Genomic DNA, 128882 nt, shown 5'->3' with positions numbered 1-128882 from the left:
GGAAGCGTTTGCTGAACTTCTGTGCTAGTATGGGTTTAGCTGTTACGAATACATTCTTCAGGCATAAGGCAATTCACCGCTACACATGGGAGGCTAGGGGTACCAGATCCATAATAGACTACATCTTAAGAGACATTGAATTCAGGAAATCTGTTAGGAATGTACGAGTTTTCTGGGGATTTTTCTAAGATACAGACCACTATCTGATCTGTAGTGAACAGGTTCAGGATATAGAAAGTGAATGGGTGGCATACAGGGATGCTGTAGTAGAAACAGCAAGGGAATGCCTAGGAACAACTGTGTGTAAAGATGGGAAAAGGCGAACATCGTGGTGGAATGATGAAGCGAGAGCCGCTTGTAAACGTAAAAAGAAGGCTTATCAGATGTAAGGCTTTTCAGGCGTTTGCCCTATTAACCAGCGTTTCGTCTTAGGTCTGACACTAGACTCGTCAGAGTGGGATGTGTCAGACCCTACCCACTGACACTGGGTGTATGCAAGTGAGCCCATCAGAAGCCTATATATGAGGCACAGTCTGACAACTGCATACGGGAGATAAATCTCCACAATGGAATCATTGCCCGCCTTATCAGAAATGGCTCCAAACAAGGACCGAGGCAGACAGGGATTTGTATGTAGATTTGTATGCATGTATGTATGTATGTATGTACGTATGTATGTATGTATGTATGTATGTATGTAGAGTGAAACAAATAGTTGTTGAATCCAAAAAGAAGTCATGGGAAGATTTTGGTAACAACCTGGAAAGGCTAGGTCAAGCAGCAGGGAAACCTTTCTGGACGGTAATAAAAAATCTTAGGAAGGGAGGCAAAAAGGAAATGAACAGTGTTTTGAGTAATTCAGGTGAACTCATAATAGACCCCAGGGAATCACTGGAGAGGTGGAGGGAATATTTTGAACATCTTCTCAATGTAAAAGGAAATCATAATGGTGGTGTTGCAAACAGCCAAGCTCATGGGCAGGAGGAAAATGATGGTGAAATTATGCTTGAGGAAGTGGAAAGGATGATAAATAAACTCCATTGAAAGTCAGCATGAATAGATGAAATTAGACCTGAAATGGTGAAGTATAGTGGGAAGGCAGGGATGAAATGGCTTCAGAGAGTAGTAAAATTAGCATGGAGTGTTGGTAAGGTACCTTCAGATTGGGCAAAAGCAGTAATTGCACCTATCTATAAGCAAGGGAACAGGAAGGATTGCAACAACTATCGAGGTATCTCATTGATTAGTATACCAGGCAAAGTATTCACTGGCATCTTGGAAGGGAGGGAGGGTGTGATCAGTCGTTGAGAGGAAGTTGGATGAAAACCAGTGTGGTTTGAGACCACAGAGAGGCTGTCAGGATCAGATTTTCAGTATGCGCCAGGTAATTGAAAAATGCTATGAGAGGAATAGGCAGTTGTGTTTATGTTTCGTAGATCTAGATAAAGCATATGGCAGGGTACCGAGGGAAAAGATGTTCGCCATACTGGGGGACTATGGAATTAAAGGTAGATTATTAAAAGCAATCAAAGGTATTTATGTTGGCAATTGGGCTTCAGTGAGAATTGACGGTAGAATGAGTTCTTGGTTCAGGGTACTTACAGGGGTTAGACAAGGCTTTAATCTTTCACCTTTGCTGTTCGTAGTTTACATGGATCATCTGCTGAAAGGTATAAAATGGCAGGAAGGGGTTCAGTTAGGTGGAAATATAGTAAGCAGTCTGGCCTATGCTGACGACTTGGTCTTAATGGCAGATTGTGCCGAAAGCCTGCAGTCTAATATCTTAGAACTTGAAAATAGATGCAATGAGTATAGTATGAAAATTAGCCTCTCGAAGACTAAATCGATGTCAGTAGGTTAGAAAGTCAACAGAATTGAATGTCAGCTTGGTGATACAAAGCTAGAACAGGTCGATAATTTCAAGTATTTAGGTTGTGTGTTTTCCCAGGATGGTAATATAGTAAGTGAGATTGAATCAAGGTGTCGTAAAGCTAATGCAGTGAGCTCGCAGTTGCGATCAACAGTATTCTGTAAGTAGGAAGTCAGCTCCCAGATGAAACTTTCTTTACATTGGTCTGTTTTCAGACCAACTTTGCTTTATGGGAGCGAAAGCTGGGTGGACTCAGGATATCTTATTCATAAGTTAGAAGTAACAGACATGAAAGTAGCAAGAATGATTGCTGGTACAAACAGATGGGAACAATGGCAGGAGGGTACTTGGAATGAGGAGATAAAGGCTAATTTAGGAATGAACTCGATGGATGAAGCTGTACGTATAAACTGGCTTCGGTAGTGGGGTCATGTGAGGCGAATGGAGGAGGATAGGTTATCTAGGAGAATAATGGACTCTGCTATGGAGGGTAAGAGAAGTAGAGGTAGAGCAAGACGACGATGGTTTGACTCTGTTTCTAACGATTTAAATATAAGAGGTATAGAACTAAATGAGGCCACAACACTAGTTGCAAATCGAGGATTGTGGCGACGTTTAGTAAATTCACAGAGGCTTGCAGACTGAACGCTGAAAGGCATAACAGTCTATAATAATAATAATGTATGTATGTATGTATGTATGTATGTAAAGATTTTTGTTTGTTTGTTTGTTGTGCCAATCATGTAAATTCTGCACCCATAATAAATACATTGTGCATTCAAAGCTGTTTAGAAACATACATTGTGTCCCAATCAACCCAAACACCGGTTAGAATAGGGATATCCATTTAAAATACCGAGTGTCCCTATTGACCTCATCACTGGGGTGAATAGGGACAGCCCTTTAAAATAATACATACAGTTCTACAACTACAGGAGAATACTCTGTGTGTATAAAATATAAGCATGTGAGTTCCTTTTTAATAGAGAAAATTACCCCAATAAAATTAACCAATTCCTTCAAAAGTTACTAAGCAAAAACCGAAAAAACTGTCCCTATTCACCCCATTTTACGGTATCCAATTAATGCAGTAATTCATATTTTACAATACAATGATATGTGGGGTGGAAAACACTCCAAGCGTGTGTCTGTGTACTAAACTTTGGCGCGTGTGCTTGAGGGTTAAGGTTAAACACTTGATAGGTTATCTGCCACCTTGGCAACAGTAGTATTAAGTATTAAGACAAAGGCCGAGGTGTTAACAGCACCTGCAACCATATGTTGAGTTCCGGCGTTGCAAAAAACAACGTCCGAAGCAAGTGACTTATGGTTGAAGAATGTACAAGGGCTTTGTAGTAGTGAAGCGAATCTATCTATCTATCTATCTCTCTCTCTCTCTCAATGTCAGCGATCTGTTATTTCTAAATTAACGCATAAATAAAACAATCGAAAGAAAAAAGTAAAATACCGTTTGCGACTTCGCTAAGAATGTTTTGCAGCACATAGGCCAATCTTCGGTACCGTAAGTATTATTGTAAATCATTGTATCATTGTATTGTTGTAAATCAAAGAACCCAGGAATTTATCGGGAACAACGATAGTTACGGACGAACTTCGTGTACAGTATATATCACAAAACGAACAACGGCATTTCTAAGGGCAATACCCGACATTAAGTAGGGTTTAATTTCAGGCCTTTGTTACTTGAACATTACCGTAGTAAAGGTTTTATCATACGGTACTTCACTTTAAATTAGCTGATACAGTGTTCTTTACTCAAATGAAGTTGATTTGATTTTAAGACAACGCCGAGAGCAATGTCAAAGGAATTTTCACGATTACCATTTATTAATTATGTAGGCTATAAATGTTTCAAGATACCGTAGCTCAGTAAACTGGAGGGTATTTCCCTGATGGTGGAGACTGTTTCGACGGGAAAATTACGCGATTTCTGCCCCTAAAAGTCTCTCGTTCCGTTCTTTAGACGAAAGTTGACCAAGGCTGGATTGGCATTTTATTTTTCTTGCAATATTTTGCCCAGTTTTTGCATGTGAAGGGGACTTCTAGGGGAACGTAATGTTGTATATAATGTTAATGGATTTACGTTCCACTAACTGGTTTTCGGAGACGCCGAGGTGTCGGATTTCTGTCCTGCAAGAGTTTTGTGTATCAGTAAATCTACCGATGTATTTGAGCACCTCGAAATATCATAGGGCTGAGCCAGGATCGAACCTGCTAACTTAGTCTGAAAAAGCCAGCGCCTTAACCGTCTGAGCCACTCAGTCCGGCTTCAGGAGAATGATACGGAGCCCCATCCTGCGAAAGAAACAAGGTACCGAGTTAATATTATCTTCTCGGAATCGACGTCTCCAACGCCCGGTCGCACACTAGTCTATAGGCTACCTACTGGCACATTTGACAATGTTGTCGTTGTGCACAAAAACTGGTATGTAGCCTATTCTGCAGCTGGATTCCAAGTTCATATCTCCAATCAGCGGTTACCCACTGTTCACGATTATGCTTGCAATGCGAAAATGTATAAAATTAATTATTTCGCTGTAGTCCATTTCTTGTACATAAGGCGTAGTTTTCTAAGCATGCTGTAGTTGGTGCGCGTGAACTCACTGTAACGTCCGTGTAGATCGAAAAGGTGAGACGCAGTATATAATAATACATTAATGTACTTTACCGAACTTTCAGGCCACGGCCAACTCGATATATCAAGATGGCCGCGTTCAGGCAAATACCGGGACAGTTCCTTTTCATAGGCCACAGCAGATTCTTAATTTTGACGTTATTTCTTTTACATTCCACTAACTATATTTTTGTATGGTTTTCGGAGACGCCGAAGTATCAGAATTTTGTCCCACAGTATTTTTACGTGCCAGTAAAATTACCGACATGAGACTAACGTATTTGAGCACCTCCAAATACCACCGGACTGAGCTAGGATCGGAAGGCAAGCTACTTAACAAATTCCTTCCCGAATTCCATTCACCATTATCCATACAATCTACATTAGTTCCTCAACAGAGCTTTGCGTCAGGAAGGGCAGCTGGCCGTAAAACATGCCCTAAAATTAATCTCGCCACATCCCCTACCCCATATCACGAAAACGGACCTAAGTATATAGTAAACAAGCACAGAATCACAGAAATCTGTATGACTGGATAGGCTATAAATAGCCTACACAGCAGTTCCGTGTATCAAGAACAATGCCAATTGCACGAAATTAGGCTAACCCACGTTAAATTGTTTATTACCTATACTTGAAATGTAATTACCGACAAGTAATTTAACAACTCATACCGGATATGTTATCCCATAATGCACCGCAGTGAACACCGCCGCTATATGCAGTAGTCGTAATTACGGTACATGCAGTAAATTACATATAAAGCTGTATCTGATATAATTATTTTCTTCAAATTGGGTTATCAGGAATTGCAACACATTTCCAACGTATAGACACAAAATTGTCACGCAAAAATGAATGATGATACATGAAGGACGCAAACCATACCGTATCTATGCAATCCATGGCCCCTCTTAACAAGAATAGATCTACACTACTTTGATGAATGCCAAACATCTAATTAAAATGCCTGTATGCGCTAGCCAAGGCCATAATATCATTTAAAATGATCCTACACGAAAGCAGGATTTAGAAATGAAATGCTAATGTTGAATTTTCAAAAAGATAAAAATTAACGATTGCTTAGAAGACGAAGCACAGTTTTTTGCACACGTTGCAGTAGCTACAAATGAAAATCACTACGGAATGAACAAATTCTCAATAAATTCTAGAAAACATTGAATATTCAACGAAAATAACTATGGAGATCATTATTGTGATCGCTTATGAACAATAATTGAGGTAGTAATTGAATTTTCATACCTAAAAAGAGGAGATGTTCAGGAGCTGCTCCTACCTGGTACGAAACCGACGATCAAAGAATATTAAAGTGATAACTCGTCATTGGCTGGGCAATCGAACCACTTTCACAAAGCGTGGGAGGGAGGTTTCGTATTTAGTGCATGATAGATTTCGAATATTTTCAAAAAACAATAATTAATGAATTCGTAATACTGACGACACATCGAGAGAAGTAGTAGTTAATTTAATTATATACTGTGTTTATTTTAATATAGAACCGATGTGTGAATTTGAAGTGTACTCTCTTGAAAGTTGAAAGTTTTCATTTCTAACGTATTTGATCTCGAAATTCCACGGCCACACATTGATAGAATAATAGGTGATTTAATTATATAGTATGTTAATTTTAATATAGAACTGGTGTGTGAAGTTGAAGTGTACTCTCTTGAAAGGTAATATCATTTCTAACGTATTTGAGCTCGAAAACCCACGGCCACCTGTAATCGACGGGTCTAATGGCGCTATTTGGATAACTACCGCCTTCAATAAATCGTCTTGTATAATACAATATTTAAACAATAATAAATTAATTCACAATGCCCACCACACATTGATAGAATGATAGCTGATTTAATTATATAATATGTTAATTTTAATATAGAACTGATATGAGAAGTTATAGTGGACTCCCTTAAAAAGTAATCCCATCTCTAATGTATTTGAGATTTGGAAAAATGGCATAGCTTCTATCACTTTAAAATAGCAGAAAACTTTAAAGAATTCTTACAGAAAGGAAATTTAAAAAATACAAAATATAGATGCTAACGATTTTCAAAAATATTCACGGAGGGTTTAGAAGATGAAACGTATCATTTAGGTACCGCTATCAGCTTGTAATACCTTGCAGTCTTTAAGGACTGAAAATCGCTTCACAGTCAACACAATAAATACATCATAACCAATTGAATAGACACAGATATATTGCACTTTGAAAATAACTAGGCCTATTAAAGTTGTAATCGCTGGTTAACAATGTGAATTGTTCATACCTGAAAGAGGAGATACCAGGAGCATTGTTATGTTATCACACCTCAAAGTCACACCTGTTGCTTCCTCGGGAGCTAAAAGCGTTCTGCTGCCCAAGTGGTCTGTGTCTAATAGGGTAGGTTTACCGCGTTCAGATGGCGGAATCTTTGCGAAAAATAAATAAATGAGTGAATGAATTCTAAGTAATAAGTGTATATAAATATACAGTACTAGAAGTAAGAGATTTAACGATATAATTTATCTTTGTTTTAGAATATAATAATTTATTATTGCTGCGTAGGAAATCAAATTCCACAGGAGGGAGAATTTCCCCACCATTATTAACTGGTATTATATAATATCAGAGTTTTAAATTCAGGTCTAAATTTGTCCTTTTAAGATGATAGATAAAAATATATACTATATATGCGTGGTGGAATGACCTAGTGTGTTTTCATTAACGCATTTGAGCACGTTCAAGGTCATACGTTGATCTAAAACTTATCTATAATGATGAAGGAGGGGGGGTGGGGGAGGAGGAGGAAGAACTGCAATCGCATTAAATAAATGGGGAAATATAAATTGTTAATACACTTCTGTTTGGTTAATGCAAGGACTACAGAAAGTGAGTATAGTGGAATGTTTTCACTATATAAGTCTGGCTCCATGGCTAAATGGCTTTTATTGCCGGGATATCCCAGGAAGGGTTCAGCTCGCCAGATGCAGGTCTTTCTAGTTGACTCCCGTAGGCGACCTGCGCGTCGTGATGAGGATGAAATGATGATGAAGACAAAACATACACCCAGCCCCCGTGCCATTGGAATTAACCAATTAAGGTTAAAATCCCCGACCCGGCCGGGAATCGAACCCAGGACCCTGTGAACCGAAGGCCAGTACGCTGACCGTTCAGCCAACGAGTCGGACGGTTAGTGTGCTGACATTTGGTCACAGGAGTCCCGGGTTCGATTCCCGGCAGGGTCAAATCAAAAGACCTGCACCAGACCTTTCCGGAGGCCACACGCCACTATTATTACCATTCTCAAATAAAACTCCCATACTTAACCCCAATCTGGAAGCAAGTGAGTAAAAACATCTAATTACTCGTTATTATTATTATTATTATTATTATTATTATTATATTTTGCAATTTGCTTTGCGTCGCGACGATGGGGTAGGAAAGGACTAGGAGTGGGCAGAAAGCGACCGTGACCTTAATTAAGGTACAGCCCCAGCATTTGCCCGGTGTGAAAATGGGAAACTACGGAAAACCGTCTTCAGATCTGCCGACAGTGGGGTTCGAACCCACTATCTCCCGGATGCGAGCTCACAGGAAATTTGAAAAAGCCGGGCTGAGTGGCAGGTTCGATCTTGACTCAGCCCGGTGGTATTTGAAAGTGCTCAAAAAAGACAACCTCGTGTCGATAGATTTACTGGCATGTAAAAGAACTCCTGCGGGACAAAATCCCGGCACCTCAGTATCTCCGAAAACCGTTAAAAGTAGATAGTGGAACATAAATAACAATAACATTAATTATAAATTAATTTGAAAAGTGGCACGAGGACTGGAACGGGATCCACTCAGCCTCGGGAGGTCAGCTGAAGGGGTTCGATTCCCACCTCACCCATCCTCGAAATGGTTTTCCGTTGTTTCTCACTTGTTCTCCAGGAAATTGCCGGGATGGTACCTAACTTAAGGTAACTTAACTTCCCATTCCCACAAGGCACACTGCCCTTGAAGCGGTAGAGGTGGGATAGAGTATTTCACTGAGTCCGGGGGAAACCCAACCCCGTAGGGTAAACAGATTAAATTTAAAAAACCCAACAACACTGTCTGCCTCTGTGATGTAGTGGTTAGTGTGATTAGCTGCCACCTCCGGAGGCGTGGGTTCGATTCCAGGCTCAGCCAGGAAATGTGAAAAGTGATGCGAGGACTGGGGGAACCACTCACTCTCGGGAGGTCAACTGAGTAGAGGTGGGTTCGATTCCCACCTCAGCCATCCTAGAAATGGTTTTCCGTGTTTTTTTCACTTCTTCTCTCCGGCAAATGCCAGGATCGTACCTAACTTAAGGCCACGGCCGCTTCTTTCCGGTCCCATCCACTCTTCCCATCCCTCCACAAGGCCCCTGTTAAGCATAGCAGTTGAGGCCGCCTGGACGAGGTACTGGTCATTATCCCAACCCAAAGTCTGAGCTCCAGGACACTGCCCTTGAGGCGGTAGAGGTGGGGTCCACTCAGACTTGGGAGGTCAACTGCGTCTCAGCCATCCTCGAAGTGGTTTTCCATGGTTTCCCACTTCCCCCGGCAAATGCCGGGATGGTACCTAACTAGGCACGGCAGCTGTCTTCCCTCTTCCTTGTCTATCCCTCCCCAATCTCCCCATCCCACCACAAGGCCCCTGTTCAGCATAGCAGGTGGAACCGCCTGGGCAAAGTACTGGTCCTCCTCCCCAGTTTTATCCCCCGATCCCAAAGTCTCACGCTCCAGGGCAGGGTAAACAGATTAAGAAATAATAATAATAATAATATTAATAATAATAATAATAATAATAATAATAATAATAATAATAATGAAACCATAAGAAAAAAGAAATTGCAATTTTTTGGACATATTTACAGAATGGATGATTCCAGATTAACAAAAAGGGTTTTCAAGTACCTTTTTTAGAAAGAGGGTAGTAAGTATGGAAGGATTTCAAGGGAATTGAGGTATGAAGCGATAAAGGGGGGGGGGGGGATTGCTAAATATAATATATAAATATATAATATAATATATAAATATACATGTCTGAATCAGACAGACAACAAATCATCGTCGTTCGTTACAGTGATGACTGAACAAGCATTTTTTTTTTTTTTTTGCAAAACTCTCCTTCCATGAGAGAAACCTCTGAGGGTGAACCCAGGGTGAAAGGGGGAAAGGGAAAGGTAATCCCCGGGTTCACCGCCCAGAGGTTTTTTCACACACACATTCACACAGGCCGCTGAAGAAGGTTATACAACGGCGATTTCCATGAAAGATACATGGCCGTTATATCTGACACGGAAATCTAGAGACTCGAACCTCAGAAGTTCTCCTCTCCCAGTCGTATAACCAACACCTAAACCACTCGGCCAAAGCAGCTAGGCGATTGGGGCAGGCGAAGAGCTGGTACTTACGTACAATCTGCGTCACTTCATAGTAGCGCTACAAGAGGGCAGGCTATGCAATTCTCCGCATAACAGTCAGCTCCGAAGTGTGGATACATTTTGTAAGTTCGGAAAAATAGTTGTTCCCGTATTAATTCTTTAACGAGAAGGCTAATACAGCAGAATTATACACATAACATATTATTTTAGTGATCACTAACTCATAAATATAAATTAAAAACCCGGACCATGCTGGCATGAAATCTGCGTATGCACTTTTTATTTATTATTATTTAATCCGTTTACAAGGTTGGTTTTCTCCCGTACTCAGCGAGGGATTCCACCTTTACCGCCTCAAGGGCAGTGTCCTGGAGCCTGCGTGGTCGTGGTGATTAGTGTTACTAGTTCATCTTAAAACAATTCCTCAAGGCAGCATTATTGGACCTTTATGTTTTCTTATATATAAATGATATGAGTAAAAAAGTGGAATCAGACATAAGGCTTTTTTACGGATGATGTTATTCTGTACAGAGTAATAAATAAGTTACAAGATTGGCTTTTTTACGGATGATGTTATTCTGTATAGAGTAATAAATACGTCACAAGATTGTGAGCAGTTGCATAATCTCGATAATGTTGTGATATGGACAACAGGAAACGGTATGATGATAAACTGGGTTAAAAGTCAGGTTGTGTTTCACAAATAGGAAAAGTCCTCTCAGTTTTAATCACTGCGTTGATGCCCTTGATGGGGTGAAAGTTTCTTAAGGGGATCACTGTAAGTACCTAGGTGTTAATATACCGGAAGATGTTCATTGGGATAATCGCATAAATGGGATTTTATATATAACGGGTACAGATCTCTGCACATGGTTATGAGGGTGTTTAGGGGTTGTAGCAACGATGTAAAGGAGAGGGCATAAAAGTCTCTGGTAAGATCCTAACAAAAGTATGGTTCCACTGTACGGGACCCTCACCAGGATTACTTGACTCAAGAACTGGACAAAATCCAAAGAAAAGCAGCTCGATTTGTTCTGGGTGATTTCCGACAACAGAGTAGCGTTACAAGAATGTTACAAGGTTTGGGCTGGGAAGACTTGGGAGAAAGGAGACGAGCTGTTGGGCTTAGTGGTATGTTCCGCGCAGTCATTGGAGAGGTGGCGTGGAATGACATCAGTAGACAAATAAGTTTGAGTGGTGTCTTTAAAAGTAGGAAAGATCGCAATATAAGGATAAAGTTGGAATTCACAAGGACAAATTGGGACAAATATTCGTTTATAGGAAGAGGAGTTAGGGACTAGAATAACTTACCAAGGGAGATGTTCAATAAAATTCCAATTTCTTTGTAATCATTGAAGAAAAGGCTAGGAAAACAACAGATAGGGAATCTGCCACCTGGGCGACTGCCCTAAATGCAGATCAGTAGTGATTTGATTGATTTGATTGATTGATTGATTGATTGATGAAAGAATATTGGAAGGAACGGGAGAGAAAACAACGAAGTATGAAGAATTGAACTGAAATTGGCACGTGGTCTTTATCAGACCTCATCGGAAATAATAATAATAATAATAATAATAATAATAATAACCGGGCGAGTTGGCCGTGCGCGTAGAGGCGCGCGGCTGTGTGCTTGCATCCGGGAGATAGTAGGTTCGAATCCCACTATCGGCAGCCCTGAAAATGGTTTTCCGTGGTTTCCCATTTTCACACCAGGTAAATGCCGGGGCTGTACCTTAATTAAGGCCACGGCCGCTTCCTTCCAACTCCTAGGCCTTTCCTATCCCATCGTCGCCATGAGACCTATCTGTGTCGGTGCGACGTAAAGCCCCTAGCAAATAATAATAATAATAATAATGTTGTTGTTGTTTGAGTCATCAGTCCATAGACTGGTTTGATGCAGTGCTCCATGCCACCCTATCCTATACATCTGCTCTAATCTGCTTGTCATATTCATACCTTGGTCTACCCCCTACACTTCCCTCAAAAACCAACTGCACAAGTCCTGTGTGTCTTAAGATGATTCTATCTCTTCTTCCCGTCAAATTCAGCCAAATCGATCTCCTCTCACCAATTCGATTCAGTATCTCTTCATTCGTAATTAGATCTATCCATCTCACCTTCAGCATTCTTCTGTAACACCACATTTCAAAAGCTTCTATTCTCTATCATTCTGAGCGAGTTATGTCCATGTTTCACTTCCATACAATGCCACGCTCCAAACGAAAGTCTTCAAAAGCATCTTTCTAATTCCATATCAATGTTCGAAGTGAGCAAATTTATTTTCTTAAGGAAGGCCTTCCTTGCTTGTGCTAATCTGCAATTTATGTCCACCTTACTTTGCCATCGTTAGTTATTGTTCTACCCAAGGAACAATATTCATCCACTTCCCTTAAGACTTCATTTCCTGATCTAATATTTCCTGCAATACCTGACTTCGTACGACTGCACTCCGTTAATAATAATAATAATAATAATAATAATAATAATAATAATAATAATATAGTTTATTGCCATTAGACAACATTAGCTGCCATAGACAAAGTCAAATACAATGCAATCGTCGCCATAAGACCTATCTGTGTCGATGCGACGTAAAGCAATTAGCAAAAAAATAATAATAATAATAATAATAATAATAATACAATGCATAAGTTACAGTTTAAAAAATATAAATACATGTAAATGACATTAAACAGAACGCTGCATATAAATGGAAGCTTATCATTACACTACTTAGAACGAACATTAGATACCGTTAATAGTATATTTGGAACATAATCTAAATTAACTTTAGAGGGAAAAATCAATCACAAATTTTGAGTTCACATTACAACTCTGATCACTATCAATATCAATACAGGTATATAAAGCTCCAGCATAACTTAATTCAATGCTATTGCGAGAGAATTCTTCATGATAGCTATCCAAATTAAAAGCTCGAAACAATTTAGTAAATTTCAAAGAATTAATCATTTCTTCAAAACCGGAAAATGTAACATGTTTCAAATGTCTAGTTTCTTCAAAATATTAACGTCACTGTAAATAGATAATTTTATCTACGACAGAAGTGAGTTGTTTAAATGTGGGGGAAAAGGGCGTTCCGGGATAGTACTTCAGAGCTTCAAATACGAGAAATTTCGAATGATACCGGACACCTGGCACCCCTACCATAAGACCAATCTGTATCGGCGCGACGTAAATCAAAGTGAAAAAACAAAACAAAAACAGAACAACGGCTGGTATCTGAGGGGTTTTGTGCGGTGAGGTGAGCAAGCGAAGGTCGTGAGAAGTGACAGCGCGGCATAAAGCTAAAGTTGAAACATTACGAGACACGTGTTCGGGACATAGGACAATCTTCCGTTTTAACTGTGAGAAGGTTATTTAAAATGATGCCGACATCTGACATTTCCCATATTGAGTAATAAAAACTGCGGTTCTATGAGAAAAAATCGTGCGTTGCTGTCAGTCGGCCCAGTAGCGGCGGTTACGGGGCATTTGCCCTCACAGTTTGTGGAGAAAACATTGCATTTTTATTTCATTTTATCCGGCTGAAAGTAGGAATTATATGAATTAAACAAGCATTTTACAAGCTAATTATTTTCTTTAATTATTAACAACATTATTACGGTACGCACAAAATCTCGTTCGTTCCCGGCTAACCGATCTGTATAGCGCCACAGCAAGTAGTGGAGATGGAGACTTTGTATGTGCTGTGAGGAAGGGGAGCAAGGTCGTGGACACTGAGGATATGATTCACCCGCTTTCCGCGCGCATTCGCCAGTCTGGCTGTCTCTTATTATTATTTTTGCTAGTCGCTTTACATCGCACCGACACAGATAGGTCTTATGGCGACGATGGGACAGGAAAGGGTTAGGAGTGGGAAGGAAGCGGACGTGGCCTTAATTAGGGTACGGCCCCAGCATTTGCCTGGTGTGAAAACAGGAAACCACGGAAAAACCATTTTCAGGGCTGCCGACAGTGGGATTCGAAATTACTATCTTCCGAATACTGGCCGCACTTAAGCGATTGCAGCTATCGAGCTCGGTGGCTGTTTGTTAGTGTGCAGTCAAATATTAAATGATATTTAATTGTGTAATCACCCCCTACTTCTGTTAATTGTAATACACGTGTAATATTCTTCTTATTATTAATCTGTTGACCCTCCAGGGTCGCTTTTTCACTTGGACTCAGCGAGGGATCCCACCTCTACCGCCTCAAGGGCAGTGTCCTGGGTTGGGGATACAACTGGCGAGAATGGCCTTATCTCGCCCAGGCGGCCTCACCCGCTATGCTGAACAGGGGCCTTATGGAGGGATAGGAAGGGACAGGCAAGGAAGAAGGAAGCGGTCATGGCCTTAAATTAGGTACCATCCCGGCATTTGCCTGGAGAAGAATTGGGAAACCACGGAAAACCACTTCTAGGATGGCTAAGGTGGGAATCGAACCCATCTCTACTCAGTTGACCTTCCGAGGCTGAGTGGACCCCGTTCCAGCCCTCGTACCACTTTTTAAATTTAGTGGCAGAGCCGGGAATCGAACCCGGACTTCTGGGGGTGGCAGCTAATTACACTAACCACTACACCACAGAGGCGGACGTAATATTGTTACTTTGGTGAAAGTTTAAATGTATAGTATTGAATCAAAGTCTAAAAAAAACCTGTTATAACCACACTTAAGTCGGTAAACCGTTCAGCCTTTACCTCTCTATCAAAATTCGCTCAGAGAGCATTAACAACTTTTGTAGCCCTTTTTTTTTTTTTCAGTTTTGATATATGTACACCCGCTACATCCCCCAAACCCGGTTACTTTTTGTTGCATGAACATTTTTTGCCCTCTCACTTCTAATTCCCCATCGCCACTACTGAGTCGGCCATGGAAAACAGAAAGAGGAAAAGTTACACGCTAGGCCAGAAAGAAAAATTGATACGAAAATGAACAATAACCCGCATAAAACTAAAAAATTAGCTCGAGATTTAGGAATTGCTTATACCACACTTTGCACAATCATTAGTAGGGGCGGACGTTGTTGAAATGCCATTATTTTTTCGTTTTGCTTAGGACGTTGCTCAGTAGTATAGAAATTCATTCTGCGATAGGCCTATATAACAAACGATAACATTATTGCATTATTTTGCATTTTTGAGGGATTTGGGATGATCAGTCTTTATTTCAACTTTCAAGATGATTTTACATCAGGATATAGCATTTTAAAGAATTATTATATCATTTTAAAACTATGTTTTAAATACTGTATATGCACGTATTCTTTATTGTATTTTTTCTTACATATGGTTACTCCGGCCCCGAGGTGTAGGGGACAACGCGTCCGCCTGTCACCCGGCGGCCCTGGGTTTGATTCTCGGCCGGGTCAGGGGTTTTTAATTGTAAATGATTAATATCCCTGGCCTGGGTGTTTGTGTCGTCTTTAACGCTCCTTTCCTCACATTCAACACTTTACACTTCCGCAAATTACAATTACACGCAGGTTCACGAACAAAAAAGCATTATTAAAAAAATAATACATATGGTTAAATTTGCTAAATATCTTTCATGACCAAGCTAACTGACCAGCAGTTGTTTCTCACTAAAAGAAAGTTGACAGGCGTGTTTATAAATCTTAAAAATGGCGTTGATTCAAATTTCCCGCAAATCGCATTAGCGTGACGCCACTAGCGGCCCCATGACGTTGCATATCAGGTTTCATTCAAATACGGGCTGTACTGTGCGAGAGCATTAGTTACCTCAGATTGGACAGAGTGACTGTCAGTGGGTCAAGAATGCCTTTAAGACCACGAAGAGGCCAGTATCAACAGCAAACTCCGGTTGGACGAGGCCGTAATAGGGCTACGTAAAGGTAGATTTTCCTTCCGCGCTATTGCAGAACTGCTTGGCAGGAATGTCTCCACTGTGCATGCGTGCTGGCAGCAGTGGTCACGAGAAGGTACGCTCGAAAGAAGACCGGACTCCGAACGTCCCCGTGGCACCACCGAGAGGTCTGCCGCCGTCTGCGACTTCAGTGGTGTCAAGCGAGAACTCATTGGGGGATAGAGTGGAGGTCCGTTGTGTTTTCCGATGAAAGCCGGTTCTGCCTTAGTGCCAGTGATGGCCGTGTGTTGGTTAGAAGGAGGCCAGGTGAGCGCCTACATTCCATGTCTGCGGCGTCGACACACTGGACTTACACTGGGAGTTCTGCTCTGGGGAGCAATTTCCTATGACAGCAGGAGCACTCTTGTGGTTATCCCATGCACCGTGACTGCAGATGTGTGCGTCCGTCAGGTGATTCTACCTGTTGTCCTGCCATTCATGAACAGCATTCCCGGGTGTGTTTTCAAACAGGATAATACAATCCCCCATGCCGCTGTTGTAACCCAACGTACTCTACAGAGTGTCGACCTATTGCCTTGGCCTGCTCGATTCCCCGATCTGTCCCCAATCGAGCACGTATGGGACGTCATTGGATTCCCCGATCTGTCCCCAATCGAGCACGTATGGGACGTCATTGGACGTCACCTCCAGCGTCATCCACAACCGGCATTAACCGTCCCTGTATTGACCAACCGAGTGCAACAGGCATGGAACTCCATCCCACAAGTTGATATCCGGCACCTCTACGACACAATGCAGGAACATTTGCACAGCTGCACTCAACAGTTAGGCAATTATAGACCAGCATGGCATATTTGCGATGGCTTTTCTCGGGCGGATATTAACCTGTAGTCTTGTACCTGAAATCAATTAAATATGTTTCCTCGACAAATATATTGCTAAAAATTTCCGTATTCTACATTCCTTATTTCATGGTGTTTGGATTTCTTTTTCTGCCAGTGTATGTGCAGGAACACAATAGAAAACTCTGATAATTAGGAGAAAGCATTTCCTAACGCTCGAGCACAAGGAATGCATTAGCCTTCCCATCTGCCCGTCATTCAACCCCGTCAAGAACAAATGGAAACGAGAAGGGATTGGAAACAACAAACTGACAAAGTATACCGTAACACTTAAATATTGAGTGTATGTTTAACCATGAAGAGTTTTCTGGAGTTAATCCTTCTCTCATATGCAGTACTATAGAGGTGACTTCTAACAATTTGGGTGGAGCCTTTAATGACCAAGACGGCTAAATCGCAGCAGAGGCGTAACCAGGAAGGGGGGTAGTACTGAGTGATCAGAACCCCCATGGAGTTTTTACAAAAAGAAAATAAACAGAAACTGACAATGGACTATATCATGGCCTTTCAAACACCCAAAATCTCACGTCTGTAAACCGAGGCGCAGAGGCTCCGTGCACTGTGCATCGGTCCGACTCGGATGATGTAGTGTGCTGCGAGCGACGAAGCATTCGGTGATAGACGGCTTGTTTATCAATGAAATAGATAAGTGCAAGACAACAACATAATAATGCAGCAACCTGTTTCGGAAAAAGTAAAGACTTCCGAAAATCCATTTCAATCGAACTGGGAATTTTAGTATTTTTCTCAGTCGTGACGATAAAGCCAAAAGGCTTTGCTCGAATTCTACGAGAATTTGTCGAAGGAAGATTTTCCTAAGGTGCATTGAGAAGCAGCTGTATGTTTGGTTCCACGTGTATAGTAATTGCCACGTAAGGAAATACCCCAGAAAGTAAATATCGCCGCCCGATGCTCTTCTTTTCTCTTTTTTGTAATGGCTGATCACTGCCGCCAACCTGCCTGGTTACATATTAAAATCATCAGACATAACCATAACAAACTAACCTCAATGTAAACACCGATAATGAATGTTTCCCTACCCTAGTAAATGATAAAAGATAAGATGAAATAAATCAAGATAATTATGAATATCTCCTCAATGAGGAATTAAGGAAATAAACACACTTTCTCACTTAAATTATCTGTCTTTATTTTGATATACAGTAGGCGTACTATAACCATATTCTTGAAAAGAGGGGCGTGTTAAACGATGCAATTTATTTAATAAGTCTTTGCAGTGTGATTTTCGAAAGTTCCAGACATCCAATGACTTCCCTTTCTTTTGCGCGAATATTTCCTTCTCTCTTCAATACCGGTAACCAGTAAGGAGAGAGATTATTGGGCATATTTTCAGCCTGCAGGCTGGTTATATCTTCAAGCTTATCAGGAAACATATAGGAATACTAATGTGCCAAGCTCCGTGAACGGAATTTAGGTCAGCTTTCAAGTTCACTGCGGATTTGAAAATAATAATGTTATAAGTTCTACTGCCAAAATTTCGTCCCGCAAGAGTTATTTCATGTACCGGTAGATCTAGACATGAGACTGACGTATTTGAGCACTTTCATCATTTCACACAAACTATGTTATTAAATGCATTATCCGAATATGCCACAATCCTACTTACCTGGTATTAGCCAAATAGATTTACAATCCCACAGAAAAAGAAAATATGCTTTAAATATTCTCGCAAATGTATCACTAGTGACTTTAAAGCGATGCGGTGGCAACACGCACTTCACGCTAGAGCAGTGATTGAACGTTGCCAACGTGCCAGATTAACGGTAAATGTAAGACGTCGTATCGGCAAGTAGGGTCCCTAAACTGTATGGTTACCGACACTGAAAAAGACCCAACAGCAAGAAAAGTAACCATAAATCAATATCTTAATATTACAGGGGAGAAAGGGTAAGGTTGCACCCTTAGGGTACGTCCTTACACGGAGAGGACTATATATGTGAAAGCTTTTTTCCCCGTTTTGACTTGTACGAAAACTAGATTACGTGCGAGTATTTCTGATTGTAATTTAAAGAACGCACTCAGAATTGCTGTCAGTCAAACCCTTGTTCCAGACATAACTGGTATAATTGCAAAGAAAAAGGAAAAGAAGAGGCAGAGAAGATAAATTGTGTTCAAACCAAACTGAAAGAAAAGTTTTTTAAGACCTGTAACATTGTCCCATACAACAAAGTGTCTCCGCTCACAGCACATAAACATTTCCTAGTGAAGGAAGAACCAGCAGGGAAGGTGAAGAAGATGGAGACAGGCCGAACGGGTGAGACAGATGTAGGAGTGGTGGTTCGCACTCTGCTCAACTTAATGAAGTCGTCTCCTTGCATCGTTATAACAATGATAGAACTAATAAAAATGTTTATGACCGAGCTTGATAGCTGCAGCCACTTAAGTGCAGCCAGTATCCAGTATTCGGGAGACAGCAGGTTCGAACCCCACTGTCGGCAGCCCTGAAAATAGTTTTCTGTGGTTTCCCATGTTCACACCAGGCAAATGCTGGGGCTGTATCTTAATTAAGGCCACAGCCGCTTCCTTTCCACTCCTAGCCCTTTCCTGTCCCATCGTCGCCATAAGACCTATCTGTGTTGGTGCGACATAAAGCAACTAGCATTAAAAAAATTTAAAAAATGTTTATGTTCAAATACTTTTGTTGGCCTCTGTACATGGCCACTGCTGGACTGGAAAGGAAGACATTTTCATACCAACAAAAAGGACAGTAAGCTCCAAATAACTCTGAGAAAATGCAAGTAATGTAAACGAACAAAAAGATGACAATCAAGTCATAGAGACAGGAGCATGAACATGGACACATATTAGGATAAACAAACGACGGGTCAGCATTGCAATAGGGAAGAGTAAAAATAGGGGGCAAGGATAAACACAAAAGAATTGTTATAAGCTATACATTTCATTTTTGTTTCAGCCACTTAGTGGCCATCATCAGTCAAATAAAAATTAAACAGGTTATGTGATAACTAAAACATGTGTGTACCATACAAAGACAGTTGTAGGAATAATTATTACATTAAAATATATATAACAAAAATTAAGGTTATGATCTTTTTGTCATAATACGGTATGTTGTCTTTAAGTTGACTTAGGACCTCAGCTAAAGAAGTAAATCTCTAATGTGTGATGTAGAACAAGCACTGACTTGCTGGAGGAAGCAGGCAGGGACATGGCCAAAGGACAATCTCCAAATCTTCACATACTGCTGCCTATGAATAATACTGGCTTTCTTTTCAACAATACCATTTCTACCCAGCATCAATGAGCCCATTTCAAATTCCCGGTATCATGATGATGATGCTTGTTGTTTGAAGGGGTCTAGCATCTAGGTCATCATCCCTTAATGGTACAAAATGAGATGAAATATTTTGACAATTTAAAAGTCCTAAACTCATCCACTGACCAGAATTCAAAACTTGATGATGAATGAATGGATGAATATGAATTTAAAATAATCAGCAGAACCAACTCACAATACTGAAAGTTAAAAATAATTCCAAAATTAATCCAGACTAGAATAAATATATATATATATATATATAGGAGATGATGAACAAGGATTATGAACTTAGCCCCTCATTGCTAGGAAAGTAAGAACCATGGTATTTCTCACATAGCTGTACTAATCATGAGCGATACGGACTTACAGGATTCCACAAATTGTGGTAGTACTCACAAGTATTGTACGTCGCACAGGTAACGCAGACTTATGGTGTTTCTTACATTATGGCGCCATTCATAGGTAATGCAAACCCATGGTGTTCCTCACATAGTAGGTATTAATCACAGGCAATGCAGACCCATGATGTCGCACATAGTGGTGCTAATCATAGGCAACACCCAGACGCATGGTGTTCCTCAGAATGCAGACCCATGATGTCCATAAGTAGATGCTGAAACACCTATGAGGATAGCTAGCCTTTTTTTTATTTTATTTTTTTTAAAATTTTTTTATTATCTGCTTAGAAGTGTTCCAACCGAACATGGACAGAGGGGGGCCTCTATCATGGTTGCAGATACTATACGTGGGTACTGTATACCGATAGTGATCCACCAACAGACCCATGGTATTCCTCACAGTGGTACTAATTGCAAGAAAAGTAGACTCGTGGCGTTTCTTGCGTGATGGAACTAATCACAGGTAATCTCATGGTTTTTGTTTTTCATTTGTTCTTTCATTATGTTTTTAGCACATCTTTAGCTTATCTTATGTAGATTACTTTAACCCCCCCACCCCCACCCTTATTTCACTGAAGATGGTTCAAATGAGCCAAAACATGTTTAAATTTCATTCCTCCATCTAATGATGGAATATGTTTTGTATTGAATAGGAGGATACATTTAATTTTTTGCTTTGTAAAGTGAATATCATTTCATTTCATATATCATTCATTAATCATTGTCCCAGTGGAGTGCGACAGGCTTCGGCAGCCGGCACAATTCCTATCCTCGCTGCTAGATGGGGGCTTCATTTATTCCATTCCTGACCTGGTCGAATGACTGGAAACAGGCTGTGGATTTTAAGATGTTGAAGGGAGTCTACCAACCGGTCCCGCTATGTTTACTTCTTCCCTTATGCCGTGCCGTCAGCTGACTGCGTGTACACTCAACACATCTTACAATAATTGCATTACTTTCCTAGCCTCAGCAATCACTGGCACTATGCGGTGAATAGGAGACCGCGGTCCTGCATACATATATACATAGTATGTAAACAGACACACCACTGTGCAAGGAAAACAATAATTATTGCCATAGAAAACTTTCTTTTGATGGTGGATAAAAAATAAATAAATAAAAAACCACCAACATTCGGACAACGGATCATACAATATCTATTCCCAAGGTGACGCTCACGTCCATGGATATTCCAGACTGAATAACCCAAACCGACCAATGTCATCACAAGTTTTTAAGCATATCAATCATGTTTTTATCAAATGGACAATAATTGTAAACTTACCTTCTTTAGACAGAGCAACCGTATGCAAGCTAAATGTTTTTATATATAGGACATGTAAAAACAATTCACATCAGCTGGATGTTTGTACAGAATGTATAATACACATAAAAATATATTTTAGTTAAAACAATTTGTCAGTTTAACCATTTCAAGTATTTTATTATTAAACAAAAACCCAGGATCCTGGCTATCTTAGGTAGTAGGAACAGCGGCTGAAGATGCCTAAAAAATAGGCGAAACACGTCCCGCGTAAGACATAACAATAATGTAAAAATATTTATGTAAATCAATAAAAAAACATTATGCATTGAAAACGTGGACTCTCAAAAAACATTTTTGTTAGAAAGATATACGTTGCTCATTACGGACCCAACAATGAGATTTATAACTTGTAATGGTGGATTAACGTCTCATTAACACATCGAAGGTTTTCTGCGAAGCAAGGATAGGAAAGTGTCAGGATTGGGAAGGAAGCGGCGCCAGCATTTGCCTGGCATCCCATTCACTTCATGGAGTGGCAGCGATTGCTGAGGTTAGGGAATTAATGTGTGTGTGTGTGTGTGTGTGTCAGAGTGAAAGCAAAAATGTGGCACATGAACTGGCCGACCGCCCAGCCTGTACCTGCTTCCTGCCGCTACTCCTGTCTATGTGGTGCTTTAATGAGCAGGCTCTGACACCCCAAAACAGCTACTAAATATACGACTGGACATCTAATTTTGATTTGACTGAATGTAACATTCCTACTGAAGTCATCATACCAAATCTCACTCATATCAGAGATTAGCAGATGGAAGGGTTTCCTTGTCAGTAGTATAGAAATTCATTCTGTGATATAATGAAGTATAATAAGTTTTTTTTGCATTCTTTTGCCAATTTTGGATGGGTCAATATTTCATCTTCAAGAAGGTTTTAGGTAAATATATAGCACGTGAATACTTTTTTTTATGTAAGCATGTATTCTTTATTGTCAAACTGATAAAAATCCACAAGTGACAATATACATTTTTTCTTACATACGGTTAAACCTGATAAATATCCTTCATGGCCAAGCAAACTGACCAGCAGTTGTTGGTGACTAAGAAAGGATAAGAAAAGTATTTATAAATTTGAGTCTTGTGTATTCGAGATATGTGCAGGAACACAATACAGAACTCTGATAATTAGGAGAAAGTACTGCTTAACGTGTCTCAAGCAATAGACTTCGTATCCACCCCTTCAGCCAGTCATTCAGCCCCTACGTACCTCAAGACCAACAACAAATGGAAAAGAGAAGGGATTGGATATGACCAGTTAACTTCCCACTTCAGTACAGAACTATCCTCTGAAATGTATACTATAGTTCTAGCAAGAAAAATGCCAAAATTGAAACCATGACAAATTATATTTTAACCCTAGAACTGGCAAGTGTCGAAATTCTCTGCTGTAGTGGCACTGTCAAATGTTCGTATTTCAACTCGTAATTTCCTCATTTCTTCATCAGATGTCGTAACAGTCTCCTCTTGTCATTCTCGATGTCCACAGCAGCTAAGAGTTCAGGTTCGTTTGTATTTATGTCTTTGGGCGCAATTTCACAGAAATAAATGAGTGTAGTTTTCCAATGATCTGTTTGAGTGTCATTTCTGTAGTGTTTGTAAACAAACCTTTACAGGCTCTGCTTTGGTATTCTATTTCATTTTATTTTGTAGTTTTCTGTTTGGTGCGACTTATTTACTTCTGCATATATATTTTTTGACAGATCATTCATTTTTAGTACGATGTCGGCAGTTACTCGCTTCCAAGTTTACAGATTTCCTGGCTAATAGTTCACTTCAGTTCACAGCAGTTTGTGTTTAAACTTCCGGTGACTGTACAAGCCAATTCTTGACTAAAACATACGTCCACACAGTGCGCAGCTGAGGGACGGGGGAGATCTTGGCTGAGTATGGTGAAGTTTGCGTTCCTTTGTTTAATATCTTCATGTCTGCGGCGTTCTTGTTCGAAGTGTTAAACTGAGGCACAGACAATTTGCCGCCGAAGTAAATGGACCTTGGAAGTGTTTCCCAGGTTTGTGGGTTTATTTCTGCCATCTTTAAGGTTTGTTTCAGTTGGCCTTTGAAACGTCTCCAGGGGGGAACCCCGGTGTCTTGAACGAGAGCCAAGCTGACCACAGAGGATCTGGTGCGGTAGTCTGGTGTCACTTATACGGCGCACATGTTCTGCCCATCTGGGGTGATGGCAAACGACCAATGCTTTTACACTATTAGCACATGCTTTCTCAAGAACTTCAACATTAGAGACTTAGTTTTCCCACTTTATGTTCATGAAGGAGTGTAATTTTTGCTGGTGAAAGCGCTCCAGCTTTTTTTATGTCACGGCGGTATAAGGTCCACGATTCACAGCCATAGAGAAGTGTAGAGATGACTACAGCCAGGTACACCATTAGTTTTGTGCAAATTGTAAGACTGTGTGATAGTCGGCCAAAGACAACATGGGCAGCACAAAGCCTGTTTTAATATGGTATGTGTCTAAATAGGGCATCTTCACTTCATTATGAAAAATGAGTAACGACGTAGTGTGAAATTTGTTGGAAGATGAAAGTGACAGATCTGATTTTGAGGTTATTGAGAACGAACCAACAGATTAAGAGTTAGATTTGGCATGTTGATCAGCTATTTCTACTCATCAAATATTGGAAAGTGAAGGTGATGACGACCTCCCATAAAGCAACCAATCATAACAACGTGGTCTACGGTCACGCCTCCAAATGATTAAATACCAATACATTTTCTCAAATATTTTCAAGAATATACCTCTCAGAGTGCTAGTGCTTTACAGATACATTATTGACAATCTGTATATCTAAATTTGTTTGTGACATGTTCCAGTTTACTGTATATATGATTGAAAGTTTTAATATTATTTTCAATTTAGAAATGACATTTTTTGAACAGACTGATCATTTTTCTAGTCAAAACATTTATGCAACTTCGTGTCACCAAGACAATCCTCGGTGTATTAGCTTTATGTAGACATATAAAACCTAGCAGATTTATTCTGTATCTTGCAGATATTTATATTTTATTTAGCGAAATATGGCCGCCACCACAAAATTGAACATTGCCAGTCCTAGGGTTAAACCATGTGGAAAAGATGTGCCTATGACAGATGGGCGCGTTCTGCTTTGTAAATTGTGCAGTGTTAAAGGGAACGCGGAAAGGAAGTTTATTGTACAGCAACATATTAAACGAGAAAAACATCTGAAATCTGTAAAGAGTGCGAAGAACAAGAGTTCCTAGGTTCTTCAGGGGCAAAGAGCAAATCCATCATAGCATGTCTGTATTATTACTGTAAAACAGAGAGCTGTACAGTGAATAGAAAAGAAATATATTATTACTTGTAAAACCATTGTTATACGGTCACCAGAATTAATTTCAGCTACTTTTTATATCAACAACATCTACCACATACTTAAGACATTATTTATTCCTTGATTCGTAAGATCTGAAATTATTGAATTTATTTTCAGTTTGAGGAATGGTTAAACGCTGTATAAAACACAGTTTTAACATTAGCTATATATGCTAAATTCTTAACATTAGCCACATGTGCTGTGCAGCAAACTACCTACAAGAAGTCACACTCCAAATAGTGCACATAAAACCAGGCTCTGGCATTTATGATGGTAGTATTTTTACAACCCAATTCTTTTATTTCATGAAGGTAAAATCTCAGTGCAGAGAATTGGTTCCAACTGAAGAAAACTTGCTGCTCGAAGCATCAAAGACATTTTCTACACTTCACTGTCCACTTCTTTTTACTTTGGATTCTTCCCGCAGAGCTCACAGTGTGTCCCATTTTGCTTTTCATTTCATTTCCTCAAACACCAGACGTTCCTTTCTGCAACATTGGGGCTAGCAAAAGCAGTTACCATAACTTGTGACATGAGCCATTCATGCTTCATCCATATTCACCGAGTGTCTTTTTAAAAATGTATTCTTGCCATATGTGTGGTAACAATGCTTTGGGCTGCTCACAAGGTGCCTTCACTAGGTCCTTGTTGTATGGTATGACATAGTGTTCAGTCGGTGGAGCCACCTTGTTCTCGAAGTAATACTGCAAGAAGAAAAAAGTAATCACATTTCAGAAACAATGACAAAAACTAATTATTTTTATACAACAAAGAATAACACCCATATTTCTGCTAATACCAATATATTCCTCAAATAATACCCATAAACTGATTATTCTTATTTATTATATTTTCTGTAGTCCGTTATAATGAGAATTCATAACGGTGAAAAATTTACTCACTATAGCGGATTGTCGTTATATCTGATTTTTTCAAAAGTTGGGGGAAACCCATACACATTCAAATCTGTATGTAACGGCAATCAGTTTGTTCAAAACTTGTGTTTTTGCACATTTCCATACCACAGCTTACTAGTTAGTTATTTTTCTAATTCCGAGACGTGAATGCGTATTTTCAATTTAATTATGAAAAAAACTGGAGGTAGTATCCCTTCAGTGACTTCTTGGCAAAGGTTTCAGTTTTATTATTCAAACAGCATCACCTAACTTAACTTAACCTTACATGTATCATGAAAACATATTTCAAGAACAGGTAGAGAGATAAGCTTTTTGCTATAAATTTACATGGGCCTTTCCGAAATTTAACCACACGCAAGAAAATGCAGTGAAACCTTGTTATTGTGTTCCTCATTAAGATGATTTCTGGCTTAGCACGTAAATTCGAAATCTTGGTTCATAATACCAATATAAATGGTCCGTTATTGGACATTATAAATTTTCCGGCTAACTCATTCCTGGTTGCCAGCGTTTCGCCCCCGTGTGCTAGGCTGGGCTCATCAGTTGGTACCTAGCACACCTACCAAGACGCTGGATAGTGCATACAGTGGAGGCCACTGCGTAGGCTTATTGTAGCCACCGGCAGTGCCAATGCACTATGAGAGACATTGTCTCATTATCAAAAATTGATGTGTCTCATAGTGCATTGGCACTGCCGGTGGCTACAATAAGCCTACGCAGTGGCCTCCACTGTATGCACTATCCAGCGTCTTGGTAGGTGTGCTAGGTACCAACTGATGAGCCCAGCCTAGCACACGGGGGCGAAACGCTGGCAACCAGGAATAAGTTAGCCGGAAAATTTATAATGTCCAATAACGGACCATTTATATTGGTATTATAAATTTACTCATTCGGAACAATTATTTCTGATTCCCTATGGGAATCAACATCTACATCATCTTGGTTCATGTCGTATTAAATCTATATAAAAATACCTCACATTTTCACTATTACCACTTAGTACAATCACATTTTTCCTAGCCCTGAAAATGTTCGTTATCCTTTTTGAGAGAAATGTGATTTCCAACACAGATTAGAGCCCCCACAACAGGAGGCCGGTCAGAGAAAGTTGTGCAAAAACGAGAAAGGGCCTTAAATTGCTGAAATTCACAGGGTAAATTACATCTTTGGGAAGCAAGCCGGTAGCCTCAGGAAGTTCAATTTTGCTCTCCGGTTTTCACTGATATTGCTGAATAACCATTCAATGTTAGAAATTTATTCTGTGTTGAGTGATCTACTGAAAGGTAGTGAATACTTGTCGTGAGACAGCCTATGTATGGATTAGGAACATAATTGGTGTAAAAATGACTAGCGTGGTGTATATTTGCGCAGACCAGTTATGGATACTGAAAAGGTCGTGACATCGCTTACTAATGAAAATAAAATAAAAGTCCATGAAGTGGACAGGCTTCTGCATCTTTCAACGTTGGCGCATATGTTGAAACTTGCACCTTCGAGTTTCGACTCGAGTCAATCGAAGTGTTGTCGCATTGGAGATGATGGTCAAAGTCATTCTCTTGCACATGAGCTGAAAACAATGGCTAATAACCTACTAGTCCAAAATATATGGCTTCAGCTGACATTTGTTTTAAATTTAAAAAGAGTATGATCTGCAAATAATGCACTGATACTTTCATGGGCTCCAGTGCAAATGTTTTGTTACCTGGTGTTTTACACGCCTTTTAATACACTCTTTTTATTTAATAAGCCCTGGTGGAAAATGTTTTCGTATCTGTTCTCTTGTCTTTATCAAGCCTTAATACTTACATCTTGAGAAATGGTAGATAACCTGTATCTTTCAATGTACCTGTACATACACAACGTAAAATGTATGCATCTCGGGGGAAAAAAATCACATGAAGTGTTTACATATCCCTGTTGGATAGTTTTTGATTCGTTATTCAATAGTACGCTTTCTCGCTAAACACATTCTCTTTCCTTGTCCTCTGCAGAGTCGCCCTAACGATGTTTTACTGAATAAACCACCCTCTGAAATAAGTCACCCACTCTAAGCCATATTTTGAGCTGTATCGTATTCTTTCTTAATTTCGGCACATAGCATTAAAATTAAGGGATCGTTTAAGCATTTATTTCTAATAAGTTAACTATTGCTATTGGCCAAGTTAAAACCCAAACCAAACCTCATGGCACTACAGCCCTTGAAGGGCCTTGGCCTACCAAGCGACCGCTGCTCTGCCCGAAGGCCTGCATATTACGAGGTGTCGTGTGGTCAGCATGACAAATTCTCTTGGCCGTTATTCTTGGCTTTCTAGACCGGGGCCGCTATCTCACCGTTAGATAGCTCCTCAATTCTAATCACCTAGGCTGAGTGGACCTCGAACCAGCCCTCAGGTCCAGGTAAAAATCCCTGACCTGGCCGGGAATCGAACCCGGGGCCTCCGGGTAAGAGGCAGGCACGCTACCCCTACACCACGGGGCCGGCAATGGCCAAGCTAATTACACATTTATTAACGAAACATGTCCTCCTTCACTTTCAAATTGTGTTTACAGAACACCAGTCTATGAGTGTTACTAATCGACTCCGACATGCCCTTTGAGTTTGAATGTCGACGAGAGAGCTGGCTAGTACACGGAGCGAGCAAACTATATCGAAGATAATAGACTGGATTCAATACAATCACTAGTGCATAAATACTGCTAATGTAAATACAACGTACGCTTAATCGCTCGTAATAACAGATGCATCAGTGATAGGGTTCTCACTGTAACCGAAGGATAATACGCAGTTTAATAAAGGAATTTTCAAGGGACAGAATAAACTGTTGTTACAATGGAGTTCTTGCTATATGCTGTAATCACTATAGCAGACTTTGACTGTATTCCAACACCCACTGATAAACCTTCACTGAAAAGAAAGTCCTTAAACTGAAAATTATAAAGAACCTTTTCTCAATTTTTGACCCTACATCTAATATTATAAACTTCATCACTCAACTGATTAAGAACTTTCCTCAGATTATTAATATTATCCCTGCTATACTGATTGATCCCCTCATGATTTTCCATTACCTGATACTCTATTATTCACACTGTTCATGCTAAATTTAAAACCCTTTATTTCACTATTCTCATTAATTTTCTTCGATAACTTCTTAAGGTTATTTCCTTACATTTTCACAAGCTCCATCCATTTATCACTAACATCATTATCGTGAAGTCTTATGCCAAAGAGTGAAACTGTGATCCCAACCAGAAAGAAAGAGACCTATGACAGGGATAATGCTTGGAGGGGAACAGCTTGGGAAGGTAGAGAGTTTCAAGTACCTGGGTAGTATCATAGAGGAAAGTGGCAGAAATGATGAAATAATTGAGCGTGGAAGACACGCAGGCACATTCCTGAAAAGAATCAGAAGGATAGTATACAGGATGTACTATGCACCTATACTAACTTATGCAGCAGAAACTTGGGTAATGAGGCAGAGAGTTCTGACTAGGATACAGGCAACTGAAATGAATTTTCTGAGAAGCAGGATAGGAGTGACAAGAATGGATAAGTTGAGAAATGAGAAGGTCAGAGATATAGTAAAAGAAGATCCACTACAGAACAGGGTACAAGCATCTAAACTTAGATAATATGCACATATGAAGAGAATGACAAAGAAAAAGATATCCAGGAGGATGCCGAAATGGAGATAACAGGAAAATGACCACGAGGAAGACCAAGAGACAGGTGTATAAAAGGAGTGCAAGATTGTGTGCAGAGAAGAAAAGAGGACTGGTCAAGAGTGATGAGGGAGAAGAGGTGGGAAGACGAGGGTGTGGCATAAGAGCGATCTCCATTTGCGTCTGCACAGGCACATTCTTTCCTCTTCAACATTACACTATTCTACACCTCTTCCTTGCAGATCATCTTTTATTTGGGATATCCGTCTTGTCCTTGGCCTGCCTCTAGTTCCCTTTCAAACAATTCCCTCGGTTCTCTCTTCGGATCCATTCTCTTCAGATGACCAATCAAACCATTTCAATCTTGATGTTGCTAGAGTTGCACAAAGTGGTTCCGTATGGATGTCTTGTTTTCTGAAGCACCGACTTCAAAAATGTGAGGCTACAACTGTTGAAGACCTAATATGGAGTATTGCTTTATATGGAAGTGAAACCTGGACATTATGAAAGAAAAAAAGACTACTTGCATTTTAAGCTTGGTGCGATAGGAAATAACTGAAAATTAGTTGGAGAGAAAAGGTCATGAATGAAGAGGTGTTTAGAAGAGCACTAGTGAGATGTTGTTTTATGACACAAAAATATAGCGGGGTCATCTAATAGGCCATATACTTAGACATGATGGATTGTTGAAGAAAATAATAGAGGGGTTCCATTTTGAGAGACAGAGAGGGAGAGAGAGAGAGAGAGAGAGAGAGAGAGAGAGAGAGAGAGAGAGAGAGAGAGAGAGAGAAAAATACATATCTGCTATTATATCTTCTGTTGATGGTGCAAGTTTCCAGTTCATATGCTGTCAATGGTACAAAGCAGGTCTGATACAGTCTTCTCAGATATCAAAGGCACTTGAATATCTCAAATATAAATAAAAATATAATTAACTCGTATGGTAAACGCACTTACACTTGGCCGTACTGTAAAACGGGGGTTCAGTTGGCCTTTCTTTCTTCTGCTTTCACGGCTTCATTGGACCTTTTCAGTCAATCATTTTCTGGTCATCATCTTCGATAAGTTTTCTTTTCAAATTGACCAGTAGCTCTTTAGTTGTAAACTATCAACGTCATGGTTCGTACCGATGTATTATACAACAAAGTGAAGTAAACCAATGAATCAACTTAATTGGCACAATTTACAGAGGGGTCCAGAAAAATATACACTCTCTGATAGTCAACATTAATGGAACAAAATAACATACGCTTACAATTCTTGCACGGTGGGGAAGGTTATTTTGTGTGTTCAAAATGACTCCTATTAGCAGCCAAACAACGTTGATGCCGCTGAACTGCTGACCGAACTATGGCTGTCAGTGTTGTTGGTGTGATAGCCCCACAGAATGCCTCCATGGTTTCAGAGTAGCTAGCTTCTGTCGACAAACTTCATTTTTCAAGGTCACCCATAGGTAGAAATCAAGAGGTGTAAGGTCTGGAGACCATGGTGGGTACTCAACAGCCCCTCTTTGAACTATCCATCGTCCAGGTTAGATTTTCATCCAAGTAGGCTTAGATCTCTTTCCAGAAGCCCGACACACGCAGTTGTGGCAGTTTACAGTACCGTTCAGTTTGAATTGCGCCCCATCAGACAAGATAACCATCCCTGCAAACCGTTCATCCTCTCAAAGCAAGCCTTCAAACCACTCGCAGTATTCCATCCTTCAATCCGGGTCGTCCTTGTTCATAGCGCGCAACGATCTTGGAATGTACACTTTCCACTTTGCAGCCTTCAGAAATCGTCATATGGTTGATCGGCTTACCCCACTGTCACGTGCAGATTTTTGAGGTGACCTAGTCAAATGTTGTAACACAGCAGCACTGGAAGCTGGACTTGATGTTTCTGGTCGGCCAGACCTATCCTTATGCACATCCTGAACAGAACCGTCGGCTTCCAATCTATCCCGAATACGATAAATTGTTCTATGCGTTAGTGGCCGAGTTTCGTACACATTACGCCATTGCCACTGTACCTACATCAGGTTTTTGTACTTCCAGTACCACATCAATATGGCCTTGCATTGCTCAAACGACAATCTTACTTCATTCATCGCTGCACTGTCATCTGCTGGAAAATGCACAACAATCGTCGCACCATTCATGTTACCTTCATCATCTGTTGAGAAAACAATGGACTACGCTACTGTGCAAGAATTGCAATGATATGTCACTTTGTTCCAAAGATATTAACTATCAAAGAGCGTCTACATTTTTCTGAATGCCTCTATATTTTTGCCTTAGTAACTAAACATCACATCAGCTACAATGTGTTTAGGTGACATAAAAGGCTATAAAAACATATTCTTCTCATTAGTCTTAAAATATTCACAACACCATAAAAACTTTGACTTTTTTAAGCCTTGTAGGGGATGAGGGGTGGAAAGGGTGGAGGTAAACCAAATTAACTATATCTAGTCTTACATTAAAAACTCATTGCCTAAAACACTTGTGATAACATATCCAAATATTTTTTAAAATATAGTCCTCATGTTAGCATGCTATCTCAGATCTACTGAGAAAAAGAAAAAAAACATTCGTCTCCTTGTGGAGTCTTGTCTTGTTTAAAAGATTCTCAGTACTGTACAGATGAAGAAAACTAGTGATGTTTGCAGTAAAATTTTACAATTCATTGGAGAAAATAGTCTTGCATTTGACTGTGCTTATTAGGCAGTTGGTGGTTTGCAACTCGATCCTAATATTGGAAGTGTCACTATTAGATTCTGAAAAATGTACTGTAAACCACACTTCACTTTGTTGCAGTAGCTCTTCATTCGTTCTGATCTTTTCTGTTGTCATTTGTCTCTTTTTTGTTTAAATCTTATTTTTATGTTTTTCAGTTTCTTTAAATTTTCTGTTTTGTTTTCCAAATTGTCCACAGTTATTTCTAGTTCTACCATATCCTCTCCAATTTCCTTAATCCATCCTACTTGTTGCTTCAGATTTCAGTTTCTCTGTAATTTTTCTTAACAATATGGTTTCTGGCATCCTCATAATGTGAACAGAAGAAGAGATCCTGTTCTTCCGTATAGTCTCTGTGATGGGCTCCAGTTCTTTGAACATCATTTCACACTATAAACCAAAGTGATAGCCGCCAACTGGAATGAGATTTATAACATGCAATAAAATCTTGGTGGTTGAGTTGTGAACATACTGAGAGAGAGATTATTGCAATATCCAGCTTTGCCTGCCACATACTTAAGTACTGAGAATTCAGAAAATGTACATATGAATCAGGAGAAAGGGAGAATAGGCTAACCAAGTTCTTTTTTTCCTTCTATGCTAGTGGTTTAACTTTGCACTAACTCGGGTAAGTTTTCAATGACGATAGAACAGGAAAGAGCTAGGACAAGAAAAGAACTGCCATGGCCTTAGTTAAGGTACAGCTCTATTATTAGTCTGGTATGAAAATTGGGTACCATGGAAAGACAGCCAGTGTTAGGGTTCCAACTCCAAAATGCAAGCTCGTAGCCAAGTTTTACTGTAGATTGTTAGAAATGCAAATTTTTGTATAATAATTATTGTAAAATATGTATATTATTATTATTATTATTATTATTAGCTTACTCACCTTTATGGGATTAAACTTGATGTGGCTGCATTTTCTAATATGAAAGTACAAATGTTTGGGATCTTTGGTAGGCAGCATGTATGCCGTAATGAGCGGCAAGACGTGTGTCATGGTCCACTTCTTGGGGAAGAGCGACGGATTGTTTTGAGCATATTCCATGAACTGTTCCAGACCGATTGCCACCAACCTGTAAGAAAAATCGAACCAATAATACATGAAGCAATCTGGTAGAAATCAAATTATCTCTCAACTGCTATGTCAATACAATATAATAAAAACTGGTTCAGTCAGCTGGTACGCAGTATGTCTTCCTATAGTTATAAAGAAGTTTATAGGTATCAAAGACAGAACACTAAGGATTTAAAGTTAAAAACTTCATATTTAGGTTCCGTATTGAAGCAGAATTCACATCAAAGGAAAGTACAATAAGTTCCACCTTTTCAATACATTATATTATGTGACAGTTTTACGTTACAGTTAAACCTTCACATTTTTATACACTCGGGACCGGTTTCGACAGTGTACCTGTCATCATCAGCCAAGAACAATTAATCGAGGACAATAAACCTTACAATACTTCAGGTATGATATAACAGTGAATATAAAATTATACATTATCTATCTACAAAAAGGTGTGAACATGTCCAAGTAAAAAATCACGATTTAAGAAAATCATAGTCCTGTAGGGTGTACACTTATAAAATTTCTAATTAAAATAACGTGTTAAAAACTTGCTGTTATATTATATTAAAGTGTTCAAACATTTAGTTAAATGGTGTTCCACTTAGAATATGTGATACAGTACAGCTGAGGTTATAGTAATATGTTTGTAGGCTTAGTTTTGGTATTTTTAACACTCGGGACATATAGCCATGTTTTACAGGTTAAAAGTTGATAAAACATTTAGTTAATGGTGTTCCACTTAAAATATATGGTAAAGTTCAGCTGAAGCTACAACTTGGACTTGAGGAGCAGATAATTATGTAAAATATCAATATAAGTAGAAATGAACAATTTGAATGGGTCACTGCTTGATAATGTAGATGATCAGCGAGTCCTATTAAACAATTATACATGTCGACATGTGGTTGTATATCATCTTGCTGAGAAGTAACAAAGGTCCTGGCTAAAATGGTGCTTGTAGATCTTATGTTGTAGGTTGTGATTACATAAATTGACTAGAAGGGATCCTGATCCAAGTCGGAACCTCAGGTGCCAAGTTGATGGTAGACGGACGCACCTGAGGTTCCGACTTGGATCAGGATCCCTTCTAGTCAATTTATGTAATCACAACCTACAACATAAGATCTACAAGCACCATTTTAGCCAGGACCTTTGTTACTTCTCAGCAAGATGATATACAACCACATGTCGACATGTAGAATTGTTTAATAGGACTCGCTGATCATCTACATTATCAAGCAGTGACCCATTCAAATTGTTCATTTCTACTAATATTGATATTTTACATAATTATCTGCTCCTCAAGTCCAAGTTGTAGCTTCAGCTGAACTTTACCATATATTTTAAGTGGAACACCATTAACTAAATGTTTTATCAACTTTTAACCTGTAAAACATGGCTATATGTCCCGAGTGTTAAAAATACCAAAACTAAGCCTACAAACATATTACTATAACCTCAGCTGTACTGTATCACATATTCTAAGTGGAACACCATTTAACTAAATGTTTGAACACTTTAATATAATATAACAGCAAGTTTTTAACACGTTATTTTAATTAGAAATTTTATAAGTGTACACCCTACAGGACTATGATTTTCTTAAATCGTGATTTTTTACTTGGACATGTTCACACCTTTTTGTAGATAGATAATGTATAATTTTATATTCACTGTTATATCATACCTGAAGTATTGTAAGGTTGATTGTCCTCGATTAATTGTTCTTGGCTGATGATGACAGGTACACTGTCGAAACCGGTCCCGAGTGTATAAAAATGTGAAGGTTTAACTGTAACGTAAAACTGTCACATAATATAATGTATTGAAAAGGTGGAACTTATTGTACTTTCCTTTGATGTGAACACTAAGGAGACAAAATATAGAAGAGTAAACCCAATGACTGTTCAGTCAAACATTATCCATCTTCCCATCCTCTTGTCCTAAGAAATTCCAAAGTTGGACATCAACTACTGCTCAGAACTAGAGAAGCACTCAGTCTTAACAAAAGATACAATGAATACTCTAATAATCCGTGCACCCTATGCTTAAGAGGGGAAATTCTAAAAAGAAAAGCAAAAATCTTTAATTAGGGTTTATTTACAAGAAATGAATTCTACATAAAATGTCGACTGGATACAAAAACAGAGGTAAGTGCCAAAACAATCAAATTCCATCTTATTGCTAAAACGTGGGCTATGTGCCTACGCCTGTGCGGTAAAAACCGGGCTATGTGATATTCAGTCTGCAAGTAATTCAAACTCTAGCCACAAGAATTCGCCTGGGTCTATGTGCCATCTGGTGTATATCAAAATGTGGGCTATGTGCCAAGCGCCATGAGACTGGTTTTGTAGTTACTTGAGCGTATTGGAGGTTATTGTGTGCTGCTATTTTGGCACGAGTACAGTGTTTTAAGCGTGTTGTGGTGTTTTAATAATGAATGTACCTAAGTATGCCGTAAAAGGAGAGAAGGAAGCGTTTCCCAATGTAGGAAGTGGAGGTCGGAGGGCAAAAGTTACGAGGGAAATAACAAACTGTTCGTCCAAAAGAAGCCCCATCTAATGAGGTAGACCTAGAATGCTGATGTTAACCTTACAGGTTATCTTTATTCCAAGATTATGTGAGTAGGACTAGGATTGTTTTAAGGATTTCATTTTTTAGTTGTACTGTGCAGAGTAGCAAACAGATTATTAATGGCAATAATAGTAATGCCTCTAATGCCTTGTTGGTTTACTTTTAGGTTGTATGCCGATGCTGTTATGAATGCAAGAACATTGGTTATGAAAAAAAGATCAATAAATTTAACCAGTTTTATGGCCTGGCAGACCACGTGAAGCAAAATTCATATTTAATGGAACTCTTAGTTGTTAGAGGATGGTTGCCCAGTTGTACTTCCTCTTAAAACAATAATCACCACCACCACCACCACCACCACCACCACCATCTTAGATGTCAGTAACGTTAAACATAGGCGACATGGTTCGTACACAGCTCCAGAAGAAAGTTGCTGGCAGGCAACTGTTTACTTTTCACTTCCTGATGGTAAAGGAAGGGGAACATGCACAAGTGTGTAAAAGAACATTCCTTGAAGTTCACAGTATCACAAAGCGACGAGTCGAAATCGTAGTTCAGATTTTCCTTCTTTTCAGGTTTCAATCTTGATGTCATTCCCAGCCGTGGCAGTTCAAAGTTTTTTTATAGTTTCGCTTGTTACGCCTTTTTTAAACATACTTGTTTTTGCCCTAAGTTCCTATCTTAGAAGAGGAACAACAAGGCTTTAGGGCTGGAAGAAGCACAACAAATCTGATATTTGCTTTGAGGATGTTGTCAGAGAAACACTGGGAAAGAGGAAAAGACCTAATTATTGTGTTTATGGACCTTGAAAAGGTATATGATAATGTTCCTAGATCAACTATTTGGAAAAGTCTTAGAAAACTTGGTGTATGGGAGACCTTATTAGGAAGATCCAAATGCTATATACTAATTATAAAAGATGTGTCAGAATTGGTGACGGTCACTCTGAATGGTTCTATACAACAAAAGGAGTACAACAGGGAAGTGCCTTATCACCTCTTCTATTCATAGCAGTTATAGATACCATTTTAAAGGAACTAAAAGGAAAAGGTAGTAAAGATCTTCAGGCCCTGGTGTTTGCAGACGATGTAGCAATACGGGATGAAACAGAGAAGGGAGTGCAAAATAATATGAATGCATGGTGTAAGAAGTTTGATGATTATGGAATGAAATTGAACCCATCAAAAACAGTAGCATTAAAAATCAGCAGACATTATACAGAATGCAACATAAAAATACAGGACCACCAAGTTGAAGTAGTACACCAATTCAGTTATCTAGGAAGCGTAATGGCTAGTAATAACAGAGCTGAGATAGAAATAACAAACAGAGTAACCAAAGGCTCTAAAATTTACAGTATCGTTACACACCTACTATGGGATGAGAAGGTCCCACAAAAAACAAAAATGACCCTGTACAAGTCATATTTCATTCCCATCCTTACATATTCTCTGGAAACCTGCACACTAACATCAAAGGATTGTAGTAGGATTCAAGCCTGTGAAATTAAATTTCTTAGAACTGCCCTCCAAAAGACCCGACTTGATGTGAAAAATAATGAGATCCGATCTAACCTAGGTCTAAATGAATTGATGGAGGAAAGACTTAGGTCATCTAGACTTAAATGGTTTGGGCATGTTAAACGAATGAATAGCACAAGGTTACCATGTGCTTATTTGGAAAAGAGAATAACAGGTAGAAGACCAGCTGGAAGACCAAGAAGAAGACGGATGGACCAACTGAGGGAAGACATGGAGAGAAGAGGATGGAATTGGGAATCTGTCTTGGACAACGAAATGTTTTTGAATAGGCAACTTTGGAAGACGCTCATTTTCAAACATCCTACTAGGCTCGCCGGAAGGGCAAACCGATGATGATGATGATGAACCTATCATCCTCCATTCGCCTCACATGACCCCACCACCGAAGCGGTTTATACGTACAGCTTCATCCATCGAGTTCATTCCTAAATTAGCCTTTATATCCTCATTCTGAGTACCATCCTGCCATTGTTCCCACCTGTTTGTACTAGCAATCATTCTTGCTACTTTCATGTCTGTTACTTCTAACTTATGAATAAGATATCCTGAGACCACCCAGCTTTCACTCCCGTAAAGCAAAGTTGGTCTGAAACAGACAGATGTAAAGATAGTTTCGTATGGGAGCTGACTTCCTTCTTACAGAATACTGTTGATCGCAACTGCGAGCTCACTGCATTAGCTTTACGACACCTTGATTCAATCTCACTATATTACCATCCTGGGAGAACACACAACCTAAATACTTGAAATTATCGACCTGTTCTAGCTTTGTATCACCAATCTGACATTCAATTCTGTTGAATTTCTTACCTACTGACATCAATTTAGTCTTCGAGAGGCTAATTTTCATACCATACTCATTGCGCTTATTTTCAAGTTCCAAGATATTAGACTGCAGGCTTTTGGCACAATCTGCCATTAAGACCAAGTCGTCAGCATAGGCCAGACTGCTTACTACACTTCCACCTAAATGAATCCCTCCCTGCCATTTTATACCTTTCAGCAGATGTATGTATGTATGTTTAGTCCTCAGCCCGAAGGCTGGTTGGATCCTCAACAGTTCCGCCATCAGCTGTCATAGATGGCCTAGGCATCACTGAAGAGGCGTACTAGGGAAATGAGGAGTGAGGTAGTTTCCCGTTGCTTTCCTCACCGAGCCACAAGTTGCTATTACACATCAGTCTGCCAAGCCCACTGAAGATGGCCCATGTAAACTATGAACAGCAAAGGTGAAAGATTACAGCCTTGTCTAACCCCTGTAAGTACCCTGAACCAAGAACTCATTCTACCATCAATTCTCACCGAAGCCCAATTGTCAACATAAATGCCTTTGATTGATTTTAATAACCTACCTTTAATTCCATAGTCTGCCAGTATAGCAAACATCTTTTCCCTCGGTACCCTTTCATACGCTTTCTCTAGATCTACGAAACATAAACATAACTGCCTATTCCTCTCGTAGCATTTTTCAATTACCTGGCAGATACTGAAAATCTGATCCTGACAGCCTCTCTGTGGTCTGAAACCACACTGGTTTTCATCCAACTTCCTCTCAACCACTGATCGCACCCTCCCTTCCAAGATGCCAGTGAATATCTTGCCTGGTATACTAATCAATGAGATACCTCGATAGCTGTCGCAATTCTTCCTGTTCCCTTGCTTATAGATAGGTGCAATTACTGCTTTTGTCCAATCTGAAGGTACCTTACCAACACTCCACGCTAATCTTACTACTCTATGAAGCCATTTCATCCCTGTCTTCCCACTATACTTCACCATTTCAGGTTTAATTTCATCTATTTCTGTTGCTTTATGACAATGGAGTTTATTTACCATCCTTTCCACTTCAAGTGTAATTTCACCAACATCATTTTCCTTCTCCCCATGAGCTTGGCTGTTTGCAACACCACCAGGATGATTTCCTTTTACCTTGAGAAGATGTTCAAAATATTCCCTCCACCTCTTCAGTGATTCCCTGGGATCTATTATGAGTTCACCTGAATTACTCAAAACACTGTTCATTTCCTTTTTCCCTCCTTTCCTAAGATTCTTTATTACTGTCCAGAAAGGTTTTCCTGCTGCTTGACCTAGCCTTTCCAGGTTATTACCAAAATCTTCCCACGACTTCTTTTTTGATTCAACAACTATTTGTTTCGCTCTGTTTCTTTCATCTATGTACAATTCCCTGTCTGCCTCGGGCCTTGTTTGGAGCCATTTCTGATAAGCCTTCTTTTTACGTTTACAAGCTGCTCTCACTTCATCATTCCACCAAGATGTTTGCCTTTTCCCATCTTTACACACAGTTGTTCCTAGGCATATCCTTGCTGTTTCTACTACAGTATCCCTGTATGCCACCCATTCACTTTTTATATCCTGAACCTGCTTACTGTCTACGGTTTGAAACTTCTCACTAATCATATCCAAATATTTCTGTCTAATTTCCTCGTCCTAGAGATTTTCTACCCTTATTCATTTGCAGACAGATTTCACTTTCTCTACCCTAGGTTTAGAGATACTTAGTTCACTACAGATCAGATAGTGGTTTGTACCATCGAAAAATCCCTGGAAACTCGTACATTCCAAACAGATTTCCTGAATTCGAAATCGTTTAAGATATACAGTGAAACCTCGATTATCCGTTCCCCGAAACTACGTTTTCCTGTAATATTCATTCAAATTACGTGGTCCCGCGAGCACCTGTATTAAAAATCCTGCGTTATCCGTTCCTCGAAGAAACGATTTCCCGCATAAACCGTCCAGAAATTTCAGTCCCATCAACGCTAAATCCTCGATCAAGCGTTTCTCAAGATTTCGAGAATGGACGGCAGGAATCGAATTTGCGAGTCTAGCGTATTTTAATTTAGTCGGATATGTTGCGCGATGATACTTTACACGTTCAGTACCTGCTTCTGAGCGGGACACTTGAATGCCTGGACCGGCCAATTTCATGCCCGGCCCTCTTGACGTGCATCACTTAATACAACTTACATTTACTCCTAAACTAAGTGTTAGAAAAATGATACTTTGTGCTTACCTGTAGTAAATATTTAAGGTGAGATATATGGTGTGACAGGTTTCAAAATACGTCTAATTTTATACAGCCTATCTATATTTTCGGCATAACGATTACTGTCACCGAAGTGAAGGAATGAATATGAAGGAAGCGTATTCGGAACATTGTTTTCGAAAATATCGTAGTATGAATAACAGGGTCTTCGGTCCAGTACATTTTTATATCAGGATTATGGACTAATCGGTTTCCACGATTGCATGATCGAATTCTTTGTGAAAGGCCGGGGCACCGCTCTTATCACTTGACTCGCGTATAGATTGGTCTGCTCAACATACTGATAAAATTCGTCATTCATGAAAATACTCACGTAATTCAAAATATCCTGCTTATTTTCTATTTGAACATTTATACCTGGATTCTCTGTAAATGGTGGAACGGGTGGACAATAACTAGAATGATATGTATCAGGCACTTCACTTTTCTCTATAGGCCTATCGGATTCGGGAATCGCAATTTCCTCACCACTCTCACTTTCACTATCTGAGTCTATTTCAGAAATAAGTTCATCACCAGAATAAGCATTGTGAACAATATCTATTTAATATTCCGTAAGAAACGTTGTATTATAAGCCATTATACTACACTCGGTAAGGACGACACGCACTGCATTGGAATCTCAAGTATCGAATTGACGCGTGAGGAAGTTATGAGATTTTCCAGCTAAAACTGCCGAGATAAACATGAGCCCACTCAACGCGAGGGTTATCTCAACAAGGTCAACCAACTTCCTGCTACAACCAGTAACGCTGACTAAGGTGTAAGAATGCATAGATGACGAATATAAGCAGCATTGCTTCGCGCGGAACATTAAACGTCTTACGCCGTCCACGGCCCGCAGCATAGGAGCAAGCTTGAACGTCTTACGCCGTTAACGGTCCGCAATGAGTTAAGGAACATTCTGTACCAGGCTAACAATGAAGGCCTCTGCCAACTTGCGCTTTATTAAGAGCTTTCTGTTGAATGTTTCGTTCAGTTGGCTGTGTTACTAGCTGGTGAAAACCAACAATTTACGCAGTCGAGTTTCGGTTTGCTTACACAGTACAGTATTGAAATGGCGCGACCTGTAAAGCATGTGAAAACCTTGCACGAAAAACTTCAGATTATAGAGGAAGTTGAAAGAAATCCAACAGAAAAAAAAGTTGATATCGCGAAACGTTTAGGGTCACCTGCTTCGACACTGAATACAATAATAGGGAAAAAACAAGAGATACGTGAACAAGTAAAAAAATGTGGATCCTCCGCAAAGAATAGAAAAACGGGGAAGGAATCGAGATATTCTAAAATGGAAGCAGTTCTCTTTTCTTGGTATCAGCAAGCTCGGGCGTCGAGAATTCCTGTGGATGGTAACATTTTTCGCGTAAAAGCTCGAAAGCATCGCTGCAAGAATGGGTATCAAAAATTTTTCTGCTTCAAATGGATGGATTTCCCGGTTTAAGGAGCGTCACGGGCTGGTGTATAAAAAGCTCGCCGGCGAGAGTGCTGCAGTTGACGGTTCGGCTGTGGAAGATTGGGGGGAAAATCTCCCAGAGCTGCTTGAAGGATACGAACCGAAGAACATCTATAACGCGGACGAAACAGGCCTATTTTTCAACTGATTACCGGATCGCACGCTGGCTCTTAAAGGAGAATCTTGTCATGGAGGCAAAAATGCAAAGGACCGCATAACTATTTGTTGTGCTGTAACAGTGACGGGTCAGACAAACGAATCCCTATCGTTATAGGCAAAGCAGCGAAACCGAGATGCTTTAAGAACATGAAGAAGTTACCAGTGCGATACTAAGCGAACGGTGAAGCTTGGATGACCAGACATTTTTTTGGATTTTCTTCACGGACTGGATGGTTCTATGGGTGCTCAAGCGAGAAAAATAATTTTGTTTGTAGATAACTGTGCCGCCCACCCGCAGGAACTTTCTTTCTTACGAAATGTGAAAGTTATTTTCTATCCCCCGAACTGTACCAGTGTCCTTCAGCCTCTGGATGCGGGGGTGATAAAGTGCTTTAAAGGGTACTACCGCAAGCAGCTGGTGGAAAGGGCTGTGTGTATGTTGGACGCCGAGAAAGAAGTGAAGACAAAGTTCAGTATTCTACAGGCAATCCACTTTGTAGTGTCAGCATGGTTCCACGTTTCGCCCTCCACCATTCAAAATTGTTTTCATAAATGTGGCTTTGGCGAAAGTAGAGACACGAATGACACCAACACCGGCAGCGAAGAACAACTTTTCAGTGAGGACTGGGAGAAGCTTCACCGAGAGATGTTAACTTCGAGACGTACGCTACAATCGATAGTGAGCTCGCCACTTGTGGTGTAAAGAGCATAGAACAGCTGTGTGATGATGCTACTGCCACAGCCAGTGCAAGCGCCGTGCATGAGATTGCGAGCGAGGGGGAAGACAAAGATGAAATTGAACCCCTGCCAACGTTTGCAGAAGCATTAGCCGCCTTTGACAAAATTCGCGACTATATTACAGCGTATGACACAGACAGCAGCGAACTACAGAACGTTTTAAATATTGAGGGAGGACTGTACCGTGTTAAGGCACGACAAAACAAAAAACAACTCATGATTAAAGACTTTTTTACTACAAAGTGACTACTGTATTCTGTGACTGAAGAAATGACAATTTAAGTGTTGTGTGTGCAGTGCGTAACCTATATGTGTGCGATGTGACACTTTATTTTTGTGAGTGTGAGAGGGTTTCATTACATCTTCTGGGATTTAATGAATTTTGGTATCATTTTTGTATTTGTGCGTTGTGATTAGCTTACTTGATTATGTGACTGGACGTGTTACAACCTATGCTTATTTACGTGTTTTCAGCTATCTTTCCTAACTATAATACCACAGGTAGGTTCATGTGAACTGCACCAGTAATTATGCCTATCATGCAAGCCACATTTCTCGCCTGTTTATCGGTCAAAAAAAAAAAAAAATCATTAATGGAAAGTACCGAGGCCAAAAACATAGGTGAACTCGAAGTTAAATTTTGCGCTGTAAGTTCGTAATACAGCATGAAAACCTTTACTGATAAATAAGTTACATTGTTCTTTTTTAGGTTATTAAAACAAAGTCTTCTAATTTACATGAGACTGTCGTCAGATAACGATTACTGTAAATAACTGTACCTGTTCCAGTTAGTTTTATTCAAGGTGAAATAAACAGACGTAGCTACCGTAGACGTTTTAAGTGACTGTATTATAATGTTTTCCTGATCGGCATAATAACTCCGATACACTCTCCTTGCAGCAATAGTGAAACTGGAGTCTCAGATGTGGTTTTTAATTTCTTAGATATCAATATAATTCTGATAACTTATTTAGTAGAATATTTTTCGATGAGCTTGACTGATGAAAGTTGTTGGCCTGAAAGACGTTTTCACGGGAAAGTGTCGAAGTTTCTCGGTAAAACTGAATTTAAAATATAAAGTTTTTAAACTAATGTATTTAATGCAGGCGTTTTTGTACAAATAAAATGATATATATATATTTCATTACTGTGAAGTACAGTCAAACTGTTGACGGTTTTAATTCGTTCCCGGATTTTCCGATTTCCCGTATCGTATGTTTTTTTCCCCGGGTCCCTCCAAAAACGGAGAATTGAGGTTTCACTGTAGTCTATTATGGATCTGGTAACCCTATTTTTCCTATCATACTCTATGAAAATTTCATTTCACTGGCCTGGATCTTGTCCTGGTCTCTGCAGCATACAGTGTATCAGTATTGGGCAGTAGTACATCTTGTACATCACTTCCTTCCTCCACACCAGATTTCTCACACACTGGTAAAATGCATTTCCCTGATCTCCATGTCCAGCCCTGCATCTGTTTGCTTCCCAAGTACTTGAAGCTCTCCACATTGTCAAGGTTTTGTCCCATTATTTTTATAATTCCCTTTCCTTTCTCCTCTAGGCAGCTCCATTATCTTTCTCTTTTGGACGCTGATTTTCATTCCATAATTTCCAATAATCTCACTCAAGTATGTCGAACTGAGCTGGTACTCCGTCTCTGTTTGTTCCCCACCTCAACATGTCCTTACTGACTGACTGATTCATCATTGCTGAGCCAAAACTACTGGACATAAAGTAGTGAAATTTTGGGGATACTTTTATATTACTGTGTAGGTGCCCACTAAGGAAGGATTTTTGGATATTCCGTCGCTAAGGCGGTGAAAAGGGGGGTGAAATTTTTAAGTGAGTATATCTATATCTCAAAAACCGAACAGTTCAAAAGCGTGAAAACTGGTATTTGGAATCTCCTTTAAAAATAAAGAAACACGTATTTCTTTTGTCTTCGGAAAATCCACTTTAAGTGGGAGGGGACTGAAGAGAACTGAAAATGTGTGAAGTTTTAAAATGAGTATATCCGATACACTTAACAAGTTAAAGAAATAAAAACTGGTATTTGGAATCTCCTTTAAAAATAAAGACACATGTATTTTTGTTTTTGGAAAATCCCCTTTGAGGGGGAGGGGGGATGAAAAGAAGTGAGGAAGGAGTTGAATTATTTTTATGAGGATACTTATATCTTAAAAACCGAAGATGTTATAGAAGTACAGATGTGAACACTGGTATTTGGAATGACCTTTAAAAATAAATAACGTATATTTTTTTGTATCATATATGCATACGGCATTACTAAATCTCTCCTGACGCCTCGATCAGAGCACCTTTCCCCTGCCACTACTCTACGTAGACAAGAAGAAATACTTACTCATCTTCTGACAGCAGGTACTGGGGCTTCCTGAAACCATCACATCTAAATGGCACAGGTGGAAGGAGAAGCGGGTAGAGGAAAACAGAACTTCGGCTGACGACTTCCATCATCTTGGGTGGGAATGCGCAAGTGTACATTCTTCTTCTATTCCACTCAAACCTCCTAGCACAGAAATAGACAGGTAAGAATACATATAGAATGTCCTGGAACCATTCCTTCAGTTTATGGAATCAATACAACCTTTTCAACAACAAAAAATTAAAAAAAACTGACACAAACAAAACAAATACTTTTACATAACTGTTGATAACATAGTGAGCAGTTCAGACTATGTCGATGAGATTTGGTCTTAATGACAGACTGCGATGAAAGCTATGAAGGGGTGTCAAAAAATAACCGGAATAATTTTATTACAGCAAAATACTGGCTACCTTTATTCAAATTTACTTACAGACATCCAAAGTATTCTCCCTCAGACATAATACAACGGTTCCAGCGTTCAGTCCACTGTTCAAAACACCCCCCTGAAGCTCCATCTTGATAGCCTGTTGAATATACCCGAAATTGCATTTTTTAAATATCTTGATCACTTTGAAAATGCTATGCTGTAGTTCGTTTTTTCACTGCAGGAAATAGGTAGAAGTCGCTTGGTGCTAGGTCCGGTGAATAAGGTGAATGTGGCATCACCTCAATGCTCGATTCGGTTATTGTGGCTTATGTCGTGATTGCCCGATGCTCAGGAGCGTTGTCGTGGTACGTATAATGTCTTTGGCTGATCCATAGGAGATGTTTATCATTCCAGCAATCTGTTCAATGGTCAAACGGTGGTCTTCCCAGACCATGATATCGATTTGTGTTCACAATGATGTCGGTTTTCGAAGTTGAGGTCAACCGCGGCGTGAAGCATCTTCAAGATCAGTTTTATTCTCCTTAAAGTGTTTGTGCCACTCAAAAACTTGAGTCTTTCCCTTGGCTTCCTCTCTGTAAGCTTGCTGCAACATTCCCACTGTTTGTGTTGGAGTTTTGTCCATCCAGGAGAACACAAAATCTAATTGAAGTGCGCTGCTGCAACTTGAGATCCATGTTGGGCACAGTGAACATGGCCTCCTTCCTCAGCTGCCCCTGCAACTGAGAAGTCTGAGGCGAGTGACGTGCTTCGCACTGTATCGCTGAAGGTTAGACCTTTCCAGTACTACCACCTGCAAACTCCAGCGCGAGATTATTGTAACCCATAAAATTAATTCCGTTATTTTCTAACACACCTTCGTAATATCTTGGAACTTGAAAGGAGATGCTGGGAACGTGACATGAAAATGAGCATTTCCAAGACCAAAGTGATGTCACCAGGGAAGAAACCTACGGGGAATGAATACCAGGAAGGGAATGCGAGAATGGAACAAGTGGATCATTTTCAAATATTTAAGACGAGTGTTCACCCATGATGGTGGTATAGTAAGCCAGATTGAAGCAAGATGCAGTAAGCTCGCAGTTGTGATCACCAGTATTGTGTAAGAAATAAGAAATAAAACAGCTCCTGGATGAAACTATCTTTACAACGATCTGTTTTCAGATCAACTGTCCTATACAGAAGGCTCAGTCCAAAAAGAATCACCCTGTAATTCTACAAACAGTTTAATATGCAAAAAGCATAGTTAATTCAAAACACAGACAACACTTACCCTTTGTTGATTTCCCGGAGAATAAAGCTGGAAAGAAAAGAAAGAAAAAGTAAATTTCAATATACTTACATAATAATAATAATAATAATAATAATTCTCAGAGACCAGGTGTCTGTGTGTTCATGTTTTCTTCATTTACATACTGCATTACAAACTACCAAAGAAATATGTAGTAGTGAAAACACCCCTAAACACAGGGTTGGGAGCAGCAAAGGCAACCAATCCAGCCGTAAAAATTGGCTTAATCTACATGCAGCGCTGAACCCCATGTAATTATCTATATATCTATCTATCAATAATGAATGAATGAATCAATCCCCTGCCACTACAGGTACCGAGGGGCCTTTGGCCTACAAAGCAACTGCTGCTCAGCCTGAAGGCCTGCAGATTATGAAGTGACACGCAGTCAGCACTACGAACCAAATTGGCCATTATTCTTGGCTTTTTAGACCGGGACCGTCATCTCAATTGTTATCATGTAGGCCTGACAGGACCTCAAACCAACCCTGAAGTACAAGATAAAATGGTTAACCTGGTTGGGAATCATGCCCGGAGTAAGAGGCGGGCATGCTACGCCTAAACCATGAGGCCAGAAATAATAATATAATGATCCATTGACTAGTTTCATGAATTTTCGGAAATGCCAAAGTGTGAGAATAGTTTTTTACATGAAGATAAATCTACCGACATGAAGATGGCTCCAACGGACTGAACTGCAATCAAACCCACCAACTTGGGCTCTACTACAAGAGCCAGTCAGCTTAGTTTATTTTAAATATCCAGTTTATATCTCCTTATGAAAGATAGAGGGTTTGAGTTCATAAGCTGGAATAAAAAACGTCATAGTCAACACAGGAGATACTGTCGTGTGGTGGGCACATTATTAACAGGAAATTAGGCAATTCAGGAACTGTCACCAGACATTTAAAAATTTGTTCTGTGTTTCCAGCAACTTATTTTCAAAACAACAAAAGGTATATAATATAATCTCAAATAAAGTGTGAATTTTTCCTTTCTTTAAAATTCAGTTCGAAGAAGAAACCAAAGCAGCAAATATTTCTAAATCCGTTTGGTTCCTTTTCTCATTGTGTGTTTGTCCTGTGCACAAAGTCTTTTGACAGCTGTATATCTTTTCTCTCTCTTCTGTATTTATCAGGCCCTCTTCTTATCCTACACTTACCATATTAAGACTGAAGATCTGTCAAGACGGCCCCTCAATGAGTGTTGATGTCCGCCTTCTTGATGAAGCTGGGAAGCAGAAATGAGCTCATCAAGTGCTGAGAACAGATGAATGCAGAAGAACTGGGATTGATGAAAGCCGGTCTATTTGAAGACATCAGTGTATGAAGATGTGGAGACTCTCCTTGTCCTTTTGGGTTTACTTTCCATTTTTCCCTCTTCCTGCACTGAAATGCCACAGTGTTTATCCTAGTGTGTGTTCCTACGATGTTCCTATGTACGTAAGACTAAATTTATGAAACGTGTGTACTGACCATTGAATATTCTTTATTTACGAAAGGGAGTAATAAATGTATATAGATATATAGATATATATATATAAAACAAGGTTTAAGTTTCTGCAGGGAACAAGGAAAAGAATGTGTTAAGCAAGAAAACGCACTACTGAATATACGAATAAAAACTATCCAACAGGGATATGGGAACACTAGCTGTGATTTTTCCGACATGAGGGCATATCTTGATTTACTAGTTTCATTTCTGTATTGATAATTCACCAATATATAGATAAGAAAAGGTTCCACCTTATCAATACAATTTTATTATTAACTACAGGACTGGTTTCGACCCTAAACAGTCATCATCAGCTGTGCATTGATAACTTTACATATGTCAAATAATAGTTAATGTGCCTTTGGGAAGCATTATGTCCAAGCGTCTGAATTGGGCATGTTTGAGAGTAAAATGGTTAATATAATACAATTCAGGTACTTAGGTTTGGAGTTATCTTTTAGGCCTAAAATCCGTTTGTGGAACTAAACTTAAACTTAATTCTAAATTACAAGTACATTAAACACTTAACAATACATAGTGCTTGTTAAAATCACATGTTAAAATACACAGTACATGTTTAATCCTTTCGTTGAGATGAATTTATACGTCTTGCATAAGTTACGTTCTTGTTTTGAGTCCAATACAGTTACAGAATAAATCAGCGCTTGCGTTCATGGTCAGTGCTCTCTTAGGAAGTCCTATTTTGAGTTAAAGTGTCTCCACTTGTATGGGTGGTAAAGTCCTCTATTATTAACAAATCCATTATATACACGGAGGTAAATATGTGCAGCGTGTACTGTACACGCCAGGCAGTCAAATCCAACGCAACCCAACCACGACAGCAATAACAACATATATCAGCATACAGTTACAGACGAGGTAGAAGCCACCACTGCATCAGAAATACTTACGCACAACCGAGACCACAATATACTCCAATACTAAAGATAATACCAATCACAGCTGCACATATTTACCTCCGTCTATATAATGGATTTGTTAATAATAGAGGATTTTACCACCCATACAAGTGGAGACATTTTAACTCAAAATAGGACTTCCTAAGAGAGCACTGCCCACGAACGCTAGCACTGATTTATTCTATAACTATATTGGACTCAAAACAAGAACGTAACTTATGCAAGACGTATAAATTCATCTCAACGAAAGGATTAAACATGTACTGTGTATTTTAACATGTGATTTTAACAAGCACTATGTATTGTTAAGTGTTTAATGTACTTGTAATTTAGAATTAAGTTTAAGTTTAGTTCCACAAACGGATTTTAGGCCTAAAAGATAACTCCAAACCTAAGTACCTGAATTGTATTATATTAACCACTTTACTCTCAAACACGCCCGATTGGGACGCTTGGACATAATGCTTCCCCATGGCTTCTCCATTTAGAAAGGCACATTAACTATTATTTGACATATGTGAAGGTATCAATGCACAGCTGATGACTGTTTAGGGTCGAAACCGGTCCTGTAGTTAATAATAAAATTGTATTGATAAGGAGGAACCTTTTCTTATCTATATATTATATGAGGGGATATTACGTCGTGTATCCACGGGTACAGTGAAAACTATATCTACCATTTCTAAAGAGGAGAGGAAAGTATTAAAAGGCGTCAAAAACATGAAAGAACATATATGAAAACCAGTTCCGCTGGGGCTTACAGAATAACAATTGCAATGAAAGGTGAGAAAAACACCAAATAACAAATATGAAAACGTGCACGAGGGCCAATAAAAATATTCTAGCAGATCACATTCTTTCTACAACAAATGTTAGTAGAAGGCTTTTATTTCGGAGCGGTGGGTGATTAATCATTATTTTCTGGTCACACCTTTAGACAATGAATTGGGAGGTTACACTCGACCATGTGTGACTGGGAGGAATGGCTCTGGCTGCCATTTTGAATAAACTTTGACCAACTCGAACGATCGGGTTGAAAGTCGAGGGGAGAGGTCAACAATCACGGCCTCTGTGCGCTTTAAGATGTGGACACGAGTCCACTTTCTGAGAGATTTGAATTTTGTCTTCATTAGTAAGGAATTTCAAGACTTTTTCCGTATCCATAACCAGGGTATCACAAGACAAATATGCACCACACAAGTCAATTTCAACTGAGCTCGATAGCTGCAGTCGCTTAAGTGCGGCCAGTACCCAGCATCAGGGAGATAGTAGGTTCGAACCCCACTGTCGGCAGCCCTGAAGATGGTTTTCCATTTTCACACCAGACAAATGCTGGGCCTGTACCTTAATTAAGGCCATGGCCGCTTCCTTCCTAGTCCTAGCTCTTTCCTGCCCCATCGTCGCCATAAGACATATCTGTGTCCGTGCGACGTAAAGCCAATAGCAAAAAAAAAGTCAATTTCACACGATTATGTTCCTAATCCAGATTCAGGCTACCGTATCACGCATCAAATATTCGCTACACTTCACTGTACCACTCAACACGAAATAAATTTCTAACTTCTCAATGGAATGCGAAATACAAGCACCAATAGGCTCACTCTGTTATTCAGCAATCTCACTGCTAACCAGCAAGTAAAAATGAACATTCCTGATGCTAATGGCTTGCTCCCTGAAGGTGCAATTATCCTGTGAAGTTCAGGAATTTAAGGTCTTTTTCCGTAATCAGCAACTGTGGCGACGGCTCTTACCCGAGCTGAAATCACGTTTCTTTCACACAGGATGACAAATAACGTTATCAGGGCTAGGAAAAATGTGACTGTACTAAGCGGTAATCGCAAAAATTCATGACGCAATAAGTGAGGTATTTTTATATACATTCAATAGGATGAAAATTGGGACTTCGAATTTACGATGTGCCAAGCAGGAAAACGTGTTAATTAGGAATGCACTAATGAGGTTTCACTGTATATAGAAATATAAAAACAAGAATGGGAACACACAACAGGACACAAAGCTAGGTCGGTGCAGGAAGACGGAGCAACAGGAAGAGAAGGCAAGGACAAACATGGAAACACAAAAGGACAAGAACAATCTCCACATCTTCGAACAGGCTCCCTTCTCATCATTCCCAGTTCATTTAGATCTGCTCCTTCTCAGTCCTGGATGAGCTCGTCGAGTGTTGAAACCCAGTCTCCTGATGAACCTGGGAAGTAATATTAATATCAAGAAAGAAAGGGAATGCTGCAAAAATACATTATAAGATGACGAAGCAGCACTCCCCCCCTTCTACAGAATTTCCCTCAACCTCCCACGCTGCAACTATGACCAGACCAAGGGAATGGAAGACCAGACACTTCGGCAAATCCATTACCTCACTCCAAACGAATAGGGACAAGATAATAAAAAAATTAAAGGTAGAATGTAAGAAACTTATATAAACCAGGTATAGTCCCTGCCATGTAAGCCTATACACTAAAGGTACAACCTTACTCTTTCTCCCCTGTTAATACTGAAGGTAGTGATTTACAGTTTTACATTTATCTTCTAACTGTTAGGTTTAGGGACCCTACTTGCCAATACAACGTCTTACTGTTAATCTGGCACGTTATGGTTTATTTCGTGACTTGCTAGTGTTATGTATTGCCACACCTGTATTGTTAAAGTCACCAGTGTTGCATTGGCTGGTACAATTAAAGCACATTTTCTTTTTCCGTATGAAAATGACACCAGGCAAACGCCAAAGAATATGGTTATAGTAATGTGTATATCAAAATTAAAGCAGAAATATATAAAGTTAAATTAAGTGAGAGCGAGAGAAAGTGCGTTTCCTTAATTCCTTGTTAAGCTTGAAAACCGACAATTACGAATGTCTTGATTGATCATTTATTAACATTTACTTGGGTAACTTCCACTACTGATAATTACACTGAGGTTAGTTTGCTGATGGTTACATCTCGTGATTTCAATATGTAGCTAGTCAAGTTGGCAGCAGTGATGAGTCATTAAAAAAAAAAAAAGAGAATAGGGCGGCGATATTTGCCTTTTAGTGTACAGTCTTACATGACGAGTATTATATGTACGGTAACTCACCTTTGATAGGAATCCCTTTCACTCCTTGACGATGACAGTTCCTCCTCCCACTTCTCGATCAGCTGAATGGCATCCATCAAGTTAGCAGCAAGGAACGCAGAATGCGGGTTGTCGCCAGCAAGGTATTTCAGACTCGCCTTAACATGAAAAAAAAAAAAAAAAACCCTCTTCAGGATAGACACAAACAAACATTTAAAAAGCCACTTAAATTCACCTATTAACCATAAACTCCCCTCCAACCATTTTCATCCCAAATACTGTGTTTAGTCACATGATCTCTCATTTCTCTTTCATATTTTGGTATCTTACAAAATTGAGTATGGAAAGTTAATTAAATTTGAATTTCTTTTGTTAATGGAGAAGAAGATCAACAGAAATTAAACACTTGGAACCAGAAGTTTAAGCAGTTGGGCCACACAAAAACAGCAGTGATGACAGTCAGCAGGCAATCCCTACAAGTTAACATCCAACTGGATGGCAAGAAACTAGAAAACGCTAACCATTTTCAATATCCTGGTGGTATTGTAACTAGGGACGCAAAGTCCTCTGCTGAAATCCCTAACAGAGTCCAAAAAGGAACACAATTTTATCACCAAGTTAGGTCTCTTCTAATGAATAACCAAATGCCTTTAGTAAAGATCTTCAGGCCCTGGTGTTTGCAGACGATGTAGCAATATGGGATGAAACAGAGAAGGGAGTGCAAAATAATATGAATGCATGGTGTAAGAAGTTTGATGATTATGGAATGAAATTGAACCTATTACGATCTCCGTATATACTCTACATTTCCCTACCTTGCCTGGCGCTGCTTGCTTCTACTCCACGCTCGCCGCACGATGTACATTGCTCATCTACTGTCAACTCGACTGATTACGTCAGCTGTGCTACACTTTGCCGTGCTTGTGTACTGTGCACCACGTGACTTTGTTCTTTCTAGAACTCGCTAGTGTGTATAGCCTTTGCTTCGTTTCTGGAAAGTTCCTTTCCTCTTTAAATTGCCCTCTCCGCCCATCCATCCCTGAGTCGGGCTTACGTGGCGGAGTGGTGGATTACACACGCTAACAACTGTGCTGTGTTATTATGTCAACTTCAGCTGGATATTATCTGCTGCAACTCGGTGAGCAAGGCTTATAACGCATTTGTTTACATTTGGACTTTACCTTCATTCTGGCATTTGCCTGTTATAAATACTTTACTCAGTCGAGTGGCAATGTTTCGCTTTAAAAAATTTCACATAGACCTTTTCTACTTATGAACTGCGCTACGGACTATTTGCAAAAAGAAAGCTTCTTCAGTTCTCATTTATGATCTATTGCTACTGCTAAACTATTCAATTACCCGGTGAAGAAGATCCTTTCTCATCCTAGTCCCCTTTCCCTCCCCATGCGTACCTTTTCTTTTCAGGGTTCTGGTTTCGATGCATATTGTATACTTTTGTAAATGTGGCACATCTTTTTTTAGATTTTTCTTCCATTTCCAAATTTTTATCTGGTTGTTAACTTATGGTTGTTAAAATATATTTATATATTATTTTGCACTGTTATTCTGGTCATCTTCTTTTGGGCCTAGTTCCTTCCTTACTGCGCGATTTTCCTCATCATAGCCTACTTCTTATTATATTTTATTGAGCACGTTTGATCACCTAACGTTGTCTTATCAATTATGGTACATTTTATTTCATTGTGGTATATCAAAATATAAATTTAATCATGTCGTCGCCCCGACAGTATTGGTAGCGTTATTACAAACCCATCAAAAACAGTAGCATTGAAAATCAGCATAACTAATGTTATATAGAATTACATTTCTGATCATTCATGTCTTATACATTTTTGCTCTACTGTCTATGATAACAGAGATATTAATGAATTTCGATTTTTGTTGAAAAGTCCATATCAACACCAAGCACTGCTAACATGGAAATATATTTAACTGTGTTCACTGGTGATGTTTTTTGACAGGATTGCCTTAAGATGTAGAACTGCATCGTCATTAGTCCATATCAACAAGGACAAATGCGATGATGATTATAAAAATCGTGAAGGAACGATCGCTTGAAGAATAAAAGAAGTGGGAGCCATAAAAGAAGGAAGGACTGTCTTTACATTAGATGCTCTAATATCCCAGAATCGGAAGAGAACTAAATGTGAAGGCCTACAATATCAAAAGCTCATAAAACGGATCAACAATAACATTACACTGACCATTGTGATTGGTCTCTTCTGCTGCCGCTTATCTCCGATACATGGGATTACTACTGAAACAGCATGCCTGAATATTGGCGGAAAGTAGCTGGGGAGTTAGACAGCTTTGCACATTTGACATGATTGTCCCGTCAACGACGGGTACTGCAGCTAGTGTTCTATCTCGGAAAACATTCGGAATAGGACATACGTTGAAACTCGCAGATCCGTCGAGTTGGTCGACTCGAAGTTTCGCCGGTTTGAAACTGGCGGCCAAAGTCGCAGTGACACATTGTTTATGCTTTTTTTTTTGCTTCAAATGATCGTTCCCATCATATTCCTGAATACTGACCATTCCTCATTGGGACACCCTGTATAACTTGTTTGTTCCCTTCAAAAAATATTCAAGTATTCACCAGGTCTCTCTTGCAAGCAGCAGCGTAATAGCCCAGTTGAGGGTGACAATATGTTTGCAGAAAATGCTGTGTTAGCAGCTGAACGTGCTTCCTCATGTGTTGGTCCAGTAACAACCTCTGCTCCAAGCTGATCCTTATCGACTCGTCCACGGTGGGTTCGAGCTTCACGGGAGATATCACGGGCAGCGCCAAGTGTATCTGTTGCTCTGGGCGAGGAGGACTGGGACTGGACAGCAGCTGAGGTGAACTGTCGAGAGGTGCAGCTCCCTGGAACAGACAACGCGTCAAAATTCTTAGGGCCAGCACATTAATTGACAAAGTGAGACAGAGAAAGACAGAACACAGGAAGGAGTACATAATAGCTAAGGAGACACTGGTCATCTTCACACACTGCCTTCTTCTAATAGTTTGGCTCTCTTTTCATCAAATCCAGTTCTACCTCCATTTCTTTTTGGCTCCCGATGACCTTGTTTCTGATTCTCAGCATCAGCTGCAGGGCATGCTTCAACACCCACTGGAGAGGCCACCTTAACAAATCCTATTATGTCTTCATTTAAATGTTCTTATCTTTCTATATACAGTAAAACCTCGTTAAGACATTTCTGCAGGGAACAAGGGAAGTGGTGGTGGTGGTGATTATTGTTTTAAGAGGATGTACTAGGCAACCATCCTCTATATAACACTAATCAGAGAGAAAAAAGGAAGGGATCCGACACTTCAAAAAATGAAGATATCGGCCAAAGGAAGACAAGGGCCACGAAGAGCGTGAAAATGAAGGACTCCCTAGTCCTCCATATGTAATACCGTCGGGGTCGAAAAAGAACAAGAGTTGACCAAGGGAGGTCGGATAGGATAGATGAAAGTGAGGAGCCTGGCACAAGTAAGTGGAAGCAATGCCAGGACTCAGCTGAGGGCACCATGGTCACCAACCCACGCTCCAAAGTTCAGAGCCCCAGGGGCCCCTTTTAGTTGCCTCTTACGCCAGGCAGGGGATACCGTGCGTGTTATTCTACCGCCCCCACCCATGGGGGAGGGAACAAGGAAAAAGAACATGTTAATCAAGAAAATGTACTACTGAATGCACTGATAAAAAGTATCCAACAGTGATATGGAAACACTACATACAATTTTTCAGACATGACCGCATTTTACGTTGTGTATCCACAGATACAATGAAAAATCTAGGCTACCATTTCTAAAGATGAGAGGAGAATATTAAAAGGTGTGAAAAACACGAGAGAAGTAATATGAAAACCTTTTCTGCTGGGGATTATAAAATAACTATGCACTGAAAGGTGTGAAGAGCACAAGACTGTCTGACTCGTTGGCTGACCGGTCAGCGTACTGGCCTTCGGTTCAGAGGGTCCCGGGTTCGATTCCCGGCCGGGTCAGGGATTTTAACCTTAATTGGTTAATTCCAATAGCACGGGGGCTGGGTGTATGTGTTTTCATTATCATTTCATCCTCATCACGACGCGCAGGTCGCCTACGGGAATCAAATAGAAAGACCTGCACCTGGCGAGCCGAACCCATCCTGGGATATCCCGGCACTAAAAGCCATAAGACATTTCATTTCAGCACAAGACTAACAAACATGACAACATTTGCACAGGGGCCAATAAAAAAATCAAGAATTCTTGCGGATCACACTCTCTCTAAAAGTCTCTCATAGTGTATTGGCATTGTTGGTGGCTCCAACCATCCTACACAGTGGCCTGCACGTTATGCACTAGCCATGCGTCTTTTAGATGTGCTATTTACCAACAGATAAGCCAAATTTAGAACACTGGGGTAAAACGCTGGCAACCAGGAATGAGTTAACTGGAAAATTTATCATGACCAATAACAAACCAACTACATTAGTATGATACATAGGAGCTTTCAAAGAAACTAAATTGTGAACTGTTGTGAGCCTGATCTGTTTCGAAACCAAATTCATATATCCCAAAAATTTAAGCATAGTTTTGTAGCAAGTGCTATGTTTCTCTTGCTTGGTAAGCATGAAATCATGAGATTCACGGCACTGAAACAATGAGATGAAAAACATCAACACAGAATACAAATTTTTCGAGAAAAAGACACTTTTTTTCAGTTTCCTGAAAGAGAAATAGAACCTGTAATTTGGCATTATGCTGTTGCTGATCCTGAATAAATAAATAAAATAAATAAAATGTTGGGGTCTGAATATGAATACCTGATTTTTTAATTTTTTATTGCTATGTTTAGGGAATTCGATCCTGGCCCTTATTTCTAATCCTGGGTTTTTGGGATTACACTGGGTCAGTCCCGGGATTGAAGGTTACAAATAAAAAATAAGAAAATCTTACAGAAATCAGCTGTTTAATCAGCAAATCACAATTTAGACAAAATCAACATTTTTACGGATATACACCTAGCTAATCTAATCACTCTAACTAATCAGACAGAGCCAGACTAACCAGATTTAAAATCACTCAGTCTCTATGTTAAAATTATTCTTTTCCAAGAATCAGTGAGATCTCTTTAAACTTACATGCACTTAAAAAAAAAAAAAAAAGTAACAAACTATGCAAAATAAAATGTGGAAATTAACAACAATCTCTCTGAACATAGACTAAATAGATGACTTTCATGTAACAACATAAGCAGTAGGTTGAAAGTTTCTTAGCAAAAGGTATTTTAAAATAAAATTAATTAGTCACATTTCTCGTAAATATAAAGAAAACTAATTTAATAGGAACATTCTAATTTGAATTGCAAAAATATGATCTGAGAAAAAACAACGTGTCCAGTGTCTCATCACCAAGCCTGCTTCTCAATTTGTCGCACATATATGTAGCTGTTGAGAAAGCGCGTTCAGGTTCGATGGAAGTTGGAGGAATCGTAAGTAAATACTTTTAAACCTGCTCTAGGTTATACCTCCGAGTAGAATTTGAAGACTCGTATAGGTTCATTTCCTTCTTAACAATTCTGGAAAATTCATCTTCATTTAATGCTTCAAGAGACATAAATTTCATGCTGTTTTCTATTTCCAGCTGAAGCTTTTCTTTGAACGTCAAATCACTTTTTTCTGTATTTTTAGGCTTGACTTGCAAATTTTGTTCTTCCTCTTTGCCATTTTTTTTAACCATTTAATCTCTCAAAGAAACAATCGGGTTTTTTATCAGGACTTTGCTCAGACTTGAGAATATACGCTTTATTTCATCATCGAACGCCAACACCACATTGACACTGTGAAAATTTTGTAGGTAGCATAATACGCCACTCAACTCATTTCTTTGGCGATCTTTCATGCGCTTTTGTAAATGTATCTTGTATGGAGAAGCCAACTCGGAGCTATTGTAATTTAACTGCATAAAAAGAAACTTAAGGGCAGCATCAGATGTGCATAAATTCGCATCAGTGCGACACAGTGCTTCTACAGTTAATTTGACTGTAGCCAAGACATTAATGATAATTTCATCGATGAGCTCGAAATCGGACTCTTCCAACCGCACTGGATTATTAAAATCTATAAGCGCCTTTCTGACACTAAATTTAAAGAAGGCAAAACGCTCAAGCATTGTGTAGAGGCTGTTCCATCTAGTTTTGCAATCAAGCAGTAAACTTACTTCCTTGCCATGCTCTATCTTCACATATTTTTGAAGAATGGTATCATTCTTCAAGGATGCTCTTTTGAAAATAAGAACCACTTAGCAAACTTTTTTATTACATTCTTGATGATCTGGTCATTCATCAAATCTGGGCTATTTTCTCTTTCTTCAAGGTCTAATCCTGATTCAAGATCTTTGTCATCATCATCATCATCATCATCATCATCATCTGAGTCTACATCGTGGAGCTTAGTGGACTCATTTTCTGAAGCGGTATACAGGGTATACTTTCTTTATAAGTAAATTGCACGATATAGAGCCACCTCTGTCTGTTTGTAATGACAATTCCAGCATACTCTTTAGTGCGGATGTTTTCCACGCAACGGCTTACTTGTTAATTTCTAATTCGATACTCTCAGTGTGCATCTTTGGTTTCATTCTTCGAAATTGCAATGGGCTCTCTCCAGAGACATCAGTAGTTTTGACTTACTTATTTCCTTTAATTCCAGGTGGAACATAGGGCCTCGATGAAATTTCTCCAGCTTGTTCTATCTGCCACCAATGCTTTCACCTCCCTCCATGTCTTGTTAACTCCAGCAATCTCCCTATATATGGTTCTCTTCCAGGTAATCCTTGGTCTGCCTTGCCTCGACTACCTTGTGGATTCCAACTCAATGCCTGCCTTGTGATACTTTCTTGTGTTCTTCTCTGGGTAAGCCCAAACCATCCCCATTTTCTTCTCATTGTCTGTACTTGTATGGGACTTTGACTTGTGGCCTCCCACAGGTAAAAAATGAAATGGCGCATGGCTTTTAGTGCCGGGATGTGTCCGAGGACTTTGGCTCTCCAGGTGCAGATCTTTTGATTTGATGCCTGTAGGCGACCTAAACATTGTAATGAGGATGAAATGATGACACATACACCCAGTGCCCATGCCAGGGGAATTAACCAATTATGGTTAAAATTCCCGACCCTGCCAGGAATCGAACCCGGTACACCTGGTAGAGCCTGTGCAGTTAAACAACAGCTCTGCTTTTCTTCTGCCTGCTAGCCGGCGATCCTTCATCTCTAGTGCACCTGCCTCTGTGCACCTTACTTGGATTAGAGGTGCACGCGATTGGGTGCGCAGTAGTTAATCTGAGGCAAGTTTGGCGATAACGTGTCTCCCTAACAGTGCTCCTTGCGCTGTGACTGTTCACTTGTGCGAAATAGTGATAACAATATGCCTCCCGTCCTTTCAAAACTATACAGAAAAACTCTTTGTTCTCACGGTCGAGAAATAGTGTCTAACGTGTTACAGTTCATGCAGAAAGAAGCCGATGAAAAATTTATTATTCCAGCCAAAAAAGTGCAGGAGCGTGTGTGTGCTGCAACTTGTGTAAGTGCGTGCACCGTGAGGTCCATGAAGAAACAATTGCTACAGGTCCAGGCAGGAACGTTGGCATCATTCAATACACCCCGCAAGAACAAAGAAAAAAGCGTCCGTGCACTGGATTAGATGATTTTGACATGTGCATTATTCGAAGGACAATCAATGAATTTTATATAACTGAGAAAGAAATTCAGACTGTGAAATCTGTGTTGGCAAAACTAAAAAAAAGTATACAGTACAAGGGCCAAGGCAGTAGCTTGCGAAAAAATTTCAAAGAACTTGGATTTTGGTGGAAAAGGGTAGAAACTAACAGGTGTTTGCTAATTGAGCGTAATGATATTCGAAGTGCTCAAATCACATTTTTGCGTTCTGTTACTAGGCATCATCAGGAGAGTCGTCCTATACTTTACAGTGATGAAACCTACATTAACAGCTCCCACACAACACCGAAGGCTTGGTGTGACACCACATCTCCTACAGAGGGTCTTAAATCGCCGATATCGAAAGGACAGTGCCTTATTGTTCATGCAGGCTATGAGCTGGGTTTTATTACGAATGCCCTCTTGATATTTAAATCAAATCAGACATCCGGCGATTACCATAGAGAAATTAATGCCACGAACTACATGAAATGGTGAAAGAAATGCTTCTGCCAAACTTGCCACCAAAATCTGTTCTTGTGATAGACAATGCACCCTATCACAACGTTCAGTATGATAAATGCCCTATTTCTAACGCTCGCAAACAGGAAATGCAGAACTGGCTAACAGAGCACAACATACCTTATGGAAATGATATGTTCAAGACTGAACTTTATGAACATATAAAGATCAATAAGCCTCAAACTAAGAGCTATATTCTGGACCGTCTTTTACATGAATATGGGCACACTGTTCTTCGCTTGCCGGCTTATAATCCAGATTAGAACAGCATCGGAAAAATCTGGGGTGACGTGAAACAATGGGTGGCACAGAAAAACACAACCTTCAAGCTGGATGATTTTAAAAATCTTTGCGTTCAGAGATTTTCTGAAATTGGTGCGGAAGAGTGGGGTTTAGTATGCCGTCATGTCAGAGATATTGAGGAACAATATATACAGTCGGAGGGCCTTTTGGAACCTGAAATTGAGTGCCTAACAATTAATGTGACTAGCAGCAGCAGCAGTGAGGATTTGTCAAGCAGTGGCTCAGATAGTGAAAGTGAAGTTGACATCGCTGGGATTGAAGAACTCCAGCCTTAGCTCTTTACATTATGATGATGTTTTTTGCTAAGTGTATACGAGGCAACAACACAGTTCTTATGATAAGGTATCATTGTTATTCAGGATTTGAATAAAGTACCATAACCGGTATATGATTGCTATGTTCCTAGCTTGACGTTAAGCAATGGACCTCGCGAAGTGGGAAATAAAATTTACCACTCCAGCAAACATATAAATTGGAAATGGAAGGCAACTGTAGCTGTCGCGGCCACCAAATTAGGCGGGTCAGAGAAATTACACTGTTGTCAAGGTTATGTAGCAACTGGCGAAGAAATGTCTAACTGAAGACATCATTCGGAGCGCGAGGCAAGTTGTTCTCTCTCAAGCTCCTCCAAGCTTCAGAAAAGACTGCTGATTTCAGTGGTATAACTATTTTCCACATAAACCACTTTAAATAATTATTAAAAATAAAATCTTGAACGAGTAAGTTTAAATCCGTAGAATCCTGTATTGAAAATTTCAGTAAGCGGCCAAGTTTCTACTTCTTCAGCTGATAAAATTTTGTCTGCGGGCAAAATGTAAAAAATCGTCTGACTTACATTTTTTATCTGAAACATATTTCCATGAGTCTTGTAGTTTTCCTGGAAAATGACGCTGAGGCAGTTCGAGGCGCGAGTGCGCAAGCACAGGCTGCTGGACACTGTAACTACTTTCGGATTACATATGAATCTGTATCAGTTTATAACATTATATCTTCAAATATTTGAATAATAATAATAATAATAATAATAATAATAATAATAATAATAATAATAATAACAACAATAATAGTCATATGGCCTCAGCTACCGTGTGCAGACATTTCAATTTGCCGCCATTTGGCTGTCAGCTCTTCAATTTTGACGTTCCGCTTTACTCTAGGCCCACTAGATGGCAGACCGAGTAAACCAAAACTCTCTTGGGCGTCTATGGCTGAGATTTAATTAATTTTGTCGGGTGAACACCAAATGTGTTTCCAGAGATCTTTTACATGCCGACATCATACGACATGGAGTGTCGAATGGAATTTTTCCCGCCCTTCAAAAATCTGACTACCTCTGCCGGGTTTGAACCCGCTATCCTGGGATCCAGAGGCCGACATTACCACTGGTCCACAGAGGCAGCTATATTTGAATAATGTATATTGGATTGAGTAACATAGAAAAATAACTACTTTAAAGAATAGGTTTACATTAATTTACAATAAATTAAGAATCGTGACAAAGCAATTCAAGCAAGACACAAGGCATGGATAAATGATCAACAGAGGAAAACGGAAAAATCTCGAGAAGAACTAATTAATGCCAGAAGACAAACAGCTAAAGAAATTAGGACAATTAAAAGGAATTATCAAAAGGAAATGCTTAGCACTATAGAAGAAACATTCAATCAGCATAAAACAAGAGACTATTACAAAACATTCAAGCAATATCAATCTAAATTTACCCCTCCCACACTTATGTTAAGAAATAAAAATGGTAAAATGGCACACAATAATCAGGATAATGCTAACATTCTTGCAGAATACTTTAAAGAGTTACTTAATTGTGAGGATCCTGTGGAACATTTAGAATTTGATCCTAACCCAAAAAATAAAACTCCATTACAAAAGATTATACCACCAGTTTACAATGAAGTGAAAACGGCAATTAATGCACTTAAAAACTACAAAGCAGCAGGAGAGAATCAAATAGTAGCAGAAATATGGAAGAATGCTAATGATCAGACTATTCAAAACCTACATAAATACATCATTGATATTTGGAACACGGAGAAGCTTCCTGAGGAATGGAATACAGCGATAATCCACCCGCTGCACAAGAAAGGTGATCGTTCCGATCCAAATAATTATCGGGGGATATCCTTACTTGATATTACATACAAGATTTTATCCAAGATTATATACACAAGAATCCAAGAACAACTCGACCAAGAACTTGGAGAATATCAGGGAGGATTTCGACCAGGTAGAAGCTGTCCAGATCAAATCATTAGTTTAAAATGGATAATGAAGCACCAAAGAGTTCGAAGTAAGGGTCTGGTCATCACGTTTGTAGATTTTAAAAAAGCATACGACAGTATTCATCGTGACTCATTATTAAAAAGCCTTAAAGAATTTGGCTTACATCAAAAACTTGTTAACCTCATTAATATGACTTTTAAAAATACGAAGGCAAAAGTTAAATTTAGAGGTGAATTATCAGAATCATTCACTATAAGAACTGGACTTCGACAAGGAGACGGACTTTCACCATTGTTATTTAATTGTGCATTGGAGAAGGTTATGCGTGAATGGAACAAGAAATGCCAACCAACTATCAAGATCGGTAGAAATATTAAACTCAACTGCCTTGCTTTTGCGGACGATTTAGCATTACTTGCAAATACAATAGAAGAGGCTAAATTTCAAATTGAACAACTAGAAATTATAGCTAAAAAAATGGGATTACAAATTTCATTTGAAAAAACAGAAATGATGCCAACTTTTAAAGTTGATTTACCAGTTATTCAGCTGAACAGTAATAAAGAGATTAAAATTGTTCAGAAATTCAAATATCTTGGGGAAATAATAACATGGAACATAAATGAAAAAGAAGCAATAGAACACAGAACAACTAAATTTAAACAAGCACAAAGACTTACCTGGCCAACCTATAAAAAAAAATCTCTTTCGATAAACGCTAAGCTGAAACACTATAATTCCATAGTTAAACCAGAGGCAACCTATGCTAGTGAAACTTTATTCAAATTAAATGTAAAATCTACAACAGACAAATTACAGAAAACTGAGAGAAGAATTCTTAGAACAATTATTAATAAAAAACACCAAGTTGATGGACAGTGGAGATTGTTGCCTAACAACATTGTCTATCGTGAATGTGAATCAATAATATCTACAATGCGTAAAAGAAGAATTTCCTTTTTCTGTCACATATCAAGATTAGCAGACACCAGGATATTGAAACAACTATTCGATTACTTTTTGAAGAATAAAATCAATAATAATTGGTTCAAAGAAGTTCAGGACGATTTGGAAGAATTGGGTATAACTCGGCAACAAATCAAAGACAGAAAAGAGAAGAGGATTTTGAAGAACAAAAGCATAAGTCTCAAACTAAAAGCAGTTGAACGGAAACAATATACTATATCGGACACACAAAGGGCTTCCAGGTCGGAGAGGATGAAAAAGTTCTGGGAGAAGAAGAAGAAGAAATTAACTCAAATGTATTGATTTCAGTGCTCCAATGTGGGCGTAAAATATGTAAATAAATAAATAATAAATAATAAATTAAGAATCGGTTTCTAGCTAAAAGGCAGTCTAAGATTTCTTAGTCACTGTCATCACTCATCTCACTATCTGTCGAGTTGTCATTTACACTGATGATGAATGGCTCCATTGAAGATTTTCCGCGCGATTGAAGCACATTTCTCACTCTGCAGCAGTCACACGGACGATGGCTTCTACGTCCTTTATTTTGCATGTCTTGTTCCTCTCTGCCACTTCTCTCTTGACTTGAGCCCAAATCAATTCACATTCACTATCCATCTTTAACTGCACTTACGGTGCGAGCTTAACAGCTGCATGACAGGGAATGACTCGGGTAAGGTGACCTGGAGCGGATGGGCTTCAGCTAGACAGCACTGCAAGATAAGCGTTGCCAATCCGCGCTCAGAGGTAAGCGACTCTCGACCATCTGTTGCTTCGCCGTTCCCATATCTGATGACAGCGCAGTTTTCCTCACCCGCCTAATTTGGTGGCCGTGACTTTAGATACACATTCTTTCTTTTGCTATTCTGTGTACTGTTCGGCACCTTCCGACTTTGTAAAATGAGTCGGTTACAGGGGGGTTCATACTGGCTATAATTTACCATTTATCTTTCGTATAAGGTTTTCTGTAAAATGCAAGAACAAATAAACGACATATTCTTTTAACAAAGATTTCTATATGAGGAATATTTCATTAGAGACTCTTATTTTAAATGACTAGGCATCATATTTGCCATGAAATAATATTACTACTACTATAATTTATTATTATTCTTTTATGACCACATAGGATTACTTTAGTCAGTCCGTCATTCAGGTCTCTTTGAAGGGATTCTTCGGGCTTTGCGGTCCTCTCAGTACTTCTTCAGATGCTCCGATCTTCATGCCCTTTCCTCAGTTGAAAATGTGCGTGTTGTAGGTTTGTTTTGTGTAAGGGTAAAGTGGAGGTTTGTATTGAGTTTTGTATTCAATTTTATCTTATTTGTGGTGTCTTCTGTTGTAAGGCCTATTTCCTTCAGATCCTCTCTTACTTCTCTGATCCATTTACATCCTGTTGTGGTATTTTTTGAGACGAGATTGTGTTGTACTAGTTGTTTCAGAAGTCTAGAATCCTGCATCCTCATATGTCCAAAGAATCCCAGTCTCCTCTTATGCATAGTATCTGTAATGGGTTCTAGCTCTTTGTACACGACTTTGTTAGGTATTAACCGCCACTGTCCATCTTTCTGGTATTTTTCGTTGATGCAGGTTCTTCCAATCCTCCTTTCAATTTTCTGAAGTCTGTCAGTCTTTGATTGTTTATTCAGGTAAAAGAGTGTTTTTGCTGCATATGTAGCTTCCAGTTTTATAACTGTGTTGTAGTATTTATTTTTGTATTTATTGATAGACATTTCTTTTTGTAGATATCCCATGTTAATTTTTGTCCTTTAGCTAATCTATTTGTTCTTATTTGGATTGAGATTTTTTTCATTTAGGTTATGTGTTATTACTCCTCCAAGATATTTAAATTGAGTTACTATTTTGATTTTATTACCATTTATGGTGACTGCTTTTAGTTGTGTTGGTTTTTGGGGCATAATTTGTTTTTTCAAATGATATTTTGAGGCCAATTTTATTTGCAATGTACTGAAGTTCTGATATCTGGGTTTTTGCTTCTTTTATGTCCATTGCTAGTAATGCTAAATCCTCAGCAAAACCCAGACAATTTGTTTTGATTTTTCGGCCAATCTTTATTTGGGCGGGAGGACATTTCCTAAATCATTCCCTCATTACCATTTCTAGAGCACAGTTATATAATATTGGTGAGAGCCCATCTCCCTGCCGTAGTCCAGTTTTAATTTCAAACGTCTCTGCTATAATAATAATAATAATAATAATATGAATGAACTTTTAGCTGGAAAGTTTTCTTAATGATAATATAGATGTGTCTTGTTTACTACAGCAAATTTTCCAAAAAATGACGTCGCTTACATTCCAGACTTCTGTTGCGTATAGATGTTCACAATTTTGTAGCTGCGTTACCAAATGTGCTATAGGAGAACTGAATCACACCAGGTTAAAGCTCTAAGCAATTTGTCGCTCTTATGTGCAAAAAAAAAGGAAATGCTATTGTAAGAGATTGTCCGTTCAAGCGAAAGAATATATGGGAGCTGTGGGGATATTCTTTGCATTATACGGTATATAGTATGATGTGAACATAGCACTGATTACAGGCGTTAACGCTACTCGATTCCCTTTTGTGATCAAAATATGGAAACGCTAGACCAACCTCAACAACAGCTCACGTACTCTGACAGCAGCTGCTTGGCGCTCTGGTTCTGGAGATGGGTAGGTGTGGCCAGTGAACTCTGTGGAGAGACTCTCACTCAAGCTTCTTATTAAATGCACCCAGACCTCTTATTTGATTGCGTGGGCTCTACCAAAAGCCAGCACGCTAACTCTTTAGCTATGGAGCCGGACCTCCCAGAGGTCTTTGTTTGGGATGGTCTTTGGCCACCATATTCTCATAATGTACCCCAAACAATGATTTATAAAAGCCTGAAACCTTGTGGTAATGTCTTTGGTCACTTTCCAGGTCTCACTTCCACACTGCAACACAGATTACATTTGAGTTGAATATCCTCATCAGTGATAAAGGTTTCAATTTTCTCATTTCAAACAGAGTCACCTAACCTAACTTTACCGTGCATGTATTATGAAAACATATTTCAAGCCCTTTCTAGAGTAGTAACATTTTCATTATAAAAAATTCTGTGGGAACAGCCTTTCTGAAATTTAACAAGAAGAGAGAGTATATAACCTAATCTCCGAAAACAGTGATACAAACTTGATCTACTTATTGGGTGGGACCAGTAGGCTATACGAGTAAAAACTGACTTTCTAGTTTTTCTTCTCTCTTAATTTTCCTCAGATTAGTACCAAAGGAGAAATTAGGAACAGAAAGCGATATCGTAATTCTGTTGACAATTTACCTCGCAAGCAGAAGCATCTGCATCTGCTACACTGTCAGCAGAAGGTCCTTGGTCAGTCTTGGCTGCCTCATCGTCGCTTGAGAACATGTCCGTGAACTCAAACAGCTCCGCCATTAATGTGTTCAGCTCCTTCCTAGAGATCTTAACAGCACGATCCATACGCAGCTCCTCCTTGTCCACTGGTGCGGGAAAAAAAAAAGTTCATTAAGTAAATGCAAGATACACAAGGTCCCTTTAGTAAATAATTTCTTATCGACCAAAACTCTATCTATGGAACAGTGGGAGAGTGCTGATCTCTGGATAACAAGTTTATGGGTTGAATGTCGGCTGTATATCAGGAAAGAGTCTGTTCGGCACTACAAGTTGTAGAATGTCAGCATTTACAGTCGGAGACTACAGGAGGCGAGCTATATTAATGATTGAAATTTGTTCTAAAAGGGATGAGTAGATGGTATGGCAAGAACAGTAGCAATGATGTGAAGCAGAAAATAGCAAAAGTCCTTGCATAGAACAATAAAGTTAATGTCACTGATTTTACGTCCCACTACCTACTTTTATGGTTTTTGGAGATGCTGAATTGCCAAAATTTTGACACACAGGAGGACACGAGGCTGGTGTACTTGAGTACCGGACTGAGCCAGGATTGAATCTGCTAACCTGGGCATAGAAGGCCAGCACTTCTATCGTCTAAGTAATTCAGTCCGGTTCACAAAGAATAAAGGGATTTAAAATCTAAGGGAAAAATAAACAAAGTCCTTCAAGGTTCTGACAGTGACGCGGAGCTTAACCTTTGCTTATTGCACGATTTTAAGTTTTATACTGAGATGCTGAAAGGACATTTTATACACAGTATATTTTTGTGAAAAGGAGAAATAAGCTAAAATCAGAAAAAATATGGAAAAAATGAAAATATCAGTTATAGTTGAATAGTAAGAAACGGTATGAATAATGGGCTTTTGTGTCTAAGAAATAATAAGAAAGTCTTTACAATTAAAAATTTGCTAATTTCATGCTACATTGTTAGGGTTTTTCTTTCTTTCCACATATTCAAACCAATAAACTTTTCAGTGCATATATACAGCATGTCCAGAAAGTAAGGTACCAAAAATATTTTAGCGCGAATGTTGGCTATACTGGCTTTGACCTTTGTATTTCCGTTTTCCTCATTGTTACCTGGAGTATAGTTCGAATGACGTGCACCGATTCAGAATCCAACCAGATGTGAGGTGCGCTGTCATGCATGTTCTCTATGCTAGAAGTATGTGCCCAGCTGATAGCCACAGTTTATGGAAACAATACGAGTCTATAACACGTAACAAAGTGGTGCCGTGAATTCTCGGAAGGCAGGACCGATGTTCATGATGAACAAAGAAGTGGTTGGCCTCCGGTGACGACTGAGTAACTCTTCAGAGAATTGAGAAAGTTATTTGCCTAGCTTCCACTTATTTCTTGCAGGACAACACTCCCACAATGGTGAAGAGATCAAGAATGAAGTGGAAATGCAGTTCCAGCAGCAGGCGGTAGAATTTTATGACCGTGGGGTACAAGAGCTAATATCCAGAGTTAAGAAGTGTTTTAACGATGGCAGCAATAAAGTAGTAGTGACTAATTTGTTCAGAATATTTTATCATGGAAATTTTTTAATGAATTCCACGCAAAAAATTATTTTCCAGACATGTCTCGTATAAATACCGTATTTCTCCGAATCAAAGACTGCTTTTCTTCTCAGAATCTCATTTGAAAAATCAAAGGTAGTCTTGCATTCGTGACCCAACAGTAATGAACACCACCAGCAGCTACCACAGTAACCACACAACTTTCCTTCACCCCCCGTGCGCGCATAAGACTCGACCTTCAATGCCCCTCGTCTTTATGAGGCCTATAGGCTACATCGCTAGCCGTGCAACCGGTTGTACAGTGGCTCTGCGCAATGTCACTGGTTCTCGGAAAATAGTGAAGAGAGAATGACGTTCTACTTGGCAGGAGATAGGCTCGCAGTGCAGGTCACTGGGCGAGCGACAATCCCCTGAAGAGATATGGAATATATTGCAAGTACTCACCAACTTCCTGCTCTTCGTCAGCCAGCACGTTGTACTCTGGATCAGCTTCATCATCGTCCAGAGTATCGTTGAGATCTGGAAGGAGCAAATCTTATTAGATCTCTACAGATTCAAAATTTTTAACATTCTAACTGGTACAAAAATCACTCATAACTTACTACCATATAAGGAAGAAAAACTGTATAGGGAAAGTTTTCGTTGAACATTGGTATAATTTGTGTACTTTCCATATTACACTGTGAATATACAGTTGCTCAAAAGAAAAAAAGAGGACATGGTATTGTAACTTCGTTTTTAATATTTCATCAGAATTAATTCTTCTTCTTTCTCCTCCTCAGTTACACTTATCCAGCGAGCTCCTGTGTTGGGCTGTGGATCACTGACCTCCATCCACTTCCTGCACCTCTTTAGAGACACAAGACATGGGCATGCTTCCGAGATATTCCTTAGTTCTCTGTCGTGATCCATTTTAACGCTTCATAGAGGCTATTACTATAGTATAATCCCGATTTTGTGTGACCTCGATTTAAAGTAAATCCGCATTTAACGGAAGAAATCATATGTCCCAAAAATTATTTCATAAGAGCAACGTAATTTTATATTCGATTTAACGTAATTCACATTAGGGCAAAACCCACATTCAGCATAAGGAAATTTCAAAATTCTCAAGTATTTATTTCTATTAGTTATGATTATGGGACATTAAGAACCTATGGAAAAGACGTCATAAGGTTGCTAACTGTGATTCAAGGCAAAAGAGGGACTTAGAGCGTGGCCGCTTACCACTAAAGTGAGATGTCAGGCTCACATACACATTCCATCGCAGGCGCTGTAGTACAGTAGAAGATAACACCGTTGTGAAAATGACAACATCGTTATGCCCTTTGGACATTCCTGTATTAATCTGAGCAATATCCTTCAGTTACAATGAGAGCCTATTCGGTGATTCATCCGGTTATTACGAACAAATTTGGGTGCGTTAGTTTTTCTGTTATCAGTATTCATACTCAACTTCGGAGTTTCTATTGAATGTGATCAATCATCTTAAGTATCAATTCCTTGCTACATGCACAAGCAAGCCCTCACCGACATTCAAACGTGCTGTCAACTTTGATTCATAATATCAAATACAGTATTTGATGATACTCCACAACTCTGACGGGTAATAAACAAATATTGGGAGAACGTATATGTAATAAGCGCACAAGTAAGTCCACTGACAGCAGTTGTTAACTCCTTAAAAATAAAGGCTGAAGTAAACTATTGCTTAATTTTAATACTAGGTACCGAAATAAAATAAGAACGTGATACAGCAGTGTGCATAACTTATTTTAGAGATTAGGTTATATACTCTCGTGTCTGGTTAAACTTCAGAAAGGCTGTTCCCATGTAAATTTATTGTGAAAAGGTTATTTCTCTACAGGACGCTTGACATATGTTTGTGATACGCGTGTAGTAAACCTAGGTTAGGTGATGCCGTCTGAAGTAAGAAAATGGAAACATTTGCCACAGAAGCCTCGGAGTGATGCTATTACAATTTTTAAGAATGAAACTGAACATGCAAGTTCACAGGCTATTGGGATTACAAAATATTATAGTAATGAGTCAGCCGGTGTATGGAAAACATCCGCAAAATGTTTTGAACAAACTCATTTCTGTTTCATACCGATTTTAATGTGGTTTTGTACGAGTATGGTATCTTTTCCTTTACGGAAAATCACGAAGAACCAAAACAGTTTTGCATTCACGGACAAAATAATTTGTCAAAACGAAGAGTTACCATGGGTTCACCAATATCAGGAATAATAGCAAACATTTCCTAAGTAATATTGAAAAAAGTTCTTAACCACCTAAGAGATGTAGAGGGAGACCAAGACAATCAGTTTTAAGAGATGTGGAACTAACAGAGCTGCAGAGCTGGCTACAAATAGAGGATTATGGAAGCACTTAGTTAATTCACAGAGTCTTGCAGACCGAATGCTGAAAGACATAACTATGTACAATGAAGATGTATGTACTAGATGTCTGTGCTGAAAAAAGGCCAAAGCTAGTTATCGTGCAATACAGGTGTGTAGGATAGATATCTCCTTGTTTTATTGCTGTCACTGTAAATGCGTGATGGTGCAATTTATATTAATACAGGCAAAGATTACTGGAAAAGCTGTGCTTTTTACCGAAACCTCAATTTAAGGCAAATGCCCATTTAAGGTTAAAAAATTCAGGTCCATGTAAAAAAAGCTATATAGGGTTTTTACTGTATTATGATGGGTTCGCTACACCCAAAGGTGTTCTATACCTGTTGGCGAGGGAGCCCCTGCTGCTTACTGTTTTTTTTTTTTTTTAATGCTACTGGCTTTACGTCGCACCAACACAGATAGGTCTTATGGCGACGATGGGAGAGGAAAGGCCTAGGAGTTGGAAGGAAGCGGCCGTGGTCTTAATTGAGGTATAGCCCCGGCATTTGCCTTGTGTGAAAATGGGAAAACACAGAAAACCATCTTCAGTGCAAAAGCCCTTTTTGCTACAGCTGATTCCTCTGTTCAAAATACATGACCATACCAGTGCAGACTGCTTTCCCTCATCATATCTATGATCAAGAAGTGTCATGCCAGATGTTCATCACAGCATCCTCGTTACCAGCTGCCTCTGTGGATCAGTGGTAGAGTGTAGGCCTCCGGATTCCAAGATAGCGGGTTCAAACCCGGCAGAGGTAGTCGGATTTTTGAAGGGTGGGAAAAAAAGTCCATTCGACACTCCATGTCGTACGATGTCAGCATGTAAAAGATCTCTGGTGACACATTTGGTGTTTACCCGACAAAATTCATTAAATCTCAGCCATAGACGCCCAAGAGTTTCGGTTTACTCGGTCTGCCATCTAGTGGGCCTAGAGTAAAACGGAACGTTGAAATTGACGAACAGACAGCCAGATGGCGTCAAATTGAAATGTCTGCACACGGTAGCTGAGGCCATACGATTATTATTATTATTATTATTATTATTATTACCAGCACATCGAATCATTGCTCCACAATAGACGGTAAAAGATCAGTAGGAAGATCGAGGCAGCACTAGCTTCATACCCTGTACACTGACCTCAAGGATTTCATACCTACACCCTGACCGGGCTCATGACAATGCCAAACAGTGACACTGAGCCAATGTAGCGGATCCCACCTCAGAACATGAATTACGCTAAAGAAGAAAAGGACAGAAGATTACTTTACTTTTTCACAATGCAATAAATTGCTATAGTACACAAGACAATGTAACATTAATAACTGTCAGCTTTACTGAACAGAAAACTCCTGAAAGTACCACCACCAACAGATTAAAACATTTCTAAATACCAGAAATGCAAACAAGATTTCTAATACCGGATGGAACACAGCATAAGGAACATAAACCAATAAGAAATCATTTCTCATCGCTGTTATTTGTGTTAAAGCAAATATTTTATAAATATTAAAACTTGATCACCTATTTCAAATTTTTGCTTGCCAATGGCAACCTGGCAACCAAAAATTTTCCACTCTGCTCTAAAGCTTTGAATAAAAAACTGGCTGAAACAGTTATTGAACTGACAAGAAATAGAAGAAATGGCAGACTGTATATTGTTCTGGCATGAATTTTAAAATTTCTTCACTTTGTCACTTAGAAGTGACATTTTCCTTAAATATGGATCCCTTAACAAAAGGGAATTGATTATCTTGGTTTATGGCAATTCTGCCAGGAATTTTGAAATTGTTCCAAGAAAAGAATACATTTTTAAAAACTATGAACATTAAAATGAGATTCTATGTAAACCAGAAGAGATTCAGTATGCAACACTAATGAACAAATGAAAAGATAGGGTAAGGTGGTACAGAGAGCAGGTAGCAGGTAAGGATCCTCTTAGGAGGAAGCCCAGCCCAGGGAGTGGTACCCCTGCCTATGTGAGTCCCAGAGCACACTGACCCGGCGTGTAACATCTGGTACGGGTCCCAGCTGAGGCTTACGAGCCAAGACCTCAACGGAATCTACAGTGAAGAAGATCGACTTCAGAATGGTGGAGATTACAATTTACGAACTTCATCTTATACATCAATATTGATACACTTTAAATTAAGAACTAGTGTTAGGTTTAATGGTCCACCCAATCAATGCACTTCACTTTACAAGTGAAAACTACTTAATATAAAAATATATTAAAACATACTTCGGAACGTGTTTCGTCTCATTTGAGACTTCTTCAGCCATAACGTCTCGTAGCAGATTACAACGCTCATTGTTGCTGTCTAATAATTTAAAAATGGAAGAACCCATGTCCTTTAAGAACTGTTTGAGAATACCCTAAATACAATAAAGTATTCACATTATTTACATAAAATTGACCACCACCTCCTACAAAAAATGTTATCTTCAATGTTACAATTTGAATGACATTTCTTGAAAATCTGACAGGCCAGCCATTACGTCTTAACTTATTACAATGCTCATTGTTGCTGTCTAATAATTTTAAAATGGAAGAATTCTTGTCCTTTATGAACTGTCTGAGAATACACCAAGACAAAATATACACACTATTTACACAAAATTGTTCATCACTTTGTAAATAGTGTGTATATTTTGTCTATGCTAGTCAATTTCACATGATTATGTTTCTAATCCAAATATAGTCTACCGTATCATGCAGCAAATATTCGCTACACTTCACTGAACCACAAAATAAATTTCTAACTTCTGAATGGAATGCAAAATACAAGCACAAATACGCTCAATATGCAATCTTGCTGCTAACCGGCAAGCAAAACTGAACATTCCTGAGGCTAATGGCTTGTTCCCCGAAGGTGTGAAGTTTGGGTATTCAAGGAGTTTTCCCGTAATCAGGCAACTGTGATGAGGCTCTTACCCGAGCTGGAAATCACATTTCCTTCACAATGAATGACAACATTTTCAGGGCTAGGAAAAATGTGACCGTACTAAACGGTAATAGCCAAAATTCGTGATGCAATAAGCGAGATATTTTATATAGATTTAATACGATGAGAATCGGGACTTCGAATTTACGACGTGCTAAGTGAGAAAACGTGCTAATGGGGAACGCACTAACGAGGTTTCACTGTATTTAGGAAGTGAAGTAATGCAAGATGCAAGTTGGATAAGGAGGTCAGCAGAAAGGTACAAGCAGAAAATACCTTCTAGAAAATACGGAACCTGGTGTGGAACAGAGAAGTTCCTCTGAAATGCAAAGAGATAATGTACAAGATGTACTATAACCCTATATTAACAGATACATCAGAGAGTTGGACTTTGACAGCAAGAAATGACAGTAAAATTCAGGCCAGTGAAATGAAGTTCCTGAGGAGTACGGTACGTAAGACAAGGGGAGAGAGAGTAATAAATGTTGAGTTCATAAAAGAGATAGCAATAGAAAACTGAGTGACACGATGGAGAAGAATAAATTGAGATGGTTTGGACATGGCAAGAGGATGGAGAAGGGAAGAATACCAAACCAGATGTTGGAGGCTAAGATAGAAGGAAAGAGGGCAGGACCGAGGGCCAGAGCAAGGTGGATGGACTCTGTCAAGAATGGTATAAGAAAAAGAAGACTGGACTGGAATACAATTACTGAAGAGGAGAAGTGTCATGACAGCCCGACCTGGCAGCAGCCGGACAAGGGGAAATGAAAATGATGAAATGAATGCGGCACAGAGAGCTCCGTGAAACCATAGACCTATGCTATAGCAAACTAGGGCCCCATATTACAATAAGATACACAGACCCTTACACAAAGGTTCCGTGAAATCCTTGAGAAAGTTCTTCCAGTCTTCATCATCACATTCAGAGTCGTACATGTCGGTGGTGATGTCTGGAGGAACAAAGGAACGTTCAATGGTTTCGAGTGGTGTGTCGCTAAGTGACAGCTTCGATCTTGTTCTCTGGCCGATATTTTCCTGTAACAAGAAGAGATTTTATCAATAGGACCTCAGCTATACATGGAAATAAAAAGGGATTATAAAGTCAGGAAGCACAAAAGAAGCTAGTTTAAATGAACACTATGAAATACATCTAGAGGAGGATAGGGCATACAGATGATGATGACCATGTTTGTTGTTTAAAGGGGCCACTTTAAAAAAAAAAAAAAAAAAAAAACAATTCTTTATGTTGCACCAACACAGTTAGGTCTTATGGCAACGATGGGATAGGAAAGGGCTAGAAGTGGGGAGGAAGAGGCCGTGGCCTTAATTAAGGTACAGCCCCCAGCATTTGCCTGATGTGAAAATGGGAAACCACGGAAAAACCATCTTCAGGGCTTCTGACAGTGGGGTTCGAACCCACTACTTCCAGGATGCAAGCTCACAGCTACGTGCCCCTAACCACATGGCCAACTCGCCTGGTGAAGGGGCTGAAGGGCTAGGTCGATGAAATGAAACAATAATTAAGATTTCCAAATGTATGCACTGACAAGAAACTAAAACAAATGATGGAAAAATCATTGGATCCGATTCACAATGCCTTCTTTTCTGGGATGGTGTTTGTTATCCAAAGGGGTCCAAAATCCAGGTCACCAGCCCCAGGGTATGTTACACACAATGGCACTACTCACAGGCAACACATACCCATGATGCTCCTCACATAACGGTCTATTCACAAGCAACGTACACCCACCGTGTTCCTCAGATAGAGGTACTAATCACAAGTGTCGGCTTCTTTTTCAAAGCCCTCAATTCATAATAGGTATTAACAAGAGGAGGATGACAAGGACAAGAATTAATTTTGTTAAACTGAAAATTTCATTGTATGCATACCCATTATAATTAGCCTGGCAGATATGTTAATACTTTATTAATTAAAATGTTAGTTCATTACTCCTGCAATTACAATGGTTTTGCTTTCCTAAAAATGACAAAGGATAGTTGTTTAAAAAAAATCCTTTGTATCTTTCAATGTCTTAAACAAAGTAATATCACCTATAAGTATAAGTAATTCCTCTTCATTTAAAACATACCTGTGGCTTCCTGAAGACTCCATCATCTGACCACGAAGTCTGCGTTGCACAGTCATTATTGCTAGGTTTCTCACTGCACGCTGAAGCTGGAGTCTGGGGTTGGGAGTCCAAGTCACTCAGTGCAGATTCATTTTCTTTCTCATCTTCACTCTTCAAAAGAAATTAAATAAATTAATAAATATACTACATAAATAAATAAATAAAGAATAGCAAATATTACTTGAAAGTGTATTTTATCATTATCACATCATCATCCCAGTGTATTCCTGCTCTCCTGACACTTTGAACAAACATATCTTGAGGGCAGAAGCCAACAGTTAACATATCCTGACTGTCGATATCCTTCCACCTCAAATTGGCTGTGCCAACCTTTGCTTTTCCAGGTGGTAGCAATTTTGGCAACACATCAATTTAAGGGTGATATATAAAATTCACCATATCTGCTTTATCCATATAGGCTATTGTTACGATGGGCTTGCCACACCCAAAGACATTTTATACCTATTGCCAGGTTCAAAATTAGGTCGCCCCTAACAAGGAGACAAACGCTTTTCATAGCCGCTCCTCTGTAGTGTAAGAAACATGTTAAGGGACAAAGGTGTGCCAATGGAAGCAAAGGAAACCATGAACAAGAAGTATTACTTACCCATAACAAATTACAGAGCAGAAACTTGGACAATGACAAAGAAGGATGAGGGTTATGTGAATGATGTTGATCCACGAAATATCACTGTAATATTTGTCACAAATGGAAGATAATAATTGCTTTTACTCAAACACAGTCTCAAATCAGAGGTTGATTAAGAAATAATCTGAAATATTTTATTTTAGAGAATACATACTTTACTGCCTTACAACTACTGTTTCTGCTAAGTCGCAGCGCTTCCGTAAGGGTTTTGTTTGTCTAACACTGTCGTGTGTGATGTCTTTGCTCACTGAAGTTCTTTGGTGTCGTTTTATTGATTTTTCTTATTCGATATAATTTGAAGGGCTGTCACTTCATGTGCTGCAACTGATTCATTTAAACGATTTACTAGTCCAGGGATCATGCTATTTTTCTTTCAACAAAATACCCGCGCTGGACATATGGAAGAAAAAAGATAATTTACAGACATACCACTCCCATTAATTGGTGCCAGCCCTGGACCTCAAAGAAACAAAAGACAGTGCGAGCAGCGGAATGCAACATAATGAAGTCCCTTTTACAGCCCGTAAGTACGTATACATATCTCTCGCTAGTAACGACAGTATTTCTTAATCAACCTCCGATTTGAGACTGAGTAAAATCAATTACTATCTTCCATTTGTGACAAATATTACAGTGATATTTCGTGGATCAACGCATTCATGTAACCAAGGATGAGAGTCAAATACAGGCAGCCGAAATGAAGTTCGTGAGGAGCATGATACAGAAGAGTAGAAGAGACAAAATAAGGAATGAGAAAATATGGGAAGAAATTGGAATGGAATAAATGAATGATTCAATAGAGAAGAGCAAATTAAGATGGTTTGGGCACATAAAGCGAATGAGTGATGAAAGAATGCCAAAAAGGTGATGGAAATGCAAGGAAGGAGAGGCCGCGGACAACCACTATTGAGATGGAAGGACACAATCCAACGCAGTATTAAAGAAAGAAACATGGACTGGGACACAGAGCTGGAGGAGGAGTGGTGGAAAGACCGAAGAACGTGGAGAGGAACCATATTTGCCCCTACCCAGCTGCAGCTGGATAATGGGAAATGAAGATGATATAAAATTCAATCACCAGTGGTCTGAACTTCCCCCTCGAAAACAAAATTGACATGCTTTTTCTCAAGAACAATTAAATGTATTTAAGAACAATTAAATGTATTTATGATGGAAAGAATTGAAATGAACATGCAGTATATTAGAGTCATTTAATATCAAGTGATTGGGAAGAAAATATTTTCAATAATAAAAAAATTATTTTATAATCGTAACTATATTTTTCTTTTTTGGTACTTGCTTTACGTTGCACCGACACAGATAGGTCTTATGGCAACGATGGAACAGGAATGGGCTAGGAGTGGGAAGGAAGTGGCCGTGGCCTTAATTAAGGTACAGCCCCAGCATCTGCCTGGTGTGAAAATGGGAAACCATGGAAAACCATTTTCAGGGCTGCCGACAGTGGGGTTCGAACCTACTATCTCCCGAATACTGGATACTGACCGCACTTAAGCGACTGAAGCTATCGAGCTCAGTAATCGCAACTATGTACGCTTCCGTAGCGTAACGGTTAGTGTTATTAGCTGCCGTCCTCAGGGGCCCAGGTTCGATTCCCAGTACTGCCAGAAATTTAAGAATAGCAGGAGGGCTGGTAAGTGGTTAAAATGGTATATGCCGCTCACCTCCAAGGGGGTGTGCCTGAAAAGAGCTGCACCACCTCGGAACAAGGACACGAGTTTTGCATCGCAACTATAAAAGTAGAATACAAGCAGTGGAAATGAAGTTTCAAATGTGTCATGTAGATTCAACAAGAATGGACAGAGTAAGAAAAGAGAGAGTTCAGGAAATAGTAAATGAGGTACCCCTACAAGAGAAGATAGAAAAATCAAGGCTGCAGTGGTATGGAGATGACAATAGAATGAGAAAAGAGAGGAATCCAAAAAAGATGTTAGAAATGGAGTAGAAGGGAAGGAGACCAAGAGGAAGACCGAGGGATAGATGGCTGAAAGGTTTAAAGAACAGCATCAAGCCAAGAAGAGGGAACTAGACAACAGTGATGGAAGAGAAGTGGTGGACGGATAGAAAACAATGGAGAGGCTTATGTTCCAAGCAGACACAGCCTGTGGTTGGAAATTGCTCCACATGATGATGGTACCCTCCCCTCTAATTTTTGAGAGACACAATACAAAATTCTTGGATAATGATGAATTCATCATTACCACTGCACTAAATCTGGTAACATTGTCTGTCTAAAAACACACTTTGCAGCAACAGTAGTAAAACCCACCCCTTCCAGGCTCCACCATAGCTAGAGTCCACTGAAATGTGACCTTGGCTCCAGGTTTGCTTCACACCTCCCTCCCCAACAGCTGCTCACTTGTTTGGCTGCTTGGCTCCTCATGTACCTTTCTTCTCGCGTTCAGTCTTTTTCTCAGATGTCTAATGTCAAAACTTAGAAGATGAGCACTGGTAATTGCAGAATGAGTTTTGTGGTCTCTTTTAAATTGAGCGCTGTAGAGATTGCATGGAAAAATTGGCACAAGAGCGGCATCTCGTGAATTTGACTTACAGCCTAAAATGACTCGGTGCTGGCATAATCAGAAAGACCAACACAACTTCATGAAGGAGGACTGTAAAATCTTTTTGTGGAATACAGGAAAGTACAAAGTTGACAGAACAGTGTTAAAAGTGGATTGTTGAAAGAATAAACAAGGGTCATGTTGAAAATGCTACAATATTGCAAAAAACAAGGGATATCAGCATTATGCATCCCGTGTAATTTAAGTTTGAAGAAGAGATAAAGTGATAAAAGTTCATCATTTTGTGATAAGACTGAGAAGAACATAAATTCCTTCTGGTACAAATTGGCAACACCGATCAGACATCAGTTTACTTTGACATGCAAACAAGAAAAAATGATAAACACAGCAGGTGCATAAAGTGTTTTAATAAAATAACTCAAGAGCTGAGAAGCTACACCTACAATTACGCTAGCTGTGAGTGCAAACGGCAAAAACCTCTCACCATCCTGTATTTTCAAATGAAAAATTCTGCCTAAAGGAGATTTTCCAAAATGAATTCACATCCATGAACAGCACAGTAACAACGTCCAGGAGCTCTACTCCCATATGAGGTTTGTACCAGATGGTGGACAACATGCACAGGCAACCAAAGCTGGAAAAATCAAGCAGCTTTCGTTTCACAATGTATTCACAATAATAATTAAACTTATGTTTAATGGTCCACCTTTTCAATACTATATTATGCAATGTTTACATTACATTCTTAATTTTGGAACTAGATTCAGCCTTGGGTGGCCATCTTCAACCATAATACAAAACTGTACAAACACATCTAATGACTAAAACAAATGTACAAACACAAATGACGTTAAAAAGTATTAAATGGATCTGAGTTGAACTACGTGCACAACACGTAAAATATCATGAAATTAAGGCTCTAAAACCCTTGGATGCATTGCATCATGCTAAAAAGTTCATTAGTGCTTCTTGTTAAAATATCTTGAAAAATGCTGATGGAGATTGTCAAAAACGGAACACAAAGATATGATTAATACCTGCGGTTCATAGATTACAGCTGATAGAAATTCGCAATTCCATGCGGAGTCCATGAAGTTAACCTCTCATTGCGGCATGTGGTGTGTGGCCTACTGTGTGCCTCACTAATGGGGAGGAGTTTACACTCTGCGTGTATGGTATGGTACTCTGTGCGGTTCATGACCTTTTGTTTTTTTCTTCAGTAAAAAGTGTATTTCATATTAGTCTTTATCTCTCTACGAGGGGGGATCCAATATAAATGGGATTTTATTTTTTATTTAAATTCATTTATTGAAAATCGTAAGGTAATTACAATTTATTTTTCCACATGGTTTCCTGCTTTGGAAATGCATTTCTTCCAGCATATGGGCAGATTTTTGATGCCCTTATCATAAAAAGAACAGGGTCGTGTCACCACCCAGTTGCACATGAAGTTTTCCGCACTTTTGTCATCTTCAAATCGTTGCCTACCTGGAGCTTCTTTAAGCGGTCTGAACACATGGAAATTCCAGGGCGGTAAGTCCGGGCTGTAAGGAGGATGATCTCAAGTGTAGTCCAGTGCATTTCCTGTAGGTTGGAGACAGAGCTGCAGTATGGGGCCGCACATTGTCAAATCGGTAGGTCTTGTTTTTGCGGCGATACGCAACCCTCGCCGTGTTCAATAGCTTGCAGTAGCAAGCAGCATTGACTGTGCGTCGCTCATGCAAAAAGTCAATCAGCAAACTGCCTCGCCGATCGAAAAAAAAAAAAAAAAAAAAAGGTTGCAAGGACCTTGCCAGCTGATAGTCGAGTCTTGGCTTTCAATGGTGCTGCCTCCCCTTTCCCTGCCACTCCCTAAACACACACACGCGTCCTTGACAATGTCTGATCACCGAACTGTGCAGTCAATCTCTGGCAAATTTCCACTGCTGTAACTCCTTCACGAGCAAGAAATTTTATAATGATGCATTGTGCAGTCGAGGGGTGTACCTCTTGCACTGATATCGTGAGCGTTACTGACAAAAAGGCAGGAAATGTCTAACAGCACGCTTTACCCACTCCTAACGATCCCGCCTAAGCATATCAGAAGCGCGGGGCCAGTCCTACCAACTGCTGATGTTCAGGAGCAAAAATTCCGTTTATATTTGATTGACCTTCGTAGTTTAGCATAACACAAGTTAGTACAATACAGGTTTAACAGTTCAGTGTAGCTGTAGTTATTTACGTCTGTGTATTGATTACTGCACATAGTTCGTGCATGTTTAGCACGTCTCAGTATAGTTCGGGAAAGACAAGTGGCAAGAAAGTGACTCTGAGATCAGAGAAGTGTTCCCTTTGTAGCCCATAACCTCCTTCCTGTGCCAGCCATTAGCTGTGAGTGATGTGTTATTTCCTCATTCTCTTTTATTCTTAATAATGTATTCTCTTTTTAGTGTCGGATGTTATTAATAAGTGTAGTTTTTGTGAATTTGTTTTCAATCCCAAATCATTAGCTTTCCTGAGTAATGTATTACGATTTACGAGGGCTGTTTACCACAGTCATAGTACATCACCTGTTCTTGCAGTAGTAGCGCGCTGGCAACAGAGGTAAGGCAAAGATAACTTGTTTTGCAAAACATCACTGTAGAAGTAAAGCTATGCGGAGTACAAGTCTTAGGCCAACCTGAGGGAGCATATTATGATAGGCCAAGGGTGGTCCTGTACAACACCACCACTAGAAATGACCATTGTCCTGCTGCTATTACCAAGTCATTTGACATTCAAGTATGTATCCAAGGATGTTTCGCGAGTTATAATTGACTGGATTGCCAACCTTTGTATGGAAACGGCATCCTAAGAAGATCTGTCCTGCAACAGTTTCTTTGCTCCATCTGGCAGCAAGCAGTTAAAAGTAGTCAATTTGACAGCTCAGTTTACAAGCAAAACAGAAATTACTGTATCATCCCAAATACCACACGCAAATTTTTCCCTGAAATATTGGTTCTAAATCTTGGGTGCGGGTCGTACTCAAGCCGTTCATTCTTGTAAATATTTACTACTTTTACATGGAGTACTGAAACAGATTTGAATACGGTTACCGTACTCAATATACCACATGTAAACGGCCATTCAGATCTTATTGTGTTTTAGTTGCGTTGTAGAAAACAAGCTCTATTTTTTCTCAATACAGTTACAGTGGCATGTAAATGCAAAATGTAAGGTAATGAAATACGGTAAAGCAAAGAATATGGGTAAATATGCGGTGAATATGAAAGCCGCTGCTGCGGATGTTTGATCGTCATTTGTTTCACAAGTGTTGCTGGCATGCATCAAAGAAGATGACGGGAAAATGACTGACCAAAATGATCCAATGAGGCCGTAAAAAGAGATAAAGGAGTAGTAGTAGCAGCAGTCTGAATACTAGAACATTTAATGTTCCAGGTGAAACCCTTCAGGAAACTGGACTAACTTCCAAAAATACAATAAACTGGGCTCTACCACAAACAACTGGGAAATACGTACAAGACTTCAACTTCGGGCATCAGAAATTTTGGAAGCACTAATGAGATCTCAATGTACAGTGGTGCGATTTAAGTCCATTCAACAGACTTGCTGAATAATGGTGTTAAAAATACAAATAAACATGGTTATTCACCTGTTCCAGATTCTCATAAGGGTTGTACTCCTCATCACTTGAGTCTTCTGGAAATTCCTGTTCAATCAGCTCTTGAGTCTCAGAAGTTGCCACCTTTTTTACAGGGGTCATTGGCCATGCCATAGCAGGGTAGGTTCTCATTAGTTCTCTGGAACAAAATACAAAGTATAACAATTTTATACATAACTGAAGGAATTTCTGAAATATTCAAGAATCTGAATGCTAAAAGAAATCCTAATATTAATTTTATGATACAAATCTAAGAGGGTACTCGTCCACTGAATGTTTAGCTGAGTAGTAAGAGGAACACACAAGTGACAAATTAAGCCAAAGGAAGACATAAAATAAATACAATCATATAGCCTCAGCTATCAGCTGATTTTAAGCCATCCAGGTTGCCTGTGCAGCAATCTTGACATTCCATTTCACTCATAAATCGTACACTCCAGTGGAGAGAATAGATTGGTTTAGAAACCAAACTGGACTAAGACAGGGAAGTGTACTGTCTCCACTTATGTTTATAAAGGTTCATGGATGAAATTCTAAAGGAAACCAAGGTAAATATGGAGGGGATATGAAAATATTAATGTTTGCAGATGACACGGTGATCAGGGAAGTCAACAATACAGAAGTGCAAATCCAACAAGAGGCTTTAAATGACAATATTGAAAAGTACGGTACAGAGGTGCCAACCTTTGAAGTGGGTTATCAGTAATCCCATTTTTAAGTTGCGCACCGCCCCCCTCAAAATGTTTTTGAGTCAAGACCAAAGCACCCCATTTGCTCTTTCCAACAGCAGCCTATTCTAAAGTACATCATATCACACAATAAAATTTGCTCATTACTCTTAGTTCTGTGATAAAAAATTCTTTGTAGCTTGTTTCGCACCCAGAAGTTGCTTTTCAGTGTAGGTTTCCTTGAAACATACTTCCCCCCTGAGATGACATTTTCGTCTTCAGAACCATAAGCGATTCCAGTATAGATGTAGCTTATCTAGTTAATTAAAAACAATTGTAATATGACTTCTATGTTAAAATTTGTGTCGTAATTATAGTTAAAACTTATTGGTGTCTGAAGATTAAGATCTTGGATACGTTGGAATTTAGCTACAAGTTTTAATTTTGAGGCTTGCTACTGTAATTTAATAGTTCTTAACAGTAAAATGTTGAATTAGTTAGTTTCATTGAACTAGTCTTGTTTTTATGATCAGATTTTCTGTTGGTAGTAGTTTGTATTTATGAGGGTTTTAGTTAAAAGGGACGTCAATCCAAAATCTTGAGTTTATTTGTTTCTTTCATAATATTTGAATGATGGTGCGTTCCTTTGACTGCTACTACAAAACCTTGTACCCTTCTGCTAATCTCCTTATCTAACCTTGCATCTTGCATTATTTCACTTTACAAATACTTAAAGTATTCAACAACCTCGAGGTTTTGTCCTCCCTTACTAACAATTCCTTCTCTTTCTGCCCTAGTCATCACCATTGTTTTGCTCTTCTGCACACCGATTTTCATACCATCAGAGATGCCAACTATTACGGATTTTACTTCACGGTTATGGCATTACGGACAAAGGGGAAATTAATACGGAAAAGCAACATCATCACGATAAAAATTAATTTCTGCGAAAGAAAGGAAAGAAGTAAAAAATGTTCAAGGCCTTAGAGCATTACTGGTCAACCCTCCTCGTTCAGTGTTTGTAAGTTGGCAACTAAACATATTTGGTGGTTATTTGGTCGCACTTCCTTTTATTTCCCGCGAGCGTTGTGAAATCACGGCCAGCTACATAGTACATATACGCTGCTCTCTCAGCTAGAATGACACATCAAATCGGCCGTGAAGTAGTTTGATGTCATGGCAGTATAAGGTCCACGTTTCTCAGCCATAGAGAAGTATAGAGATGACTACAGCCTAGTACACCATTACTTTTGTGCGAATTGTAAGGTTTTTATTCCTGGAAACTCTATGCAAGAGTCAGCCAAAGGCCACATGGGCAGTTTGAAACCTGTTTTCCGCATCCTGTTCTGAATACAGTTCTTTGGCAAGATACTCCCAAGGTAAGCGAAGTGGTCTACTTGTTCTAGTTTGGTGTTAGACTCTGAAATGTCAGTCCCTGGTGCAGGCTGAGGACAAAACTCTCACGTCAGTTCCCAACGGCTGTGGAGGCGGATGAGGTCATGCCAGACGGACTGGCTGTGATGGCGCTACTCATTCATAACTGGAGTGCGGCAGTCCGTTGCATTCTCGGTGCCTAACCCTGCACGTCTCATCTCACATGCCGCAGGATATGGCTTCGAGACCCTAGTGTGAGGTGGAATCCTCCTTAAACAAATCCACACCAGCAGCACTTTTCAGGTTACAAATAATACCATCATAAACAGCCACTAAATGAATACCACAACCAAGCAAAATTAACTACATTGTTCACAGCAAGCCATCAGTCAATCACTCTTCAAACAAACACCTGTGTTCATCAGGGACTTTATTCCTGAAATTGGGTTGAGTGAGTGCGCCAGTTTCTAAACACACTCGTAACAGAAACACATGGGTTAGTGTTCAGAAACTCAGGAATAAAGATCCCAGGTTGTCGTTCAACGTTGCTATTTTATTTGACGTAAATAAATATCACACGAGAACACGTTCACTTCCTTATACAAATTACTTTATTTACACTGTACGTCACAATACACAATTTTACACAGTAGCAAATGACGCTATATACAACATCCAATAGCGGAGTACCCTGAAGTCGATTCTAACAAGTACAGATATCAACAACACTGACGCGCGCACTATAACATACTCTCTTTTGAATTCACCACCCAACTCACTTGAGTCCAGTACTCAGACTCCACCTCGGAGCTCAACAGTCACTCCCAGTCCGTCACTTGCCTGAGTCCCAAGAACCAAGATCTGCGAACTTAGAACTGCCTTCACTGACTGACAGCTCGATATTTATAACATTCGATCAACCATCTAGAATGATCGACTTCTGGAAGAGTTCTTACAACACTCTTATGAAACACACTCTAAACATCGATCGACCAGCTAGTCGAATGGGTATAGCTGAGACGGGCAAAGCGTACCCAGCGGCATTCAAAGAGTTCGGCAAACGTTTGATCTCCCTGGCCACTCACTTGCCTAGCAGGGGGTGATTTATGACGGCAGTGGGCTTTAAAACGGAAGTTCACATTCCCCTTCAGAAATCCTCACAACTCTGTTGCCAACGCACCTCTTGTTAAATAGACGTCAGTCTCTTTTTTCAGCTCAGACAATTCACACTTGCTTTGTTCGCTGTTTGAAAGTTTTGGATTATTTCTTTGCTTCGTTAATTAATACTTGTGAAGTGTGTTGCTTTTCATTTCACTTCATGCAGTGATGTGGAGACCATGGGAATCACACCTGGAAATTATACAACCGGGGAGAATGACCAGTACCTCGCCCAGGCGGCCTCACCTGCTATGCTGAACAGGGGCCTTGGTGGGGGATTGGAAGATTGGAAGGGATAGGCAGGGAAGAGGGAAGGAAGCGCCCGTGGCCCTAAGTTAGGTACTATCCCGGCATTTGCCTGGAGGAGTGCTACGGGCACTTCCTTCCCACTCCTAGGCCTTTCCTAGCCCATCGTCGCCATAACACCTATCTGAGATGGTGCGACATAAAACAAATTGTAAATAATTGTACTTTTCCTTTGCTCGTGGAAGGTCACAGATGGACAGACACCAGGATCCAGATTCAGATCACGGAAGCCGAGAGAAAGAGGAGGAGTGAGAGAATGAAGAGGTATTGGGAAGAAAGAAGACGTACCGAACAAGTCACTCGTGATCCTCAGGGGTCGTAACGAACCTAATAATAAATAGTACTTTTCCTTTCTTTACTGAAAGCGAGACACTGATATTAGCAGCATGAAATTACGTATAATATTTTAATAGGCCTACTTTGGTATCAATTTAAGTTTAGTCTTTGTCGAGTTTATTTGCCAATTCCTTCTTCCTGTTTTTTCTTTCTTTCTTTCAACATCTGCGACCACCGCACGTGTTAACCACGAAACAAATTATTCTGCGATATCGGCGTGTGCTGTGGTTCATGATCAAGTTTTTATATTTATATTTTGACTTTAGAATAAATTAAATGTTAACATGTTTAAATAATCGACGCAAAATATGACAACCTTGCTTTTGACAGAGCTCACTTGCCTTTTAAACGACACGCGACTTTTGTGTCCAGAAGAAAGAAACCGACTGACAACCCTCATTATCACTAGGGCAGGCAGAATGACAACTCTCATTATTACCAGGGTGGGCCAAGTTTTGAGATCAGAGGATACCGCGTGGGTATGCTTTGAGCGTCAGGACTATACTCGAATGTTCTTTCGATATTTAAAAATGTACATGGAAATATCTACAACATTCGTAATGTCTCTATATGTATCTGGATAATAAACCTTACAGTAAGTTTCCAGAACCCTTCATATACACCAAATTATAGTACAATAAGTCTAACAAACAAACATTATGGAATTTTCTACCGCTTTCGACCATATAGATTTTTAGGTTATACAATACGTACTTGAGGTTATACAAAGTTATACTACATATTTACAGAGGAACCATATACTAGTCATGTTTAACACTTAATAAAAGATAATTTAGCCTTAAATAAACTCTAATTAAAATATATTACACATGATAATTGAAGGTTTTACGTCAGTTACGATGTCATACCTACGACAAGGTCCTGTAGTGCCTTTCAAATACCTACACTTGTCAACTAGTGTGCATAAAAACAACCACTAATGACACATTCCCTTCTTTGTAGAATTGTTCTTCTCTGATAATTCTGCTTTTCCATAATAATTTCTCCTTAATAGCGAAGCAAAATCTGTAATAATTACAGGCAATACATAATATTTAGCATGTCTACGTTATGTAAATTACAAGGGTAACTTTTAAAACACTGGTTATTTTAAAAGGAACATATTATTATTATTATTATTATTATTATTTAAGTCTTTGTTTAATGAGAACAAGGCAATTACAAATTAATGGGAGAAATTCTTACCTACAAACATTTAATTTTACTACCAAAGTAAGGACCTGGAATTATGTTATTGTTAAGAGTGAATTGTAAACTACACCACAGTCAGAACTAATGTAGTACGGCTCGATGGCTAAATAGTTCTAGAGCGTGCTGGCCTTTGGTTGCTGGAGTCACAGGTTCGATTCCCAGCCGGGTCGGGGATTTTAACTTGATCTGATTAATTTCTCCGGCTCGGGGGCTGGGAGTTTGTGTTAGTCTTAAATGTACAAGTTCAATTCATCAAAATTGATTCATAATTAATAATCAGAAACATACAAAAAATTGTCAATTCATACTTAATAATTAGAAACATAAAAATTGTAGCTGGTTAAATGGTTGTTAAGACCAAAAGCTAAAATATATATATAAACAAAAAAGTAATGTAAATACTAGATTCGTTACATGCTTCAAGTAATGCCATCACTGAGCGGTTAGCACTACAACGTCTATCTTTTTCATTCACTCTGCTTCACTGCCATGTGTACTCACTCAATCTGTCGATCAATGATGGCTACTCTTTAAGGGCACAGGGTCACGTGCCCCCCTCCTTACATCTCACATAAAATTAAAATTACAAAATAATAAAAATCAAGGTATTTATGTCATCATGGCAAAACTACAGCCAATTACATGTATCATATGCTTCTATTTTGCTAGTCCCAGTGCCAAATGCAGCAGCAGCTGGGCATGTGGACAAGGGAGAACATAGCAAACGTTACAGGAGCCTTGGTCACGAGTTCGATGTGTCTGGAGCTCACTGCCGACACTGTGGGGGACAGCAGACTAGGGGTTTCTAACGGTACTATCTTTTCACCCTGGAGTGCTCTTCGAAGACTGCAAACTTGCTGTTGTAATCAATGTGTTAGTAACTGCGGAAGCAAGTGTGAGTGCGGTGTGTAATATTCGTAAATCCAACAACATGATTGTTATATTTAGCAGTTTCTTCATAAGGATGAAAACAGTCCAAATACAGTAATGTTGCTGTCTTTAATTTAATGTTCATCATTTACTGTACATCGTACTCGATTCTGTGCACTGCAATTCACTTTTCTGTGTATTCATAACACTGCTGTAAATTAAATAATGATCCAGAGGATGATGATAATAACATTATTCTGAATACTTCATATAGTAGTACGCTGGCCTTCTGAGCTCAAGTAGGCAGTTTCAAGCCCGACTCAGTCTGGTAATACCGTATTTACGCAAATAATCCCCGCACTCTAACTTTAGGAAAGCTAATTTTGAAAAGAAAAAAAGGGTCAACATTGACTCAAATAAAACCTGCACCCCAATTTCATGCCTCAATTTTTTTTAAAAATATGTGGCTATTATTCATGTAAATACGGTATTTGAAGCTGCTCAAATATGTCAGTCACGTGTCTAAATTTACAGGTGCATGAAAAAACTCGTCCAGGACAAAATTTCGGCAATTGGGTGTCCGAAAACCATAAATGTTCAGTGGCGTCTCCTAAGGTACGAATTTATTTATTTATTTAGTTTAATTTTGTTTTCGTCTGTGTGACCTCCTCAATTCACACCTAACGAGCTGCCACTGCTGCCTATCTCTCTCTCAAAGTACTACTTGCTGGTATGACTTGTGTTGCGTGCACACATCAGTCTCGCCCAATCATTCCGCTCGGGTCCCGTCTTAGATTGAAAACTTAACTTTCACGTGACAAGTCATTTCTATCCGTTTTCCCTGTTATTTCAGAAAATGGGTACCCTGTATTTGAAGGCAGCAGTGCATGAAGAAGTGGAGATTGCTTTTGCCCTTTGTGTTTTCTTTCTATTCCTGCCTCTTCTCACACTGACCTGTCATTGTGTTCCCTTTCATGTTCCTAACTCTGTTAACAAAAATGTCAAACTCTGATCTTGGATGGGATATGAATTTGAATTTATTACCCATAATCTTACAGAGTTGCCTCCTTACAGATCAGATTACTTCACATACCACAGCTTATAAAAGGAAATCTGTTTACTCTAGTCTTGTTCTACTGTGCTTACGCTTGCCTGGTGTCATCTCCCTCTAGCCCTCCCTCTGCGGATCTCCAACATCTTGGAGGAGCAACTCCTTCCTTCTCCCTTCCCCTCAACCTCTACTGAAGAGGGGAACCTAAGAGTACTTCCGGAAAATGAGACTCCATCTGGACATATGGATAGCCACTGTGAACCTGATGGCACGTCTTCTCCCTTATCATATCGAGATGCAGACACCCACGAAGGCATACCAACTCGAAAACCCTTGAGGTAGCGAGTTCCTCTATCATCACTGCTGAGCTGGTGTGTCCCTTATCTATTATAGCATTTACGTGTCTTTCAGTCTAGCTATACACAACTTTCGCATTGCACCAAAAAATCTGCTTATATTACTATTCATCTTCTATTCCTTCAACACATAACTCTATGAAATGAAATGGCGTATGGCTTTTAGTGCCAGAAGTGTCCGAGGACAAGTTCGGCTCACCAGGTGCAGGTCTTTCGAGTTGACTACCGTAGGCGACCTGCGCGTCGTGATGGGGATGAAATGAAGATGAAGATGACACATACACCCAGCCCCCGTGTCAGCGAAATTAATCAATGATGGTTAAAATTCCCGACCCTGCTAGGAATCAAACCCGGGATCCCTGTGACGAAAGGCCAGCACGCTAACCATATAGCCATGGAGCCCGACACATAACTCTATGATCATTCCCTTCCCAGGCAAACAAGGATAACTCACACTCGTTCAGGAATTTCATTTTTACTTTTTGCATTTTCTTGCACACTTTCAGCAGGTGGAAATCTTCTCTCACTTCACCACACAACACACATCTTACTGCCTAATCCTTTCATCCAACCCTTATGCATATACATCCCCATCAACCACAATATCAGACCAATACTTGTTTTCCTATTTACATTTCTATCTTCAAACTAATTTTTTGCCTTACTCTATTAAATATAGAGAGGGACAATTTACTCCTGAATTCTGCCACTGCTTCTTGTGTGTGTATGTATATATATATATCCCCCTTACCTTTTTTCCATCATCTTCCAATACAGACTTTTCTGTTGAGCCAATCTCTCCCCTGGCCTCATTGGACGGGATATGGCTATTTTTGGCATTACTGGCATTCAACTTTTCTACATTCATTATGCTGAATTTAAAATACTCAAGACATGAAACACAATTTCACGACCTTTGCATACTTTCATGTTCTGTAGACACCCTGCGTGCAGGATAAGATGTCCGTCTGTTGACAAACCTTATGGCATGAGCACATTAACAAGCCCACATTTTTCAAATATGAAATGTACAAAAATGTTTCTATAGTTAACATTCACACTGATCGGCTTAGCTCATGGTGAATTGCGAATTCCAACATTAATTTGAAAACCTTACTACAAACATTCTAAGAAAGGAACAGGGAACATGCAAAATAAAAAACAACAAAGAATTACCTCGTCCTAGCTCGAGTGAGTTTTGGCTCAAATGGCACCACACCGCTTGAATTGTCATCGTTCCCTTTCATAGTCTGATGAACCATAGCTAAGACATGTTCATTAGTGATAACGTGCTGTAAAAAAAAAAAAAAAAAAAAAAAAAAAGAATAATATAATGTAATTACAGTCTCAGTGATTTTCACACCATTCAAAAGAGACCCAGCAAATTCAAACGTTTGTGATAACAATCAACAAGTAACAAAAAACATAGAACTAACTGTCTACGTTAAGATACAAAGCATGGTAAAACTTTACATACTAGTTCACAAAAGAGAGGTTAAAAATCATACATGGTGCAACTCGCACAACGTCACAGCACTACACAATACTGCCAATTTAGGTCCAGCTAGTGACAAGACCATCGGTCTGGTTTGCTTAAGTCTGGCTAATGACAAGACCATCGGTCTGGATTGGTTAGGTCCAGCTAATGACAAGATCGTAATCTATGATCTTGATATCCGTATTTACGAACTACAGAATTACATTAGAAATAGGAAAGGACATCCACCTTCTCAATACTTATTTATTGCACTTATTATTCTACAGTACCAGTTTCGATCCCCTACATAGGGTCATCTTCAGCTAAACAATACATTCACATACAGATCATGAAGCTATGATTGAGATTACATTGTCTGGGGAATGCCATACGATAACAAATATTTGGTCACATCCAAAAGGAGCATGTCAAAACGGGAACTGGTGTGTCACTATGTGTGACAATGCAATTATATGTCTATAATGATATGCTTTAGGTCTTAAAATTAGTTTATAAAACACTATCTCCGCTTAAAACTAACTTGTAAGTATATAAGACAAAAACAATATACGTAGGAACACTTCATGCACATGAACGTTTGTGTCTTGCGTGTTGTTCAGTTCATCGGTTGATTTCTGTGTTCAAGTCTTATTTTCAAAGTTGTACACTTGGTTGATGTTTTTGGAGCTTGAATGATATGATTCGCCTGTAAAATTACGTAATAGCAGCACGCGAAACATGATGCAAGCTCTATCGGAAACAACAGGAACGGCCTCACAGCCAATAAGAACAAAGGAAATGGCTGCATTTTAAAGACTGACACAATGTTGGTTTTAATTTTTCTATGTTATACTGCTATTAAAACAACGTGCGTGTTCTGAGAGTTCCCGACGTGGTAGTAAGGGATGGCAGTTACTAAGGCAACCAGTACATGCCTCCCGTTTAAGCCAATCCCAGCTACCATAGATAAGCTCTCCCCCTTCTGCTACCCTCTCTGTCTTAAAGTTCCGTGGGGAGGCCGATCCAAGTTCCACACTGCCAATTGGTGTACCGTAGCCAATGTAGCCAGGGTATACAACAGTGTCTGCTTTAATTAATATCATTACCTGTATAGCGTGTTTTTTAAATCAGCTAAATATTTATAGTGCTATTGTGTTCATGTCAATAAGTGCTATTAATAAGTGTGTCATTATCAAGACTGGCATTTTAGTGCAGTGTAAATTTTACATAATATAATATTCATAAAATGTAATTTCAGGTTTTTCAAAAAAAAAAAAAAAAAGGTACTGAAATTTTTCCAGTTTTAGCATTAAGTCAGCAGAATTGGAAAATGTCCTGAAAAGCTAAGTACTTAGTCGAATTGAAGTATAACAGGTGTTACCAGCACGCTTCAAAATTATGATATTTATTATTTTTTTGGTTTATGAACGACCTGCATAAGCAGAAACGTATCAGAAAAAAGAAGATTTTTGGTTTCTTAAAATAATACACATTCTTTTTGTTCTTTTTCTTCTATGCTTCCTTCTCATTAAGGTGGACAGGCTTCGATTTTGAGAGTTTTGGACAAAACGTGAGGTTTTTGGAAATTAAAAATCATGACCTGTGGTTAGAATACCTAAGGTTTTCTTTCTGCTTAGGATTTCAATAAAAAGAGGTCCCATAACTAATGATTGTGAGTTTAAACTCATTTAGTCATACTCAGTGTGTTCTTCCAAGTTATTAAGGAAATGGGCTTTTCCTGTTTTGAGCATCCTACCTGTGGAGCATGGACTTTGATCACACTGTACTTTTCCCCTCCTAATTTCACAGATAACTTAATTATCCTTTCACTAACAAACTCAACTACAAGCATCTATGCCTTTATGTATTAAAAATCCTACTCCATTCTTAGACTCTACTTCATTTCCAGACCAGTAGAGACTATAGTCCAATCAGATATTCACTTTCCCAGTTTTCTTGCACTTTGTTTCACTCACGCCCATGATCACAAGTTTCCTCCTTTCCATGAGGTCGACCAGCTCTTCAGTTTTGTTTGTCAATGTCAGGATTTTTAATGTTCCCAGTCTGATACTTTGTCTTTGTTTGGGCTGTAAACGTCATTCATTGTTGTCGTGAATTCCTACATCCGAGGCTCATATTATTCTTGAAAGCAACTTCTTCAGTAATCCCTCTGTTGACCTGCTGGGCCTAACACAGACGGAGATTTTCTTTCAGGGTTTTTTTCCCTTAGCCTTTGGTGTCCAGTCACCTCAACCTACAAGGCAGCAGGTTGTACTCATATTAATCCTTGAATACAGGGCTGTGCCTCTTCCGCCATCTCCACCGTACCAAAGTCCACCTTCTCCGCTGTAGAAGTTGTTGAGGTCTTCACTCGTACCTCTGAGCTGGGACCCTTACCAGATATTACACACCGGGTCAGTGTGCTCTGGGACTCGCATAGACAGGCGCCACTCCCTGGGTAGGACTGCCTCCGAAAAGGGTCCCTACCTGCTACACTTACTGGACCAGCAAAGAGTCGTCTTCAGGCAACAGAAATGAAGATCATCCGTTCTTGTCTACAAAAAACAAAAATGGATAAAATAAGGAATGTGGATATCCGACTACAGCTTGGACAGATTGCAATGGTATGGTCACATGAAAAGAATGAACCATCACAGAACTCCTCGAACATACTTTGACCACAATGTTCCTGGGAAGAGACCAGGAGGAAGACCTCGTGATGTGTGGGAAAAACAGATAATGAAGACCCTTGAAATTAGAGATGTGAACTGCTGTTGCATACATGAGGAGCGTCTGTGGATGGATAGAACAAAATGGAGGCGGCTCGTACACAATCGCACCCGGCTTGCTGGAGCGAAGAAATGATGATGATGATGATGATTAGCACAGTGTCCTGCGTGAGCGGTGTCTGGATTAGCATAGATTCCGCATGACGTCACAAACCCATATGGCACTCCACAGCAACAGAATGGTACGCCCCGGTTATATGATTATGAACGAACCACAGAACACTAGAAGTTCAAAATACTCTGTTATGTGATTGTTTGTGATAACACTAAAATAGTTAAATTTTGCACTTAATGTTTAACTCTCCGATGTTATTACCCTGAGGAGAATACATTGAAATTTTATCATATCCATTTTTTACCCCCTACTCCCCGCCCGCCTTATCATTCCTGACACCAGGCTGACGAAAATTTCTGGGGAGAGCATTGAATAGTCTTGGTAAAACTTGCTTTAAAGTAGAGCAGCACAATTTACATTATTTCAAAAGTAATTCATATAAATTTCGCCTCGCATTACTTGTGCAAGAAGGCTAGGAATCCACCGAACTGCACCTTAAGGTAAAAATGCACCGCACACACCAACATTAGTAGGCTAGTATTATTAGGAAGTAGAATCTGTAGAATTTATCCAAATCTTACTTGGAATTCCTTTTGGCAGAGAGATGTGCTCATGGTGATGTCCTGGAGCCCACTATCCTGTCCCCAGAAGTATATTTACTTTCATAACCTAATAAAGAACAGCACCTGCCACTGTCCATTGCTGAAGTAACTACTTGCATTCCTATTGGCCAACGTAAAGTCGGATGTGACGTCATTCCCGTCAATCATAATAATTACATTCTATTAGCAACACGGGCAGAATAATAGCACAAAGAAATAAATCGTGTAAAGGAATACAGGCTAGGAATAATTTTATATGAAACTTACCTTAATGTGTGGACGGTACAGCACTGCAGCAGTGATAAGGAATTCGTGCACCCTTACGTCTAGGGGAGGAGGAGCTCTTAAATATCGGAAAAAGTTATAATTCACCTTACCATCACTAGACCCCACACAATACACTGTAATAGCCCCACCTCAATCTCAATTAGCCTATGGAAAAATTATTACCGTTCTAATTCAACTTTCTACCACTAGCCCGCATAAAATGCACTGCTGTCACCGTAACACTACCCTAACCAGTGCAGAAGAATAGTGTTTGCACAAGGAAAACTAGAGGCCTGAGGCCACTTCACAGCTCTAACCGTGGGGCTTACGCCCCTAGTCCCCTTTTGCTTGTCACCAAATCATGGTTTTGTCCATGCCCTACCTTAACCAGTCCAGACCAATAGTCTTGTATTACTTTAACTTCTATTCTTTCCTCTCCTCCTGGGGACTAATGCCTCCTCATCATAGTTCCTAACTTGAGAAAAGTATTGATCACGTAGAAACATATTTATGGTACTTTTATAACAAGATATCTTTATGCAATATTACCCATACCAGTGTAAAACAAAAGTTAAAGGTTTCCACCTATTCAATACTGTTTGTTGTAACTAGTTTCGGACTTACCAGAGACCATCATCAATCAAAAATCAAAGTTAAGGCATGACATGAATATAGATGAATATATGGAATGAAAATGAATGCAAGACAAGTAAAGATTTGAAAAAACGCTCATCACAATCACACGTTCCGTGCAAGCTCTCAGCTTTCCTCCTATTTGAAGACTGCACCTCACAGAAGACAAGGTGAAACACTAAAATACCAGCATTGAGGAATCTTCTAGAACTCAGCTCAGCTAAAACAAGTGTAAAAAGAATGATGGTTATTTTCAATAAAAAGAAATTAAGTACTCTAAGCCCTCCTCTTTCTCTCCAGCAATCACCCACCATCCCACATCCCTCAGCCCCACCTTAGGATTTTTTTTTTTCCCCTCCATGTTGGAAATAAATGAACATCTCAACACTTTCACACTTGTTTCAGCTGAGCTGAGTTCTAGAAGATTCCTCAAATTTCAACAAATATAAGTAACTTTTTAAAGTTACAACAAATGGTATTGAATGGGCAGAAACCTTTAGCTTTTGTTTTCCACTATATTGCTCTTCAATACGGATTAATGTGAAATTTAAACCTATGATTACCCACACCACTCATGTCAAAAGCCACTGCCATTGGAAGAAATTTGTAAAATATGGCATCGCACTCAGCTTTCAACACAGATGTGATTACCAACTGTGATCTACCCAGATCCATCTCTGGTGAGCTACAGTGTGCAAACTGTAAAGGTCCGTCCACACTCGTATCAGATCAGTGTATCTGTATCAAGAATTGATACGTGATCATGATACAGTCGTCTTTTGACAAGGCTGCCCGATCGATCTGTATCATCTATGTGTATCTGTCAGTTTTCCACCTATCGGTCTTGTATCATCAGTTGAGTGTTGGCTCCAATATAGTGACATTACCTCTCCAGCTACAGTTGGCTGCTGCCAGCTATATTTTCATACATTACACATTAAAAAAAGAAGTCGAGATGATCACGGAGATGATGGATAAAAAGTATTTTTGTCAACAGAGGAAGTCATGGGGGTTCCGAGACTTCAAGTTACAGTCAGTAAATGGGCAATATAAAAATTTCACCTGTACGTCACTAGCTGAATTTGTATACCTGTTAACCTTGATTGGAGGGCACATGACGAAGAACGGCACAACATTAAGAAAATCGATCCCGGTGCAAGAGAGGTTAGCTATAACCTTGCACTTCTTGGCAACAGGAGATTCGTACACAAGCTTACAATACCATGCGCAGCACACAAGGTGATGATACGGACTGCTGATCGGGGAAACGCTCCGTCTACACTATCCGTATCTCTTATCGCGCAAAAGATGTGACGGCAAAAGAGCGACTCTCGGTGGGAACATCCCCGATCCGATCATTGTATCATATATGATGCACGATCTTGATGTAAATGAAATGGCGTACGGCTTATAGTGCCGGGAGTCTCCGAGGACATGTGGTTAAAATTCCCGACCCTGCCAGGAATCGAACCCGGGACCCCTGTGACCAAAGGCCAGCACACTAACCATTTAGCCGTGATACAAAACTCTGTTTTCACAAGGCCGATCATGATACAGATATGGTGGTCTGATACAAGTGTGGACACACCTTAATGTCTCTCCTGGTATAAACTATATCAAGTTTGTTACTCTCATTTTTCTATCTCAGTCTCATCCTTGGCTTTGATGATATGAAAGTGACCGAGGTATAAGTATTATTACTAATAACACCACTTGTTATGCAACAGCATAAATTCAATATCTGCACGCTTCTTTCAGCGCAGACATCTATAGTTCAGTTCTTATGAGTTTTGACTTGACATTTGAGCGCTGCCTTTTGGTGGAGGCTAAGTGAATTATAAATAGCCAATCATAGACAGCCGATTGCTCAGACAGAGTGCCTTAGACTCTAGTTCTGGTTACCAATGATGTCGATCTGTCGTTTAATGTAACCGCGCGCTATCAGCTGTGTGTTGTATTTGTGCTCAGTCCTTTGCGCGATCTCTGTCATTTCACTCGGTCATTCTTGAAAAAGCACCAACACTGGCAGCTAGAAATGATAAGTTGATTGAGTGGTTGATGGAGCATAATATTTTGGTTCGTGATGACGTGGGGAAGGGGGGATCTCATGCATCTTGTGAAACAAATCAAGCCCTAGGCCTAGTACTTACCCAGTTTACATGGTGGATGAAATAGTCAGAAGGCGTGGGCATAAAGTTGTTCGCCACCCTTTGTAGGATTTTTTCAGTGCTTAAGAGAAATGGAATCTATCAGCAAAGCGAGTTATTTCGGATGGTAGGTAGAAATTTTGTTTCATTTTCTCACGTTTTATCTGTTCGAGCATTGATCTATTTTCATCTTATAGCCTTATCCTAAATATGTTGTGTTATTGTTCATCTTATGTAAGTTATGTTGCTATAAGAATAATTGATTCTGGACTTATATTCGAGTATATATATTTCCATTCGTGTTACGGGTCGTGAATCAGCTGTTTGCACTTGTAACAATTTGGCACCAATTCTGACTTCTGCTTAACTGTCAAGTCGAAACTAATCGAAACGGAACTATAGGTGCATTTGCACTGCCCTTTATTTCGTTCTCGCAGATGACGTGATTGTGCAGTGCACAAGGCTGCCAACTTTTGAACTTAAGAACCAGAGGTACAAAAGGGTCAGCGGAGGGGGTTTGTCCGTTGTCCTCACACATTGGGGCCACAAAGCGTAAGTTAAGGCCTCTAGTATTCTGTAGGGCGATAGCAATGCATTCTTTGTTGGACAGTGGTGAAAAGCTGAATTAATTTAGCATGCCAGCTAATGACAAAGCCATTAGTCTGAATTGGTTAGATCCGGCTAATGTTGGACTGTGATCAAGCAATGTGGAGTCTGGGAGCATAAGGCCCCAAGTTAGCGCTGCAATGTGGCATTTAAGCTTCTAACATTCAAGAGGGTGACAGCAGCACATTCTTTGTTGGACAGTAGTGAAAAGGTGACAGTGACATAGCCATTCGATACATGCAGCTAATGACAAAGGAATAATTTGTTCAAGACATCCTCCCCGCTGAAATAAGGGTGCACACATTTTTCAAGCGTGCAAGTGTGCTATATCTTCCACTACAATAAGGTAACTTCAATAGAAAAATATACACTGTTTCATTACAGACTAAAATTACTTGAGTTTCCATTGTGCGTAGGTTGGTAGGCTAACTGAATGCATGGGACTCGACTTCTGGAAATGACGTCATATCCAATTATATCTCCGCCAATGAAAATTCTACTACCTGCCTGAAAAATGGAGAATGGCATTTCGCTAAAATTGCATTCGGTTAAAAACGTAAATGTACTTCTGGGAGTTGGTGGGTGGATCCCTAACTGTTGCAGTGAATACATCTCTACAAAGGCACATCAGATCTGTACTATTTCAAATCCTTTATAATGCTATAAAACAGCAAGAGTGCAGATACTGAATTTCTACCTCAGCACCTTCTCAGAAGACTTACATTACTTTTATAGCATTATAAGGATGTAATATGTTGGAAATATTAAGTGGAATACCTTGTGGAGGAGCAATGTGTTCACTGCGACAGTTAAGAACCCGCCCGCCATCCCCCAGAAGTAATTTTGCTTTTATAACCTAATAGAAGTTATCACGCGCCATAGTCCATCGCCTAACCAAACAGAATGAGTACGATTAACTACGTTCCAGCATTTTGATTGGGTGAGACACAATAGTATATGACGACGCCCCTAGACCCCCTTTGCTTGATCCAGGCTAATGGCCTAACCAATCCAGACCAATGGCTTTGTCACGAGATTCATAAATTCAAATGTAACACCGCTGCAGTAGGACTAGTTCTTTATATGAACAGTTGGCAGCTCTGTCCACCGCACGATCAAGTCCTTCGGGAGAAGCGAGCGAGAGAGAAACAAATGATAGTGCAATCGCGCCTCGCTGGAAAACGTACGGTGTTCTGAACTTTTGCCGAAGAAAGCAACAGAAAACTATTCAATTTCCTAAGGCATAAGCAACTAACTGCACTGCCACCAACTTGCTTGCAGTGTCAACATGCAAGTTCTCCCACATATTTATTATCATTGATCATAATTAATAAATACACACACAAAAAAGGGAAATTACAACTTACCTTTAATATATTTTTTACATTAGCCACAGTTAAGTTTGATTTTGCTCTCTTCGAGTCCAGTTGCCTTTCAATCTCCTCTTCCATATCATTGAGTATGTCTGGTATACTGTCATTTTCTTTAGGTCTTTTATGTTCCACATCACTGTTCTCATCCTCAGTTTTATTACTATGTCTACGTTTACGTTTCCTGCATAGATACAAAGTCATTTCATTGAAACACATAAAATTTGTGAATATGCTACAATCAGACACACAAAAATACTGCACAAAGAATTATACAATTAGAATTCTTTTTACATTTATACTCCTGAAAAGTATGAATCTAACCTCTTGATTTCCTGGTCTGACCACTCTCCAGCTTCAGGTTCGGATATATCTATCTCCAACCCTCCAGAAGAACACTCGTCACCTGATGCATCATCGCACGTTACCTCATCCCCCTCACTGCTAGGATCCTTGCTCATATTTTTCTAAAACATAAATGAGGCTGTTTAAATAACTCTGATATCGTCTTTCACAATTTGAACCTATTTAAAATATAACTGCCGCCCTCTAATAACTCACAAACAACGATGGCGAAAAACGCAGCACTCTATGTAAATAAACCATTCCGAATAAGTAAATACAATAGATGCAAGAGTAAAGTAACAAAGATTTAAATAAACATGCCCTTCAAGAATATATATCCAATGTTTTTAAAATAACTTTATTATTACAAAAGTATCATGAGTGTTGTGCTAAAGTGATCACTCGATTCTACATTCGTATGATGAGAAGAAAGCGCCGAAGAGCCAAGCCAAGTAAAAGTTCACTTCAAATAAATCTACAGCGAAATAATATTAACTTCTACTTTTTTTTCTGATACTATTACAATAATTCTATCCAACATTTCTACTAACCTATTCTACCCACTATCAAGCGCACATAACACAGTCACTTAGCACAGAAAACCTTCTTTGTCGGGCATTAATGAACTTTCTGGAACATCCCAACTCGCTTTATGCCATCTTATACATCCAAACGATTCTACAGGATCAAACTAACAGTGTCACAAAGATTATATTCCACTTCGAACTTGACAAGTCAACACTAAATTCAAAACTTCGTGCTTATACGCAAACATTCCCAGCATAGAGTAAAAGTGAACAGTGAAATTAAGCATCAGAATATTTATTTCGCGTACCTGGAAAAGAGAAAGAATTCACATTTTCTGAGATAGTAACACAGTCTGGTGGAGAGTACATAAACTAAACTATGGATAAGATTGAAGCAAGGAAGCTTTATAAAAATACAGAAAGGAAACAACAAGCAGAAATATAATACTATTTTGACATATTTATTAAGTAAATGAAGGAAAGGCTCTGTCGTTTATACACGTGTTTTCATTTCATAATTTCAATATGTATCGAACGTAGGCTCTGTTAAAAAAAAAGCATGGTCTAATACAATAAAAATAGATGTATGAATAATAAATATTAGTAGAATGATGTTCTATAAAGATTTCGTGTAATTTTATATTACATTACTCCATACTTACGATTGTACAAGTGAATTTTCATGGTTCTCTTCCACAGAAGTATTAGTACTACAGTATCGGAGTAATATTTTGTAGCCCTGCCTTACTATTACAGGATGAGGAACAACAATAATTTCAAATTCCAGTGCAATGTCAATTTTGACTGATACGGCATATATGTACAGTAGTGTACTTCGAAGGGTGGAACAAGACTAGATACCCTATCCTCAATCAGTATTGCTCTGCGATCCTACATATCCTTTAAAGAACTAGGATGTTACTCCCAAGCAGACTGATTTATATCAACTTAGAGTCCATAGATTTAAGAAAGCACAGAAGAAGATAAATGGAAAATGCAATTCAAATTATCAAAGGAAAAAATTCAGCTGTGGCATCGTTTGCCCAATACGTGTTCCTTTATTATAAGGTTAAAAACTGAAATTATTGCTCAACACGTCATAGATATTTTTGCTGCCAAAATCGCAGGATAGAGCTGTGTTACAAGAAGTAATATATGCAGATGTATAGAGAGGATTGATCTGTGTACGGTAAGTTTTAAAATGCATGATTTCTATTTAAGTTTTAGTAGCCATAAATTGTTTTTGTCCGTGTTTCTACAAACTAGTATGCTAATGCTTTATAAGGGTCTCGCGCCGCCACCCGTAGTAGCTATATATTTGTGCCATACTTTTTTCGCTTGCGGCGCGCATTCGTCTGGTTGGCAGACTCACTCAGTCTATGTGTCTGTGTAGTCCCTATCTAGTGTTTAATACTCCGTTAGTGTGTAGTTAAATAGTAAATTATTTTATATGGAATAATCGCGTCGTACTTGTGTTTAATTGTAATACACGTGTAATTGTTTCTGTGGTGAAACTTTTATTGTCTAGTACTGAATCAAAATCTCGAAAATCTATAATTACCGTAGTTACATTGGAAAACTGTCAACTGTCAAATAACTAACAATAGCGGCGATTGGGAATTAAAAGTGGGTGTGTGTGGGGGCAATATACAGACAAAAAACAGTACCCGTGTTTGTAGGATATAGCGGACGGGGGATTTATATATATATATATATATAAACTGAAAATGAAAAGGTACAAAATGGTCGGCTTTTTATGTTTTCTGATGAGCGAATTTTGACAGAGAGGTAAACGTTGATAGTTTACCAATTTAAGTGGGGTAATAATAGGTTTTATTGAGATTTTGATTCAGTGCTATATAAAAACTGTCACCAAAGCAACAATATTACACATTTATTACAATTAAAAAGAAGAACGGTGTTATTTTACAATTAAAAATATTTAGTATTTGACTACACACTAAAAAACTAAGGCACTAATGATAATCCCGGACTGACGAATACCCGCGGTAAGCGGCTGAACCATACCTCAGTGTCCATGACCTTGGCAAAAATTATACCCCTGCTACTCTTCCTCACAGCACATGCAAAGTGTCCACTACTTGCTGTGGCGCTATAGAAATCTGTTAGCCGGAACGAAAGGTATTTTGTGCATATTTCCGCTAATAACTTTGTTAATAATTAAAGAAAGTAACGGAAAGATTTAGCTGATAGCACAACAGGGCTTTTACAAATTACTTTTTTTTAATAATTCCTAGTTTCAGCTGGCTAAAATGGAACAAAAATGTAATCTTTCCTCCAGAAAGTGGGGAGTGACATTTGACCCCCTCCACTCGACCTACCTAATATCCGCTACTGATAACTAATCATGTATTAAGCCTGTTGTACACGATGAAATTTTTGTCAAATTCAAGTCTTCACAAGACTTCACAATACTTCACAAGAATCTTCAAACTTCACAAGTTTTGTCAAATCACTTTCAATACTTGACAAGTCTTGAGAGGTATTCAAAACTCTTGAACGTGAATTAAAACATGTTATAATCGAGCAAAAAATTGCCAAGTCCTTGACAGAATTGACCACTGGAATTCGAGTATAAATGGTGCGCTATGGCGCTAGGCATGATGGGATTGCTGGGACGGGAATCAAAACGACAAAAAAAGGCTTCTTCATGACCGAGGTGTGTCGTATATGCATTAATTGCTAAGTATGAGTCACATCCCTGGTTATATTCAGTGGACTCCGTAGAGTACAAACATGAAATGAATAAAACGGCAGCGTACGAGGAGATTGCAAGAGAAATATCTCAGAGAAGTGGACAGCTTTTTATGTTTATTACCATATGATAACCTATAAGTAAACATTGTCAGCAATGATCGAATTATGATGATCATCGCATATAATTATTATTGTTATTATAATTATTATTAAATTCCTAATATGTTTTCATGTAATAGGATACGAATTTCCGTTGCATTGCTGTAATTTTTATTCAATTAATGTGAGTAAATGAAATATATACATAACCTCTGGAAATGATGTTAAGGCAGTAGATACATTGCAAGAATTACGTTGAACATAAGCTCATTCATATTTTCTCCATGTAAATTATGGTATATTGCAAGTTTCTCGTCTTTTTAAGAATATATTCCACTGCTAGTCCAAGAACCGCAACAGCTGTTTATCTTTCCTCTATGATAAAACAAATTGCTATCAAATTTTGTCAAACTTACAGCAGTGTTGAACAATCTTTCACAAGATTTGACAACTTTTCATAGTGAAGTATTGAATTAAAAGAAAAATTTGATGGTGTACAATGGGGATTAGATCATACATGTTGTAAGGGACGTGTGGTTCGCAATTCGTTGTACTTACATTGTGAATAGAGGATAAGAAGTGCTATCTTAAAATATAAAGTATAAACGCAATCTTTAACGAGTAGTTAATATTGTGTAATGTTACAGGTGTATAATTGTGCATAATAGTATCTAATTTTGTGCTGTAACGGCTATAGCATTTGCTAAAATGGGTCGTTTTTGCTGCGTACTAGATTGTAGTAATTTATATTGTTGCAAATACTCCTTTTTTTAATTTTCTGAATATGAAGCCTTAAGGAAGGAATAAGTACCGGAATGTAATATACACGGGGAAGTTTCGAAGTCAAAGACCAAACCGTTGAACATATTGAACCAAGATTTCGTCATTCTCCTTTCCCCTTATCCAGCTCGAACTTGCTCGGGACATTTATGGCACTTCAACTTCTCTCCTTCCAACATTCCTCTTCCATCGTTTTGTCCCACTTAGAGTTTTTCATGCACCACTCTTCATCGAATCAATCCACCTTGTTCTAGGTTTCCCTCCCGCCCTCTTTCCCTCCACCATCATCTCCACCATCTGTTTGGTATTATTTCCTCCTTCATCCTCTTACATGTCCAAACCATCTTAGTTTACTCCTATCAATTCTCTCATTTAGGTGTTTTATTCTGACCCCCTTTCTCGCACCTTCGTTTCTCAATCTGTTTTTCCTGCCATACGTCTTAGGTATTTCATTTCGCTTGCTTGAATTCTACTCTCCTCCCTACTTGTCACTGTCCACGCCTCAGCCGCATAAGTCGAAATGCGTTTTTAATACATTTTGTACATTATCTCTTTACACTTCCTTATTCCAGACAAGGTTTCTCACACTCTGGTAGAATGCATTGCCCTGTTGTACCCTCTTGCCAATCTCCATGCCCAGCTCTGTGTTCTGAATTCATTCTCTCCCTAGGTATTTGAAAGTGTCCACAATTTCAAGGCTTTGACCACCAAGACTTGTGGTTAGATAATATCCCTTTACAACAGAAAGTAGTGCGTATTCTAGGGAGATGAGCTGAATTTTGCTAAGTCCTGCGCACAACATTTGATTAACTTTTTGTGACCTCAGAACAAATACCTCGTTTCGATTAACGCAGTAACGAAGGATGGTAGTATGCTCTCATTAACTTAGTGTGAACCTTCTACCGTAGCAATTCTGTCTTTATATTTTTTGTAACTGCCCAGTTATGTTTGCATTGATGGACATCGTCAAATCTACCACCATTGCGTACCATTATAATAAAAAATAGAACACTGTCATCCTTCATTACCACGTTAACTGGAACCTGTTGTTTGTTAGATAAAATGTATATATTGCATGTGATAGGCTTATTTATCTGTATGGTTTGTAATATTATGCTTGTCGTTTAAATGGTCCTAACATCTAGGTCATCGGCCCTGTTTTGTTATGTAAGTATTTTGCTATTCATATTTTAAAGGAAATTTATGCTCTGAATTAACCTAACAAATGTACTTGTTAGTAACCTTCTTCTAATTTATTGTGCAGCATTTCAATTACTGTCTACTAGTTATATGTTTTCGACATTAATCTTGAAGATCCTGGACGCAATTAATCACGCATGCGAAGGTTTCGCGTCGTAATGAATATATTTCGATGACACCACAACTTCAAACAGTCAGCAGCTGATCCCCTATGACGCCCACCATTTCGGCTTTGATGTTCGGTTCCGAGCTGTTGTCGGTCTTGCCCCCCTTTACAGCAAACTGTTTTATTGCGACTGTTCCACTTGTTTGCAGCATACAAACAAGAGGAAAACTGTGGCAATATGCCTAAAGTAGAGAAACATCGAACATCAAAATCAGCATCACAATTGAATTAGTATCGTTTATGGCGTGATTTGGCAGAGAGCACATCAGCACAAATGAAGACACCATCAGATGTAACGTATGCGACATACAGCTCAAAGGACGTTTAAAACATCAATGTTAAACAACTGTTTAGTGAACATGTGACATTATTAGACAGGAATAGTGAGGAAATTGGACCTTCAACATCCTTAGCCTCAAAGTACAGAACAGAATGTTTTGAGGATCTGCGACATACACTAGTAAGTGCGGCAAAGTACAGAACAGAATGTTTCGAGGATCTGCGACATACGCTAGTAAGTGCGGATATTCCCTAAAAGGTAGACCTATAGGTCCCTTGTTTCGTAGCTTTCATAAATATACTAACAGAAAAATGTCTTCGGAAACACAATTACGAAAACATACACCACTTACCAACAGCCTAAGAGAACTGCCTAAATAATATACAGTAACAGATGCAATAGCAGATTTAAAAAAAATCCTATCTAAAAACGAAACTGAAGATACCGCTAATGTTGTTATAAGAACCCTGACGCTTGATATTCTTGATAAAATATTTCTCTTAACCTTCGAAGAGATGAAGGAGGTTAGTAATTCTACAATTACTCGCGTATTTAAATATTCTTTGTCTCTATTGTAGCCTGTCGGTATTAAGAAAGGAAATATTTTGCTACTGGTTACCGACGCCTTCTTATGCGAAGGTTGCCACAGTAATACAGCAATCATACCTATATTTAATACATTTCATCTGTTCAGCACATGGCCTTCACCGAGTTGCGGCAGAAATTCGAGCCCGTTTTCTGGACGTGTCAGACCATACAGACTTCTCGTCTTAACGATCGTGACCACCCAGAAGGGGCTGGAAGAACCACTTCAAATAATTGGTAGAATTTGCTGCATCGAAGCTTGTACGGTAATTTCACGGCCAATAAAGATATGTAGGAATTCCCAATGATCAACCCTAATTTAGCAGTTTGCACGAGTCTGCACAATAGACTACACGGCCCGCCACAATCCTTTAAGCGTGAACACTAGTCGGTTAGCCGGTTCTAGTCCCATCGGTCGAAAAAATGTCACATTCAGAATATTGGCAGTAAGGATAGGAGAGTTGGTAGAATACAATTTCTAATCACTAGATTGCGTGCCAAAAGTGTGCATTCATTTCCAAACATATCCGCAGTGTTCATCTGGAGTGAGGGCATAATACGCTGTCGAATGGGAACGTTAAAACTTCAGCAGATCCCTTGTTGTTCTTCGACAAGAGTAGGCCATGGACCAGCACTGGGTTTCACCAAGACCAACTCCAATCCTCAGACCTTAATGCTACTTTCGATCGTTCAAAGTTGGCGAAACGAGTAGACGGATATGCCGGAAAAGTGGGTTTGTTTTGGTTTGTTGTTATCGTACGTAGTCGGTATAATTTAACGAATGTTGACGATAAATGTTAGTTTCCTTGTAGAATATAAGTGTGTGAGTGTATTTACATGAGTCAGTGGACACGTAGGATCTGTAATTGTACGCAGTAATGTGAGGATGTGTTTGTTTTGATCGTGTTGTGAACCAAGTTTAAGTCTAACTATGGCAATGCTTCTCGTACAACTATTCTTAAGTTTTCTACGGAATAAAACATTAAGAGAGAAATAGATTAGGAATATACATCGTTATTATTTTGAAGTCTATAACAAAACTGTAGTGTACATACATCATTTTGCTTGTTGCTTGTTGTTTAAAGGGGCCTAACATCTAAGGTCATCGGCCCCTACATCATTTTGAGAATAAGTCTGAGGTTAAGGAAGACTTTTCTCAAATTCTAAACGGTGAACCTTTTCGTGTTCCTCGAAAAATATTAAGTTAGATAGAATATAACTGATATTGTGATATTCCGTCAGTGTCTATGTGCTTCAAAGTGTCGAGTGATTTAGATGCAAGTGTATTTGACAATAATCTGTGCTTGTCTACGGAAATGTTTGGCTGGATCTTGGAGTATAACAGAACTTATATGTGTGAAAGACGGAGCAATCTGTATACTGTTACACAGAAGAAATAGTGACTTGGAGGGATTAGCTGGGTTTATAACGCAGGGTTTTACAATACCAACACTTCCGATTCATGCTGCGGTTATCTGTTAACAACCAGAGTACCACCGAACTGAAGCTCGTCAAGGTGGTTAAATATCAATGCTTAGAGCCAATAGATTTTTTGCAGTCATGTTCTTTAATGGGTAAAAATCCATTATATCTTTAATTTCTGAACGTTTCATTACTAAGGTTACCGGTACCATCATTGTGTTATGTGCTGCTATGCCATATGTCAACATTATGTTAGCATTACCAGGGCCGTTCATTGGGTTAACATAATCATTTCGGATGTACTTGGGCCAAGTGGCTAAGATGATTAAGGTGCTGGCTTTCTGGCAAGTTCGATCCTGGCTCAGTCCAGTGGTATTTCAAAGTGCTCACATACGTCAGCCTCGTGCCGGTAGACTTATTGGCACGTAAAACAACCCCTCCGGAAATAAATTCCGTCACTTCGGCGTCTCCGAAAACCGTAAAAAGTAGTTAGTGGTACGTAAAGCCAATAACATTATTGTTTCAGGTGTACTTTCCTTATTTCCCTATTATTTGGCGCTGAACATACGACATTTTTCACCACTTCAAAACTAAGACAAAAAATTATATTTCATAGTTCTCATGAGACCTGATAAATTGAGGATTTTCGCGCGTTAATTTATTTTTAAACATTCAAAGTGAAGTTATAAATATCATTTTAACAGTTTTATCATGTATTTTCATCTATCCAGCGAAGTGAAATCTAAGAGAAAACGTTATTTGACTAAATGAAATTTCTAAATAATCAGCTTGTTGTTCTCTTTTCTAGTAGAATATATGTGATTCTAGTTGGTTATATGTGGTGCGTACTTGTTGGCGAAGCACTTTTATACGTGTAAAAGTGATTTTCCCTGTAATATTGCAATGTTCAAGTTTAATTACCGCCGTTTGTATAATATGTACGTGATATTTTCGTGTTGGCCAATACCAGCAATCCGGCTACTTCGGTTGCCATGTTTTTTTATATTACGGTCTGAGGATTGGAGTCGCTCTTGCTCCAATCTCCAGACATTAATTCTACTCTCGATCGTTCAAAGATGGCGAATCGAGTAGCCGGACATGTCGGAAATGTGGGTTTGTTTTGGTTTGTTGTAATGGTATGTAGTCAGTATAATTTCATGAAATTTGAGGATAAATGTTAGTTTCTTTGTAGAATATAAGTGTGCGAGTGTATTTATATGAGCCAGTGGACACTTAGGATCTGTAATTATACGTAGTAATGTGAGAATGTTTTCGTTTTGATCTTGTTGCGAACCAGGTGTAAGTTTAACAATGGCAATGTCTATCATAGAACTATTCTTAACTTTTCTACGGACAAAACATTAAGAGAGAAATGGATTAGGAATATAAATCGTGATTATTTTGAAGTCGGTGACAAAACTGTAATGAACATACATCATTTTGAGAATAAGTCTGAGGTTAGAGAAGACTTTTCTCTAATTTCAAACGGTGAACCTATTCGTGTTCCTCGAGAAATATTAATTTAGATAGAATATAATTGCATTGTGGTATTCCGTCAGCGTCTGTTTGCTTCAAGGTGTCGAGTTATTTAGATGCAAGTATATTTTACAGTAATCTGTGCCTGCTTGCGGAAATGTTTGGCTGGATCTTGGAGTATAACGAAACTTATAAGTGTAACAGATGAAGCAATCGGTATACTGTTACACAGAAGAAATAGTGACTAGGATGAATTAGCTGGATTTGTACCGCAAGGTTTTATACTGCCAACACCTTCCGATTCATGCTGTGGTTATCTGTTATCAATCAGACTACGCCGAACTGAATGTCGTCCATGTAGTTTAGAGTCAGTAGAGGTTTTGCACTCATATTCTTTAAGGTGTTAAAACTTATTATATCTTTAGTGTCTGAACATTTTATTATTATGGTTACCAACATTGTGTGAAGTGCTGCTATGTCATGTCAACATTTTGTTAGTATTAGCAGGACCGTTCATTGGGTTAACATAATCTTTTCGGGTGTACTTCGGCTGAGTTGCTCAGATGGTTAAGACACTGGCCTTCTGACCCCAACTGGCTCAGTCGGTGCTCAAATACGTCAGCCTCGTGTCAGTAGATTTACTGGCACGTAAAAGAACTCCCGCGGGGCTAAATTCCGCAAACTGAAAAAAGTAGTTAGTGGAACGTAAAGCCAATAATTTTATTATTTCGGGTGTACTTCTCTTTCATTTGGGTGATGAATATAAAAAATTGTCCACGACTTCAAAACTAAGACAATGCGGTCGTGAAAATTCAATATTCATTGACATGCCCTGCAACGGGCGACTTAAACGCACTCTACAGTGTGCTAGCAGCAGTGCCAGACCTGTAGCTCAGATCCTTTTAAACAGAACAAAGATGGCCTAGGCCACCATAGCTCAATTGGTAGAGCAACCGACGCGAAATCGGGAGGTTGTGGGTTCGGATACCACTGGTGTCCGGCTGGCCATTTTTGTTCTGTACTTAACATCTCTTCAACACGTACTACATGTACGTAACACGACCTAATACGTTGAAAGTCTGTTTCAATTACAATGCGGTCGTGAAAATTCAATATTCATCAACAAATTATGTTTCATAGTTCTCATGAGAGCGAATGATTTGAGGAATTCCGCACCTTAATTTATTTTGGAACATTCAAAATGATGTTATAAATACTACTTTAACCGTTTAATGATGTATTTTCATCTATCCAGCGAAGTAAAATATAAGAGGGAACGTTGTTTGATTAATTGAAATGTCTAAATAAGCTTGCTGTTCTCTTTTCTAGTAGAATATGTGGTATTCTAGTTGATTATATGTGGTGCGTACTTGCTGGCGAAGTGTTTTCATACGTGAAAAAGTGATTTTTCCCTATGACGTTATACTTATCATTATAAATTACCGCCTTTTATGTAGTATGTTCGTGATTTTTTCGTGTTAGCCAATACCGCCAATCCGGCTACTTCGGCTGCCATGTTTTTTATATTACGGTCTGAGGATTGGAGTCGGTCTTGGTTTCACACTCTCCCTTCGTACTATCACACATGGACATCAACAGCCTGCTTCCAGTCATTCGACGGGTTAGGGGTGGAATGAACGAAACCCCCATCTAGCGGCGGGGAAATGAATAATTCCGACTTCCGAAGCCTGTCCCACTCTTGTTGGGCAATGATTAATGACTGACAGATGAAATTATACTGGAGAGTGTTGGTGGAATGGAAGACGACAGGGAAAACCGCAGAACCCGGAGAACCCGCTTTGTCCAGCACACATCTCACATGGAGTGACCGGGATTTGAACCACGGAACTCATCTGTGAGAAGTACCAGGTCATTTATTTCTTCTCATTAACTCCTCTGACAAGGAGAACGTTGGGAAGGGCATCCGGCCTTAAAACTCGAATCGAAGATTAATCTCAAGGCCTTAGAGAAACAGGACGAGGGTTGGAGGCACACATACACACAAGTCTGTATAGTAAAACTCACGGGTTTCCTAAATAACAGACAACTATGTCATGCCACGGCCACTGTCTACAGCCTTACATCTATACTCCCTGGCACGTAAGCCTATATACTAAGTGTACAATCTTACTCTTTCTCCCCTGTTAATACTGAAGGAAGTGATTCTTGGTTATTTACTAACTGATGGGTTCGATTCAGTGTCACTACCATACAGTTTAGGGACCCTACTTGCCGATACAACATCTTACAGATAGTGTTAATCTGGCACGTTGGCGCTATACAGTCATGGTTTATTTCGTGATTTGGGAAAACTACGTATTGCCACTATCGTTTTGTTAAAATCGCTAGTGTTACATTTGCGTGTATAATTAAAGCACATTTTCTTTTTCTGTGGGATTGTAAATCTGTTTGGGTAATATCAGGTACGGTAAGCTGAATTGTGGCATGTTCGAATAATGCATTTAATAATGTAGATGGTGTAAAATGACGAAAGCAGCATTATATGACAAAAGTGAGTAAAATTTGGCAACACTTGTTATTATATATTAATTATCACTAACAAACAATGCTGGGCACTGTCTAAAGGCACGGAAACAACAGTTTTGACAGCAATGAGAACAATTATTTCGAACCCTTAGTGCACACTTGTTCTCGGTGCTCTTTCCAAAATTCCTTACAACAAACAGTACAAAATGTTTGTCCTCCACTGCTTGTTGGGCTTCATTGCGCTTCGCATGGGCAGCGATTTTTTGAGATCCGAATTGAATTGACTTATTGTTCGTTTCCACCTCACTAGGATTGCTCCATTAAAGCGACACTGAAGTTTTTATTGAATTATTTCTTATTATTTCTACTATGATGCTACGTCAAGTTTTAAGTGCGATAAATTAAGCACATAGTATTTCAAGACTATTTTATTTTTAAGTTGTTGTTCTTTTAAGTCCACGTTATTTCATAAGTGAGCAAACCGGTTTGCACATGTTTTTATCAGTTTATGGGATAAGACTCGCAAGTCTTGGACTTGTAGAAAATATGAACTTAGAGGGAGTATAATTTTAACACAGTTTTATGTTGTTAATATGGTTTTAAATTGTGATCAATTTGACGTAGATAAACTTATATGATTGTAAATTTTTCTACGAACTTATACAGCTGATGATGACGCAGAAGGGCGTCGAAACTAGTTCTGATTGAAATATATGTTGTAATTACATCTAAGCAACAACTTTTATGTATTGATTAAGGTGGACCCAAATTATAATAAAAGTTATAATAAGCACATCATTCAACCATTAATAATTATAGAAAGATACTGAAGAGATGCAAGCACTTGTGTCCTTCCCGCACTTTTAACGCAACAATGAAGAATTGGCAGTCGTAGAAATTGCGAAAGTTTGTGTTTTAGGGTTAAGTAGAAGGAAAAATCTGCAAGATCTCCTCCGAAAAGAAAAGCAACATTACCCCCTATATAATGATCCGAACAGTTCAAATGGAAGGAAATTTCGTTATCAACCACTTAAACTAACCCTGCCTTGCCATGACTTTGGTACGGTGTGCAGACTTAGCCTCTGGGCATTCTTATTGACTTACGGCATATGTACTCGTACATGTAATATATTTGCTTGTGTGTAGTATTACAGAGTGGTTTCTCTTCAGTCCGACAAATAATAGCAAATTTCAAAAAGGGAGCTGAATTATTTACACAAGGCAAACACCGAAGAATACGGTTATAGTGATGCGTATATCGAAATAAAGACAGAAATATATAACATAAAAATTGAGTGATGGTACGAGAGAGAGAAAGAGTGTGTGTGTATTTCCTTAATTCCTCATTAAGTTTGAAAACCGGCTTAATTATAAATATCTTGATTGATAATTTATTAACATTTACTTTAGTAAGGGAAGCTCCATTATTGATACATTCAGGTTAGTTTGTTGATGTTTATGTAACTAGTCAAGTTGGTAGCAGTGATGAGTCATTAAGAAAAGGAGAATAGGGTGGTGATATATGCTTGTTAGTGTATAGCCTTACATTAGGAGTAATATAACTTTGTCTTTAGCTTTATTCTAATAGATTTCGAGCATTGATTTACTGGGAATTAATTCCCTCTTGTTGCCTACACTGTTTCTCTAATTTTTACTACCCAGTCACCTTTCAAGGTTGGCAACGCTATAAACACATCAGGGAGTAAAGAATACAGGGAGATTTCCTTCTTACCTACAGAATTAGAGCACTCGAGGCCTAGGAAGTTTTTCATTTTCACGCACTTCGTGGTCCTTCTCTTTCTTTGGCCGATACCTTCATTTTTCGAAGTGTCGGATCCCTTCCTCCTAGTCAGTGTTAATAGAGGATGATTGCCCAGTTTTACTTCCTGTACGGTAGAATAAAGCCCACGGTATCCCCTGCCTGTCGTAAATGTCCCTGGAAGGTGGGGGTAGTAGGACAACACCCACGGTGTCCCCTGCTTTTCGTAAGAGGCGACTGAAAGGGCCCCAGGAGCTCTCAGTTTGGGAGCATGGGTTGGCAACCACGAGGCCCTTAGCTGAGTCTTGGCATTCATTCCACTTACTTTTGCCAGGCTAATTTTAATCTATCATGTCCAACCTCCGATGGTCAACTCTTGTTCTTTTCCGACCCTGATGCTGTAAGAGGATTCGAGGGCTAGGAAGTCTTTCATTTTCTCGCCCTTCATGGCCCTTGTCTTTCTTTGGCCGGTATCTTCATTTCTCTCTGATGAGTGTTAATAGTGGTTGGTTGCCTAGTTGTACTCCCTCTTAAAACAATAAACACCACCACCACCACTCCAAAATATGTAGTAAGCAATGTTGCTAAACCCAGTTTGGTGATTTATTGCGCATTTCCCTAAAGCATTCAGATTGCGGTATGCCATTATTAATAGCCTACTCCTTATCTTTAATGATATCTGGTGAAGATTTGCATCTACTGTTTTTAATATACTCGGTTTATAGTACCGATAGTCACCTAGCGAGAGGGTAGATTTAAGGCTGCGGGTCATGAAAAAACGTTTCCTTAGAGCTCAGTAAAAAAGCATTAATAGGTCTGTTTGCCAGGAAATTTTGTTACAGTTAATCGTCATGTTATTTCATGGCCGAACTTTAGTGTAGTCTGGCCATGGTTATTTTGAAAACGATTGTACTTCATTGAGCGATTCAAAGTTTCTCTACTCCCGAGAAAATTTTCTAGTTTGTATATGTTCACAACGTAAGAACTGCCATGTTTTGGTAACCATGGGGGGCGTGGCCGTTGGCTTCAAGCGGTAGCCACCAAGAGAGTCGTGTAGCAGGAGTAAAGAATTATTTAAAGTATTCCCTACTTCCTGGGCAACTCCCTGTTTTCTTTACTCCCTGAAGCACATGAAGAGAGGCTACTCTCATTTGCTCTCATCCTCTTTGGTTCAAAGACGTTATAATCATTGTTCCAGTAAATCATCGGCCATTTTGGAACAGAACGGTATTATCGTGACCAAGTATAAACAAACAAAGAAACTAAGTGAAGATCAGAGCGAATTATAGAGTGTATAAGTTATTGGTGAACAGTGGCTCTCATCATGGATAATGATCAACGTCATAACGATTGTACTCACTCTGGTGTAGAATTTACGCGTGCTGAAGAAAATACTGTTCCGAAACAAGTTAAAAATATAGAAGAAATTACGTCTGGAAACATTGGGCAGCTTTCAAATGGGCGTGCGGCATCTCTCCGCAACCTAATGTATTACAGGAAAAAATACTTCGACTCCGGGGACTATCAAATGGCTAAACAAAATGCAGTTCCGCAGTCAGGAGCGAATTCAGACTTCCCGTGTATACCAGGCAGCGTTATTCCAACACCTGACAGTGTGCCACATCGAAAAACATCCATAATTCAGCCGTCACAACGCCCACAAAGCAGTACTGGTAACGCAGAATTCTAAGGGAGAAGTATTATATCTAGAAATAAGCTTAAATACGTCATCATTGTACTCAGAAAAAATATGATTACTTACATTCTCTGAATGTGTACCTGTGTGATATTTCCTTTCGGATCAAGTTTATACTTTGTATTTTACATAAGTTTAATGATTTAATATGTGCAACATTTTCACAGGTGCTATGTAAGCTAATATTTCATTTTAACTACCGGTATTCATTAACTCAAAATTGAGATGCTTTGTATTTATGAGAACTAATTTTACAACTTTTTAGGTTATGATTTTCATGTATTTTGAATGGTTTTTTATGATGATGCAAGTCTAAGGGTACATAAAATTGTAACAAATGTATAAAACTGCGTTGATGATTCTTATTTATGCAATGCAATGCTAAGACATCCATTTACTTCCAAAAATCGAGTTACGAATATTGGCATAAGCTAAGCTATAGAACTACAGAGGTCTTATGAACGCTATTCTTCCGTAAGCTGCTGATTCACTATAAAGTTTAGCCGATGACCCACATGTCTTTTTGGCTGATAATCTCCGAAGTAAATAAGCATTACCTAATGCATGACATGTAATTTTTGAGCCATTTAACATAGGCTTAAAAACGCCAAACCCCAACGCGCAAAAGCCCCGAAGGGCTATGTATGGCCTACCAAGCGAATGCTCCTCAGCCCGAAGGCCTGCAGATTATGAGGTGCCGTGTGGTCAGCACGACGAATCCTCTCGGCCGTTATTCTTGGCTCCCTAGATCGGGGCCGCTACCTCACCGACAGATAGCTCCTCAATTGTAATCTCGTAGGTTGAGTGGGCCCCGAAGCAGCCCTCTGATCCAGGCGAAAGTCCCTGATCTGATCGGGAATCGAACCCGGGGCCTCCGGGTAAGAGGCAGGCACGTTACCCCTACACCTTTGTTAAATTTAGGATTACCATTAGATATTATTTTGAGTATTTCTAATAACTGATTAATATTATACGGACTTGCACAATTGTTTGCCAAGGTGAATTGTTAATGTGTAACATTGTTGGCTTTAACATTAAGGGAAACTACTCTGGTAGGATGGGCTTAGCATCTGTGTTTGGACTAGTTGACGATAACTGTAAACTTTTTGTAGTTTCAGTCTACACTAATCAGTCATCAACGATCTGCATTTAGGGCTGTCGTCCCGGTGGCAGATTCCCTATCAGTTATTTACCGAACTTTTCCTTAAATATTTTTAACGTAAATTAATATTTACCGCAATCTGTCCTCTTCTTTTAGAAACTCCACTAAGCTTTTTCTTCTACTTATGTTATTACACGCCAACTCACCACTGACAGCTCGAAACATACCGCTTAGTCGACCATCTCGTCTCCTTACTCCCAAGTCTTCCCAGTCCAAAGTTTGCAATATTTTTCGTAATACTAATCCTTTGTCAATTTGCTTTACGTCCCTTTAAGGCGATGATGGAATAGGAAAGAGCTAGGAGTGGGAAGGGAGCGACCGTAGCCTTAATTAAGGCACAGTCCCAGCATTTACCTGTGTGAAAACCATCTTCAGGGCTGCCGAGAGTGGGACTTAAGCTACTGTCTCCCGAATGAAAACTCACCGGCTGCGCACCTCTTACCGCACGGCCAACTCGCTCGGTAACAATGGTTAGAATAGCCTCTAGTACCAGGGCGGCCCGTTATTAAGAATATCTAATATTTGCTGTTTCAGGAAAGTATATTATGTGTCCGACTCCTTGGTTGAATGGTCAGCATTGAGGCTTTCGGTTCAGAGGGTCCAGAGTTCGATTCCCGGCCGGGTCGGGGATTTTAATCGCGTCTGATTAATTCTTCAGCCTCGGGGACTGGGTGTTTGTGTTTGTACATATGTCGTACTACACAACCAACCACTTCAGAAGCACGCAATAGTGATTACAATCCTCCATATAGGGTTGACGTCGGGAAGGGCATCCGGCCGAAAAACAGGGCCAAATCCACATGTGCTACACAATTCGCACACGCAAACCCATAAGTGTGTCACAAGCGGCAGAAGAAGAAGGAGGGAAGTACCGGTATTTATTCTGTATAACGAGAAGTGATAAGCTCAGTGCTTCAGCTGCTGGCTTCCCACCCGGAAGGCTGAGGTCCGAACTCGGTTAATCCTGGGTTGGAATTTTCATCTCAAAGATCACGAGGAAGTGCGTCCGGCAAAAACCAAACCGGGCGAGGTGGTCGTGCGGTTAGGGGCCCACGGCTGTGAGCTGGCATCCGGGAGATAGTGGGTTCGAATTCCACTATCGGTAGCCCTGAAGATGGTCTTCCGTGGTTTCCCATTTTCACACCAGGCAAATGATGGGGCTGTACCGTAATTAAGGCCACGGCCGCTTCCTTCCAACTCCTAGGCCTTTCCTATCCCATCGTCGCCATAAGACCTATATGTGTCAGTGCGACGTAAAGCCACTAGAAAAAAAAAAGGTAAAGAAAAGAAATAACCGAGATAGCTGAAGAAAGAAAGACGTATGTAGCAAGGGCGGGCAGGTTTTAATGTTACCTAAATTCGCTCTACTAGGGAAATAGGGCTAGTGTCGGATCCCTCCTATTTTCCCCTCTGATTAGTGTTATATAGAATGGTGGTGGTGATTATTGTTTTAAGAGGAAGTGCAACTACGCAACCATAATCTATATACTACTAAACAGAGAGAAAAAATGGAAGGGATCCAACACTTCGAAAAATGAAGGTATCGGCCAAAGAAAGACAAGGGCCACGAAGAGCGTGAAAATGAAAGATTCCCTGGGCCTCGAATGCTCTAACATCGTCGGGGTCGGAAAAGAACAAGAGTTGACCGAGGGAGGTCGGATAGGATAGAGGAAGATAAGGAGCCTGACAAAAGTAAATAGAAGCAATGCTAGGATTCAGCTAAGAGCCCCGTGGTTACCGACCTACGCTCCCAAGTTCAGAGCCCCTGAGGTCCCTTTAGTCGCCTTTTATGACAGGCAGAGGATACCGAGGTTGTTATTCTACCGCCCCACCCACCGGGGAGTAGTGTTATATTAGAGGATGGTTGTACTTCCTCTTAAAACAATAATTACCACCTCCTACCCGGAGACCGCGGGTTCGGTTTCGGGCGACGTCAGGAATTTGTCCCTCTGACCACGCGTCATCACATAATCTGTATGCTTTCGAATTGAGCTTGGTACTTTAAAGGCCCTTTAGGGCCGGTAGCTCCAAGAGACTAGTAGGCTATCTGTAACGGCTGCAAGGTAGATGAAAGTATCCTAAGTGAAGATTCATAATTCGCTGTTACCGGGAGATAATTCAGCCATGGAAAAATTCATAAAGCCGATCAGTAACGAAAAATATACGGTAAGAAATAATGCAAGAATACAATCATGTTCAAATACAGTAACTGTATGGAAACGCCATGACAATTGTTGAACGAGAACGGGAGGTTTTAACAATAATAAGAAATGCAACAATCATACGTAATTTACGAATCTTGGAAAGATGTAGCAATCCAATTGATGAGCTCACTGCTACACTGGGGTAAAGCGCTGGTAATTTCACGACTGAAAAGACCTAAAGGGCTGAAATGTTTTTAACGTTTACAATCGATGAAATTAAATTATGGTTTCCTTCTAGGAACAATATTTTTGATAAGAATAATATAATTTATACACCGAGCGAGCGAGCGAGTTGTTTATGCAGTGAGCTTGCATTCGGGAGATAGTTGGTTCGAACCCCACAGTCGGCAGCCCTGAAGATGATTTTCCGTAGTTTCTCATTTTCACACCTTAAGGTCACGGTCGCTACCTTCCCAGTTCTTTCCGTTGCCGAAAACCTTGGATGTGTTACTGATTCCCTCACAGCGGCCCCCTTCCCTAACATTTGCTCTAGACTTCCCTCCTAACTTCTTCTACAAGGGGCACGGCACTCTTCTCCAACTCTGTGATGGTTCCTGGCAGCTTACTGAAGTTTACCTTCAGGAATGCCAAATATCATCGAACTGATAGGCATGACATGGCTTTCTGCAGCGTTGATGCACATGGTAGGTATGATTTTGTTATTGTATTTTCTTAAAAATATCTTTAACTGCTGAATGCTCCAGTTTTTGCTGTGGGATATTGTCTCCCACCATCGCAGTACACAGAACTGAAGTAAATCGTTGCTTGTCGCTGTTCACAGGGGTTTAATAGAAAATGAAATGGCGTATGGCTTTTAGTGGCGGGAGAGTCCGAGGACATGTTCGGCTCGCCAGGCGCAGGTCTTTTTATTTGACTCCCGTAGGTGACCTGCGCGTCGTGATGGGGGGATGAGATGATGAAGAAGACGACACAGACACCCAGCCCCCGGTCCAGCGAAATTAACCAATCATGGTTAAAATTCCCGAACCTGCCGGGAATCGAACCCGGGACCCCTGTGACCAAAAGCAGCACGCTAACCATTTAGCCATGGAGCCGGACGGTTTAATAGAAAGGCTCCGTTGATACAGTTTTAGGCACATCGCTGTAGGTTTGCGCTGATCTATGTGCTATTTTTTCACGTCAGATATGTGAAATAATAAAATATACTTTTACGTTGCTCCTATATCTTAACTTCTTATTTATATTGTTGAGCTAACTGGCAATAATGCTCAGCATACATTATGAAAGACACCTGCAACAAAGAAACATTATCCAGGGATGAAGGATTAAATTATCAGGTGTGAACAAGGCAATGAATTCGTAATTTACATGAAAATATGTCGTCAAAGATTTAGTTATAATTTGGCAATATCGCGTAAAGTTCACTAGAGCCTGGATACAGCGCTGGTGAAAGTTTCTTAAATTTAAAAGGGAGTTTAAAAATTGCGTTGTGTGAATATTTTTCGCAGGAAATTGATCACAATTCAAAATACCAATTTTTAATTTCCATCCACTATGTTTGAAGAAACCGCTGCGGTGGTCTCGAGGTAACGTTCTTGCTCCTCATCCAGAAATGAAAGTATAAGTCTCTGGTAGGACCGTAGTTAGAGTGTGGCTCTAGTGTATGAGACCCTCACCAGGACTACTTGATACGAGAACTGGAAAACATCCAAAGGATGGGTTATTTCAGGCAAAGGAGTATGTTACGAAAATGTTACAAACTTTGGACTGGAAAAACTTGGGAGTAAGGAGACGAGCTGCTCGACTACGCGGTATGTTTCCGAGCTGTCAGGGGTGATTTGGCGTAGAATGACATAAGTAGAAGAATAAGCTTGAGTGCAGCTTTTAAAAGTAGGAAAGATCAAAATATGAAGATAAAGTTGGAATTCAAGAGGACAGGTTGGGGCAAACATTCATTTATAGGATAAGGAATAAGGGCTTGGAGTAAATGATCAAGGGAAATGTTCGATGAATTTCCAAATTCTTTGAAAATATTTACGAAAAATCTAGGTAAACAATTGATAACAAATCTGCCACCTGAGCGACCGCCCTAAATGCAGATCGTTGATTGATTTGATTGAAATGATTATTTAAATTTTGGCGATATAAATTTCTGAAAGTTCGCTGCTTATACAGGGTTAGTCAGCAAAGTTGTCCACCTCAAATAACTTCTGATCCGTTAAAGATATACCCATTCTGTTCTCTAATTCTTAAATTATATTAAGGGGCTCATAAAACACTGTCCAATTCGTCTCCATCACGTACGTAATTACCGAGGAACCGGTGGCAACTACTTTTTTAAATAGAACTATACTAATTTAACCCAATAGAACAACTAAGAATTGAGCGATAAGTTTAGTGGTGTGCGGAGGTGGACAGCTGAATGCGCCCCCTCGGGATGAGAACACTAATGTACTGCTTGTATACAGTGGTGTTTGCAACAAAACTAGTCACAACGCATACATTAATAGGCCTATAAATGCTACAGCGAAATGCCGTCCTAGTCATCAATCACACTAAAATAAAAGGGACAAATGAACTTACCTCCTTACTACAAACTTGTCAGAAGCCTACACTTCCATCCGTAATGAAACTGCGATATCCAGTGATCAGCCAGCAGGACTTGGAAGATTTTTCTTTAGGTATTGCCGAGCACACTTCGTCAAAGAAGATCTCAAAACGATTTGAAGACAAAGCGTTAAAACAATTCGCAGTGAGAGGATGGGTGTGTACAACATACTTTGACGGTGACTGGTGGGAGGAAAAATTGTTTGTTGTTCGGAAGGAAATTCTCCAAGCACCATTTCTGGAGACTTCTGAGAATTCTCTCTGTTGTTAGAGAGATAAACACACGATGAGAAACGAGAAAATATTTCTGTCGACCAATTAAATAGGCAATTATATTACTATTAGGCACAAACCCGAGGAATAGGGATTTTTTTTTTTTTTTTTGCTAGTTGCTTTACGTCGTACCGACACAGATAGGTCTTATGGCGACGATGGGACAGGAAGGGTCTAGGAGTGGGAAGGAAGCGGCCGTGGCCTTAATTAAGGTACAGCCCCAGCATTTTCTTGGAGTGAAAATGGGAAACCACGGAAAACTATCTTCAGGGCTGCCGACAGTGGGGTTCGAACCTACTATCTACTGGATACTGGCCGCACTTAAGCGACTGCAGCTATCGAGCTCGGTAGGGATTGGTAGGCACAATAAAATTTAAGAAAACTTAAAACAAACTTATATCTTAAAATTCTACGGTTCTTTGTACAAGAATAAAGGAAATAGGCAAACTCTCATGCCTATAAATTATAATCGTAACAAATAATTTGTATGAGTACTTCTCAATTTGCAAATTCGCTATTATGGAAAAATATGACCGCAGAGAATTCGATTTTGCCCCCTTCATAACTCCTGTAATTCTGAAGATACGCGTTAACGATTCAGTACTATAGTTGTAATATTGAAAGATGTGATATGACAGTTCTTAGAGGGAGGTCCGTTTACCGCCTGTCTGGGTGGGAAGAAGGAAATAGGGGAATGGTTGCCATGGAAACGGGGGTGACCCACTTCGGTTGCCATAGATATAAGCCTACTGGCGGCTCGTGTCGCTTGGAGTTGCCAAACTTCTCACTTCTGAGTTACGTACAACAGAAGACAGCGGTCTGAAAGAAAGAACAAGTGAAGCGAAGGCAAGGAGAAAGGAAAGTGGAACATCGTGCAATGCTCCTCCCTCCAGCAATACCTGTCAAAACGCTTCTTTTAATCACACGGGTATAGCTCCTGGTAGCAAGTACGGCTACTATAACTGGATATTTCCTACAACCGTTACCTGTCAAAACGCTTCTTTTAATCACACGGGTATAGCTACTGGTAGCAAGTACGGCTACTGTAACTGGATATTTCCTACAACCGTTAAAAGCGTGTATTGGTTAAAAATACTCTTTATGTTATTTACCAGCCACTACTTAGATGAACACTCAGTGGTTGTATAGAACCTGTAATATACTATATTTCGATTGTTTTGCATCAAATAAATTCAAGCATTTCTTTTTAGCCTTGCGAAGGATATTATTAGGCCGAAGTCTAATGTAGACTTCTTACGTTTTGCTTCTACGAAAATATTCAGCCCTAGGGCCCTTAGCTGAGTCCTGCATTGCTTCCATTTGTGCCAAGACTCCTCGCTTTCATCTATCCTGTCCGACCTCCCTTGGTCAACTCTTGCTCTTTCCCGACCTCACATGGCGTAGTTCAAGCGTCATAACTAAGGCTAAAAGAGACCTAAAATACCCACCAGAAAAGGACCTAAAACTCGGAAAAAAGGACGCACAGTAAAAACGCGATCCAAATTCATTCATAATTGCAGTTTTAATTTCATGTTTCATGAAGGAATATAATGTTTTTAAATGCAAAATTCTGGTGATATGCAACATAGTGCAAAAATATAGCAGTGAAATACTTCTTCTTTCATATAGCCAATATCTTTTAGATTATCACAATTTAAAAAAAATTCTTATTTGTTATAAAAGTACTTGCAGAATTTAGAATGAATTCAGCGAATCCGCAATGGACATCCTGGAGAAATAAATTGAAATTAGTATAAATGGAATCATATTTGGCTAGGGTTACAGAAAATGGAATTTGGAAACCTTACCTCCGTTGGCCTTGCAGGATATCACAATACACATCTCCAGGTTCTTAGGTGTAAAGGATCGTCGCTTTTCAGACAAGCGTTGCAAAACATAGAGAAACGTCTCTCCACATCAACGGATGTTAAGGGTTCATACTTGAAGCAAGTGAGATCTTCCTCTTCAATAACTTAAGTGCGGCCAGTATCCAGTAATCGGGAGATAGTGGGTTCGAAACCCACTGTCGGCAGCCTTGAAGATGGTTTTCCGTGGCTTCCCATTTTTACACCAAGCAAATGCTGGGGCTGTACCTTAATTAAGGCCAAGGCCGCCTCCTTCCCATTTCTAGGCCTTTCCCATCCCATCGTCGCCATAAGACATATCTGTGTCGGTGCGACGTAAAGCAAAAAAAAACCCCTCTTCAATAACATTCACATCAGAATTTTCTCCTTCAATATAATTTGATACCCCTCGATTTTTCAAGCACTAGTTTAATTTTATATTCTCTATTTTTAGATATGGTTGAAATATTTGTATTTACTGTATTTACTAAAGAAAATGTGTTTACGAGGTGATAAATGAACTAACGGTGATTCGAATTGTGAATGGGCAGTAAAAATGTAGTCGAAAGAAGTTGCATAAAAATCCGTTAAGACCTAAAATAGCTAAAAAGGACGATAAATAAAAAACGCCGAAAATGCAAAATAGTACAAATAAAACCCACAATTTTCTGGCCTACAATGACCCAGACTGAAAATATATTATGTTGGGACTCGTCTTCGAACACTCGAGAAAAAAACAATATTCCTTCCTACTATTTGGCAATGTTACCTTTATTCAAATTGGAAACTGCATCCAGAACTCCAAATCTTCATGTTTTTATGCCCTCAAAAGTGCCTTTAGGAATGCGAGACCATGTAACATTGTTTACCGAATCAATGGGGTTTTGACTTTTGCCATGAATACAATTCTCCAACAGCTGGGGATTGGACAGACGTTAAAAATGTGCGTCATTTCCTCCATACAGGCAAGAGGAAGATATGTTCCTCAAGTTCCGAGAGCTAGTTATAATGCACTGAACAGAATTGCCAACATCGGCGCATTAAGCGACAAAGCATCAAAAACTTGAACTACACTGAAGAAAATGGAAATTGCAACACCCAGGAGTGGTGCTACATTGCTGCAATTAAACATGTAGGACGAGTGTTCAGTTGTGATTCGATGATTACAATTTCAAGTCCCTCTGACCGCAAGTTTGGACAACAATCAGTACATGATGTGCCCACCACGAGCTGCAATACATTGATTAATTCGTCGAGGCATGGAGTCAGTAAGGCCCTGGATCGCTTCCTGAGGAATTGTGGCCCATACTTGCTGCACTGCACGGGTCAGTTGTTCCAGAGTTGTGGGTGGCCGAGGACGGTTGGCCAGTTGTCGACCCATCATGTCCCACACATGCTCAATAGGACTGAGGTTCGGGGATCTGGTGGGCCATTCTAAGGTTGTGATGTCGAGGAGAGCTTCTCTGGAGATGCGTGCAGTGTGAACCCGGCATTGTCCTGCTGAAACATCCCATTAGCAATGTTCGCCATCATAGGGACAACCACTAGATTGAGTACCCTATGAATGTGCTGTCGAGCAGTCATAGTGCCCTCAACAAGCACTAATTGTGATTTCACATTAAAGTCAATAGCTCCCCAGACCATAATGCTTGGTGTTGGCCCTGTGTGCCTCTCGACAATAAGATCTGGGCGGCCCCTCTCCCCGGCACGTCGGCGCACACGTTTCCGGCGATCACTGCGGGCAAGACAGAAGCGCGATTCATCACTAAAGACGACCCTATGCCATTCGTCGACCCACGTCGATCTTTCTCGACACCAGGCCAGCCTTACACGTCGCTGTTGTGGGGTCAATGGAACACCTTCTGCAGGGACACGGGCTCGTAAGCCAGCTGCACGCAGGCGATTACCAACTATTGTTGTGTAACGTGGGGTGCCACAGCTGCTCGAATTTGCGCTGCTGTTGCATGGGTTTCCATCCGGGCCATCCGAATGATGCGGCGATCCCCTCTCACAGTTGTCTGTCGCGCTGGACCTGTGCCGGGTCTACGACTGTGGGTACCTTCATTTGACCACTGCTGCCATACAGTACACATTGTACCGTAAATGCCTGTCGGCCAACACGTGCAGCGACAGCCTCACACAGCCCAATTATCCGAGCCCTCTCAAACGGCGACAGTTGTTGATAGCGTGCTCTTCTCTGTCGTCGAAGCATGTTTGACGGGGAACACTTCACTGCACAGACTGCAAGTCAACGACGCTACACCAGAGTCCGTATGCTGGAGTTGATTCCTCCGAGACCAATCACGTAGCAACCATCCAATGGGTCTGAAACTTTGATCGTTTACATACCTACATGGCATCGTTCCATATCTTGAAAATCAACACAAACGACCAATGCCTTCATGGTGTTGCAATTTCCATTTTCTTTAGTGTAATTAATGCACAATGTAAGTCTCACGTTCTTATGCCGTGCGGACTGGACCTTCCTACAACTTGACAACAAGACCATTATGCTCACCCATGTCAAGTACTTCCATACGATCTGAAGACCGTATCCGCATATAGTCTGCATGGCTTCAAGGCTGTAGCCAACCATTTGATCTCGTTTATGGCACGCACCGCTGCAAGGAGCCTTTCGTCTTCATTACGTATCAACAAAATCTTTCACAACAGAAGTCACCAAAAAGAACTTCCGAGTCAATTGATGTCTTGCAGGGCAATATGGAACGGTTAAAATTGTCAAAATAATCATATTTTAAGTTTTTAAATTTTACGAATCCCTGAAGTCTGCCCTTTAAAATGATATATAATGCATTTCAGTTTAACCATTAGAAATTGCCATAATCTAAACAATCGCTAGCAATAAGAAAATTGTCAGCAATGCCAGCGAAAACGAGATGAATTACATTGCCATAACTGTTGCAAATATTTAAAAGGAAAATAAAGAATTCCTTATGTCTGTTCGAAAAACATGCATCTTCCTCTTGCCTGTATGGTGGAAATGAAGCCCATTTTTAACGTCTGTCCAGTCTCCAGCTGTTGGAGAAGTGTCTTCATGGCAAAAGTCAAAACCCCAATGAATCTGTAAACAATACTACATGGTAACGCATTCCTAATGGCACTTTTGTGGACATAGAAACATTACCGGTAAGATTTGGTGTTCTGGATGGAGTGTCCAATTTTAATAAAGGTAACATTGCCAAAATTCATGTATTACAAGAGTTAGGACTAAAAGAAGGAAGGAATATTGTGTCAATGCTACGAAGGAGTTGGATCGAAAGAGAGTGCGACAACGTGAAAGAATGGCTCGGGAAGTGCAAAAACAATTCTACGGATTTCCATGTAGCAGATGAAACATGAGTACACGAGTGTAGAGGTTCAGTTAAGATATTCTTCGCGAAGAAAAATACAATACTGATGGAATGAAACAAAATGCTGAATTTAGCCATTGTATGTGACGCATTTTTTCCGTGATGCTCTTGAGGAGAGCTGTTCGATTATGGCAACCTGTTGTCTTTTTGTTAGTTGCTTTACATCGCACCGACACAGACAGCTCTTATGGCGACGATGGGACAGGAAAGGCCTAGGAATGGGAAGGAAGCGGCCGTGGCCTTAACTAAGGTACAGCCCCAGCATTTGCCTGGTGTGAAAATGGGAAACCACGGAAAACCATCTTCAGGGCTGCCGACAGTGGGGTCGAACACACTATCTCCCCGATGCGAGCTCACAGCTGTGCGCTCCTAACCGGACGGCCAATTCGCCCGGTAACCCTGTTGCCATAAGAGCAAAACCTTCTTCGGAACTGCCGACAGTGGGGTTCGAACCCACTATCTCTCGAATGCAAGCTCACAGCCTCGTGCCCCTAACCGCACGGCCAACTCGCTACGTCATCCATGGAGTAAATAAATCATTGTATTAAGGTATGTCAGCGATAAAAAATCACTCCGGGATAGTCGCTTAGCAATCATCGTAGGGGACTCTTCTTCTAAGTTTGCATGTTATAATTTTCCTACAAGCGATGATCGCTGGAGTCGCTAGCTCGAACAGCTGTAAACGCCTCCTCTAAGAGCAGTCATAATTGCAGTCGCTAGCGTTACTTCATGAATTCAGAATGAAAAGCTGCATTTTTCCGCTGAAGAGGTTGAAAAGTTTACATAGTCAGAGCGAAAACACATCTAGAATTATGATATGCAACAAGAAACTCTGCCGTGATACGCGAGTGAAGAGCAATATTTGGAAAGAGGTTGCAGAATATGTGAAAAGATCAGGTAAGTTTAATAACAATCAGATACCAAATAGGTTGTTTTTGACACACTCACTAAAGTATTTCAGTTAAGAATTAGTTATTGACTGTTCTATTTACGTGAAATTACTACCATCCCTCACTGTCCTCTCTAGAAAAGTAGCTTGTGAATGAATCTCTCATGAAAACCTGTAGTGGTTTGCAAATCCACCAGCTCCGGCCAGGCTGACGAGATATTGAACTGTGTAAAATTCATCATAAAATTCAGGAAACTACCGATTGTATTGCACCCTTGCTTACTGACAGTCAACATCTGCCTCTGGCTTTTCCCGGGCTCCTCAGTCACTTATTGACATA

General features: G+C 39.5%; 1 protein-coding gene across 2 annotated transcripts; it reads right to left on the bottom strand.

Moving 5' to 3' along the window:
- Positions 1–24789: 24789 nt before the first annotated feature.
- On the bottom strand, positions 24790–101794 carry LOC136884621 (GON-4-like protein). 2 transcript variants are annotated; one of them, XM_067156844.2, is made up of 15 exons: positions 101588–101794; positions 101016–101158; positions 100689–100875; positions 91922–92037; positions 83406–83553; positions 76547–76696; positions 75320–75491; positions 69559–69633; positions 67499–67677; positions 55075–55341; positions 52476–52612; positions 46951–46977; positions 45269–45433; positions 33192–33378; positions 24790–25706 (listed from the first exon to the last, which is right to left on the bottom strand). In XM_067156844.2, the coding sequence occupies exons 2-15, from the start codon at positions 101150–101152 to the stop codon at positions 25551–25553; spliced, it is 2103 nt and encodes a 700-aa protein (XP_067012945.1). In that variant the 5' UTR covers positions 101153–101158; positions 101588–101794; the 3' UTR covers positions 24790–25550. The 2 variants fall into 2 exon arrangements, with proteins under 2 accessions (XP_067012945.1, XP_067012946.1); XM_067156845.2 differs by having other exon boundaries at positions 75326–75491.
- Positions 101795–128882: the final 27088 nt, after the last annotated feature.

Source organism: Anabrus simplex, chromosome 13 (genome assembly GCF_040414725.1).
Source record: "Anabrus simplex isolate iqAnaSimp1 chromosome 13, ASM4041472v1, whole genome shotgun sequence".
NCBI classification, from domain to species: domain Eukaryota; kingdom Metazoa; phylum Arthropoda; class Insecta; order Orthoptera; family Tettigoniidae; genus Anabrus; species Anabrus simplex.
This window is presented reverse-complemented; position numbering and strand designations above follow the sequence as displayed.

Bases quoted from the DNA above. Each gene is read 5' to 3' on its own strand.
- LOC136884621 (XM_067156844.2), bottom strand. From the start codon at position 101,152: ATGAGCAAGGATCCTAGCAGTGAGGGGGATGAGGTAACGTGCGATGAT. The intron at 76,697-83,405 runs GTGAATAACCAT...TTTCTTTTGAAG, and splicing joins CTTATGAGAATCTGGAACAG to AGTGAAGATGAGAAAGAAAA. The intron at 46,978-52,475 runs GTGAGTTACCGT...TTTTCTTTCCAG, and splicing joins GAAAGGGATTCCTATCAAAG to CTTTATTCTCCGGGAAATCA.